Here is a 107,945-nt window from a genome sequence, read left to right as displayed (position 1 = left end):
TAAATTGAATAAACAACTTAGTTTGTCGATTGTGTCTACACAGATTATAATCAAATAGATCCTTTTGAGTTAACTGTTGAAAGGTCAATGGGTATACTAAGCCCTACATCGCTGAAATACCAGAATACATCGTGCGTACTCAGTCAATTAAAGGGTCAACTGAAATTAAAAAGAGAGTCTGAATTAGAAATGTTTTAATGGGAAAAGAAGCTGGATATGTCCACACTTTGAATATGTAAAAATACGTAAACGTTGCATCGATTCTTTGCAAAAGGTAAAATGACATTCTAATTTCATATTTGTCATCTATCAATATCATACCGAAATTGAAATTAGTTAGGAGATGGTGCGACGCCGCCATTGAATATTCCGTCCACCATTTCCGTTCTCATCAGGAAGAAAAATAGGAAAACGGCAGCTAAAAAAATATTAAAAGTTACTTGTATGTGGAATCAGAAAAGAATTAAATTAGAGTTACACACGAGAATTACATCATCTGATTTGTTCTACATGAATCCAATCTCCGATGGTATTTACAAGATAATTTTTTTTTTTAAATTCGTATAATTAAAGACTGTATGAAATGAATGAATCGCCTTTCACATCAGTAGCAGCTTTACAAAATCACACTGTAAGTGATTCGTCAACACACAAAATGTACTTTTATTTATAATTCAGTCTTAGTTTGTGAACACAATTATATAGATTGTGTATGAAATTGACACTTTGCATGAGTTTTCATTCTTGATTTTGATGATTAATGTAGAGGATGAATGTCTGGTTTTCACAAAACTAACGGAATATCGTTACGTAAACATATAGAATATACAGACGAAAAACACAATGTTTTTTGGTAGGTTGTTATGACCATTCAAGATTCACTCCTACCATAGGCAGTGTCCTAAAATGGACTGGTACTTGAGATATGACACAGAAATCAAGGGTTTAAAAAAGGGTTTCTTATTATATTTAACACTACGAAACCTTATTGAAACCGTATAAATATTTAATTATAACGCACACAAAGAAACAAAAGTAAATGAGCAACTCTAACTCCACAAAAAACTGGGAACATGAACCAGGCACACTGGTAGGGTAAGCGTCCTCATGGAAACATATGTTGCCATTTCCTTCCATACATAATCAATATTTGAATTGAAGATTATATGATAATATATATTTTGACTAGAATCAAAAGTTTACTTTTTTGTTAAAAAGATGAAGTCGTGATTTGAAAATAATCAGTTTAAAGTTTTGTATAAGAAAATAAGTGATGTGGTATGATTGCAAATGAGACAGTCATCCACCAAATACCATGTAACATACAATAAAACTTGTGGACAAAAATGAACATTTTCTAATATTACATAAAATATTGATTTTTGTCCACTTTGGCTTGCCACTCATAAAGGTAATTATGATTTGTCCCTAATATGCCCCGTCGAACGGGTCTATTTTTGTATGCCGAATGATGCAAGGTGGATCTATATATAATAATTGAAGTAGCCAAAAAAAAAAAAAAAAAAAAAAAAAAACAGACAAAAAATTACATGTACACAAATACAGCACAGCCATATTCGACCCCTTGTTCTTGTATATGAAGATGACGATTGCAGGATATAGTAAGAATCTGCATGGTAGGCTAAATATACCCATCATATTTATTGCATATTTCGATATGCTGTACACTTGTTTCAAATAGTAACCTCTCATCAGCAGTATGAGAATCGAATGTAAAGGAATATCTGAATAAAAAAAAATAATTGTATACAAAAAGTACTCAAACCCAAAACTATCGAAATAGGACTACTTCATCGAGAAATTGTACAAAATCAACCTGCTGTACTTACATTGTGAAAGATGGGGAATATGGAATTGGTATAAGTTGTGAGTTTTTAGATTAAATATTAAATCATACCAGCTATGGCTGTTATCTCCTGTTCTGGCCAAATGTCTTTTGTTGCAGGCCCATATTGGATCTGAGCGCACACGCAGGAGAAAGCTAGTACAACATACACCAGTGAAATCATCAGTCCTCTTTGTGGCATTATAGACCTGTCAAACTGTTACAAAGAGGAAAACAATTTTATTAAAGTTTATTCTATTATGAAATTAATATTTGAGAAAAAAAAAAGATTAACTAAGCACAAATACAACTTGTAGTTATTAAGTAGTACCCCACCTAAGAATCATGCAAAATGTGATTCATGGTTGGAAAGCCTACATATTTTTATTTTTGATATATTGTTTAAATTGTTATGGTAAACAGAAATTGACATGTGGTTTTTCATATAACCCATGCTCTTAGAAGATAAAAATTATATAGAATGTACTGTGGAATTTATAACTAAGGAAGATAACTCTGTAAATGACAGTAAAATACAATAGAAACTGTTGTATTTTCAATGTGGATTATCCCCCAAGAGCAGATATATTGGAATGAATAATCCAATATATCATCATATAGATCTATAAAGCAACTTAATAACAAAAATAAAAATATGTAACCTTTTCTGGGGTGCATCACATTTTGCAGAATTTGCATGATTCTTACAAAGAATGCTAATTAATGTTAAATGCGTTATCGTTTGAACGTATATAAATGCTATTTTTAATGTGACTATGCGTTAGAATTAGTATCTGTAAATGGAAACATTTCGTGTTACTCATTTTTCTTATTCAAGATATTCATCTAACTATAAAACAAAATTGACATATGAAATAGCAGCTGACGCTTAAATAAAAAGACAATATCATTAGAAAAAAGTCGCATGTCTTTGTCTAAGAACAGATAAATCGCCGATTTTAGTATATTTGGATAGGTATCAGTGCCATGCTCTGTTATTCTGCACTAAAATCAATATGTTAACTATTAACAAAATGTACAAATTTTACTCTTTTTTCACACATTAAAAAGAACAGAATATATTAATTTTAATGCAGAATAACAGAGTATGGCACTGGCACATCAAAGTTGTGGTATAACGTTGATTTAAATATTTAAAACAAATTTTAAGAGAATAACTTACCCGGACCGTTCTAAGAAGTATATCCTATAAACTTCAAATGACAAGTAAGCGAAACAGTTTTCTGGGACGCATGTAATATTACGTTAATGTTTCAAACATCGTAACTCATTTTGACACCTTGTTAGACACCCCGGTCACTTCCGAGTTGACCAAATGATAACCAGTCATAAATCATACTAAATGTGCAAGACACAACTCAAAAATTGTGTATTTGAGATAATTTTGTGAAACAAATTTACGTTACTTGCAAAATGACACAAAATGACAAAATGATACATTTAACACATTTATTCGTTAGTTTGATCCTAATTTATTTCTCGTTCCTACGAAATGTCTCATATAGGGTTAACTGCTATTAAGAAATAATATGTTTTTTGTTTTTTGTTTTTTTTGTTTTTTGTTATTGTTTTTTTTTTTCAAGTTCTTTTTAAATCTAATGATTATGTTTGTCCTTATTTTTCAAGTGCGCATCAGAACTAAAAGATAAAACAATGTAATCATTTTTCATATTTTGTCCTATTGTGATAATCAATGATCATACTGAATTCCATCAAAAAATGACAGCACATGCAATGTAGAAAAATCCTATATCTGGTATTCTCTGATATTTTTAAACACTGTCCGAATGAAGAAAAGAACGGGTAATAATTTTTCGTAGCCTTTAGAACCCCTATTACTTCAACATAAATTCGAGGTTTGAGTGGGCTCAGGTGATGCCACGGATTGTGCCGGGAACATGATATATCCAGTTTATTTTCATACGAAGTTATATTGATAAAAGTTTTAACACCAACTGGTGATTGTATAATTTACTGTAAATTATTTTTAACTCTTTATATAAAGAAAATATGTTATTACATTAGACGTGATTAACATCAGTTGATAAAAGTTATTAAACATTCATTTTTAACATGCACAACAGCGTTTTAAAACATTTAATTTATCTGATTAGTATGAGCCTTGAGAAAAATAACAGCAATCAATATGTCAGGAAGGAAACTTCTGCATACTGCAAATTATTAAAGTGATATTAGATGTGAATTTGTTTTATAAGTCATATGTCATATTACATTTTTACATTATTAGATGATATTTAATATTAGATTAACATAAAATGTTCTAGCCAACGGCAGTTCAATAAATACGGCAAGTAACCTTTAACCCTTCGTGACATAATATTTTTCAAAAATGCAATTTGATACACATTTTACCATGTTGTTTCAGAACTTAAATCCGATGCATTTTTTCAAGGCGTGTTTTACCGCCCATTTACAGAGACATTAACAAATATGTGATATATCGACACTGTTGCTTAAAAAAATGGAAATGAGTGTAGTTTTTATAATATTGGTTCGATTCAATTCGATATCCGTGCTTTGTTAATTGTTACAAGTATTGTTGATATCCTTACATTAAATGAATCCCGCTTAGAAAGACAACCGAGAACCAAGTCATGCTTGTTTTCTTATTTTCATTATATATTGAATGATGCACCCAATAGTGCAGTATAAAGATGTTCAGCCTAGGTATTACCGTGTTGATTAAGCTGTTTTAACACAAACGATACGTTGAGTATAGCAAAGCATGATAAAGTAAGTACTACACACAAAAAAAAAAAAAACAAAACAAAAACAAAAAAAAAACAAAAAACAAAAAACAAAATAAATGAGAAAATTCAATCGAAGTACTTTAATGTATGAAGTGATAGAGTTTTAATTTGTTTTCTGAGTGCATTCACAGCATATTAATCTAAAGCCTTAAGGAATGTGGTTCATAGGGAATATCGGGACAGTCATTTTTATTTCAAATATAAAGTTTCAAATTTGGCAGATTAAGTTTGATTTAAATCATGATTTGACTTTACACGCTTTGTTGTGTTAGTAAGAGAGTGTATCTTTACGTAACATGTGATTCTTGATCCAAGAATTCAGGGTGTGTTATGTATAGACACATTTTTCATTATCACAGTTTGTCTATAATCTTGTTTGTTTTGATTTGTTGGAATTAGGACTTTGCAAGAGCAACTGTAATTAGCTGATTATGTTTTATATGTCTATATTATATACTAAATAGCCTAGCTGGCGGAGATGTCTAGGGCGCTAGACTTAGTGCAGGCGGTGTTGCCACAGATGTCACAGTGGTACGAGTCATGCGGAGGGAACGACCAAAAATTTGCTTCGCATAAGGGAGATAAAATAGCTGTTAAATTTTATACAAATATACCGATGGAATAAACAGACGTAAAGAAATGATAACGTATGCTTTATTCCAGATTATAAACTAAGCAACATCAATTTATACAATATGAACAATCAGAGGTGTCAAAATATGAAACTTTCTTAATAAGTTCCTTTTTTTGGCATCATTGGCATCATATCCATTTTTGGCATCATTGGCATCATTTCCATTTTTGACATCATAGGCATCATTTCCATTTTAGGCATCATTGGCATGTCCATTTTTGGCATCATGTCCTTCATATCCTTCGGCATCATTGGCATCATGTCCTTCATATCCTTAGGCATCATGGGCATCATATCCTTCATATCTTTTGGCATCATTGGCATCATTTCCATTTTAGGCATCATTGGCATATCCATTTTTGGCATCATATCCTTTGGCATCATTGGCATCATATCCTTCATGTCTTTTGGCATCATTGGCATCATATCCATTCCTTTCTTGTCTCCCATCATCATTTCTTTTTTACCATCCATCATTTTCATCATGTCCATCATTCCTTTTTTGTCTCCTCCCATCATCATGTCCATCATTCCTTTCTTGTCTCCTCCCATCATCATGTCCATCATTCCTTTCTTGTCCCCTCCCATCATCATGTCCATCATACCTTTCTTGTCGCCCATCATCATATCTTTTTTACCGTCCATCATTTTCATCATGTCCATCATGTCTTTCATACCCATCATGTCCATCATTCCTTTCTTGTCTCCCATCATCATATCTTTTTTACCGTCCATCATTTTCATCATGTCCATCATGTCTTTCATACCCATCATGTCCATCATTCCTTTCTTGTCTCCCATCATCATATCTTTTTTACCGTCCATCATTTTCATCATGTCCATCATGTCTTTCATACCCATCATGTCCATCATTCCATTCTTGTCTCCGCCCATCATGTCCATTTTCCCCTTGTTGTCACCCATCATCATGTCTTTCATGTCCTTTTTGCCCTCCATCATTTTCATCATATCCATCATTTCTTTCATTTTCATCATGTCTTTCATATCCATCATTTCCTTCATTTTCATCATATCCATCATTGGTTTCATTTCCTTCATTTTCATCATATCCATCATTGGTTTCATTTCCATCATTGGTTTCATGTCCATCATGGGTTTCATTTTCATCATTTCCATCATTGGTTTCATCTCCATCATGTCCATCATCGGTTTCATGTCCATCATTTTCATCATGTCTTTCTTTTCATCCATCATGGGCTTAATATCTCCCATCATTGGTTTCATGTCCATCATATCTTTCTTGTCGCCCATCATCATATCCATCATTGGTTTCATGTCCATCATTGGTTTCATGTCCATCATTCCTTTCTTTTCGTCCATCATTGGTTTCATGTCCATCATACCCATTTTGTCATCCATCATTGGTTTCATGTCCATCATACCTTCCATCATTGGTTTTTTATCGTCCATCATCGGTTTCATGTCCATCATTCCCATTTTATCCCCCATCATTGGCATCATTTTCATATCCATCATCATAGGCTTCATGTCCATCATCATTGGTTTCATGTCCATCATGGGTTTCATGTCCATCATACCTTCCATCATTGGTTTTTTACTGTCCATCATTCCCATTTTATCCTGCATCATTGGCATCATTTTCATATCCATCATCATAGGTTTCATGTCCATCATCATGGGTTTCATGCCCATCATGGGTTTCATGTCCATCATCATCGGTTTCATGTCCATCATACCCATTTTATCGCCCATCATTTTCATAGGCATCATCTTCATTGGCATCATTTTCATTGGTGGCATCATCATTTCCATGGGCTTTTTAGGCTTCATTCCACCCTTCTTTCCTGCTCCATAAGCGTTTGCACATGCAAACAGCACAACGAAAATTATAAATCTGGACATTTTGTGAATTTAAAACCTAAAATAAGATAAAAAGATATAAATTTGTTGCAGAAGTCTACAGGGCTTGTTTTGCACTTGCAAAGCTAATTGTAACATTTGACAATAATCGATAATTCATCAATTCATATTCCTATTTCTTACTATACTCGAATTCACCTCAGCCTGTTTGCAGGTTTTTTTTTTGATTATTTTTTTTATTACTCAAAAGTTCCTTTTAAAAACTTGCCATTTTATTTATGTCGTTCTGTACTACAATTCTCATACAATTATTTCTCGTTCTTACCTCCGAAAAAATTCAAAATTTATTTTTCCTACGAGAATTTTGCACTGAACGTATTGTTTATCCGCCATCTTGTTTCTATGGATATTTTGAAATGTTCCCTATTATCTCACAATTGAAGAGCTAAAATACCATGATTTCCCGCCATATTTCTGCTCTTTACCTTTAGTAAAAGAAAGAAACTAGAAGTTCCGAATGAAAATGCTACAACTGGTACTTAATATGAGACTTACCACATAAAGTATTGAATTAACAGGGAACCAGAAATATGGCTCTTCAATTGTGAGGTAATAGCGAACACCTCAGAATATCCATAGAAACAAGGAAAAATAAATTTTGATTTTTTTTCAATCTCGGAGGTAAGAACGAGAAATAATTGTATGAGAATTGTAGTACAGAACGACATGAATTAAATGGCATTTTTAAAGGAACTTATGAGTAATAAAAGAATTAATCTAAAAAAACTGAGAACAGGCTGAGATGAATTCGAGTATAGTAAGAAATAGGAATATAAATCGAATACACTTTTAAAAATTATCTGTTTGCTATGAAGATATATATATATATATATATATATATAATATTTCACTTAATAAGACAATGAACTATAATATTCTAAAACTGTATACGAATTCAATCAAAATATAAAATGTTTGATAAAGAAGGATTAAGAATGGATAACCTTGTAAAGTACCGCGTATCTCCTTTGAAATCAAAGTGTGACAATTTTAGCAGAAAAATCTTAACTTTTCATTTACATTTGATAGGAAGAGTTGCAAATATGTAACTAAATATTTTGAAACTATCATGAATGGTATTTATCGGTGTTTTTTTAATATGTAAGCTTTAATTTATAATAGATAATATATCGAATTCAAATCTAATTTGAAAAATATACTTCAATGGTTTTTCGATTAAAAAAGGAAGGTTCAGAATTAAACCCTGTCGATTCCGATGTATCGGTAGAATTTAGAAACGAATTTCGATTTTTTAAAGTTTAATTGTCGCTGCATTGTGCCGAGCATCGCATAGATGTTCAATCAAACCAGAATATATATCAGACAAGCCCACAGAAATGGGTCAGGGAAGTGAAATAAAAGTGAAAGTAGCATTTGATTTGTTTTAAAATTTAAATATACAGTTCCAAACAAAGAAAAAAAATTCAAATAATTATTTACAGTATCTTGATCCGGCAAGCTTAATAATTTAAAAAAATACAACCGTTCCTTATTCTATCTCGCACCTTTCAGCTGGTGTCCCTTTTTTCAATAATTTTACAAACGTAAGAAAAATGTACAAGTTCGATCCTCGTTCGTAGGCTGTGCCTTATTCATATTATAAAACTATAAGCTAAAAGGAACGTACCTGAGTGGAACTTAAGTGGCAGTGATGATTCTGATGGGAAGACCAAAAGCCAATCTGCGATTTGATCCTGGAAAACTTCACCATTTATACCATTGGGCATTTTGTTAAATAAGCTTATTACGTAATTTAACATGCATTTTCATTAAAAATGTGCATGAGATTATAATTTGATTAAAATCATGTAGTAACGGTTGCACGAAAGAGTTGTTAGACACCATATTACATAAATTTTAACACATAATAAAAGTAAGATGAATTTTTACTATCTGTATTTATTGATGCTTACAAATGTAAATGTTTGGTTAATCTGCCCTTACCAGAAAAAGATGATTTTTTGTCGGTGTATCTTACTTTTTTTCTAAACTGACTTCATCAGACATAAGAAAATTACGTGATTTTTTGGGTAAAATTAAGTTCATTTAAGCAATGAATTAATGCTCTATCTTTTAGATATGCGGATGGTGCTGAATCAAGCTTTAACTTTAACTGTGCTTTCCCTGGCTGGCTTGGATATTAAGAAAGATACCAAAAGTTACAGCACGCTTTCGAAATATCGTAAGTATACATCAGAGTCAATGGAATATTTAAAAAACACAACAGAGCGATTGATAGAAAAATGAAATACAATTTTTAGGCTTTGCAGTAGCAACGTCTATGTACCAATTTAAAGTACGTATTTGTCTTTGTTTAAGTGGCAATTGAAGAACATAAGGCATTATGATACACTCCAAAAAAAGGCTACATATTTTTATTTTTGTAATTAAGTTGTTTTATGGGTCTCTACTATGAAAAGTATAAGTATTCATTCAAAATGTGTCTGATCTTAGGAGATAATCAACATTGAAAATCCAATAAATTCTATTGTATTTGAGTGTCATTTACAGAGTTATCGCCCTTAATTTTGAAATCTATGGTGCATTCCATATAATTTTTATCTCCTAAGAACCCGAGTTATATGAAAAACTGAATGTTAATTTCTGTTTACTATGGTAATTGAAATAAAATTTCAAAAATAAAAATATGTAGGCTTTTAACCCATGAATCACATTTTGCATGACTCTTAGCTAGAGTACTACTTAATTACTAATTACCTGTTTGGCTAATTTGACGTATTTTCTTATAGAACGACAAACTGTAGTTTAACGCAACTTTTTGCACTGGACATACTCCTACCCGCGAAACTCGTATTTCATAGAATAAACCACTACCAAATGTTCGATACCAAAACAATTAAAACTCGCAAACACAAAGTGTTGTCAGAATCCTCGTAATATTTTACGTTTACAGTTTGAAGGAACCCTGGTGTTCCATATCGTGGTGTTAAAGACAAGGTATAAACTCATTGAACTTCGTTTATATGAATAATTAATGGGCACTTAAAACAACCTCGGGGTTTTGTTAATATTTGCCCCTATGTTAATTCATTTTTATATCAGGTATCTATCTGTGGAAAATTCAATCGAGATATTTTGGTTTACTTAACCGACTTTTTCCTGCAGATACACAAAACTGTTTTAATATTAAGTGCAACAGTTAATTTGAAACACTCACCTTTAACTAAAAAAATCTTCTGTCATCGAAATGTCATAACAAACATGCCTAACCTTAAGAACAATTAATGTGGAGATTCCCCCACCCTGTTGACACTGTCTTTACTGAAAAGCAATCATTTTATGTTTTAATTCAATTATTTATCTATTTATTTTCGCAGAAAATTAAGTAACATCAACTAGAAACCAATCTTAACAGACAGTGATTCAAAATTTGTCCTTGATTTTATGGGAGTCTCCCCTATACAGATTACTCTGTAATAACACAAGAACACAATAGAAACTATTGGGTTTTCAATGTGAATTATCTTGTCTAAGAGCAAACAGATTGGAATGAATAATTATACATTTCATCAAATAGACCTATAAAGTAGTTTAATAACAAAAATAAAAATGTGTAGACATTTTTCGGGTGTATCACATTTTAGAGAATTTGCATGATTCTTACAAAGACAGTTAATAAATCATTGTATTTTTAGATTTTTGGGAAGATACTGTTCTACACTTAAGTTGGTAATTGCGCCTAACATTTAAAGTTGAGATGTGAAATGATTTTTAAAAAACTTAGCTTCAAAATATATGGTGTTTGAGGCTTTATGTTAATTGTGATTATGGTATGGGAAACAAGGATCTTGAGTGATGATTTCTGTTGAAAAGTATAGATTTTAAATTTTAAATAATAATTGATTGAATAATGACGAGTTAAGAGATAATTGTTTTTTAAACGAATAAAAGAAAGATTATTGTGCAGAATGGGTGAACAAGTAAAGTGTCCAATAGGTCTATTCTATAAAAGGAAATTTTATCATTAAATATGTAGACTTTATAAGACTTAGCAGTGAATATTGTATTTATTTTATTTGATTTTTTTGCCATATTTATGTATATAGATGTAAAATTACTAAACTTTTGAAACTGGCAATGAGTTCAGTTGTTGTGTATAGTAATGATAGTATCAAAACTTTTGTTACATAGTACACACTCATATTTTATAGAGTACTAAAAATAAATAATGCAGTAGACTCCTTAGTTTGACATAAACATACAACTTTAAAATATATAGAATTATAGCATTTCATTATGGTGGTGCCTCTTTCTGATATTTACACATATCCCTTTGTCAAAAAACTTATTTTTTGGATTTGTTTGGTTTGTTAACCACACAAAATTTTGTAATGTAAACATGCTCTTCTGCTCTTATCCTTTCCTCCTTATCAAATGAGTGTAAGACATATTTATAAGTCTATAAATCGTTGTCATCTATCTAATACTAGTATGGAGTTCTGTTTAAGTCCAATAACTTACACATCTCAAATGTGTAAGATGTTTTGAATACTAGGCTAATTGAATGTTTCTAACTTAAACTCCACGGCGAACACCATTTGATTCCATTTATATTATAGCATTGTGAAATAACAATTAACTACAAAACAGTGATGATGAAACATTCCTTATTAGTTATGTGTATTCATTCTATCAATGAAAACGATAAATGTAAAGCACGTACTGAAGATACCATCAATTGACTACTAAACATTGTTGGTTTTTGACACTTACTTTTGTTGCTTAGTACGCATTATTTTTTGGTTGTTTTATGCTTTTTTTTGCTTTTTTTTTTTGGTGTGTGTGTCTGTTTTCCATGTCTGGTCTTTGTACCTGGATAACTTTCTTTTGATTTCCGCTAGAATCTGGGTTCCCTTGATTACTCTTATTGCGTGTGTATTTATGTTATGTATGGAAGAGATAATTGTAAAGCTCGTGCTGAAAATACAACTCTTTAACTCTTTGTATCGCGCTAGAACTCTAACAAATAGGCTTCTGGAGCAGGGTTATGTTGCTACAAGATTGCAGTCATCACTACAGAAGTATTATGGTCGTTATCATGAACTCGTGGATCGTTATGGTGTATCCATCAGCACCATGAGAACTGATTTATTCAACGGGTCATAGTTTTCCTTCCCTCGTTTGTCTACCCCGGACTTGACTTTTTATGAACAACTCGGCGGGTGTTTCTAGAAAAGCAGAGGACGCTTACCCTACCGGTGCACCTGGTCCATGCTCCCAGTTTTTAGTGGAGTCCGAGTTGCTCATTTACTTTTGTTACTTTGTGTGTATGATTTTAGTTACTTTATGTTCTTTGTTGTGTATGTCTGGTCTTTGTCCCTGGATTACGTTCTTTTGATTACCGCTATAACATTGGTTCCCTTGATTACTCTATTAGATAAATCCTATAATTACAATGCACGAAGCTATGTTTTGTTTGCTGTATCGAATATTTTCCATATTGTAAAACACAGTTTATGCATTGTTATAACAGTTCTTAAAATAATTTGTCGTTGAAAAAGTAATACTAACATTATGTGTCATGAAATTAATCAAAATATCACATTAAAAGTCATGATTTTAAATTTTGATCAATTATTTCAATTTGTGTACGTCTTAACATACACATCCTCAATGCTTGTAGTTTGTGTCACAGTTTATGTAATTGGAAATCAAAATGTCTTTTTTTTGTCGACTTCCGATTGTTCTACATATGAAATGGATAATGACGTGTCATTACAAGATTTTTTTACCTGTTCTACATATGTCAAACATGAGTTTGGATAATAATTACCTTATTAGTATCATAGCATGTTGTTAGGGTTTAAAAAAATAAAATGAATAAGTTTTTTTTATTTTTATTAGTATTATTATTGTTGTTATTATTATTATTATTATTATTATTATTATGTATGGATTTTGTTTGCTCCCTTTATCTAATAATTCACAGTAAAAGCATGTTTTTGTTTGCACTGAAAATGATAATTTTTTATATCAAGGCTTTCTTTTTTATCATTGGTATGCTTTTTGTAATCCATAATAAGTTTTATGGCATTTTATTACATTTCTTGTTTTGTATTTGTATTTGTTTTGTTTTAGTTTTCTTTTTCACTTTGCTTTTGTTATTTTATTTCTCTTTGTTTTTGTTTTGTTATTTTGTGTTTGATGTTTTCCTGTTTTTTGGTATATTTATTTTCATCTTAAATTTCGATGGAAATCAAATTTTTGATGCATGACAAAAAGCTTTATTTCCAGATTCAACAATCAGTATGCGATTTAATTTGCACAATATGTAAATTGTCATTGATGACTACTGCATTTAGTATGCTTAGTATCCTCCTTTATTCTTCATTGGCATTTCCATTTTAGGCATCATTTCCATTTTAGGCAGCATTGGCATTTCCATCATTTTTGGCATCATTTCCATTTTAGGCATCATTTCCATCATTTTTGGCATCATTTCCATTTTTGGCATCATTTCCATTTTAGGCATCATTTCCATTTTTGGCATCATTTCCATCATTTTCATCATTTCCATTTTTGGCATCATTTCCATCATTTTGGGCATCATTTCCATTCCTTTTTTACCTTCCATCATTTGCATCATTTCCATCATCTTAGGCATCATTTCCATTCCTTTTTTTCCTTCCATCATTTTCATCATTTCCATCATTTTTGGCATCATTTCCATACCTTTGCCTTCCATCATCATCATCATCATTTCTTTCATACCCATTTTACCTTCCATCATTTTCATCATTTCTTTCATTTCCATCATTTCTTTCATTTTCATCATTTCCATCATTTCCTTCATCTTCATCATCTCCATCATAGGTTTCATCTCCATCATTGGTTTCATCTCCATCATGGGTTTCATTTCCATCATCTCCATCATAGGTTTCATCTCCATCATTTTCATCATAGGTTTCATCTCCATCATTTCCATCATTGGTTTCATCTCCATCATTTTCATCATGGGTTTCATCTCCATCATCTTCATCATTGGTTTCATTTTCATCATGCCCATCTTACCTTCCATCATCTTCATTGGCATCATTTTCATTGGCATCATTTTCATCGGCATCATCTCCATTGGTTTCATACCTCCCATCATTTCCATAGGGGGCATCATTTTCATCATGCCTGCATTTGCGTAGGCAAAGAGGACGGAAAGAACTATGTACTTTGCCATTTTCTGTTAAAATTTGAACCTGAAAATAGAAAAAAAGAAATAACAAGTGTTCACTTCACTGATTTTAAACTCATTAACTTGCTAAAAGTAAAATATTTTTTACTTTGTCAAGCCGAGTCAACAGAACGAGCAATTCTTAATTAGATATAAACTATGATATCTAAGTTGAATGTATCTTTCATTCTTATCTATTTGTGAAAAAAATGTCCTACATTGTCACTCTCTGTAAGAGTCAGACAGTGTGAGAAACATAGTATGACCATGACATTTCAAGGGCAGGTAACTCTGTCGAAAGCATTGTTTTATTCTTGAGTGATATTAAGTTGTCAGATCGATCGGTTTATGCGTATTTCGGATTTTTCCCACTTTGGCTAATTCTTACAAAGACTTAGACTTAAACATAAGACCATACATAAAGTATCCATGGCTTAAAAGAAGATAAATGCTCTCTGAGAATGTGCTCAATTAATTCAGATTAAACTTTCAAACAATAGTAACTCAAGCAATTTGCTGAAAAGCATCCTTATCGATTGAAATTTATCACATAATTGCAGATGATTTTGTTCTTTAGATCAATTAATGTAGTATCTAAAGTAAATGGAGCAAAATTTATTCACATATGCAATTGAACGGTGAACTGTTAACGATCGACCTTGATTCGTGCTAATTAATCATTGAAATAAAATTGTTTCAAAACATAATAATAATATTTACGAGCTTTTACGCTGTACAATATGTAAGGAACTGGAAACACTTTTGTAAATTAATTGAATTATACTATAGTGTAGAGTACTATTAATGCATCTGAATTTTCACATCGATTGTTTAAACAAAGGATGATAACGGATAACCTTGTACAACATCACTATAAGTAAAAAACATTTTTTGTTATCATTTTTCCATATTTTATAAGGAACAAACTTCATTTTTACACAGGTTCAGTAAGGGGAACCCTATTTCGCATTTTTTTTCATCTACGATATTATTTCTGAACACTATGAATGTAGTCTTTTTTTTAAATCATTTTTAGGTTGATTAATTTTATCAAGGATTGTACTATTCTACTATTGCAAGTTAAGTATGCTATAAGACATATTATAAATATACACAAATAAAGATAGAGACTAATATCTAGAATTGAATGTCACCACTACTTACAAAAAATATTTAAAAAATCGTCTTAAAATGTTTGAAAAAAAATATATATCCAATGATGAAGGTGCCTTATTCTACTTTCAGACATGGGATCGAGTTTACCAGTACTAACCTGAGCTGAACTGTGATGGCAGTAGAAGGATCCTAATGGAAGCCAATAGAAGATCTGCGACTTAACCCTCCTAACACCTCCTTTTATACGAAATTAATTTTGCCGGCTAATTAAGTTGATTGCGCATCAATACACGTGTTTTTGAAAAAAAATGCATCGAAATATATTTTGATTAAACCCATTAAGTAATAAATGCACGAAAGAGATGTTTGACACCTTTTCCCGTCTCTTTACATAAATTTTTCCACATCATAAAATTTACACGAATTTCTACAATATGTTTTGATTGAAGTTCATAAATGTAGGTAATTCGATGTAATTTCCGGTTTGATAACACGACATAGTGAATACTATCGATATGTTAATTAATGTCAGTTCAACATTGTGGCCACTGTCTATATAATTTGAGTGTCATTAAATTAAGTTTTGGACCATTTTTGTTCATCTTGTGATGATTCTAGAAAAACTCCAAAGCTTATTTTGGATAATGCATAGAAAATTATCATTTCCTTAGCTAGTGCCAATGCATTTTGTTTGTTATAGCATATTTTCAGTTTGTCGTTTGCATAACTAAATATAGGCTTTGGAATTCAAAAAGGCATTTTGTCCTATTTCATTTTCTCTTGCGTCATGGCTCTGTGTATACTTTACAATTTTTCGGAAAGGAAACAAAGACATGTGTTAATTTGAAAGTATCAGATCCAGGAACCACGTATTGGAGAATCCCATGTATTTTTACATTTTACTAATACCTTATAAACTAAATCTTAAAGTTTCATTTGCCTTATTACAAGCCATCTGACCTCATTAAATACAATATATTTGTATGCAATTCCCTGAAATTAGACTCGGAACTGGTTTGTCAGATCGTTTTTGTTTCCGCATCTGTAGACGTTGTGTGATTTTTAGGATTTACGACAAATTTGTCCTGTCAGAAAATGTTTTCAGTTATTTCGGTTAATTTATAGATGTTTTTGTTTGTTAATTTCTTTTTTTGTCTTGATTCGTTTCGTTTCGTTTTGTTTTTTGTTTTGTTTTGTTTTTGTTTTGTTTTGTTTTTTGAATTTGTATTTGTTTTGTTGTTTTGTTTTGTTCAGTTTTGTTATCCCTTTGAGTAGCTTTGAAAGCTGATGATCCGGAATTCATGCCATAAGTCTACATACGAGTTCACAGTGCAGTGCATTCTATTAAGTTCCATGCGATTTACACATAGTATGACTACATTGTCACGTGATCTGGGCTTACAAATATATATATATATAAAAAAACATGCAAATTAATGTGATCAGAACTATATGTTAGTGGTGGCACAATGCTCTGTGTCTCCAGTATGGTGAGATTTTAACATTAATACAATAATTTGATTTTATTGTTCGTGTATAGCGCTTTGTTGCAAAACAAGGTTTTTAATTCATGTAAGGTTTAAAACTCATTATTTTGTAAAATAAAATATTTTTAATAAATAATTAGGCAATAAGTAAAACCAATGCTACTAGTTTTAGTGAAGTCTCGGTTGCTCATTTACTTTCGTTTTATTTACGTGTTATTTTTGATATTACACGTTCTATGTTGTTTTAGCCTATTTTCTCCGTCTAGTCGTTATCCTTGAACTATCATAATTCTTAGGTATCTTTGGTTTTTGTTTTATTTTCATTGTCGTTATATATAAAACATGAAAATTAAGAAATGACGCACACAATTTATATGTTCTCCTCCTTGTGTATTCCATCAGAGTTCCTTTAACCTAGGGCGCATGAATTGTGAATTTTTCTGGACGGATCCAAACATTTATAAAAGAGGGGTCAGATTCCGATTTTTTTTACGCTATATTTGCCAAGATTAGCCAAAAATTGACAAGACTTTTCAACAAAAAGGGGGTGTGACATCTTGGATGCAATGTCATTTTAAAATAATTATTTCTATTACGAAATCCAATCAATATTGGCCAATGCTAGGTAAAGAAGCTTGTGAAATTCAGATTTGAAAATTTTAATTTGAAAACCAACTAATGAAAAAATAGTCAGAGTTCTTGCTTTGGCTTTTTACTTTGTATATTTAGTAAAATTCTAAATTCTTCAGTGCTGATTCCGCCATCTTTGTTCTTGTCGGCATGGAGAAAAAGCTGGTTTAACATGGCTTCTTTGAAACCTGGTTGGTCCGGGACTGGAAGCTTCCCTTCTTTTATGGCTAAGTCCATGACATCTTCCATCTACGAAATAGACATGAACAAGTGAAAGGTTATATAATATAAAAAGATATTGCCACGACGATTTTGAACTGATTTTCAAGAAATGAGTGCAAGAATGGACATTTGAATACGACTGAAATAGGTACATTATTTATCCTACATTTGCCCTTTGCTTTTGAGAGAGCACAAGTACTTGTACAAGTACCTTATGTGATATTTAACAGTGTACGGACGTCATAAAATTTCGTTTGCTATTTTCTGCATGGGATCTTAATTCAACTTTAAGAATGAGAAGAAGGAAAACAACATAGATTTATCGATTGTGAATAATTAAGTAGCAGCCTTTATAAAAATCAGACAAGAGGTGATTCGTGTAAATATATTTTATAAAAAATGAATTCACTTATATTTCTAATTCTGAAACAGTTACAGACCACAAAACTGGTCGCTTGTTGCACTTTTGAGATAAAAAAATATAGACCGTGCATGAAATTGGCACGAGTTGTCAATCTTGTGGATTGATATGGTTTATTTCAGTGGGAGATGAATGTATGTTTTTTTTTTTTGAAAAATACAGATCTGAATAAAGAAATGACTGTCGGTATATAAAAATATAGCATATGTAGACCAAAAAGGCATCATTAGTTCGTTTGGTTTTTCTACACCATGATTCACTTTTACAATTGGCAATGTCTGAATTTAATATGGATTGGTAGTTAATACCTCTGTTATATCAAGAACTCCGTCTTCGTTTAAATCAGCCAATGAAAAGCGCTTGATGACGTCATCGGCTTCTTTAAAGTTAAGCACCTCCACTTCATATACAAGAGTAGATCCACCAGGAATATCACCTGCAATATAAAATTAATAAATGTTTATCACTCCCTTTAACAAGGGTATCAAAAGTTCAGAAAAATGTTATCGGTAGATTGGACGGAAAATATCTGTATGTAGAAAATAAACTTTGTCTTGAAGAATCATTGCTTGGTGTTGGTAAGAGGTCATGTTATGGTGTTAGTCGAGATTTCTCAAGCAGTAGTTTTTTTAATAAATAAACAAAAATGAAATAAAAATATGCACAAAATGGTTCACTTTAAAGGTGGTTCTGTATTTGAATTTGCAACTTAATTGATTCCGCGTTAAAAAAAAAAGATAATACTACGGTTTGATTCTAACTACAACCTCAACCAAAATCAAAGTAATTGTGTAATTTCTATCTTGAAACAAATTGCCATCGTCCGAACATGATTTTATTTTATTTTATTTTTGGAGGGGGTAGTTCTGGAATTAATCATTCGAGAGATCATATAATATTGGTAAATGGAGTGGGTTGTTTAATTACATACCATGCTTCTTAGAGCCGTATCCGAGATGAGGCGGGATTGTAAGCTTGCGGATTTCTCCTACGCACATTCCAGGAAGACCCTTCAGAAACCCCTTAATCGCCATTCCCTTTGATAAATAGAACACGACACCTTTCTCGTTAGAATTTTCATACCTAAAATAAAAACACAAAAGTATATATTGAGGTAATCATGAATTATGAAAATGTTTTGTGTGCGGGCGCGGTCACAAAATTTTGAACCTATATGTGGTGTGGCTGTATTTGTATAATGTTGCAGATCCTTTACTGGCTTACTCGATACCATCAGAGGTTGTCCTGTTCAGTTACATCATGTGCTAATGTTCGCGCTCTAGATTTACTTACGAGGAAGTAACACTAGGTTAACGAAAGCTATATTTTATAACCAAGTTGGTCGAATGGTCTAGAGCTTTTGACTTAGTGTAGACGGTGTTGCCATAAATGTCAGAGAAGAGAAGGGTTTCGAATCCCACTGAGGGAGCGACCAAATTTGCATCACAAATTTGCAACCTTGCATCGATTCTAGAGTTGGGATGTAGCTGCAATAACTGACGAAAAAAACAGGAAAATCTTAAGTGAACTTTCAAGGAAGAGCAAAATCATGGTCCCATAAGACAGGTGATCTTTAAATACAGGTTAATTCTACATAGATTGAACCACAAAGCAGTATTTTATTCATATTTTTAAAGACAGGGTTTGCTAAATACTAGTGGTTACTAGGACGGGTTTGACTTATATTGTGCGATAACGTAATTTTGTCTACCATTATGAGCTCCTGATTAAGTGCTAACATATATGTTTAAGTGTTCTGAACTTTTATTAATATCATGATTTTTGAAAAGAAAAAAAAACACTTTTAAATTACAAAACGGGAAAAAAAATATAATTAAAAACGAAAGTAAAAAAAAAAAAAAAAAAAAAAAACGCATACTAAACGAATCATTTAAAAAAAACAACAACAATTCACCAGGTTCAAATTAAATAAGAATATGTAGTTATAATAAATTCTTTCAAAAAGTCCTGGATTATTAAAATGCTCTTCCGCGACAAATCGATACAATCTGGATCCCCTTTTCTGGTTCCACTACTAGTTATTAAATACTCACGATGATTCGGTGATATCGGGGTGGCCTACGACTGTCATTTTGTAATGAAAATTCAACACGTGGCCAAGCTGGACTTTATGGTCCTCAGCACAGTCGACAGACTTTAGGACGTCAATTTCCAGCTCTGCTCGTGGCTTTTTAGCTTTGCCATTATTCTCAGCACTCACTAATGAAACGATCAACGTTCCTATTATGCATAGTATCAAAGTCTTCCACATCTTGAAAAAAAAATAAGTAAATGGGTGCTCCGGGTGAATTAAAATGTTTATACCGTTACCGGTCGTACATCTTAAGGAATAACATTACTTCCGTGTGAGGATCGAATGACCGCTGGCCATTTAGTACCAAAACCATATACATGAAATAGTCTTGTTTACATGTAATATATTATAATGGACATGATTATTTTGTAATAATGTCAAATAGGCATGGTATCAAATCTTCAGTCAGAATTTTTAAATGGGGGTCCTCAAAGTTAGAAAGGAGGTTTTAGGCTATAATTTCCTTTTTTAGCCCGTATTTATATAAAAGGGATTATTAATTTCAGAAAACCCATGCCATGCATTACTGCTGTCTAGAGTTTCTAAAAAGAACCCTTAACACTTAAAGGAAATTAAGCGTCTCGTTAATTCATGTTGATCAACAGGCTCCTTGATACTTTTTATGATAAATTTTAGACTTGGTGCCTTTTCTGCATTTTCTGATTTAGGTGTATTCAGGGATTTTTGTAGTAGATTATACAAATTCTTGGTACATTATATTTTTCAACTGAAACCCTTAAGATTTAGATATCAAATGCATTAACAAAATGTGAACCAACGAACCCGTGTTTCAGTCCGTTTCTGCGTATGTATTTTTGGTGGTCCCTTTGTAATATGCAATAAACTCAAATCTGCTCTTTATCTGCAAAAAGTACAGGCATCTGTTTTTCTGTCAGAGAGGAGGTTAACGCCATATTGGCAGGAAAAACTGCCTGCCCAGGGGATATCCAGAAAATTATAAAGGAGTTCCTACCCATACAATTTAAAATGAGATTCCCAGTGATAATTTGCATATATTCCCCATTTTTTTAACAAATGAGAAAGGGGGGGTTCAGCACCACAAACTTTCCACTGCATTAGCATCTGCTGTGACTAAAAGCATTACAAAATGGTGTAAGAACAGGTCTAAAACTTAATAATTTGTGGTATTCACTCCATAATATTTTTTTCTTTACATGAACACTATAGTGATACAGCTAATATATATATATATACCAGACATAAACAACATATGTAAGGTTAAATCTGGTCTGTTTCCACTTCTAATTGCTTTTATTTTATTACCAGAACTGGTCAGTCGTTGTTATGAAGTATCTACTCTTGTTATGGTACATGATATTGTCTACTCTGAGTGTATATAACTCTCTAGAAAAGCAGAGGATGCTTACCCTACCGGTACATCTGGTCCACTGTCTCAGTTTTTAGTGGAGTCTTTGTATGATTTTAGTTACTTTATGTTATTGTTGTGTATGTCTGTTTTCCATGTCTGGTATTTGTCCCTGGATTACATTCTTTTAATTACCACTATAACCTTAGTTCCCTTGATTACTCTTTGAAAATCCCTCAGTGGAACCAGAAAAAAAACTCACTATAGACAAGAACTTGCTTTATATAAAAACACATTTTAAGTTTGACTGGCAAGAAATCACTAACATGGGAGGATCCACACACACTGAAAAGGAAGGGTGCCAGCTGGGGTTCCTCAGAAAAAAGGGGGTGCTAGGACATTATCAACAATTTTTTTGTGGAAATGACAAATTTTCCAATAAAAACTGTTTCTTGTTATCAATGGTTTATTGGGTAAGATACATTCAAAATTGTACAACAACTTCAAATGCATGATAAATATGAAAACAATACAGGTCATGATGTAAAATAAAGTTTTTTTTTAAATTAGCACATTGACATCTTAAGTATGTACATGTACATTTTTTAAGTATCTAGGATTATATACATATGTAAAACATAAGCAATAATGTCCAAACATGGACAACAGTTTCCATTCTAATTTACGACCTTTTCAAAGATTCTGTAGTAATAGATAACAAAGTTATTGAAGACCATGTAACACATTCTAACACTTTCTAAAAAGATAATATTTACAAATATCATTAATCACTGTATTGATTTTGTTTAAGAATATCCAGTTGATAAAAACTGTTCTTTGAACTTTAGTTCTAGCTAAACAAATAGAACAAAGTAAAAAAAAACATATTCATAAAGCATCAAGATATGCCCTAACAATATATAATAACAATATCTCCTCTATAAAAATTGTTTATAAAAATAAAATATGACTCTATAGAAAATAATCAGATTAATTTTAACTCTTAACTTATCAATCTCAACAAAACTTGATGTAACAAAAAATATAATGCTTAAATTGTCAATTTTCTATCAATACTTGTATGGTAAAATTGTCAATTTTCTATCAATATTTGTATGGTAAAATTGTCAATTTTCTATCAATACTTGTATGGTAAAATTGAGCAAAAGGAAACAAATCCAACTAAAGAGCTACTAACAGGTCCTTTGGCAAGATGAAACTTAGGATAGAAAATCTATGTTATGTACATTCCATTAATTTCATAGGAATTATAAAACTAAACCTTAGTACTTGTATGAATTTTACAAGGATACTTAGTTTCAATGCCACTTTTTTGCGCATTGATTTTGGCGATAAATTAAGAAAACACGTAACACACAGGAAGTTAGAAATTTACAAATTGTAACATGTTTAAAACTCTTTATACCTTTAAAAATATCATTTTCAACAACGTTAATGAAAATGAGAGAATTACAAATATTCATAGTTATAATAATAATAAATAACACACAGTAGTACTAATGTTATGAAAAATTGCACTTTACTTACACAATTTTGCCTTCCAAAACTTATACAAGTAACTAGTACAGATAGATTAACAATCTGGTCCAAATGTCAAAAACCTTTAAAAACAAAGAAAAAATAGAGACTTTATGATACTCTGAGAGGTCATCATTTTTCTAAGACTTTGTGGGACTGTACAGGCCGGACAAAAAAGGTATACGATGTATACAGTGTATAGCACTCAGTCATACCAGAAAAAAGCATTAGGGGATTACAAATATGATAAAGGGTTTTATTTATATTGATGTATTCTACAGCCAATAATATTGTTGCTTTACATGAAAGTCATTTTCAACTTTAAAAATCATACAGATTTGTCTAACAGAAATTATTTGATGGTGTTTCAATGTGCAATATATTCCAGAGGAATCTTAAACACAATGAGCTAAGGAAGAAACAGCTCAGCTCAATCACATATTGGGTTCCCTTTAACCTTGAGTGAAGGTCATCAACAAAGGTTTTTGAACTACATGTAAGACAAATCTTATCAAACTTTTGATGGAGGGAGTCACATATAAAAATCTGTTTAAATTCTATCTTCTAATTTTCTTTTTTAAGTTGTCAATGAGCTGCAATTGGAACTGGGGCCTGGTTTGTTGCCATGGCTACTGGAGAATCCTTTGGTGACCTTTTAGCATCAATTCGTGATCCTATATTTTTGAACCTGAAAAATGAATATTCATGAATTAACTATTTATCATCAATTCATATAAATTAAGAAAAAAAAAAAGAAAACGCTATAGATAAACTCACATGGTGATAAAACCCTACCAATATACCTGATCTGTACTCTCAGTTTTAAAAGGAGATCAGGTTGCTCTTTAATTCTTTTGTTTCTTTACGCATTTTATTCAACTTGTTTAATTTATGATGTATTGTCTTTTTTTGTCCAAAGACTATGAATATCCAGCTCTACATTCTAATCTTGGTCTTGCTTTTTTTTCGCAGACAGGAAGTTAATAAGTTTTTCCTGTGCAGTACAGTTCTCAAAAAAAGAAGGGTATCTTAATTATACCCTAAACCAAAATAACACAGCACACATTGCAAATTAGGTGTGAAATGCAGAATATTAGGCAACTGGTTTTTGACACTGGCTTTATCACAGGTATTTGATACTAGCTTTAGCATTGGTATCTTTTTACCTCTTTACTGAATCGGGGAAGAAACTCAAACTAGGCCATATGCAACTGATTTGTTGTTAAAATCAAAAAGGGTAAAGTATCATTACTTTTAATTGGTCAAAAACCATAAGAAACAAATGCAACAATGATTCTTCTTTGGGCATTGTAATGAGTAAAGATGAATGGTCATGCACTTATCTTCACTGAATTGTCACAACCCATAAACTTTAATTTAGATTGATTGATTGGAGTATTATGTACTATGGAAGACATTTCAAGCATTTCAGAACTAGAGTATTTGATCAATCGACAACCACTGCCTTGCAGTTAGTCCAATACACTGCTTAATCCAAATAACTCGACTGAGGATTAAACCCATGACTCCTTCAGTTGAGGTGAGCATGTTACAGTACCTGAACCGATCCATGCAATAATTTGACAGATTGATGACCACTGATTGACTGATCGCCTATGGATTGATAACAGATGACCGGTGACCGATCTGATTGCATTTATGTTATGTTAAATGATGGATGATCTATTAAAAATAAGAGAAATGTAAAATAAAAGTATTGATTGATGTATATATCTTCTGCATTATTATAATATGTGTTAAATTGACAAATAAAACATCGGAATCCAAAAACTGTATTGACGGCTCTTTGGTCATGTGATGCTATCACTGGTTTCATGGATCGGTTGATGGATCGATGACTGACCAGTGATCAATGACCGATCATAATTTTTGTTGCATGGACCAGTTCAGGAACTGTATACTGAACCACCAAGGCTATCAACTGTTATTTAGGGAAAACAACTCACTTTGATAACTTGAAAAGTTCTTTTTCTTCTTTTTCAGGTTTTCTTGCACTTAAAGATTTGTTTGATGTGGTTTCCCATACTTTTCTACCCTTCCTATAAAGGAAATAAAAGATACATTATTTTTTCACAACATTGCATCACTATTTGAAAGGTAAGTTATGTAACACAATAAAACCTCAACTATATATTTCTGAAGCAAGAAATAATCCAATTATTAAAATTCTACACTTGAGTATTCCAGATTCTAGCTTTACATCCCCTGTACTCAAACTACTGTATTAACATCTCATCCAACATCTTATTCTGATAAGATTTAAACTGTTTTAATTTTTCTACAAGTTCATTCCTTTTCCTTAGTCAACCAAAAACAACAAATTATCTTTTTGTCATGGTCCCTAATAATCATATTAAGTGACTTCTCTAAATTCACACTATTAACTTGAGTATTCCCCCTCACAGGCCCCAAAAAACAGTTACAATTTTGTGTATCATCTTTAACTTACTCTTGAACATATGGTCTCTGTTGACTTTGTTTGCCAATAGTAGTCTTGTACTCTGATACCCGTGGATCTTTGTCATTTTCAGTTAACATGGCTTTGTGTTTTTCCCTCAGTCTATCCTGTTTGAATTGCCACTTGTTGACATCATCGTGCCATTTTCTCTCATACTCAAATCCCAATAATTTGGACATGGAGGCCTTTTCTTTTGTGTTATCTGAATCTGGCCTGAAGAAAAATTATTATGTTTACATAGCTTTACTTATAAATTTAACTTACAGGATTTACAAACATTTACAACAATCAGTTTCAACAGCAATCATCTGAAAAGTTGTAATTGGCAGTCTTTGTAAGAATCATGCAAATTCTGTTAGTTGTGATACACCCCAAAAAAAGCTACACATTTTTATTTGTGCTATTATAAGATGCTTTATTGGTCTTTATGATGAAACATATAATCATTCACACCTATCTGTCTGCTCATAGGAGATAATGCACACTGAAAATCCAACAGTTTCTATTGTATTTCATATCATTTACAGAGTTATCTCCCTTAATTTTGAATTTTACAGTGCATTCTATATCATTTTTATCTCCAAAGAACAGGGGTTAAATGAAAAGCCACATATTAATTTCTGTTTACTATAAAATTTTAAATAAAATATTAAAAAAAAATATGAAGGCTTTCTAACCATGATTCACATTTTGCATAATTCTTATCTGGAGTGCAACTTAATTCATTATGGTTGTGATCAGTTTACATACTCTGCTGTAATCTACCTGATAAAAAAAATAAACATTGATTGAAGAAAAAGTGATGGTCAACTCCCTTTAAAAGTTGAAATTAGGAACAAAAGCTATGAAGTATTCTGCTTTATTCCAATCTTAAATTTAAAGATCAAGAATTGAAATAAAAAAAAATAAATTCAAAGTTACATGTACATGTACACAAATAAGTTTAGGCCAACCAAACTTACAATGGTAAATACTTGAGATGTGGTCTTTCCTGCTCTAGTTGTGACTGTTTAGCAACCGTAGATGGTTTTGTTCTTTCTGCAGGTTTAGGTTTAGTCTTCAAAGGCTTAGCATTCCTGACACCAAAACCATGCTTCTTCACCTCTGGTAATTTGACTGTTTTGTCATTGACCTGCTGCCCTTCTCGTTCATATGCAGACGTTCTGTCATAAGCATAAGGTAATCGGGCTGGGCGCTGGTAACCATCAGTTTCAGGTCTCCATTCTTCATGGACCATGTATTCTGGTACCATAAACTGGTATGGTCTACAATGCAATAAATTACAAGTACTTAGTAGTAAATTAAAGACTTTTGTATTAACTTCTAGAATTGATACACCATAAATTTAATAATTTTTGCAAAAGTAACTCAGTATGCAGCAAATAATCTTTCAATCTGATTTTCTGATTTGTATCAATCCTTCTGATCAGTGTTTTTTTTTTTTTTTTTTTTTTTTGAGGGGGACCCTCTGTAATTTTGTGTATTTATGCTTGGAACTGTGATGTCATAAAAAGCAATTTGTCCACAGTCCAAAATTCAAATAATCCAAACTAAAGAACAATTTGATTAAGAATCAATTCTTCATTTTGACTGGAATCCGCAAAGAGGTTAAATTGTAAGGTATAAATTGTTTTATTAAATTATGCAAAATAACCAACTTTGGGGCAGTTTACGCATACTGAAGTGTGATGTAATCCTTAATGAGAAAAGGAGTTCTTAGGTGGTCACTATGGAGACAGAAAGTACTACAGTCATAACGAAATTAGTCGGACCATCAGACATGACTGGCACTTTTAGCCGCTGGTTCACATTTATAACTCACTGTTCAAACTCTGGATTTTCAGCTCTTTTTTTTTCTGCATCTTCTATTGCATTGTCCTCAAGATAGAACCATTCCGGCCTTGGGTAACCTCTTGGGGCTCGCTCTCTCATATTGGGATTCTCTTTGAAGTAGAGTAAATCTGAAAATAGAATGGATACAAATGAAATTGCAGCCAATACCTGAGTGATTATCTATACAGATTTGATTTGAACTCTTTGTTCGCAAATGCAATGCTGATGAGCATTAACAAGGAAAAATCAGTGCCAGTATATGTTATCAGCGAATTAGGAAACACACTTTGTGCTCTATTAGCATTCAGCAATCACTCTTAATCATCAAAGTTCAGTGATCATATACACACTTCAGGGTTTTACCCATAGCACTTCCATGCAACCATCAAACATTTATGTCCCATTTTGCACATATATATATATATATATATATATATATATATATATATATATATATATATATATAATCCTTGTAGGATTAATCTAGGGCTGTAACTTAATACACGATGTATGGTAGTACGGGACAGTTCATCTAGGTGTTATTATGTAGGATAGAGGATCAAATTAATGATGCATGTCACAACAAATCAATGATGTCACAGCGGTACGAGTTTGAGTCCCGTGGAGGAAACAACCAAAAAATTTGCTTCGCAAATTTGACAGTTCTAACATCATTGGGAATTTTTCAGACCCTTCTATAAGTTTACGTTATCTTCCCTGTATCAATTTGATCCGATGGAGCAGTGTAGCGAATAGACACATTTTACACTAATGTTATTTTACTTACTTTGTCTGCCCCCCTGCTTTGCAAGTCTAATGTACTTGGAGTCTGTATCACGAAACAGTGGTTTTGGTGGATCATCCTGATACTGACCATCAATTTCACAATTCAACCCAGGAACTTGTGATGTTGGCGGCAGTAACACAGGTTCTTGTGGAGCTTTTGGTTTAGCTGGTGCATGATAAAACCAACCTGAAATCATTGCAATTACCAAATACAGTGATCAAATATACAATCTACAAAAGTTTTTTTTTTTTTTAACTTAGAGGTTTTATATACTTTGTAAGAAACATGCCGACCCATTATCTATACGATTCCCTATGATCTCAAAAGCTTGTCGAACAAGTACACATTTTAGTTACATTAAGCAAACTCATAATGCATGTCAACCAACAGGAAATGGACAGATCTATATAGACACTTTTTTTAAGATAAGAGTAATATTCCATGCAATCGGCCATGGGCATGTTAGATTAGCTGTGAAATCGTAGCTCTTGATCTTTTTTTTTTGATTTTGAGATCTAACGTTAAGAAAATACAACAAAAAAAATAGTTAGAGCTACGTTTCACAGCTAATGTTAGATCTGACCATCAAGATTTTCTCACCAATGGCAATGGCGATGCCTAGGCTATGGATGAGATAAATCAGGTCTTACATACAAAAGAATAGTGGCAAGCAGAGCATTCAGGAAGGGCGCAAGTTAAACCAAGAATTAATATTAAAGGTAAAACATATCAACTGTGCCAAAAAAATGCACGAACCTCAGACACCCTCGCCAGTCTGGGCCTGATAAAATTTCAATGGATTTTCTGGCCGTGGATATCAGTAGTTTTGTATCGTTAAGCTGGTAGAAACATGCAATTTATAAGAAAGTTGAACTTACCGCACTCATTTATCTTTTTGTTTGTAGCCATACTTTCTATTAGTTGATCAACATTGAAATACGAGACCACAGACACAATAACAAACAAAACCGGAAGTGTACATACGCGCTTAGCAACAACAGGTAAAGCTGGATTTGTATAATCGTAAATAAAATAAGGATCTATACTTAAAATAAATCATTCATAATTGACATCGGTATTTTAGTTATATAATAAACTAAAACAGTTTCTATGTCTAGAATATTGCGTTTACAATCCGAAAACACCAGTTTTTTTTTTGTCACGTGATAGATACACAAATGTGGTTTCAGTTTCATTTTGACTCTCTGAACACATTTTTACTAATTTCATTAGTTGTTTGGCCAAGTGAATGTGAAGCTGACAAAGAAACATGCGATATGACTTGTGAAAAACAAAATACGGCCGTAGTTTTATACGACGAAAATTTACTTTCACCTTTCATGAAACAATCAAGATCTTTCACTTTTGTCAGCAGAGAAATTGTTGTCAAACAAGACTGGGGACAACTAGGTGTGGCTGCTGTTGTATGGGATGCTGTAAGTAGGATGCATTACATTTGGTACTGCTGAGTTACCGAATCGGTCTAAACAAAAATTCAATTGAACCACAGGCCCTGACTGAAGCTTTTTTTTTTTAGTAGATACATGTAAAATGTTTTTTGGCTATGGATATCAGGGATGAAGCGATTTGTACTCAAATATCAACTGTATTGATAATGCACTGCTTAGCTGTTATATCTGTAATGTCTCACCAACAGGAATGTGGAGACATCGTATACATCATAAACATGCAAAACCCGTGCTCTTTGCCAGCATTAAAGTTCGAACAAGCACTTCTGAGTAACAACTAGGCATGTCATATCTGACAGAATGATTTGAGCCTTTCACGTGTCAGACCCCATACATATTTTATAACAATGCTGATGTCCTACCCCTATCATTATCCTGAAAGATGAGTTTTTATTGGCCAACCAACATTTTTTACCAGCCTTGAGCTTTAGACTGTTGGTTAATTGTGATTAAGACTGCTTAATGTAAATAGCTAACACTTAATTTGTTTGTAACAACCAGTAATACATGTAGTTGGCAATGCAATTGTTCATTGTAAAATCAGTGGTTCTAATAATACATGGCTGCAAGAGCAAATCTTTGGTAATTCAGCATCTGGAGGTAAATCAGAGCTATTCTTGTAAAACTGTACCTGGTTTCTCTTTGCCTAACCAATTAAGCCTTCAGTTAACTATACTATGAATAATTTGATATCAGGTAGGCGAGTGAAGTCCAAAGCAAAAGTTACAGGTTCCCTTTTCAACAAATTACACTTCATGCCATTTATCATTTTGCCAAGATTATTAGGAATTTTTCATCAGTAGTAAGTGGGAGACAGCAAGGGCATTCCAAATATTTGTGAAGTTATGAGAAGAACTGTTCTGGGTTTGTCATGGACTTCCTTCTGGAAATATTTTTTTTTAGACGTCTTTTAAATGTTTTGTCTAGCCTGCATTTTACTATTTCTGAAGCTTTAATGTATCCTGATGTAGGGTTATGCTTGCAAGTTTCTCATGTGTCAGTATGATGAATTTTTCAACAAAATTCTATTAATTTAAGAGCAAGCTAAGCCAGTTTGCTCGCTTATATATAGACTATGTAGTCAGAATTTTAAAAATCTTTTAAAGATTAGTTCAGATCTCTTTCTTACTCCTCCGGACTGATAAGTGAAGTCATGATATAGTCTATTATAGAAAAGTACACAACATTGGCTATGCTTCACCTGTAATGTGTAATTTAATCCCTTAAAGGCTATATATATCCTTCTTTTAACTTTATAATATTAATGATACAATTATGGTAACCAAAGCATTCTTACTGTCTCAGTGGTCTTGAATAAGTGCAGCTGAGAGTTTGTAAATTCAATCTAAGGTCAAGTCATACCAAAGACTTGACATGATTTTAATCTGTAGTCACTGCTTCTTTGGTGAGTATGCTGCAAATCAAAGATAGAGTGATGGTTGTTTAGTTGGTTCTATAATGTGTAAAAGTACCTGTTGGCTGTTGAAATATCTGCCATATGATGTTATACCACAATCAATCAATCAATCAAACAATCTATCAATAAACTAAGCATTCACTGGATAGTTCATTCTTTCTTGCATTCTGTCAGATTGCATAATTATCCCTAATATTTGATTTTTTGTTCATTTTAGGCAATTGTCTTGTGTGAATTTATTGAAAAGAATAAAGAAGAATTCAACAAGAAAAATGTGATAGAACTTGGGGCTGGTTCAGGATTAGTGGGTATTGTAGCTGCTCTGATAGGTATGTTTTTCCAAGCAGCACTAAGCAATTCTGGAATGAAAGCATTAGGCTACTACAGACTGTATTTTGTGTGGCAAAATTCAATTACATCAAAATCAAGAGTTAGTTAAATTTTGAAGACTGATTTCAATACATCAAGAAAATACACATCGAAATAAGCATGATAAATAGTAGTCTTTAAACCATTTCATTCCTTATTTTAACTAAACTTGAAGTCAAGCAATAGTTATAACAGATTTTTCAAGAATACATTAAATTATTGTTGTGGCTATTGTGAAGAAAAACTCAAAATTTTAATTTCTTGTGGTTAGTATGTATAATTTTGGTAATATTTACAACACTGATAAGAATGTCAATTTCTGTTTGAAAGAAGGTATTATTTGAATAAAGAATTATTTTGGAATTTAGTCGTGACGGTATGACTAATCCCCTTAGTCGTGACGGTATGACTAACCCCCTTAGTCGGGATAAATTTAATAAATAATGTGTTTACTTATTTCTTAAATGTTTTCACAGGCTCTTATGTATACTGGTTAACTCCTTTTCGCTTAAGATTTATGTTCATGGACAAGAAAAAAAAAGTGAAAATAATTTTCAAAACCAAGTCCATTTGTTATGGATTATATTTTAAATAGAATGTTGCAAATCTTAATAGTAGTCAGGGTTTAACACCAACTTTTCTTGCTAGGTAGGACTTCTTGATAGATGATTTAGGTAGTCCTCAAAATTATTTTGCAGTCCTTTCCTTAGGACTAAAAAATATTGAAGTATGAATTTGATAGCCGTAAGGACTACCAATTAAAATTTGAAGGTAGTCCTCTCTCAAATTAGGTAGGCACAGGACTACCAGACTACTGTTAGTGTCGAACCCTGGTAGTGAAATGTAGATATTAATCAAATCACAGTTACAAATGTATTCTAAACATGTTGGTCCAATAATGTATCTCCTTTGATATACTCTACTTATTACTGATGGATCTGGCTTCCTATTTCAATAATTTGTGGGTTACTTCTTGTATCATTGTATATAGTACATTTTATTTGAATGTTGAACACGTTGAACTTCCTATGTATTGGATTCTAATGCTGCTGATGAGAGGGTACTCCTTGAAACATATGTACAGCATATTGAAACTTGATATATTTAAAGGATTGGTTTACATTCATTTAGGTGCAGATACTGTGATAACAGACAGACAGACAGTATATCCTTACCTCAAACGTGTTGTGAAAGAGAATCTGAGAGATGTCGACAATATTAATTACAGTGTAAAGGTTTTAGATTGGACAAAAGATCTTCATAGATTTGACCAAAAATATGATTTTATTTTAGGAGCTGATATAATCTACGTAGAGGAAATATTTGACGATTTGCTAAAGACACTACTCCATTTAAGTCACAACGAAACCAAACTTTATATATCATGTAAAATAAGGTACGATAGGGACACTAATTTTTTAGACATGCTTAAAAAGCATTTTGATTTAAAGGAAATTTCGTATGACCGTGAGCGAGATATAAAAGTTATAATTGGTACTAAAATAAAATGACAAAATTAAATTTGACTTTTAGCCAGTAATTGGTGCCTGAATAAATCAACAGTGTAAAAATGTGCCGTACAATTTCCCATGTACACTTAATTGGCTGTTGGCATTAATTCTTAAAGCAGAATTTTGTTAGGTATTTTTCAGTCAAGAGTTTGATAAAGGAGATGTTGCAATGGAACAAATCCTTGGAGAAATCTATGTAAGGAACAGGCAAAGGACATTACAAAGAATAAATTGTACAACTAAAAAAAAAACTTTACAAAATACACACACTGAATATTACAGCACAGTCCCCTTAAAAAAAAAAAGGAAGAATATTGGCAGAATTATACTGCATCGTCAGCTGTGGTAAGTATTTCAAAATCCAAAGACATGGCCTAAATTTGAACACAGGAAACAAATACAATATTCACTTGTAATGTAGTGAATCAAATGAAACAGTTTACACATAAAAACTGAAGATAAGGATGACAAGAAGTCATAAAAATATAATAATATTAAAATACTGATAACAGTAATAAAGAGCTTCCTGGAGTGCAGCATGATATGACCACAGCAGTCAAAGTCTGTTCACTTGAGGTAAGTGTGGACACAATATTTATTTTTGTCACACTTAAGCATAGGGACTTACAGTTCATTACGAACACGACGACTGGTTTGGTCACAATATAGTACACAAATTTGTAATTCAATTAAAAATTTTCAAAGTTGGACCAGAAATAAAAAAAGGACTTTTTTGGCATGTGGCCCCTTTGACCCCTTATAACTTAAAAACTATAAAAGATATTTGAAATCTGATTAAAAGAGACAGACACATTAGTAATTAAAAAAATAAATTTAGAAATCAGACCAAAAATAAATGTTAATCCCTATCCTGGTTAAATATTTGCCTTTCAAAGGCAATAATTCTAACAAGGAGTTGTCCAACATTTTGACTCAATAAGACCATTCAAACAGGAATTTTCATACATAAGGATTCTAATTTAAAAAAAAAATTGAAATTGGACCAAAAAAATGGGTATGGCCCCTTTGACCTTTTATAATTTGAAAACAGCCATAAACACACCAAATCTGCTTAATGCATTGGTTTACCAGAATTTAATATCAGGAATACAAAAAAGGAATAATCAAAATTGGATGAAAAAACAAATATTCTACATAGGTTTTAATATAACGCCTATTTTTACCCTTTTTGCTATTTTCTTAAATAGTAGGGACAATGAACTCCAAATTAAATAGAAACATTCCTTTAGTAATTAGTAAAATCACATCAAAATTTAATAACATTTCGTTAACCACAACTTAAGTTATTGCACGAAAACTAAGTATCTACAGACGACAACGACGATAGCAACACTACAATCACAATTTTTTTGAAGTCGTATAAAAAGACCATATCAGTTTTATTTAAGTTAAAGGAAATGAACTTAAGTAAATGGGTGCTTATGATGCCAAAACAACAGGGTGATACCATTTTACGGCTGAAAATTTTAGCATTGATATGATAACAACAGGAGTGAAATTGCTACACCAGAGGTACCCAACTCCAAAAGGCAAGTAAATTCTACTTTTTGCAGGACATCCACAAAAGACTGGGTGGAAGTAAATTATCCCTTTTTTATACAGGCATCATCTAAGAACAACTATCTCAAAAATGTACGTATGATATATGTGTTAAAAATACCAGCATATTTATATGATCATATATTTACTATTAAATATCTTACCTTAAATATGTTAAATGACCTTAGCTGGCTTAAGCAACACTGACACTGATGAATACCAGCTGTGATGTTGAACTCTCTATCTAGTTGAATGAAAATGCACTCAGAAGTGGATAGCAATAAGTCACAAAGTTCTTATAATTTTTTGTCTATTTTCACTTCATTAAAGTCCTTATTTATTTCTTTTCACAATATTGATGGTCGACATCCATTTTATCATTGAGTGTCTTGACAATGTAACATGTGATAAAGCTATGGTGAAATACCATTCATTTTCTTTTTCAGTCAGAGGTTTCCTGGACATAAAGCAATTCATCACAATAGGTATGACCAAGTACTGCCATATACAAGACTGTCCTAATGACCAAGAGAGTTTAGATTTCTTTTCCTAATATGCACCATAAAAATACATACATGTATAATTTTTGGTTGAAAAAATTGAAATGTCACGTACATATAACAGATGAGACTTCTTCAATCAACTGAAAAACCTGATTTAAATGGTGGCCAGTACTATGAATATATAGCAGTCATGCTTTGTGAGAAAGAATGTTCGTGAGAAAGAATGTTCATGATGTTTAAGTAAAAGCAAAAAACAAAAAAAAAACGGATTAGATTACTAACAATTAATTAGACAAATCATATTTAACTCCACCACTTTTCCAAAACACATTTGATTGTTCTTTCTAAGTAAACTGCTTTATTCAAACCCATTCAAAATACCAAAATCAACACATTCCAGACTGTTACATTCAGCATACTGTCATGACTGTAACTCACTAATTCAGTATAAAGATTTTTTGTTAGAACACCATGGCACCTGACATATATGAATTAAATAAAGTGATCAAAGCTATAACTCCTCTATCACCCTCTTAATCTCACAGAGCAAACTTTGAATGTCTTCAATATAGTTGCCTCCCATTTCTTCATCAACTGCTTTAAATTCTTTATTTGTTATCATATCCTCAAGAACAAACATAACCCGTTTCAAATCAAATAGGACCAGACTTTTATCAGAGAAGTGGAGAGATGTTTCTGCAGTTAGTTTATCCTCTTTATGATCCTTGATTCTTGTTTTAGCGATTGTTTTCATGAAGATGAAGAATTCTGGAAAGTTTATGCCTTTGTCTGCTTTCAACATTTTCTGAAAAAAATAATGTGGAATTCAGTTTAATTCCAAAAAAGATGGAGTTAAATGTAAAGTGTAAACCCTTAAATTTGATTGTTTCCCTTTGCAGGCCTTCCACAAGAATTATAATTTTTATTACACATCCACATGTTATGCCCAACCTTCCAATACAATTTTGAGCAGTTAAAGAGGAGATGAGGTTTTTCACATGTAAAATCTTTAAGTTGAATTAGATGTATCTCCATTTTGAGTGCTCTGAAAATAATAATGTTTCTAAATTCTTCATGCATATCTATATATGGTGCCCAAGCTTCCTATAAAATTTCATCAAAATGCTTTGAGTGATTTGGCAGGAGTTGCACTTATTAAAAAAGTTTTATCAATTAATTACATTCTCACCCTTTGGAGTCCTTCAGCAACCATGATATTACTTCATGTGCATCTACATATGATGCTCAACATTTCTTTAAAATTTTATAACTTTCTGTTGAGGGATTAAGAAGTACAAGAAAGGTGGACAGACAGACAAACAAGGTGATTCCTATATACTAGTATCTTCTAAAAATTGCATTGTTTCCATGTACAGTCACCAGTCAAAATCCCTGTGCTTTACAATCAGAGAGGAAATGGGTTTTTAAAAATACATTTATTTTCCTATATGTACCTACATGTACACAGATAATAGTGAATATTGCTGTAAATTTTGCAAACCTATTCTATACATGTGTGGTTTATGCTTCAGAACACTAATAAACTTCATTTTTATACCCCCTTCTATCAAGAGGAGCAGCATAGAGAGGTCAGTATGTCTGTCTGTCTGTCCTATGTCTATTACAAGTTCTCAACTCCTATACCACTGAAATGATTTTTATCAAAAACAGAAATAATGATAGGAACACATTTTTTTTTCTCAGCTGAACAACATTACACAATGGGAAAAATGAAAGGCATGATAGCCAATACGACAGCTTCTTGAAATTTGATATACCTGACAATGTTTGTACCATTCATTATCCTCCATCAGTGAATCTTTGAATTCCATAATCTCCATTTCCACAGCAACCAATCCTTGTTTTATATACTGCCAACTTATATCAATATTACATCCATTAGACCAATTATGATTAATAGATATAGTATCCTCCTGTAATAAATAATATGACATAGATATGGTGTCCTGTAATAAAGAATATGGCATAGAAATGGTGTTCTCCTGTAATAAAGAATATGACTACGATATAGTGTCCTCCCATAATAAATAACATGAAATAGATAGTGTCCAATTGTAATAAAGAATATGACATAGATATGGTGTCCTGTAATAAAGAATATGGCATAGATATAGTGTCCTCCCATAATAAAGCATATGACATAGATATGGTGTCCTGTAATAAAGAATATGGCATAGATATAGACTGTCCTCCCGTAATAAAGAATATGACATAGATTGGGTGCCCTTCTGAAATAAAGAATATGACATAGATATGGTGTCCTGTATTAAAGAACATGACAAAGATATAGTGTTCTCCAGTAATAAAGAACATGACAAAGATATAGTGTCCTCTTATAATAAAGAATACAACATAGATATGGTGTTCTCCTGTAATAAAGAATATGACATATAATGTCCTCCTGTAAAAAAAGAAAATTACAAAGATACGGTATTCACTTGTCACAAAGAATATGAGATAGATATGATGTCTTCCTGTAATAAAGAATATGAGATAGATATGATGTCTTCCTGTAATAAAGAATATTTATATGGTGTCCTCCTGTGATAAAGAATATGACATAGATATGGTGTTCTCCTGTAATAAAGAATATGACATAGATATGATGTCCTGTAATAAAGAATATGACGTAGATATGGTGTCCTCCTGTAAACAAAGAATATGACATAGATTTGGTGTCCTGTTATGCCAGCACTCCACAATTTAGTTTAGTTTCCCACTTTTGGCTAGGGATAAAAAATGACAAATGGAAACTTGTGGTTGCTTAGTGATTAAAAATGAAAATTCTACTGTAGATTTGTACAATTTCTGAAAAGGGGGACTTTTAAAAGTATTTTGCAATGTTTCATACTTTCTATGTTGAAGGGGCTTTTTTTCAATGACAATTTGACTTCATTGTGAAAGTGAAAGTAAGTCAATTTTTCACCATGCTAAATTTAATAAGTGGATTACAAAGTAAAATAGCTCAAAATCTAACCAGCGATGCCCATATGAGGAAGGGGTTTTCGACGGAAAAAGTTTGAACAGTTTCAGGGGATGAAATAAAAATTCCAGATATTTTGCGGGAAATTTGATATTTCTAAACCTGATTATATGAACTTTTTTGCAAATTTTCGCATATTTTTGCATGGTTTCTATGGTAACCCTATATGCTGTGGGTAATTTTTTTCCAGAAATTTTTTACTGCATCCTGAAGGCCTTGGCTTGAGCTATATCTAGATATATAGATTTACAGATGCTTGACAATTTTTTAAAGTGATAAATGTTACAAAGCATCAGATTACAAGTCCAAAATTAGGCAGTTCTACAATACTGTGGAGTGCTGGCTAAGTGGATTACAAAATGAAATGTCTAAAAATCTAACCGGCGATGCTCATGTGAAGAAAGGTTTTTCTAAGGAAGAAGTTTTGACAATTTCTGGGCATGAAATAAAAGTTTATGATATTTTTAGGAAATTTGACATCTTTAAACCAGATTTCATTAACTTTTTTGCAAATTTTAGCATATTTTGTATGGTTTCTATGGTAACCCTATTTGTTGTGAGTACATTTGTTCCAGAAAATTTTTATTGCATTCTGAAGGCCTTGGCTTAAGCTTTTTCTAGATATGTAGATGTATAGATGCTTGACAAATTTTTAAAGTGATAAATTTTACAAAGCATCAGATTACAAGACCAAAATTAGGCAGGTTTACAATGCTGTGGAGTGCTGGCTATAATAAAGAATATGACATAGACTCAATATAAACCTAAAATAAAATGTTTATCATTCAAAATTACAGGCTCAAAGGTCATCAACTCAATTACATTGGGATTGATACCTTAAGCATATTATATTCAAGTAATTAGGTATTGTTCATTTCACAGACATGTATAATAAATTGACAAATTAAACAGTAAATGAGTTATATATTGCTAAAGAATGTAAACGAATTTTATTTTACCAAATTAAAAACTTGGTGATGCCATCCACTGGGAACATAGATTATCTCCCCTGCTTCTTGCACAACCTCTATCTGATGTTGTAAGTGCTTATAATTTGGGTATTTAGATGTATTTTTCAACTCCTCTGAGTAAACATCAAAAGTCAGCTGTCCATTGATGTCTGTCAAACATTTCTCCTCCCCTGCAAAAATACCAGATGAAATCACTTCTTTCCTTACTTCAGGTATTTTTTTGGTACCTATATGTGCCCAAACTGCTATCAGTTCAGAAAAAACCTTTTTATATCAATGGTTTGAAACCATATCGACAAAATGATACTAATGATTATGTTCATAATAATATGATACTAAACTCCATTGTTACCTAACTGATACATGTTAATGCACACAGGTGCATTTAAATTACAGCACAAATCATGAGTACGGCCAACTTACCCGAGAATTTCACAATTTCAAGATTTCTCCCATGGAGCAAATGGAGCCTGTAAGTCTGTAACCCAGTGATTTTATGAGAAGTGTTCCTAACTTCAAAATCAGAGGAAGTTGTTTATGATAGAGTGTAATATAAAGACTACAATCCTCTTGTGTGTAATATGACAAAAATATGATGCTTAACTAAAGTATCTATACACTAAAAATTTGGTAATAACACAAAGGAGAAAATTCATAAAACTATGGATCATATAGATGTAGTGGAAACAAACTAAATACAAACGGTCTTCAGTTTTGAATGCTTTCAACAGCAGAAATTCTGGATCAAACAATTAACTGAGAACAAGATATACCAGCCATATACAATGCTGTGCTTTGCAGTGCTTGATTCTTGTTCAAATTCTTAGTCAGTGTGGTGTACGGTTTTAGAAAAGATCTTTGCTATTTTATGAGAACTTTAACACTTCACGTTCATGATAAAAACACAGTTCTGATGACTTAATAATCATATATGTAAAACTAAATAGGAGTGCTACTTAATGAAATAATATACAGAACTGTCTTGATACATGTACATGTAAATGAAAAAGACAAAAAAATAAATAAGACAAAAAAATGGGATAGAGGAAGAATGTACAGTAATTCCTAGTATGAAATTTGCAAATAACTTTCAATACAGTGAAGTGAATAATTGAGGAATTTATTATTTTTTTTTAAAATGATGGTAGTTGCAAACATACCTGGAGGAAAAAACACCCATTTCTTTCTGCCACAAATATTGGCTGACCAACTGAAGGAGCGGAAAACATCAGCATGGAATGGTGTCCTAAAAACATAACGATCATTCCAGTCTATAGTCATCTCTTTTTCAATGAAAATTTCAATAGACATAAATATTTTAAATGGGAACAAAATATAAAAGATAAAAAGGGACTGAGAACCTAAAAATTATGTTTAGTTGACCTTACATTATACGTTCTAGCAAGAAAAAACCTTTATAAACACTGCATTCAGCTACTGTTTTTTTAAAGAACTCTTCTGTAAGTGGCTTTTTAAGAATGTTTGATAGACAGAATTGACTGCTTTATTTAGGTAGCTTAAATACATGCTCCCTCCGCTGCTCAAAGTAAGTTGATTACATAAATAAGCTATGCAATCTTAAAGGATAAAAAAAAATACTTTAGATTGTCAATCTTTTGAAGTGCAAATAGTACTTAATAGCCAAAATAAATGTGTAATTGCTGATGAAAAATGTAAACAGACTTAGTCAAGTCTCACCCATTTTAAAGCTGATTCAGCAGCATTCTACTCTGACATATTGCTTTTTTGCCTTTGATCTTTCAAACTCTTGCCAAATCTTACACATATATGTCTTGAAAGCTAGGCAGCCTGAGTTTCCAAATTCTTGCTTAAATGTCCCCTATTATCTATATCATACATTTACCATGAACCCTTTGGTCCCATGTAAACAAATCCGTAATCATCCTTTATATCTTCAGATAGTATAATATGTCTCTGATCCCAAAACTCATTCATCCAATCTGAGGAAAAATAATCAGGGGTCTGGTATGCTTTGTACATTGGAAAGGCTCTGAAAAAAAAATAAGTTAGACAGTAAACAATGGTTGCAATTGATTGATTAATTGATTATGGTTTAACCTCCTATGGTAGATGTTTCATTCTTTTTAGAGCAAGAACAATTAATCAAACAGACGCTGCTTTGTACAAATCCAGCAGGATCTGTATTGTCCTTGCTTACAGAAGCAACAGCAAGAAAATAGGCACGTAATCCCACTCCAGTCATATTTCTGACTCCAAAACTAATCACTTGTCACTCTACTTCCTTAAATGCCGCCTGCTTTGTGGAGACGCAGTGACTACCAATTTTAAAATCTTACGTTTGACTTGGCCCGGCATCAAACCCAAGACCCTCCTCCCCTCTCCCCACCAAACTTGAGGCCAGGTTGCTATTCTGAAACCACTGAGGATTTTAAGAACGGTTGTGAGGAATTATTTCAAAACCAGTTTCTATCTACCCATCTCTTCAAAACTAAATAAAACAGCACAATATATCATTCATATTTTGATTGGATAACCAGGCACAGTTTTATTTAACCTGATAAACAATATATTGTTAGTACAGAGATATACAGATGAGACAAAATATCTTTCTCTTAAAAGGAGGGGGATGAGAAAATTGTAAGGCAAAAGAAGTCAGGGGTGTGTGTGTCTGTCTGTGTGTCTGTGTGACTGTATAATTGTGCTATTTCTTCTATTGATTACTTAGCTTTAATATTTATTAAATAAATAAAGAAAATAAAAATCCATTTTTAAGAAAACGTAAAGGGAGAGCATGAATTGACCCATAAAAATTATACTCCACCACCGAGGATCAAACCCTTGACTACTCAGTGACGAGCAAGCGACAAACCAATTCAGCTAAAAAATTAATCCATTAACCAGGTCAGTTGATTGGCTATTTAAATCTCACTACCTACTACAACACAGGTAGGCCTTCCTGCCATATATACACTGCAATTCTTGACAAGTCTATCTTCTGATATCCTATCTGTTAATAAAAAATAAATCACCTATTAAAATGAAAATCTTTCAAATATAGACAATCCATATCTTCAGGATATCCAGCAGATCTATAATCCTTCCAGTAAGATAAATAATCTTTCAAATTCATCTCCTGTTTAGGATGACTTCCATACTCTCTCTTATTACAGTTAGCAACTGGTACTGCAGCTTCACCTATAAAAATAAAAGTGAAACAAATGAAATACAACTGTCATGACTGTAATAGAATTAGTAAAAAGTAAAGATAAGGAAATCTAACATTATTTTTTTGCAAATAAGTTCTTACTGAAAATAATAATATAATACCATGATGTACACATTTGCAGCTAGCAATGTGGGTGGAGTATAAAAAGATACATTTTGTATTGGGTACATATATGTATATTAGGTGTCGGATGATTTGGCCTTCTCCTCTAGGAATTCAATGTATAGCATGATTAATAGAGAGAATTCCATTCCTTCTTACAATCATTATCACAAACTAATATAGTAGTCCCCCTGTTTAAAAACCCCTCCCATGTGCAGCAACTCCCCTTATCCAGACAGTTTTCCATAGCAACAACCATTCTAAATGCAGAATTACCCCCACCCCCCTGGCCAACCACCTCCCTGTTGTAGCCAGTGGCCAGCAATTTGACTAACATACTAAGTACATCTGTTGGAAAGGTTAGCATGATGAATGATACCTGAGAAATCGTGATGGTAGTTGATAATATGATTCACAATGACTCACCTGTCTACAACTAGAACACATGGCAGTTCTTTCAAAGAAACCTAGTAAACCATATTTACCTTAGGTCAAATTCAAGGATCGAACCTCTGCATTGGAAATATTCAGTGATGCAGATCTATAGAAATATAGTTAGATGTTAAGTCAGTATGACTACAACTGAGGGTCTATACTACCGTAGTACAATGTATCTATTATTCAGTTGTCTACTCCTATAACATTTAAGATTGTAATTTTATACAGTATCAAGTAATGAGAGCCAACTTCTGGCACTGCAGTAGCTTTTTTTTTTTTTTTTTATCTTTTATTTGTTTTTCAATAGCCTGGATTTTACAATCCTCCTAACAACCAACACCAGACTAAGGTGTTGGGAGGTTATATTGTTATATTACTACATATAGCTATTACAGACTATTTTTTGTTACAAACTTGCAGAAATAAGACTAATAATAACACTAATAAAAAGTACTGGCACTCCCTATTATTCCCTATACACACACCCTTACACACACACATACTCACTCACTGGTTTTCACTTGTACATGTATATACTCAAAAATAATAACATTTTATTAAATAAAAAAGCATTTGACTGTCCATACAATTTAAATGATTCATTCAAAATAGAAAAGGAATGTCATTCTTGAAATATGCTTTGTAATGGAGCCCAGAATTGTTAATATTTTCTAGTAGTGTTGTTCTTATTTGCAATCAATAGTTCGAAAGACTGATACTGCTTAATCTTTGACTTGAAACCAATAAATGTTGGAGTAGTCTCCTTCAACTTACAGTTGTATAAGAAATATTTTGCTATAATAAAAATAAGATTGAAAAACAAATTTTTCTCCATAAATCCTAGTAAAATCTGTTCTTTACTAAAAGTAAAGTTATCATCAACATTTCTAATGTTTTGTTGAAAAGTTAACCAAGAGTTATAAGTGATATTACAGTCATGAAATAGATGCTCTAATGTTTCCTCTGTCATGCCACAGAAAGAACATAATTTTGTGGCTTTAAGTTTAATTTTATATAAAAAAGAATTTTTGGCAGTATCCTATGTAACAGTTTAAACTGAAAAATCTTCAGATACGTATCATGACAACATTTTTTTAGAATAATAAAATAGTTTGACAACTCTAACAGATCTTTCTCCAGGACATTCTCCCATCTTATAAATGTTTCATGTGGTTTGACAAATATCTGAATCACAAGGTCTCTATATATAAATTTCAGCTTTTGGTTTTCTGAAATTTTGTCAATAAGTGGATCTATGAGTGTAAAATTAGCTAAATTAATATCCCAGCAATGCTCCTTCACATAGTCTTTTATAAATCTGGGAATGTTTGATAGAAGTCTGAAGTATGTCAAAAAATTGTTCAAATTTATCTTTTGTCTAAGTTGTGGAAATGAAAAGAATGTCCTGTTGTCAAAATCTACAATATCTTTAAGATCCTCAATACCACTTTCTTTCCAAACTAAATAGTCATTAAAATTTGTCACTGGTACATAGTTCAAAATATCCAAAGACATGATTTCTTTACTGCATAATTTTACAATAGGTTTTGCCTTAGATAGACTGCAAAGTATGTCCTTCCAAAATAGATTTTTTTTACAAAATTTGACACCTCTTTCCATTTATATTTGTCAAAATGGAAGACTCTGTCACCCCAATATTTTTTCAGCTCTAATAATAAAAGTGCCAATTCCTATTAGGATTAGTCAGATAATGCTTAATCCATGATAATTTTAGATAATGAGTAAAAGAATCCAAATGAATCATGCTTAGCCCGCCTTGTAAAATGCCACCAATAAGAATGTTGCGTTTTAATCTGTCTGTCTTCCCATTCCATATGAAATTATAAAACATGGAGTTTAGGTTATTTAACTGAGATTGGACTAAGTTATGTAGTGAAGTCAACAAATGTATCAGTTTTGGCAATGCCAGAGTCTTTATTACAGTAATCTTGCCTAGTAAAGTTAATTTCCTGTGTTGCCAGCTTTTGAGTATGGCTGAGACCTCTTTTATTTTTTTAGAAAAATTAACATCAACTATACTACACATATCCAAAGACAGATCAATACCCAGAGTCTGAAGTTTGCATGTGACCAGAGAAGATTATAGTCTGGACAAAGTATATGGTCAGAATATTTTTTGTTCCCAATCCAAACTGCTTTAGTTTTTGAGGAATTCATCTTTAACCCAGATATGGATGAAAACTTATTAAAACAGTGAAGGATTTCCTCTAATGATTGCTCCCTACCATCTAATGTACGAAAAGTGTCATCAGCATACTGACTCAAAAGCATTAATTTCATTAACAGAGATCCCATGAATGTTAGGGTTTGACTTCAGTTTTAACGATAACAATTCAACTCCAATGATAAATAAATAAAGGGAAAGGGGATCACCTTGTCTACAACCCCTCTCAAGACTGAAGAAATCAGATAAGTGTCCATTATTAACCACACAACTCTTGGCGTTAACATAGAAAGTCGCGAACCATCTGCAAATCGATGGACCAAAATTAAAACTATAAAGAGCCTTTTTCAAAAAATCCCAATTAGTTGAATCAAAAGCTTTTTCAAAGTCTACCAGAAGTAGTAGACCAGACTTATTATTTGACTGAAGATAGTGCATCAAGTCATATAATAGCCTAGTATTCTCCCCAATAATCTACCCTTCATAAATCCCTTTTGTGTGTCACTGATAATAAAAGGCAACACAGATTTCAGTCTGTATGCTGTTACTGCTGAAGCTATCTTGATGTCTGTGTTTAAGAGACTAATGGGTCCACAATTGCCAATAAATCTTCTATCTTTGCCCTCTTTTGGTATACAGGTAATAATATTCTGGTATTGAAATTCTGACAATCTCCCACTCTCATACCCATAAAATAAAGACCGATAAACAAATGGTCCGAGATCATTCCAGAAAACTTGTAAAAATCAACAGTGAACCCATCAGATCCCGGACTTTCACCATTCTCCATAGATTTTAATGCTTTGCTACATTCGTCATATGTTAAATTCCCCTCACAGAGGTCATGTTGCTCCTGTGTGAGCTTAATGTCATGTCTATAAAATGACTCATCAGAGCAGTCTATATCTCTATGAGAATACAGATTCTTATAAAAATCTTGTTGTTCCCGTAGAATCACAGACTGATCAGATATGTGATTACTTTGGTTTTCTATCATTTCAGCCATTGTTTTCTTTTTCCCTTTTCCAGCTTACAGAAATACTGGGTACACTTCTCCCCATTTTCATGCCAATTTACCTGGGATCTCAGTAGACCCTCAATCTTCTGTTCCCTTCTAGTCTCTAACTCAAATTTTTTCAAGGACAGAGATGTTTGAATAGGTTCACTAGGAGAAAAATTCATAATATTTTCCAAATTCTGAATATCAGTCTCAAGTTCGTGAGTAAAAGCCTTTTCTTCCCTAGATTTAGCTATGCTATGTGTAATAGACACTGATCTGATCTTTATCTTCATTAGTTCTAGAAAAAATTGATCATTACATGTAAATTTTATATGAAAAGGGTCATCTTTATTACCTGACTGATAAAACTCACAGACAGTGTCATTAATACATGTTTTAACTTTTTGTATATACTCAGTGTCTCTCAACAACTGTGAGTTAAACTTCCAAAAGCCCTTCCCCTTCTTTTCAAGACTAGCTGAAAAAGTGAAAACAATGGCAGAATGATCAGTTTTATACCCTGGTAATATTTTTGTGTATTTCATAATTGAGAAAACGTCTTCACTCACTCAGAAATAATCAAGTCTATTCTGTTTGAAAGGTGTGGTCTGACGCCAAGTATATCTTCTATCATCAGGATGACAAGTTTGCCATGGATCAAGAAGTTCTAAGGATTCAACAATTTCTTCAATCTTTTTTCGAGAATTTGCATTTCTATTATTTAAAATATTAAATGTATCCAAGTGAAAGTCCTGAACTACATTCCAATCACCACATAACAAAATACTGGTGTTTGAAGAACTAGAAATTTTGTGTAATAAGTTGCAAAAAACTGATGGTTCATCTGTGTTACTGCCATAAATACAAACAAAGGTAAGTCGCTGCTCAAAGATAAATCAAGTACAATGAACCTACCATTAGAGTAAATTTTTGAATCACGAACTGTAAAATCTAAACCCTGCTTGAACATAGTACAAACACCAGCGCTTTTATTACTGCAGTGACTAAAGATGCATTTGTTTCCCCATTCATCTTCCCAACGTTTTTGCGCATCTTCATTACTATGAGTTTCTTGAAGACAAAATATGGAAGCGTCCTTAGCCTTTGCCCAACTAAAAATGTCTAATCTCTTTTTTGTATTTAATAGTCCCCGAACATTCATGGATAAAACTTAAATTATTATCAACACTCATTATCTAATATCAAAAACAAATGAAATATGAAATAGGACAGTCAAACAACAGTAATTGAGTACATAACTTAGTAAATCATTCACGATAACATACATCTCGCACATAGATGACGCTTGTTACAATACATAATACACATCAGATATGTACAGTTTGGCTTCTTATAAAATATGTTTAATCATGAAGAAAGAAAATGAAAACAGTACAGATAAAAAAGAAAAAAAAAAAAAAAAAAAAAAAAAACAATTGGTTTAAATCTGGAATGATAAAGTTTTTTTTTCAACATAGCTCAATTAAGAATAAATAACTAAACAGCCCTAAAAGAAAAGAAATTGTTCTACTTCAAAGCTATCATGAGTTGTCCCCCTTTAGATGTTTTACTTGGTTTCACTTGACTACATATACACTGGATTGATAGGGTTGAGTTATCACTACAACAGAGGTCTCGGACATGTGCAGTGATAAATCAACTCTAGCAGCAATCCAGCGTGATTATGAAAAAAATAAAACATCTGAAAAGATGACTACCAATAATTACTTGTGAACAATAATTTTGATCATTTCTGAAAAAAGACTGAATTATCCCCCTTTACTCATTCAGAAATCAAGCATAAAATTATTCAATGGATTTTCCCTGTCTGATTTCTATTTGTTCTCAAATAAAGAATACAAAAGAATGATCACAACTCTATAGTTAGAAAAGCAAAATAGTCACAGCAAACTTTGTAGTAAATGTCTGACCCAGATGTCTGACCAAAACATTACCTCAGGATATAAGGATTAATTAAATCCTTCTAATATACAAAACAAGGCAATAATTAAATAATACAAACATTTCAATCAATACGTTAACTATGTACATAAAGATAATTTTGAGATTTATTTTGCCAGTTTCTTTTGAATTTTTTCATCAATGTCATCAATTAAATCAAATTTGATTCTCTCTTATTTTTGCGTCCCGTGCAGGTCTGGGTGTTAAAAGAATAGGCCTGCAGCAGCGCTATGCTTGTCGTAAAAGGCGACTAAATAGTGCTCAGAACCCTAGTCGGGGGCTAGGGTGCTCTGCCCACAGAGCAACTGGGATGTGTGCCCCAGGTGGTGGAATGGGGTACCCCTGGCATGTTACATGCTGGGCTTGTCACGCTATAATACGGAAAACCTGACCGCAAACCATAGTGGTGCACCGTGTTGGGAAAGATGCCACGTTCCTCGCACGTTAAAGAACCCTACTGTGGTATTCTCCCAGAGTAGGAACCATAGGCCACAGGAGGCTAAATTGCCTGACCCTACCCACCTCTCCCTATTTCCAGTGGCAATCAAAATTTGTCGACCCAATTGTCCTTGTGTCTCATCCCTTTTTCATTTCATCATCGTTTCATGTTCATTTTATCATCAATTTCATGTTTATTTTCTGAATATAGCTGAAATATTGCTGCTCGGACGTTAAACCCCAACAAACAAACAAAAACTCTTTGCTGTCCTTTAACTTGCCATACACACTACAGTTATAAAACCAATCACTGTCTAGTTGGTCCTTTTGGCTTAGTCTGATCAGTAGTCCAAGGTTTCTCTGAGTGATGTCGTCATGAAATTTGACATTGTTTGTGAGTCCCATTTTGCTTCTCATCACTTTTATCTTTGTCTCAGTGTTACGCATCTTTACAATAATGGGTCGAACATCACTCTCTTTCCCCGGGATACGGTGGATAGCGACAACATCAGAGGGGTCAACATCAACTTTTAGGTCATGTTTGACTATTTTAACAAAGTCAGATCTTGAATCTTCATTATTTTTTTCAGGATAATTGACCATGTGTATGTTGTGTTTTCTAGAATACTGTTCATTGTAGTTTCCCAGTTTTAGTGCATCACTGGACCTTAAATTGCACTCTTTAACAGCTTCCTGTAGTTCCTCCATTTTTTTGTCCTTATCACGTAGCTTTTCCTTTAGATTGTTATTTTCAAAAATTAAAGCATCTACTTGATTTTGCAATTTACCACATCTGTGTCTCATTTGTGTATTGAATTCTTGTGTGATTGTGTCCTTGAAGGATACCAATAAATTGCTGACAATAGTGGTAACAAGCTCTTTCAGTTCTTTTTTGTTCACCAATTGATCAAGGTCAGATTTCATGACAGTGTTCTGAAGGGATTGTTTTATTTCACTTAAATCTGAGTGACTGCTCAACATATCAACATTTTCAACACTGTTATCAGCCACATCTGAAAGAGTTTGTTTAGTTTCGTGCAGAAGCTAGCTATTCCAGATAATGATAACATTTGATGAGGAATTTTGTTCATCTGATATTTCAGAGAGGTGACAATGTGAAATAAAATTAACCCCCCAAGAAACTATAATCACATCTGTTTGGACTAGTTATACTGAATATATTTTTGTGTTTTGACTACCAGGTTAATATGTTCTATAGCATACCAAAATATTTTTGAATAAACTCAAAATCTGGACTGCCATCATCTTTACACCATTCTTTTCTACTTCTCCAGGAATTAGTAAACTCAGAAGATAAAATGCATGGACGGTTTGTCAGTAAATATTGTTTGAAAAAATCTTCATAAGACAATGTGTTTGTTATTTTTTCAATACACGGACAATTCTGCCCTTGTCTCCTCAACTCTAAAATACAATCATTGTCAACTGGAATCATTTTTAAGCAAAACACGACACCAATGACTCCTTAATCATATAAATTGAAAAGTTGACTACAGAAAATGAAGTGAAACTTGTCCTAGGGCGCAGACATCTTGATTTGATGTGCGACACAAAAATAAATAAACAAACAAAATTCAAAATGTATGCATAAAATGCATCGAATAAAATCTAAAATAAAATTGGCTGTCGGGATTTCAAATGTTTTGAATTTTTTATAGGGACCAGCAAATTCTGTAGAAAATAGCAAAGGTTAAATATCCTTCTTTCAATTTGCTACTTACATCACGTGAGTGTAAGAAGAAATCGAAAGTAGAGACAAGCAACTGCATGCAATATTTTGTTTAGTTTTATGTTACACAGGTGTGAATTACAATTTGTTTCACGGTAGTAAGTGTGTTTATATTTTTTATGATCTAACAGGGGGAAGAAAATGAAGGAATTGTGATCATTAATGTGGCAATACTACTGAATTACATTGTTAACAAGGAAACAATTATAAGAATATATAACCTAAAGTTCACAAGTATACCAATTTCTTTCTAGGTGTCAATGGTAGCTTCAACTAGTATGGTGCCATTCTAATTTTAATACCCCTTCTGTTATTGGAATATATAGTTTCAACAGACAACCGGGACTTACTAAAGTACCTAAAAACCTTTCAAACTTGCTTATCATAGTCACACAATTTTCCTCGCTAACATGAATTTGGTTTTCTTGAAAAAGTTGTTGGTTTAATACAATGTAAGTCTACAGCTCTTTATTTCACAATTAATAGAACTTAATTTGCATTTTATAAATGAAAGTATCAACCAATATCTTTACAGTAGGCATTAGAAAAGTCAATCAGCCCTGATTAAACATTGGGATTTTCCACTTTCTTCTTGAAAGAATGCAACTCATTGGATGTGTAGGCTAGAAACCACTAATTCCACTTCCCATAGGCTTCTATGCTAATTTCACAATATTCAATGGCTTCTCTGTACTTTACCTTAACTTTAACCTGTAGAGGACTATATATCGGCAGGATTCTATGTATGTCAGCTCACAATCCTCGGAATGGCATGTGGGGTTAGCAGACTGGTAACCAGAAGTGAAGGGTCTATAAATAGCATGGGAAATCCTAGTGTTTTCACAAGATAGGGGTATATTTAGAAATCATTATGGAGTTTAGACTTCACATCACAAGAAGCAAAATGCACTATAAAATGTACAGAAATATTTTTCCTTTCAGAAACTGTTTAAATTTTTAAAATAAAATGAGAACTTTTTTCACAGCACTATGAGGAAGAGGGGGTAATTTATGCGTAGGACTATTTTTGCGTACGTTCCAAGTGCTCATTGGTTGAATTGGTGGTCTGTAACCTGTAATGGGAGAGCATGGTTTGACTAACATAATTATATAGTTGCCACCAAGGATCAAACCCCAGATTGCTTTGTAACATGCCAGTAACAAACGTTTTGGAATTCATTATTTGGCCAAGTCAAATAATTGGCTATTTAAATTTACTACCTACTGCAATGTAGGTAGGCCATCCTACAAATGTAACAAGATCACGAGTGCCAATTCAGCAACCATCAGCCATCAATCAATAACTGATCATCAATTGTGTGAATTGGTTCAGTGACTGTACATGGAAACGTACTTCAAATATCTTTATTCTCTTTTTTATCCTTTTATATTCCAGCTTTAGTCAGACATCAAGATGATAGTCCTTGCACATCAAATTTACCTTCTTGTTGAGTCTTTCATTAACTGGCTTCATCCTGCTGAAAATGCTGAAGGGGAAGAAGATGTGGTAAAAAATGGTAAGTCAATGTGCAATGGCTATACCTCATGTTGAATAGGCAGTTTCTAGTTTATACCTCCTGTACTCATATGTAAACAAATTAACAAGTATGTTTTTGAAACACTTGTCATTTCTACCTGTTTTTACATGGTAAACATACACCTGACCCCCAGTAAGTGATCTTGGTAAAAAATATCAAAGCATGTTATACAGGTTGTTCTTATAAAGTTTACTGTTTAATTAGGCTAATTTGGACTTTTCTGTCACATGTAAATTCACTGTATTTGCTATTTTTGTCTGTTTCAAAAAACCAAATGGACATCTTCAAGGGTTCAAATTTACTTTCAATAGTGGATGGTCATGGACTTTACCAATTTGAGGAGAACCAGTTGACCTCAGACCACCACTAATTTGATTCCCTGCATCTTGGACTTAAATGTAATATTAGGACAAATACATTATTTATTGTTTACTTTTTTTTTTAGAAAATGAAATTGATGGCCGTATTCCGGAAGATGAAATTGATGGCCGTTTTCCAGTTGTAGAGGAAGTAATCCAAAGTGATGTAAGCAAATCTTCATTGTATGCTGCACCTAAACTACCAGACTATACTGATGAGACTTTGAATTTTCCTTTTCTTTTGGATCAGAAAACTATAAACTATGTCCAACAAGCCAAGGTTATGTTCATTATGAGAGGACTACCTGGATCTGGCAAGTCATCTATCGTGGAAAGAATAAGCAATGTTTATAGAAACTCTGCTGTTTGTTCTGCCGATCTGTTTTTTATGTGTGATGGTGTTTATAAATGGGACCACTCAAAGTTATCAGAAGCTCATAATACATGTCAAGAAAAAGCAAAAGCTCATTGTGAGAATGGTACACCTGTTGTAATTATTGACAACACAAATATAAAAAAGTGGGAGATGAATCGATACTTACAATTTGCTTCGGAAAACAGTTATCCTGTTGTAATTGTTGAACCTAAAACTCCCTGGAAAAATGATCCAGTTAAGTTGGCTCAATTCAACTCACATGGAGTAACAGAGGACCTCATTAATTCAAAACTAAAATCATTTGACCAAGTTTTTCCTCTGTACTTTGGATGGTTTTTAAATGAGAATCAGTCAGATTATTTAATAAATATTGCAATGGAATGTCTCCACCATATATCTGCCAGTTTTCAAGGTAAATGTTAATTGAAATGGATCTTGCTTTGCCCTCAGTTTTTTGTTTGTTTGTGAGATCATACAGTACATAGCACAGTTCCTGACTTAAGTACCTAGTAGTGGACAGCTTTTTCATACGAGAATTCTGTATATTTGTATAAAAATTAACATTTTCAAAGATCAAACGGTATTGATAAAAGTGGGAAAAAAATTAATTTTACTTCCACAACCTAAGAGGTAGGAATGCACCAACTGATAATGATCATCGTGGAAATCCTTACAAGAATTAATTTATATGTATTTAATTAGAAAATATGCATTTGAAAGATTCTGAATTGTACCCCATTATGTATGTTACACCTGATGCCATGTCACATGGATAGTTGTTAAATCTTCTATATTTAAAGGGGAAAGTGTAAGTGTTATATGAACTGTAAGACATTAGGAAATTTAGCTTTTTTTGTAAATATTTTAACTTTTTTCTCTTTTAGATGTTATTAAAGAGGAAAGTTTTGAAATCAATTCTAAGAGAATGCTACATTGTACTGCTATGTTTATGGGTAGTAGAAATTTTCCAACACCTAAGAGGAAAACATATCCTTATTCAGAAGAAGTTCAAAGGTCATATGGATCTGTGTTTGATCTTAAAATTTCAAGGTTAGCAATCACTTCTAGAAGTATTGGCTTTCAAGTCCAACTGTCACAGGAAGGTTTAAAACTATATGAGCGACCAGAGACTGACAAAAGGGAAGAATTATTAAAGGCAACGCTTCAGAGAGATGATGTATATTTAGTTAAGGGATGTGCAGCTCATATTACTGTGGTGACCGTAGATGGTGTAAAACCTAAAACAACAGGCGATGATATTCTAGAAATTGTTTGTAAAGAATTTGAGGCACTTTCCAACAAAACTGAGTTGCCAAAATTTAAAATTCCTATCGGTTCTGTTACCAGGGTTACTGAAAACATGTTTGTTATTGATTTAAATGCAGATAAGCAGAGAATTATGAGAGGATTGTTTACTGGTTACTATGGCAATGGCGGTGGAGGTACACCAAGGCGATGTTAAAATATGATCACTTTTTTTATAAACATGATATATACAGATATACAGATATGTACATATTTTTAATCAATTTTCAGTCATCTTTAATATCAGTACTTAGAAGTCAGATTAAATAATTCTAAGTTTTTTTTATGTCTCAGGTTGTAGTTTATTTTTGCAGCAGCAAAGATGATTTTTATCAGAAGACATTAGTTAGATTTCAGATGTAACACACTTTCTGATTGGGTAAAAAAATTTGTCCATCATCTCATAGAACACATTTTGTAATATGACTATGACATCATCAACATTTTTTAATGATTTGTCAAATTTTCATACAAAAATTAAATTATAAGGAATTACTTTATTGTTTCGGTATTTTTGAAATAGCATCAATGCCCTTGGCACACACTTGGAAATAACCTGCTACACATGTTATTTTGTGTACACCACATAATGGTGATTATTTCTTCATAAGACTGAAAAAATATATTACTCATTGACTCATTACTCATTTTCGTAATGCGTGCAATGATAAGTTACATTTGTTTGTCAGATGGATTTTCAATGTTGTAATTGTTTTTTTATTTTATAAATGTATGTTTTGATATTTCCAAATTAAGGAGGTAGACCTAGGGTAAGGGAAACAACTATTGAAATCAGTCCAAGTTACTTTTATGCTTACATGAGATTAATGTAAAATGCTGAATACAAACGTTCCAACGATTTTTAAGAGTTGTGTCCCTTACCCAAGGTCTACCTCCTTAAGTACCTTAAAATTAAAATATTTTATTCTATTACAATAATAATGTATGCAATGGAAGTTAATTCAACACCAGCAGTGCATCTTATTTTTAAATGCCTTCAAACTAATGATCTTATTTGCATATGTGTTCATGCATTTCATGTACATGTATCATGTGTATTGCTTTTCACTTTTTCTGCCACACATATTTAAGGCAGTTAGTGATCTCAAGGCCCAAAAAATATTTTCTGTTTTCTGCTACTCTACTAACCCCTATTTTTTCATGCCGACCCTAAACATTTTATGGCCATTTTGGCTCAAGCACTGTTTAAGTCTAGATTATTTCCCCATTAACTAAATGTAATGTTTTTGAAAAATAAAAGAATTTCCTTATCTGTCTACCCTATTTTTTCTTGCACTTAACAGGAAACAAGAATATTACTTTTTCGGGGCTTAACTTCAAAACCAGTGAATTTTAAAATTAGTAGTGAAAAAATTCCAAATTGTTTAAGGAAATTGGCAATAGTTAATGGAGTGCCATTGCATGTAAAACAGGGTACTCTGAATGCAATCTGATACTTTATAGTTCTTGATTTAAGGGTGGACTAACAATGAAAATGTCAAGTTCATTAAAAGTGATGGCTACTGCAAAGATGTAGGGAAATTTACACATTGGTACACGCACAAAGATTTTAATGTATTTTTAAATGATTTTTTTGTGTGTGAATGTTTTTGCATACACTATGCACTAAAACAATCTCAGGCTGTAACAAATGTTTACAAATAATTTTATCCAATATATACTTTTTTATACATGTCACATGTGCCTTTTTTTAGGTACACAAATTTGATACTTTTTTAAAGTAAATGTTCATATTGTTTTGAAAATTTAAAAAATATCTGGAGTTTGATATTTGTAAACTCCATTTATTTTGAATGCATATTGTGAAAGTACTTTAATTTGTTGATACCAGTTTTAGTGGATTTGGGAAGAAACACAAGTTTGTTGATTTTTGAATTTGTGGTTATGAGGTTATCAGTTTTAACATCTATGGAAATCTCCTTTTTGTTGGGAACAAAATTTTGTGGTTTGGCCTATCCATGAAAACCATGAAAATTGGTACCCCGCGAACAATAGCACTTTCACAGTATATACATTTGATGCTTAAATAGTACAGATAATATGTATATGATACTTACATTGGTCTAATCCAAGCCCATAAAGAAATTACTTTATCCACTATGCAATCTGAAATATATTTTGGGTGGATGCAACGTGGGCCACAAATGACTAACACTGTATTTTTGGCAAAGCCAATGTGCATGTACTTCTAGATCATTATTGTACAATCACAAAATAAATGGTAGTTGTATAATGGTATTGGGCTGTCAACATCTGTAGTACTCAATTTGAAACGTTTTATTTTTTATTTACTCAGAAAAATTAGTCAGGGCTATTCCACAAAAAAATTGTGTCCATGGAGAATGCCCATGATATAGGGGTACCACCAAAAAATTGAATTTTAGATGAATACATTTGTCTTGTAAGAAAAATTCAAATTTTACCCTCCACCAACACATAACTAAATCATCTGTTATAGTCCTCATTAAATTTGCATGCAGTAACATTTCATACGTATGAGTAACCCTTGTGCCCTATTCATGTAAGCATTTCATTTGTTTTTATTGTATATCAAATATATAAATTGGCCTTTTTCAGGTCTATATTTTATTTATTGTTATTTTGTTGTTGTTTATATGTTTGTTTGTTGAAATTCCACAATTTATCAATCAAATTTACAATAATAAAGAAAAGACCTTGACCAAATGTCCGAGCATTTTGTTAAGAGAAAAGTAAATTTAAAGTCCTGAACATCATGTTGATCCAAACTACTTTCTCTCTACATAGGTGACTATTTACTTGAAATAAAGGTAAAACTTAGCTGTCTTAATTTGATGGAAATAAGGGAAATATGAGAAAAAGGAGTTAACTGTGTGCCTATATTGTCCTGTGTATGTATATTTTCTTTTTATTTTTGAAGTGTTAATGATATTTCAACCATTTTATGTTGAGCGTACATTTACATGTATGTGTACCTTTTATTTGTTTAATAGACACTTTCATGCTAATTTTCAGAGCGATTCATTTTGTAATACCATGAGGTAAATTTTACACTTGCCAAAATCAAACAGTAACAAGATTTTTATGGAAAAGTGTAGCACCTACCTCACAGATGTACCAACTGAGCTTTCTCTTAAAATTCGCAGAAAATAATCTATTTTCATTTATTTTCTTATTTGTCTTGTGCAATTAATAAGTGTATCTTGAATTGCGATGTTTCATTTGTTTTTACTCTGAAGAGAATCACTTTTGATCTTTTAACTCCTTGCTTCAAATAAAGCTTTTGTTTGTTAACGACTTACTGCTTATTTGTACTCTTCAGCACTAGCACATTTGACATGTGATATGGTCATTTCAACTTGGGTATTACCCCTTTATCATATCGAAATAGTGTGCTGGCCTTCTGGCCTGCTGAGTTAATGGCGTTTGATCCCCAGCCAAGTCACACCAAAGGTGAAATTCGCTGACAAGTATGCAATATTAAAGGAAGTAGACCTAGGGTAAGGGACACAACTCTTACAAATCATTGGAATGTTTGTATTCAGCATTTTACATTAATCTCATGTAAGCATCAGAGTAACTTGGACTGATTTCATTCTGTTTCAAATGAAAGCTTGATAGGCTTTGGTGAAATTGAATATGATACAAACATATCACTTATTTCAAGAGTTATGTCCCTTACCCTAGGTAAGGGATAGAGTGACGACAGGTTAGATGGAAGTCAGAATAATATTTCTCAGAGGGGTGGCATGCCTACTGTAGGCTGTTGCTTCTGTGAGCTAGCGCAATAGAAGTCAAGCTCAGCATATCAGACTAGTACAAAGCAGATTATGCTCAATTGATAGATCCTGAAATGCATGAAATAATAGAACATTTAGACATAATCAACCTATCAACTTGTGTTAAAGATCAAGTTCATCAGGAAACACACTACCTCACCGTGCTAAAACAACAAGATACACATGTTTCAGCTATAATGTTGATATTTTTCAAATATTTTTGTCTGTACACAACTAAAAGCACCAAATTTTGACACAGTAAGATTTAATTTATAATCTTGTTGTAATAGATATATCATTAACTTTCTGATAAAACAGGAATTTCCATTTCAAAGACTTTATTCATAACAAATCTGTATTGTTAAAATATAATCTATAACAACTGTTGTTCATAAATTAAATAATACTAAACTAGATAATTTAGGTACTCTTGAGTCCTATCATTGAGCATCATATTTGAGCACATTATGAACATTCAACAATATTAAAACAATTCTACATAACTTTGAACATTTTTCACAAATAACATAAAAAGACACTAATACACTAGGACAAAACATGTACATTTTAAAATGTACATCAAGGGAATAAAAGGCACTGTAAAAGTCACAATTCGTGATTATGACATTATCAAAAATCTATTGATAACTGGTATACCCTTTCTTTTATAAAATTTACAGTGCATACAATGATGTTGTTCATCGGACAGAGCTGGTCTTCCCTGACATTCACCAGAAAAACTGCCTTATCTTAAAAAAATGTACAATTGCAATAAAAAAAGTTGTGGCTTTCATTTCAAATTCTATTCTAAATGTATTAAACAAAGTTATTCGAAGTCAATGAAAAACAAATTTTGTGATAAAAAAAATCAAACTGTTTTCATAAGCAAAAAAAAATGCCAATGAAATATTGTATACATGTATTTTTGTGTCAGTAATTCATATACAGTGGTGAATCCAGGGGGGCCTGAAAATTATTGGAAAATTGATCAAGATACCTTCAGAGGGCAGGATTGAGGCTTAATATTTCAATTTTTTCTTGGGAAGCATGCCTCAAAACCCCACTAGCAAATTCAGATCACTTCGTGGTCCTACCAGTGATCCTGTCGAGAAATATTTTTTGGGACCCCCTTACCTAAAACTCTGGATCCACCACTGATATAAATGTATATTATTGCTGTAAATCACAACATGCTAGCTAAAACATAAATTATCACACAATTTAAAATGTCATGTAGGCCTTGTCAACCCTTCCCCAAAGTATATTATAATGCAAACCTTTTCAACTTACGGCAAGGTGATTTACTGGAAAAGCACATTCTAATAAAATGGTACGGATTTTTGTAAGAATCAGGCAACATGGGAAAACTCAGAAACATAAAAGTCAAAAGCCCAACTATATGACGATATAATTTCATTCAGGGATGCTTTCTTTATTTGAACAGACCACTATTTGATCTCTGCATCTCTGCATTTGATAAAAAAAAATGTTCAATAGAATCAGAAAAATAAGGTTTCTGAGTTATCTGCCCTGGAAATGTTCATTATCAGTGCATTTCAATGAAATTATAACCCGACTAACCTAAAATGATACAGAAAATCTCGTCTTTTTCCTTGATTCTGAAGGTGCAAATAGTCAAATCAAACTTTCAATAAGGTGGTTTTCTTTCCTACCATGTTTCACCCACTGCATGATTCTTACAGACTGACACTTAAAATACAGCGAGATACTATAAAACAAAAAAAAAAAAACACCAACACCTAAAGAATTCATTACAATAAGGTAGGTATTTAGTTTACAAAGGTTTAAAATTAAGCTTTCTGTGGCAGGGCCCTTTTAAATTGAAATCAATAAACATTTAAATTTCAAAATCAAATGGCTGAGTGGGAAAAAAATTGGAAGTGAGATATTTATTGCACTAGCTTGATTACTGAGGTAACTTGTTGATAGATATTTAAATTGGTTCAATTCTAAATAAACTTGTTACAGAATGCATTGTATTAATAGAAGCACAAAACAACATCTTAAAAAAGAGTTATTGTGTTTATATTAGTGAGTATTATCCTTTGTAGTTTTACCAATATAAGTGCAATACCAATATAAAAATGCCCTAATCATATTTTCTGTTAAATTAAACATACAAATTATAAAATATTGATATGCCATTATGGAGAGGTATAAAATGAAAAAGCCCCATCTTAGATTAGAATTTATTTACTTTGATACTTTCCTAAAATCGAAATATGCAGAGTTGATCTATATGGGGTACGTAGCCAACAAGAATTTCAGTGATTATATATATTTAATAATCTTTCAGGCATAATGTTTTTTCAAACACCATCAAGCAAATCAAATTGACTTTTTGACCATACCATATTTAGTCTTCCTGGCATATTACTATGTAAAATCATAATGGTAGGTTTATTTTTAACTTTTTTGTTTACATGATAAATGATAACTGCTACATGTTGCTTACATGACTTAAAGAGGTAGACCTACTGTAAGGGTCATAACTCTTGAAATCAGTGATATGTTTGTATTATACTAAATTTCACCAAAGCCTACCAATTCGAGTTAATTAGATGATTACCTAAGATCCACATAAGATCGATGTAAAATGCTGCATACAAACGTTCCAATGATTTTTAAAAGTTGTGTCCCTTACCCTAGGTCTACTTCATTAAGCATGATCTTAAAAATGATATAAATAATACCCTCTACGCATACTTGTACATTATAGAGAACTGCTGTTGACTGATGTCATTTACCTACCTAACATTACTGATATAAGCATTAATTGTTTGTTCAAAGAAAATTGAGGAATACACCAGGTGTCAGTTTCACAAAAAGTCGTAAGTGTAAAATTGATCGTAAGTAATGACGTCATAAACTAAAATAGCATTGTGACGTCATGATTTACGATCAATTTTACACTTACGACTTTTTGTGAAACCGACACCAGGACTGTTTCTTTTTTACCACAAATATCAACTATATACCAGAAGATTAAGGTTATACCAGTAAATAGTAATTCTCTAGTAGAACTTGTGAGACCTCCAAAGCACATTCAAGTTTTCTGAATCTCTCATCTTCCACAGTACTGAGAGACAAAATATTAATGCTATGAGTCACATGTTAAATACACTTAATAACAACAACTACATTAATTAACAAACACAGATTTTGTAAGGTTAAATTCAAACACAAACTGTCTTCAAGAAGAGAAATAGCATTGAATCTGCAATGTATATGAAGTCACAACCTTCTTCGTCAGTTGCAAATAAAAATAAGCCGACAGATACAAAAAGAAAAGAATTTTTAAATAATTTGAAACATAACATGACGCTAAATTGTCTCCTTTTTGTATCTGTTGGCATTTTTTTGGTTTGCAATCAACAAAGAAGGTTTTTCCTTCAATATATATTGTATATAAGGCTAATTTTACATAGAACTAAGATCATTTAAGTTCAAAAGTTTTTTTACAGTAAGGAAGCAACCATTTGATTTGTATGTTAAGGGAGTCTTACTTTAAGTCTTTCCACTAACAATGACTTATTGGCAAAATACTTCTAATATTTGGTATGTTGGTATATCCTCTCAGGGTAGAGTGTTGCGTACCAGAGTAGGTGACCTTTTGACCTTGACCTTTCACCTCAAGGTCAAATCACATACAAATTTTGGCATAATACATACATAATTTTGTCTGTGCCAATACTTTTAGGTCTTTTTACTTTGATATCTGATCTTTTGCATTTAAATATATCCCACATTCTTATCTCACAAACTGGAGATCTTAGCAGAAGAAAGGTTGAATTAGCAAGAGTCTAACCTAAATTTGATGTTTCATGGGGAATTTTTACACATCCAAATCGAAGCAAGTCATGGAATCAAATACTGTGAAAGTACTTTTACAAAAGAGTATATGTTTATATGGTTTGTTAAAATTTCATTGGTTTATAGTTTTAGAATTCTCTGAATTTGACAAGATCATAAATGTTTTTCAATTAAAATTTTACAATTTGATAAAAATTATGAATACACAAAAACCCCAAAAATTGATACCCCACAAAAATAAAATGTCTTTAACAGTACATACATCGAAATAAATGCCCCCCCCCCCCAAAAAAAAAAATAAAAAAAAAAAAAAATCTTTGTTTATTTAACAAAATATACACAGGACAATTTACAACATGCATTCGTTATAGATTTTTGCACATTTCTTGAATATGAAAATCATATTTATTACATGTATATGATTTTCAAACACATGTTTTTCAAAGTGCCATATATAGCAGGTCATTTTAGTGGGTGTAAAATTGAGCGATATTGAAGCAAAATGGTACATGAAAAAACTGGCATTCCTAATTTTGAATTCATTCTTAAACAGATCGCTGAAATACGGCAAAAGTACCTGCTATTGGGTATATTATATGTTTCACATATTGTGCAAAATAAGTTACTATATTTTTTTCAAAATCAAATGGTTACTCCCTTGGGAAAATCTTTTTTTTTACTTTTTATTTCAAGCTACTTCCAATACCTGCAAAATGATAACACATATATCTGGCGGTGTTCTCCCTGTGAAGCTGAAAAAGACATAATGCTCATTGACACTCTAATAGCACAACTCCAAAATAAGAACATAATGCTAATAGGGCATTCTAACTAAAAGCAATTGCCATAAACATACAAATTTAAAAAAAAATATAATATGCATTTTTTAGTGTAAAAAAAAAAAATTTTGCAGGTACTGTTTTTTGCACATATTTGACCCTATTTTGACCCTAGGATAAAGAGCAAATATTAGAACACTGTACAAATCAATACATTACCACAGAGATGAGATATGCCAAATTGCAACAATCAGAAATAAATAAATAACAAAAATTAAAAAAAATATGGATTTACAAAAACAAAAAAATGTGAATTTGCAGAAAAATCCCACTCTTGATTTACTCTGTTCATGTAGGACAATCCTTGATCAATAGGGGAGAACACTATTTGATCTGGGTTCTTCATTTGATACTCAAACAAGACAATCCCTGATCAATAAGGGAGAACACTATCGGATCTGGGTTCTTCATTTGAAACTCAAACAAGAAATAATCAAGAACTGGCACTTCAAAAAAAATTAAAGGTGTTAGTGAGGATTTTACATACTTTTTGCCCACACCCAGGGGTTTCAGTATCTTTTTGCAAAGCAGATACCTTTGGTTTTGTAGGAGGTACTTTTCATCATTTTGTTTAAAAAAAAGGTATAAAATTTTAAAATTCTGGAGGTACCTTTCAGTAGTTTAGAAGAATAAAAGTATCTGGTACCGTCTCTTAATGAAAGGTCTGCATACATTGTCCATATTTTCAAATTCTAAAACATAATGATTAAACCAAGAACTTTAAACTGTCTTGAACTTACTGTAAACCAAGTTAGTTTCCCTTATTTTGTGAGCAAGAAAAAAATCACAAAAAATAAATTGCCAAAAATAAGCCCCCTTTTAAATATAAAATTGATGGTAGACAGAATGTAATTTGTGAAAATAAATAGAGCAAAGTTTCATTTCCTGAAATGGAAAAATAATTTGTTTATATTAAGTAACATGCTTTTTACCTTTTGTGGGGTGAAAAAAATCTATCACAGGAATTTATCATAAAATTAAAAGTACTTTTTAAAACAAAGATGTGTAGCATGACTAAAATATTTTTGCTATAAAGGGGATACATATGATAAAACAAATCATTCATTGAAATTTTCATTAACTAACACAATTTCAGACCAATCAGCTTAGTTGTAAATAAATAGATTTAAGGAAAACTTGACAACACTGTATTTATTACATTATAAAAAATGTATAGACTTAAGGAAAACAACTGTACATGTATTTCTATATTGCACATCATATGTTATCACAAATACAAGGTTCTGGATAAGTTGTCTTACTGACATATTCACAAAAAGTAACAAGTCAGATTGTCTTGGATTAAAAATATAATTACACAGTGTACTTGTATGTACATTTACAAGAATGCTTGGAGTAATATAGATTACAGCACCATTGTTTATCAGTGTTATCTCCCTTTGCACTAGTTGTCTTCTGTTTTCTACATTGAAAAATAACAGCTATAAAAAAAAGTAAAATGGCGGGAAACTTTTCATGTAATTTAATTATACAGAGTAGTTAAAAAAGTCAAATGTACTTTTAATCATTGGTTTAGAACGGGAGAAACAAATCTATATAGAATGCTGTCTAATTGATTTTTTTTCTAGAACATATGATCCTACTTGAAAAAGTTGAGGCAACTTGACAAAAAAGAAATAAACCCTGAAAACTGTTTGAAAAATCATCCTCCATCACACAGATTTCAGTTTCTTGTTTTTAAGTTTTTGAACAATCATTCCTGGAACCAATGCTACCAATGCAATAACACCAAGTTTAATCAAGGTTGCTGAGGTGAAAATATCATCCACTGAGCTGATCTGTGACAACATGCCTCCTGTCTGAACACATATAAAATTGTATGGCATTAAACCTGCAAGAGATGTAATACATAAAATTAGACTCCAGCTGCATGTATTTTCTGCAAATATAAACCGGTATTCATTAACAGTATCAATGCAGAACAGGTGTGTATGGTTTTCATGATTTACTACAATTTTATGCAGTCCTAAAATATTGAGTAAAGATTTGCATACTTCTCAGGTACACATATATATATAAGATACTTTAGCAAAAATTTAGGCTAGATTTGAGAGACAATAAGAATTAAACTAAAAAATGTAGTAAAGTTTCATCTGGCTTTACTAAAGAAAATTCCTCTTTTGTTACAACAGAAGTTATTCTTACAGTTTGCAAGTTGCCCATAAGCAGTAAGCTTTGTTTTATACAATAAAAGAACAGGCCTGGGAAAGAGTGAATAACTAAAATATGATCATGAGTGCCGAAGAACGCCTTGAGTTAATGAGTGCGCATTTGTTCAGCACACAAGTTAAATCTTCACAAGTTCTTGGCACGATCATATTTTGCTTATACTCACGATGACAAATTGATTACTATACTATTATTATATAGATTGCCTCCATTATTCATTGTTTTTTTCAAAACAAATTTAAAATTTTGTGAACGGCGGATTAATATTCGTGATGTGACGTTTTGGCAGGAGAAAGCACGAGAGTGAAATTACCGAATTTATTTCACAGTGTAAATTATTGAAAAAAATTTGGTAAATCACTGCTATCTATACAATAATCACTTATATATCTTTTTAAAAGACTTTTTGAAAATTGTGGTAAGGAGGCTTTTAAGCATTACAGAATCATAATTGCTAAGTAATGAACAGTATGTACAATCAATTTAGGACTTTTGACTTAATACTCAATATAGGGATTAGGTATACTGATATCAACCTCAACCTTAGACCTTGTCTAATATCACTCTATCAAGTCAATACACCAACATATCAACCATGTTATATAGCTGTGTAATACATACACTCTTACCTATAAATACTGACAGAAAGAATAAATGTAAAGGAACATTTACTATGGGTGAAGCCATATTCAAAAACCAGTTAGGTGTCATTGGGAAAAACCTTAAAAATAGCAGGAAAAACATCAAACTTTCTCTGTTATCTTCAACCTAAAAAAGAAATAATACAAATAGAGTACAAAGAAACCTGTTCAAACGACTAGCTTCTCAACTCAATGCATTCTCTTTTTTGCTTAAGAAATAAATCACGGAAACTGCATTTTATCATTGTTTTACCACGGGCTGGCCATTTATATCAAATTGTTTTACAGTGAGTGATAGCAAGGGTTTAATAAATGACATAACTGGCCAGCCTGTGGTATTACAATGATAAAATGGATATTTCGTGTTTTATTTCGATTCTAATAGAACTAAATTCTTCCTAATTGTGAATAGACGCAGCCTTTGTGTTGCTTTTGTGTTGCACGAAATGTTGGTCATGTGTTTAGCACTTATTTACCATAGCTGTAGTCCAAAGAACTTCATAGCACATCATATTAGAATAATCCAAATAATCCCCAATAAAAATAAGGTTTAGATTACAAATACATTTTGAAAATTAGGATTTGAGTCAACTAGAAATTGAATTATAAGAATATGAACTAGTTTACACTTTCTAGAAAGTGTTCTGTGGTTAATAAACATGAACTGTTCAAACATTGTAGCATAAATATAACAGGAATGGAAATATGTGAATATGTCAAAGAGACAACAACCCCACAAATTATCAGACCAAGGCTGCCCAAGTGTCTTCCATGAATGATGAGGAATCCCTCATACAACTGAGCAGGCTGCAGCTGGCCCCAAAACAACATTATAAACAGGTACACTGAAATAGTTGCCCCAGTATACCTCAGCAAAATAAAAGTAAACTGAAAGTGAAAGTGAAACAATACATTCAGAGGCCAGAAAGCCTGTTTGAATATTGAAAACTTTCCTAATATAATTGAAAATCACAATATAAGAAGTTATTGTATACATGTTGCACATACATGTATGAACATTTATAGGGTAAAATGCTGGTTAAAATTGAAAATTAAAAATGTATCGCTCACCTTTCCTTGTAAAAATTTTACTTTATCTGGAAAATATCTTTCTATATGATGTTTTCCAAAGTATTTTGAAAGCAGATAACAGCATGAGGCTCCAGAAGCAGACAGAACACAAACCAATGGAAAAGAACACCATACTCCAAATAAGGCACCTCCTAATAAATTCTACAAAATAATGAAAACAAATTTATTCTTGAGTTATTTCCCTTAGAACAGGAAACATATTCCAATTTAGTTACCAGACATGCAATTAAGATTGTGTTTTAACTCCAAACATTTTTGTTTTGTTGATTACTGGTATTACTGGTGTAATATTTCCTTTTTTTTTCTCTCTCTCTCTCATTTTTTTACTACTTTAAACAGGAAGTCATGTACAATTAAAACCTAATGAAAAGTTAAGGGCTAATCCAGTTTTTTGTTGTTGTATTTCAAACAAATAAACTTTTCATGTTGAAGTGCAAAAACAGGAAAGGCATCATAAAGAGAACCCATTATTAACTTGAAATTACCTACAAATATAACTTGTTTTGAACAAAAGTATTTAACATAACACTTCTGGATGAGGCCTGCCAGCTAATAGCATTTTTTTCATATAACATAATCAAATGTCCAAGGTTTAATTGTATATTTTATCATCACTTCTACCTTTTTGAAAATACATGATAAGGAAAAAAACTACACACTTGGCAATTGCTTTATTGTTTAATTAAGTGAGAGCAAAAAAATAACAGCTAGGGGTTCAACTTCATTTTCAAAAATGGAAGGTCCTGGACTTTCTGCGTACTAGATGAAAGGTCCTCTTTCAGTAGTTAAAGTGAGAGGGCTTTAATAAGAGTAAACCTTATTACAGTAGATTTTGGGTGCTAGGTAAATGAAATTTCAAAGTCTCTGCATCAGAAATAGAGGATTCTGTACCTTGGAAACTTACTAATCAGAACCCCGAAATAGACATTTTTCGTCAAAGTGATTTGAACTTGTGTAACAACATTGCCATTTATGAATACTTGTTTTAAATTTGCTAAGGTTTCACTGAAATCTAGGTAAATGCATATTTATTTTTGAAGAATGTTTCTATTTCTACACATGACAAACAGTGCCTTATGTAGGAGTTATTTCCCTTTGCAAGAAATGCTTGAACCAGAGTAAAACCAGTAAATGGAAAATGAACATCCTTAGACATTAAATACATTGTTCTTACCATGAATACAGAGCCTGGGATAGCAAATGTTTGTTTGTAAATATAAGCACTGCAGAATATAATGAGAACATACAGGAGATGCTCATTTTTATACAACTTCAGCCGTGTGGCTAGAGCAGTCAACTCTTCTAAGTTTGTTGGGAATGTCAACCTGAAAATAGTTAGTTCATCATGTTCAAATCGAGAGCAATTCCATCTGAGATACCTAAGATACATTTTACAAGTTGAAATATGACTATTAATATGTTCTACTTTGTGAAACTTTTTATATGGCTGTTAAGAGCTTAATGCAAGTTGTACTATGCATTCAAAGGTAGATGACTCCCTCTTGTATTTTTTTTCATTTGTACATATACATGTATATATGACTACAAGTACCCAGGTCATTGTCTCATGAGAATTTCATTTGAATTGGTATGTACATTTTGCGAATGATATGCTTCCTAAATTACAAACAGGTCTTAGAGGTGAAATTCCACAAGTGAATCAATACATATTCCACATATGGGTAAACTACACATAAAAAAAAAACTCATTACGAAGCCAGACAAAAATTCGGAAAATACATGTACACACAATGTACATCATTATAAGATACATGTAAATGTACATGTAGTAAGCAGATTTTTCCCAACTTCTTTTTGATGCACCATAAACTTCACATAATTTAAATTAGGTATATACATATGTGTAATAAATTATGTATAAATGTGTATTATGTATATACAAAAACATGTTCATTTACCTAGTATTTGTGTTGTCAGTATTCTTTAGTTCTGGGACATTAACAGACAGAAAATAAAGGTAAGCTGTGAAAATCACCAGAACTGTTGGAATCCACACAACAGAACCCATGATCCTGAAAAGACAATGATAAAGCAAACCAATTAACCTCTACAAAAAATGTGTGCTAATCTTACTCATGGACTTGTCCTTACCTGGAATATTATTTTGCAATTTACATTGTAAATAAGTGTAGTCTGTGTAGATAAAATTCTCAATGTTTTTGCTGTCATCAAGATTGTATGTCTCATTTAAGTTTCTTTTTCCTTACTGGAATCCAAATGCATTTATTGTGTATGTATATGTTCATGTACATGTATATATGTAGTTTCCGATCTTGAAGCGTTGCATTGCAAATACATGTATATGTAAAGTCTTCCACATGTTGTATGTCATGCTTGCTCTTTTGTTATGTACAAATATATGTTTGTCAAAGTCAACTTGTTGTTTGCTTTTAATGTTGAACTCAACACTCAGTAAATGGCAAATCTCCTTGCATTTGAATGGTATTTTTAGATTAGTACCAATTCCTGTGAAACTATTAGTCACTTGACAGGGCTAACATACCATATTACAAGCTTAATTTCCTTATTTTTGATAACAATCATGCCTATAAATTACAAATGTACTTGCAATTGTAGTTATCTATAAAATTTGAAAAAAAAATGTTTCCAGTGGGTGTCTCTGATGATTTTAGAGTTGTAGTGCATGGTGGAAGAAAAGAAAACTGATGAAATTTTGCAATTGTAAGATTGTAAAATAAAATTTCCGTGTGTACCGTGTACCGATTGTATCAGTTGATTTTGAAAACAAAACACAATTCTGTATCAAAGTCCAAAAAGAATGTCTGGGGCAAATTTGTTCATAAAAACTAGTTTTTTCCCTTGCTTATTAAAAACATTTGTAAGATACAGATTTTGAATTTTACAACAAAGTTGATATTGCGTTTGAAACCATTGCTTTTTTGCATATTATTGTATGCACTTATCCTACGTTGATTAAATATAGAATGTATCTGTCGTTTCTGTTCCCGAGACTATTTTCCCCCTAAAAAAAGGTAAAAAAATTGTCCTGCTATATAGAAGTGATGTCATCACTTACTTATGATTTGGTTTTGTTTGGCAAAAAGTCCATTATGTGGCATGGGGCGTCTGCTTTAAATCATTACAAGTTTTCATTCTCATAATAAATGATTATGAATAATTTTTTTGCCGTTTTGCCATTTTTGGTTCCCAAAATTGTAATTAACTGAATAATTTAAACTCTTTTGCACTAATGTCAGCGAAGCTGTTGAATTCACTGTACATGTGTTGAAGGAATGCTAGATGTTTCGTAACCTGGTCGTTTCGTACCAGGTCTATTCATACCTCAATGGAAAGTATTAAAACAGAATTAAAGACACTTGCACATTGTATATTGAAATACATTAAAACTGCTGCTTGCCTGCACACTTCATTGGTGTCACTCCACTTGTTCTGTAGAAAGTGGGTTTAATCCCTTACCTAACTGCATGTACACGTATATCAAATATTGGTATTAACTGTGTTTCTTTACCTGTCGAGCACATGACATTAATTTGAGATTGAGCAACTTGTTGGATTTGAGTCAGAAAATAATGTGCTTTGAGTTTGGTAACATGCCTGCAAAGTATTTGAGGACTGTTGCTTAGATAGACAAAATGATTGTTAGCTATAAATGTAGCACTTTAAGACTATGATACAAAACATAGTATAAAGCAGGGTTTGTTAGATTGATCAAATGGTGTTGTCCTGAAATTCATGAAGTGCATGTATCTGCCATAGGATTAAAACCAGAATTGATCAGATAATGACAAAATACTTCAATGTGATCACCTTAGGATTAACCAGTTAAATCCAGAGAACCTTCACATATATAAATGTATACTACATACAATGTGCAGTAACTACAGTCAAACCTGTTGTACTGACCATCTGTAATTAACAATGATCTTTCTTCAGAGACTATGGTTATAATACATTATATTCCAATGTAGTGCATTCTATGTAAAATTATCCTGTGTTTAAAAGTCACAGGCCTGTCAAGTCTCATGCAATGTGTGTGAGACTCACCAATTTTGAAACTGATTTTGTGGCATTTTCCTTTTGTTTTTTGTCTTTAATCTTTCAAATGTTTGCCAAATCTCATGCATGTGTGTCTTGGAAGCTTGGGAGCCCTGAGATCACCTGTTTCATGTGGCCAGGATTTAGCTCTATCTTGAAAAGTCGCATACAGTGTTGGACCTGTAACACTGTACTTGTACATGTATGATGGAAGATATCTATATTTCTTTTCTCTTTTCAGAAAATGGAGCGATGTTTACTGCTTTATTTTAGTACATATTGTAAACAAAGATTTTATAGAGAGTTATTTGCAAGAATAAAGGAAAAGCACATTTTTGAAATAAAGAAGAAAGGAATGGTCTTGCAAAATATATATAATCATAATACAAAATTATGCACAAATAATATGAAAACTAGAACATTACTGAACTCGACCATGCCACATTGTCCCAGAAGAAGAACCCCATTAGTTGTTTCAATGTGCTGTTTCCATACAAGTGGAGAGTTTCAAAGACTTCATAGAACAGGAAAAAATGGAAGGAAAAAGTATGAAGTCCTGCAGTCAGAAAGTAGTCTGGAAAATAAAAACTGGAATGTGAAATCAGATCTTGGACTATCAGCTCTGTATGAAGAGATGGAAAAGGAAATGACAGGATTGGAAAATACAACAAAAGAATCCAGTAAAACTATTACAGGGGAAGATCTCAAAGGTATTCTTGACTACTTCATATCATTTTATGACTTGTCAAAATTTCGTCTCATTTTTTTAATAGTAAACAATTTGTGTAAATCATAGTTCATTTGTCAGACAATTACTCAATTTCCTTTTGGTGACATGTGAATAGGGGCTTGCTGTTATGTGGGATTCATTCTCTGTGTTGTAGTTCTAGGCTCTGTCCCTTTTTTTGTATGTGTATCATCATTGTTTTTAAAAAAGGGCTCTTGTCCCTTAGAAATTATATCTCCTCTACACTTTGGTGAGGAGACATATTGTTTTTGCCCTGTTCGTCTATCTGTCTGTCTGTCCATCACCTTCTTAAGCACAGCTCCTTGGAAAATACAGCACAAAATGTCATGTAGGTAGGACATGGTATGTAGTTTCAATGTATGCATATTACCAGGAATTTATTATCTGCACTGAATAATGTATACCTTCTTTGACCTTTGAATGGGAAGGAAAAACAAACTTGAATATTTGTATTGATACAATTATGTACTTACACCAGGAAATATTTCAAAATGAAACACCAGGAAAAATTTTGAATTATGTTTTCTGTAGTTTAAAGCTTAAAATGTACATGTACATGTATTTTATAGACCATAAAAATCTAAGTTACATGTAGATGTTAATACTAATGATGAATTGGCTCAATAAAATATACATTTCTTGATGGGAATTTTAATACAATGAAAATATTTAGGGCACAAGTGTGGTTTTGTCATATCAACTACATTACTTAATGTATTATAAAAGGCACAGTTTTTGAATATCAGAAAAAAATGTAGAGCTATTTTTGTAATATGAATTCCTGTATTATTAATGTTTACCCTCATTTTTTATCATAGAACTACACAATAAAAAAATATGTAAGTAAAATCCCTATTAGTACATAATGTTATTACATGTACTTAGTTAAAGTCAACTGCATTAGTCTATTTATCATGTCTCTCTGACAAACAAAGAGCTTGAAGAACTAGCAGATTTATACAGTGATCCTGTCACAGAACTGAATGAAATTGAAGACTTTACTGTTCAGGAAAATACAGAAGTTGTTGAACCTCAATGGCTGCCTCCAGTTGAACTTAAAAGTGAGTTTGTATCACAAAAAACGTTGTCACATGGTTATCACAATATTTATATTCTGACATGTACATTTGTATGTTTAAGTAGCACTCCAGCTAAGAATCATGCAAAATGTGAAATATGGTTGGAAAGCCTACATATTTTTGATATTTTGTTTAAAATGCTGAAGTAAACAGAAAATTACATGTGGCTCTTCATAGAACCCTTGTTCATAAGAAAAAAAATTATACAGAATGCACTGTAGAATTTTAAGATAAAGGGAGATAACTCTTTAAATGGCCATTTTCAAGATGTTTTTTTTTTTCTGTGCATCCTTTAGAGTTTCACAATAAATTTACTGTTAACTGTTTAAGAACTTGTCCATGAAAAAACCAGTGATATGTTTATATCGTATGCACCATGTATGTCAAACTGTATAAAGATTTTTTTTAGTCTACAATGGATGGCTTAGAAAATGCAACAAAATTTTCCACAAAAATAAAGAGTTATCTCCCTTTTTCAATGAATTTCAATGTTTTCTATATCTCTTAAATCATGCAGTTAATCAAAAACCAAATTCAACTTGGAAAAAAGATATGTTTGTGATATGAAATAGCTGAAATGGTTTTGGAAGTGCTACTCACTGTCAGGTTCTCATAATGTATTAGTGGTAATAAATTGCTTTGTGAAATCTAGATGAAAACACTGCTTATATAGTTGTTGGTAATATTATTATATGGTTTTCTTTTTGTAGGAGGCTCAAAGGGAGTTTTTGATCTTGAAGAAGTAGTTCAAGTCCTTCGATCAGAGAATGCTAGAGATATTTGTGTTATTAAGTTCCCTGAATCGTTCAACATGGCTGACTATTTAGTGATTGTGTCTGGAGTCTCTCCAAGACATTGCACAGCTATATCGAGTGCAGTTCAATGGATTGTAAGTCATTTATGTCAATTTCTTGGTCCCCAGGATCTCCCATAGTCTCTCCTGAGGTTGCCATATTCCACATTTTCATCCTCATATTGAAAGAATAAAAACAGAAAATCACCTCCATCATTAATTTTGTTCACATTCTACGATGTAAAAAGCTGCCTCATTATTTTTGGGGCAATAATAAGTTTTATAAAAAATTTTTTTTACTTAAATAATACCTTATTTTCAAAATTACTAATAAAAAAATTGACAAGATCATTTGATATGATTTTAGTCTTTGCCTATGACGGACATTATATTTAATTGTAATAATACACCATTATGTTATCATATTGAGAATTAGCTGCGAAATCGTAGCTCGTGATCTTTTTTTTTATTTTGATTTTGCGATCTAATGTTAAGAAAATACAAAAAAAATAGTTAGAGCTACGTTTCGCTAACTGAGAATCAATGTGCATCTTGTTATAAGTTCAAACGATCACATCGTAACTGCATACCTCACTTTTGTGAGAAAGATTTTTAGCCATTTATGTCTTGACAGAGTAAATATGTATGTATGGCATTGCTGATGCTTCATCCCTATTATGTATGTATGGCATTGCTGATGCTTCATCCCTATTATGTATGTATGGCATTACTGATGCGTCATCCCTATTATGTATGTATGGCATTGCTGATGCTTCATCCCTATTATGTATGTATGGCATTGCTGATGCTTCATCCCTATTATGTATGTATGGCATTGCTGATGCTTCATCCCTGTTATGTATGTATGGCATTACTGATGCGTCATCCCTATTATGTATGTATGGCATTGCTGATGCTTCATCCCTATTATGTATGTATGGCATTGCTGATGCTTCATCCCTATTATGTATGTATGGCATTGCTGATGCTTCATCCCTAATATGTATGTATGGCATTGCTGATGCTTCATCCCTAATATGTATGTATGGCATTGCTGATGCTTCATCCCTAATATGTATGTATGGCATTGCTGATGCTTCATCCCTATTATGTATGTATGGCATTGCTGATGCTTCATCCCTATTATGAATTTAGGATTTTAGGTAACCACTATGACTGTTGAAATTGTTCATGTACATGTACCTGTAGTTCTGAATATGTATATTGATGATTTAGTAGAGTAGGCATTGGAAGTTATAGTGTTGATGATGTACATTTACATATATTTTCAAAGTAAAAATGGAAATAGTACATAATTCACCCAAAAAGTTGAAACATTATTGCTGTCTTCATTTAAATACATGTATAATCTATTTCTTGTCATTCAGTATAAAAGGAAGAAAACAAATAAAGACACAACATTGAAACCAGATGGCAAGAACTCCAAGGAATGGATAGCCTTTGATCTTGGTGAGTTTTTTTCATTTTAGATTTCAATGCTATATCCCATTTCTTTGCTTGGAAAAATACTGATGTAAACCATAAAACAAAAATAAGTGTTCCACCATAATTTTAAATTGCAAATAATGCATTGTTTCTCCTAAAATTCAGCTGAAAAATTATCAAGTGTTAAAGTGTTAATTTTAAATTTGTAAACTTGAATCTATAATAGCTGAGAAAACATATGGACTCCTGAAATTTCTTGCATTAAAAGGACAAAAGAATTACTAATACCAGAAGTCAGATATTTTGTTAATTTTTTACTTTTTGGTCACTGTCTGACCTAGTGAATACATCATTACATATTTTATCTTATGTGAAAATATTAAATTGTTTTCTTGAGTGTGGGTATAGTTGTCTGGATGTTAATATGTCGGGGGAAAAAAACACCAAAATTTACAATTCTCAGCAGTTTTCTGTTAAATGACCTATAATTGTGGCATCATTCTGATGTTATAACAATCAACCAGTGCATCGTTCTTTTTCCTAATATTTACTTATTTTATTATGCCTTGAACACTATGCTTTTACCACACAGTTAATATTTCTGGGCTATATTCATAGCCTAGTGCCCCAAACCTAATGCCACAACACCTTTGACCACTAAGGGATGTAGATCACATGTAGAAAACATTTTTGTTTACAGGGGATAAATACAGAAATAAATGTAATAACTAGAATAATACAGAGCAATTTACAGGGAAACTTTTCCTCCATACATTGATGCAAACCGAACAAATTTTGTAAGCTTTTAACTTTTGATAATATTGCAAGGAAGAAAACTTAGCCAAAAAAAATCTCTTGTTTTTTTAGGTCACAAAAGTAAATAGCAGTGAAATTGTAATGATTCTGTAAACATATTAATTTTCACAGATTCTGTCAAGTGAACCTATTTTAGTGTATCAATTTTTTACAATTTTAAAGAATAATTAAGCGTTTCAGAGTTTAAAATATTCAATTTTGCAGGTTCTTTTTGTTGCCCAATTGTCCATCACAAAAATAGACAAAGTAAGTACACCAAGAAAATTAATATATTTACAGTATCCTAAAACATGAACATAAGTATGTTGGCAATTGATTTAGTTTACACTATCAGGTCAATGTTATATTCCAAACACCAAGTCATTAGCAGGTATGCTAATGGTAAATTGGAGTCAGTAAAACACTAACACTACTTATCATGTCATTATTTTTTAACAGGGAACATTTTCCTTCATGTGTTCCTACCAGAAGCACGAGCTAAGTATGATTTAGAGACATTATGGACATGTGGTGAGGAGTATGATGACAAAACAAGTGAAGTTGATGATTCATTGGCTTTGAAGCAGTCTGATTTAGATTGGTTGATGCAGTATGGTATTGCCTCATCTGCTAATGTCAACAAAAAGGAGGGATATTGATAAATGAAAGATGAGGATGTATTTACATATTATATTTTGTACTGACTCATAAATGTGATATTTTTTGGCCTGTTTTGAACACATGGGAAAAGGCATAATCACATGACAGATGGAACCAGAAATGGAGGACCTTGAAATAAACCTTGTTACATGTCAAACCAAACTAGGAGGGAAATTAGACATGCCAATGCAAAACTACAAATAATTCTGACACATGTCAAAATAAATTTGGAATAAAAATGAGAAATTTCAAAACATAATTCTCAATGAACTTTCACATTAAACCTTGATTATATAGCAATATAAACTTCTGACTTAAAGGGAAATAACATTTTGATCTATTCATGAATTAAGTAGTTAAAAAGGAACACTACAAATACATTCTGAGTCAAAATACAGATAAATCCATACTGTCTTACATCATAATGAGTTTGACAATGGAACAAACAGAATAAGTAGGATAAAATTTAATTGTGTTTTCCATATCAAAGGATCTGCTATATGGACAATCTCTACAGGTGTACCTGGTCCATGCTCCCAGTTTTTGTTACTTTGTATGTATGATTTTAGTTACTTTATAATCTTTGTTGTGTATGTCTGTTTTCCATGTCTGGTCTTTGTCCCTGGATTACATTCTTTTGATTACCACTATAACGTTGGTTCCCTTGATTACCACTATATCCTTGGTTCCTTTGATTACCGCTATAACGTTGGTTCCCTTGATTACTCTTTCCAATCCCTAACTATTTGAAATATATTGATAGGTTTTTTCTTGTTGACACTCATTCAGTGAAACTGACATACAAAATTGACATTCCAAATGACTGCATTCTAACGACTACGTGACATGGTTGTTAATATCATTAATCAAAGTATTTACAGCCTACGGATATGTATAAATTCTTTAAAAAATGTTGTTATGAAAATAGAATGCCAAAAAATGAACGGAATAAAGCAGATAATACTGTTTTAAGCCTCTAAACAGCTTTATCTTTTGTCGAAGCGATGGTAGCTGTTTACACTGTTATAAAAACTGTTGTCGCTAAGGACGTAAAATATGAACTACCATTCATAATGCACGAAAAAGGCATATGCTTATTAGATTTAAATAATTTTTAATTGAAGGTCAATAAATAACATTATTACAAGGTTCAAAATAAAAAAGGAAGGTATGGATTTATTTCGGGGGGTTAGGCCCAACATATTAGGAAATAGGGACCCAAAACAAGCAATACATAAACTGTAACTATGACCAAGGTAATGGCATATGAATGTCTATGACCTTGCTCCACAAAATCTTAAAGCATAAAGGACAGACTGGGTTTCATTTTTCATTTTCGTTTATCTGTCAAAAGAAGAAAATTCCCAGTTGCCATATGCTTGAAAATTAACGTAAGTAATTAAGATAATTTTTCGTTTCATATGAACAACATCGCATACTGTCAAATTGTGTCTTTGATAACAAATTTTAGTAATAACAGTAGGTCAACGTATGAGATTGAATAAACAAGCTTATACAAATCTGTTGTCTTACCGTCCACTCTTTATGGATGCGAAGTATGGAACAATTTGAAAACCATCGAGATATCTTTTTAAACCGCTTGAAACACTTTATAATCAAACACATTTTGAATTAAAGATCAATCTGCACCAAAAAAACTGATTTGTTGAGCGTGTCATAGTTTTCTTTTCCTCTTTCGTCTACCTTGGACTTGACTTTTTATGAGCAACTCTGCGGATGTTTGTAGAAAAGCAGAGACGCTTACCCTTTCGGTATACCTGGTCTATGCTCCCAGTTTTTAGTGGAGTCCGCGTTGCTCATTTACTTTTGTGTTTTTGTATGTATTCTTATTTAGCTACTTTATGTCCTTCGTTGTGTTTGTCTATTTTCCATGTCTGGTCTTTGTCCATGTTACATTTTTTTATTTCCGCTAGAATATTGGTTCCTTTAATTACTCTTGTATCTACAGGTCTTTTCCCTCAAATTAGCTTGAAAAAAAAATAGTGAAAAAAAAAAAAGTTCAAGTGTTCAAACTGGACGACTTAATTTGATTGTGATTCCCAATTCACAGGGTTTCCTAAAATACATAAAGTTGTGTTATTTGCCAAATACTAGAGAAATTGAAAAAAAACTTCTAGTGCAGTCAGGATCTCGTTAAACTTCTGATGAACATACCAGACAATAACATAAAACTGTGTAAAGTATGTGGTAATCAATTCACGGATATATATGTTCATGCACATGCACTTATCCATTATTTGGTTTGTTGTGGAATGCCATCACCTACAACTTTTAATTTTAATTGTTTCTATAACTTCATACGAATGAAGAGGGATCATTTTATCAGATTCTATTAGGAATGCTTCTTGATACTTTTATGGATTAGGGTGATTTATTTTATTTTAGACGTCTTAGCCACTCATGTGATTCTTTGTTGAACGATGTTCAGTAGGCACACTCGGGGACAACTTAATGCGATAGCATGCGCCCAATCTCTACCATATCGTAATGTTTACATACATAATGTATGTAGTGATTCCTTAATGTGACTAAATTTTGATATCGTGATTTTTGTTAAGCATTATCCTACCCGTATATATATATATATATATATATATACTACACTGCTCCATCGGATCAATTGATACAGGGAAGATATGTAAACGTATAGATTCCCAACGATATTGGAGCTGTCAAATTTTCAGAGGTTTTGTCACACCCCTTTTGGAAATAAGGAGCTAAAAGGGGGAAATATGTATTATCATAAGCATTTTTATTTTTGACCCGATTCTTATGATTCAGATGTCAATCTGTTCCTTTGAACTTTTTCACAAGACAGGCTTATCTTTAATTCTTTTGGAGTGAGAAGGGTACAAAATTTGCCCACGCCTAAATGAAGTAACTCTTTTTGGGTCTGATTTCGATTTTTTTATATGATTATTTATGAATTTTTCAATCATATTTCAGATATCTCCCAGAGTTTTTGAGCTATAAGGTGTCAAAGAGGCATCATGCTGGGCTACGTAAACTGTAGCTCTTAATTTTCGTTAAATAATTGTATCTCCCACATGAAATTCTAATCTCCCGTATGAATGTATGTTACTATGTATGTTAGCCACATCGGTATCTCGATTATAAATAGCCAACAAGGCTTTAAAATCTGAAAATCGTACTAGAGTTGATTGACATGAGATTCTCACCCCATATGTACATCACTGCACATAGACTCCTAAGTTTGTATTGCAAATATTAGATCTCAAGGTCCTCTACTGAAGGTAGAACGTTTGATAACAAGTCTAAACCTTTGGCTGAAGGTTGATTATGTTCTGTATTGTTTATCTGAACAACTATCAATTTCAAGTTTATCTAATACCTTTATAATCACTTATGAGACACGATTATTTTCCCGACTAGTCAAATAACTACCATGATACTATCATGTATACAATATCATGCACATGTTGATAATGTTATTTCGTGTGATATTAGGAAGATCTGTCATTTGACACTATATTATTTAAAGCATACGAAAGTAAACCTTGATCTACCTTTTCTTGTTTTAAATGCCACCACAATCTCCCATTGTCATTGTCACGTGTACTGCGTTTATATGTTTAATCCCTAATGACATATTTCCGATTTAAATTCACCATTTAGGAAATGATACCGGTCCTTACATTTACCAGCTTGAAATTGTGTTATGTAGCAGATATGCATTTATCTATACTTAAAAGCTTGTCTTGAAAGCAATTGAATGTTGTGAAATTAGCATTGAAGCTAATGGGAATAATAATTAGTGGTTTCTAGCTTTTTTTTAGGTGAAAATGCTATAAGTCGGAAGCAAAAACTAAAGATTTAAACTATGGTTCAACGGTGAGTGCCCTTTTCAACAACTGAATATTCAGATCTCGAAATCTGCATTGAACAGACGTAAAAAGTTCGCAACATTAATCGAAAACATTAATTTCTGTTAGATACATTTCTTATAAACAAAAATCCACTCGTTTGTATATCGTAAAGAAAAAAAAATAAGGTAAAGCAAGCGTTACATCTCTTGTTGAAAAAAGTCTAAATGGAAATTTGAAAGTTTACATTTAAAGTTTTCTACCGTTGGGGTTATTGGGTTGACTTTTTGTTGCTATCTAGGATAAAGACCAGTAAGTTATATTCAATATATTCCTTTTTTGTTTTTTGTTTCTTAATTAGAGGTAAAACTTTGTTTTAACGGAGAGTTTACCGTATTCTTATTCTGACATGTTGTATGTAACATTTTTATTAGTAAAAATCTTACTTACTATTGAATAATGACACTAACACTCGCTCCTATTTTCAACAACTATTATTCCGTTGTAGATGATTTTGCTGAACACAACAACGAAAATCAAAGTTACACCAACATTGAAAATTGCATATCAAATTTTGTCATCGCGATGAAAGTTTACTGTATTAAGTTATTAAATGGTGTATTTGTTACGATACCCATATTCGTTCTCTTCCACTATTATGATTTTAAATGTTAATGGTAATGCATAAGGTGTTGTACTCATCAAACCAAGATGTGGAAACTGTTTCGACAGTTTCATTTATCAAACGGTGGCGTCATACCCTTTTCCCTCATAAACTCAGCGATGTCCTCAAGGGTCACGAAATCGTCGTCGTCGTCGTTTTCATCTTTATCTTCCTCAGATTCGGATGAATCCAATTGCGGAGCACTCATTGTTCGATCAATGTCTGAATATATTAGTTTGTCTCCTTCCTGAATTTGGAATCTCTGGGCTGCCTCATTAAAGTCTAATTCAACATAGTTTAATTGTAATTTTGCTGAAATATTGAAAATGTGAAGAGAAAAAAAACTTCATTTTGAATAAGTTCGGTTGGTTATAAGTTTATCAAGTGACATATAAGAAAGTAGTTCATTGGCCAGATAACGACCCCCCCCCCTTCTTTCCCACAGAGAGATTTTTGCATCAGTTTTTGCAACTTTTTTCAAAAGTTTACCCCTTTAAAGACGACTAGTCGACACCAATCAGTTTGATTTACTTGACTCGTACATGCTAAAATATAACACAAAATGCGTGATTATGATACATTTTGGTCAAGTAAAAAGTTTCCGAAGGGCAGACAATTCCTTATTTCCGTTATAAAACATTTGTGCCCACAAAAATCTGAAAAATAGGCAATTTTCATACATTTTTATAAATTAAAAAAAAATCCTCAAAGTAAAATTTTGATGGATTTTGAATTACCTCTAAAGTCTTAAAACACATATTAGAATGAAAAACTTATGTCAAAATCCCATCATTAGTGAAAATGTAGTTTTGTATCCAACTGTTGCAACTAAAACATTCATTTACAAATATAAATGATAATGAAGCATCTCAAAATGAACTAGTTTCCGTCTTAGTAGTAACTTTTACAACATTCAGCTCAAACACTTTTCTATTGACACAAGTATTTCAATTTGTTTTAATGTGACGTATTCAAAAATACGGTAATATGGTAATATGGTATCCACTGAAACTTACTCGAGTTATTGTTTAAATGACCAAATTAAAACACAATGATATGCATAACCAAAGAAGACCTACATGACACACATATCATATATCTAATGGATTGACTAGTCATCATCATTATCAGTTTCATATTTTTACGAAATCAAAATTGGAAAACAAAACAATAAAAAAAATAACAGTTCCTGATTTTATTGTAAGTTATTATCAAATATCGGGAATTGATCAAAAAAGTTTCATTTTAAATTATTTTAGCCTCATAGATAATTGATTCTTTAAATACTTATTCCCAAACTCATAGACTTTTGAATCGCATAAAACTAATCTACACTTATTCTGCACGAGGCAAATCCCAAATTAGAATATATAGTCATCGCTTTTAGAGACAGACCCTCTGAACAAGTTTTGTAGGTTTCTGTGTAATCAATTGATAAAAACGATACAATTATTTATTATAACTGCATAATGTATTTTTGAATTTGAAAAAAAGCCCAATCAAACTATAAAGAAGAAGTACTAGTTAACACTATTCGTCTGGCTTCTGATATGTATGCTAAATTGTAGTTAAGCTTAAAATGATAATAATCAGATTGAACGTTTAATTTTTCCAATTATCTAAATGGTGTTCATCTAGGAAACAAATCGAAAAAAATAGATTTGCCCTTCAAAAAATTCATAAAACTGAAAAGGAGAAATATTGTGATATTTAAACACCCTTACATGTAACTAATAATATCACAGATTAAAGTTCAGACGATAAATAGTGAATGACTAGTAGTCGTAAAAATATACATTTGTATTATCTTGTCAAACGACATTTCCAGCGATTGTGAATGAACTGAGAGTATTTGAAACAAAATTAAACAAAACAAAACTAAGCGGTGTAGCAATACTAGGAAACCACAATTTTTGGTAATATCTATTTGTTTATAACTTGGTACAGCAGTTTGTCGGTGCATCATTCAATACAAACTTAAAATATGTAGGCATTAAATTGCATTAAACCATAACACAATGAAAACCAAACGACTAATCATATTTACTGAATTGTATAATATAAAAGAAATGTTGCTTTAAGAATACATGCGGGATTTATTTTAGTTTTATTTGCTAGACTTTTTTTCTTAAGTTCTTAAGTTCAATATCCTACAATTCAAATGAAGTAGCGAAGGGCAGAATTTGACTTGTCTCGTTTTCGTATATATTCATGATCAGAAATTGATTTAGGATGTCTCATTATTACCAACACTACGAATATTTCAGGAAACGAATTATCTTATTCATTTAATTCAGACACAAAGATTGAAAAGGTCTAGTCTAACATTTTTCATTTTCCCATCATTAGGTTCCAATTTTAAATGATATATTAGTTTTAGCTCACTTTGATATTGTCATGAATTATGAATTTCATAACAAGTTCATGTTTATTATTAATGTTTTTGTGATTACAGTATATTGATGGAAATTTAAAAAGCCTTAACTGTTATTTTGTGAAAAGTTGAAGGACTCAGGTCTTCAATCCTATAAATTTCTACCGCAACTCTTTCATCACAAAAAGGATTGACCAAAGAGGCTAAAATTTATAATTCATACGTAATGAACGTTTTATAGACTTTTCGTAATAATAAAAAAAAATCAAAAGAGTGTCAATTCCTTATATAAATACGATACGCTCATATTAACTGAAATAGGGAGGGCTTATTTATTCAACCTCCATTTGATGTTTATAACGCTGCAATTACTAAGAGCAAACAAGAGGGATTTGGTTCGTATTAAACCACGTTTTAAAAATATCCCTGTTTGCAAGTAATCTTTAAAGGGGTTGCCGATGATCTCGAGACTTAGAAATTTTCAGTGGAAAATTGAGGAGTGATCATTTTTTCTCTAATTTTGTAACGAAAACCATGAAATATATACTCATTTAAAAGTTGAAAACAAAACTTTTTTTATTATATGTTACGATTTGATGTATCTGTATTTTCTTTATTTGGCCACATTTTGCTCTTCCACGTCACGTCCTTCGTTATTTTCTTAATCCTGAGCTAGAACTTTCATTTTGGCAGAAATGTGTTTAGAATACATCAATAAATAACGCTATGTAGGTCTCCAAAAATCCCTTAATGAGGGAATGTGGTTATGTTGGTCCATGGTCTATAAAGTTTGAATTCAAAGTATTTCATAATTCAATATAAATGTAACAGGAAATTGGTACGAACCAAGTGCATAAAACACAGACAAAATAAAAAAAACTTGCCAAATTAGTCATAAATCAGAAAATTACCAATGCACCTACTTCTTGACAAAGCAAGCTTCGGTTTGCGTTTCTGTTTCCTGCAAAGAATACAGAATACAGACGTTGAGAATCGGGAATTAATAATACATATGTCAATGTTGTTTCATTCCAGTTCAAGAAAAGAGATAGCAAAAACCTCATATGTTTTAGGTATGGGACTAGAAACACATTCTTATAGTAAAGTAAATACATAACTCTACTAACCATTTTGTAACATTCTTGGTAGTGAATCAAATGACAGGTATGCTTGGTTTTCAACTGCTAGTTCATTTACTTGTTCTATCCAATAAAAAAGACTCTTGATACAATTAACGTAGACATTTACACTTTGCGTCTTAATATATTTAAAACATTGAATTAGTTGTTGATGAAAATACACTAGTGTCTAAAACATGATGTGACCGTGTGAATAATGAATTATAAGCCCATAAACACTTTTACCCTTTTTTATAAGAGGCTTAAACAGCATTGAGGAGTTCATGACCTTCATATTTCAACATCGTTTATTTCACGAATTCAAAATTTACAAGAAAATCCGTCACGAAACATTATTGGAAAGGCGTCGATATAACAGGCATAAGTCAGTTTTTCAATTTCTCGTGTTTTGATACTCATTTACTTGGTTGACCTTCATTGACATTATTGTCCAAGTCGTTGAATGTCCGGTGTAGAAAAAAAGTGTGAACAAGGAAATGAACAGAAGTAACTGCAAAACAAGAATATGATTGTATAACTCAAAATGTTGCACATGAATGTAATGCATTAGTGGATTAAACAAACACTTAATGCATGTTTGCTGACATATTGCTGCTCGGGCGTTAAACCCCAACAAACAATCTAAATTTTTGGGTTCAAAACTTTGCAGAATAAGTAACAGACCCCAAAAACTGTACACAAACTAGGTAAATACTTGCTTATTTATCTTAAGTGACTAAATTCAAGCTACTAAGATTTTCAACGAATCTTGTTTCCAAGCAAAATATCAACGAAAATATCATCCCAGAAATAGTCTTAAAGAATGCAAAAATTAAATAGAAATATTGATGGACTCAATAGAGGTCTTATTAAAACAATAAAACACAAATTTTGTTTAAACGTACCTTACACACCATTTGCAAACTTGGTTACCTTCAAAAATAAAATTTATTTTATTAAACCAACAGCTACTTAAAACTAGAAAAAAAACTGTGAGCAATGCACACAAACTAGATACCTTTTAGCCTTTATATTCTGTTTGATCAATATGTAAAATAAAAGGTACACAATGTGAACACGTAATAAAAATTCTATCAAAGTTTTATTCAATTTCATGAAGTGGTGTAGGAGGAGTAACGGAGATTGTTCCTCAATGTCCCCGTATTCACAAATGCAAAAGTTCATGTTATGATATGTTTAATATGTGAAACCCCAGATTGATTTGGTTCAAAATCAACCATATACGAGACATGCACAATATGGGAACATGTAGATTCCGTGAAAGTTTCATTCAATTCCATTTAGTGGCGAATAAGGAGTACCAGATAAAAGATTTTGTATTGAATGTAGGAGGGACGGACACCCATCGAAATATAAAGTGGGATAACATCACAAGAAAGATTAAATAGTTCGATGTTACATCAAAGACGGAATGAAAACATTATTATTGCAAAACAATGAGATAAAAAGATATAGTAAAAATATGTTACACAAAGCAAAAAATATAAAATGAAACAAGTTTCTTGTCTTTTATTTGTCAACTGATATGAAAAAATTAAAACAAATTACTGGTTGTTTACGTAATTGATCTACATAGATATTATAATATACCTATATGCACTACAGTAATATCAATCCAGGGATATGTTACCTCCCAAACCGTTGAATAACTGTACTAATTTCTAAATCAGAAATAGGCGCATTCTTTTATTAAGAAATTTAGACATTGTAGCCACAATCCTACCTTTTCGTTAAATCAAAGCGGCTACAACTAGGACGACAAAGGAACCAATAGGTAATGCAGTATACATATACCCTATTCGAATTTTATCTGAAGTGAAAGATACAAAGGTGTTGAAATAACAGGACCAAATGATAAATTTGCATATTTCATTGGGATATACACCACAGTTTGAATTATTGTTAAATAAGCAAGCTTTCTCATCAACGTACTGTATTCGTGTTGTGAAAAAGTATATACTTACAATAAGATACAAAAAAAATAATTTTCAGAAATAAGCTTTATTCCACTAGTTATGATAAAACATGATACACACCTTATCTTCTGTAAAATGCAGATTTACGTAGCATATCTTTCAATTTCTATTTGACTTGATACAAAACCCGATTCTAAAATAATATTATGCCTAAATGGGATTATATCAGGGGATGAATTTAGATTGTACTAAGCGTTGAACAAACCCTATATTATCCTAAAGATCAATATTGATTAACAGTCAGACACGGCAATTAGTACATCAACCTCTTTTCAGAAACTATGATATGTATTCTGACAGAAGTAGTCTTATTTCCCTCTCCTATCATGTTTTTTGCTGTACATGTATTTTGTCCACTCTCTTCACGTGAACCGTTTAATCTCAGACTGCATGATGAATTTTCACAGCATACAAGATAGTTGTTATTTCCATCCTTTATAATGCTTGTGACAGACGCTGGTGGATTAGCGTCTGACGAACATTGAATGGTGATGTTATTTCCTTCAATGGACGATAAGACGTCTTCAGTAATTTGAACACGTGGTCCGTCTGCGTGTACAAACAAAATCTTTACACTTAATGTTAAAAAAAATCGAAATAAACTTCGACAAGTACTTACATGTATCAAAACTTTTACTTATTTATCACGAACTTCAGCATTCCACTTAATTCTTAATTCTTCTGTCAAACAGACTTTAACTTCTTTGGCTGAGGATAAAATATTTCATTCATTTCATTCATTCGATCGTAAATAAGTCATAAAAAGTAGTTCACTAAAAGGAGGCGTGGCTTAAAGTTGACCAAGTTATACAAAAAAAAAACAATGTTCTTTCCGGCTTTTGATTCAATCAAAAAGCGTACTTTGTACCAAATTAAATTATGTAGAATGAGAACATTTAGACTTTCCATAAACATGGAGAAGACATGCCAACGTTGAACTCAGATATTAGAATTTTTTATATAACAAGATTATACGGTGGTTTATATTTAGCCGACATTTCCAAATAATAATAATAATAATAATAAGAAGAATAATAATAACAATAATAATAAAATGAAATAAAAAAAATACATGTTTGTTTCTTTTAAATTCATAGAGTTTGTAGAGTACACATTTGAAAAAAAACCGTATCTGAATAAATGAGCAGATGGAAATTCTTCACTTTTAGTTTTGTATTCTTTATCATTTGTTTTCTTTCTTCTGTACATATTTACTTAGTAGTCTTGTAAATACCTACTTTAAAGTCCATATAGAACCAGACAGATCCTTGATATGGATATTATAAACTAAATTTTATCATTGATATACCTGATACTGTAGTTACAGTTTCCTGTTCAACAAGTACTTGCTGATTATGACAAAGATTGAATTTTGAAATTAGAATACGCAATTCGTATTGCGGTCAATTCAATATTTCCGATGAGCCTTTTATTTTTTCTTCTACTTCAAAAACAAAGAAAAATCAGAAATATTTTGAAATTGCTACTACAATAGAATCTAAAATCAATAACGTTCGAGAGGTGTTCTCGTATCATTTGGAGAGTAATATTATGAATTCATGATACACGACTATATAGTTTCAGATGTTTTTGATACATTTTGAAAATCATTGTAAAATAGGATCTAAAATCTATGACATAACTAAATTGACATTCGTTTTGTTTTTGAAGTTATTGAATCTTCTAATATAACGTCCTTAATAGGCTTTCAGATCACAACTGTGGTCGATTTTCGATTGGCATATGAGCGGTTCTCGACTTATTTGGCGTGGCTTGCGTGTGTGTAAATTACTCCCCACCTTAATCGTGCAAACAAACAAAAAAAAAACAAAAAAAAACACACATACACAGATAACATTCCGATGTGTCAGCTGTTTTCATTCATTTCAGTAGAATGAATGAACATCAAATTTATATTTGATAAAGATATTAAACGTTATGTTTTAGAAAAGCTAAGATATTTTCCGTAAAAATCACTAACATACATTCTCGGTAGCATTCGCCACGTGCTTCATAGTTTTACCACAGACTGACCATTTATGTCGCATTATTTGACTAAAATAATGGGCGTAAATGGTCAGCCCGTGGTAAACAAGAATAAAATAGAGTTTCCGTGATTTATTTCTTATTGAAACTCTTGTAAATGTTATATCGACTTCATTAAAATGTGCTAAACACTAAGAAACAAAAACATATGTTCCGAGATACAGACGAGAAATCAAGGTTAGAGGTTAGGTAGCATTCGACCATTTTTCCTTTAAACGACAAATCTGTTTAAAAAAGGAACATTTACAACCTTATCTCCATGTCTCTTTAACAAAAATTATGTACTGAAAATAGTTTTTATATAAAAAGCAATGTAGGTATGAGTCCCACTGATCTCGTACATGAATCACTTTAAAAGACAGACTTGATCCTTTTAAATAAGATTTCAGGATCTGTCATTATAATAGTATGAAAAAGACATTTCATCTTTTAAAATGAAAAGTATTTTCATCACGTAATGATTTTTGGTTTACTGACGATCTCCAATTCGTTGTTGTCAAACTGTTGTTTATGGCCGTCTTAGAAATTCGTTGTTTTTCACAGAAACGTTTCAAATAGAATTACCAAATTATGGAAATCAAAGCAATGTAAGAGGTAATGGAATTTTAGTGAGAATGCCAATTGTACAATACATGAAATAACTGACTAAACAATTGTGTTGAACACTGGATTTAAGAAAACTTTGTTGAACAACAGGGCCATGATTTTGTTATGTAGTTGAGTCAGATTCTTGCTTATTTTGTTATTTTCCTTGCATTGTTGGTCTATATCTTACGTTGCATTCCTTTAAAATAAACTAATGATTTTAGTTTATTAACTGCATTACTCTTATTCATTTCAACCTTTACCTTCATTTATCTGCATTTGAATTCTTGTTTGGAAATAGTTTAAAAGATTCTGTCGTGAAAAATTACTGTGGACCACGTTTATTGATCCATACGTTAACACTGATTTATAACAATGCTTATTCAGAAATAGTAAAAGTCTATCTTTACTGTGTCTTTTTTTTCTTTCTTTTTTTATTGAAAAAGGTGTATATGTAACCAAAATAAATTGATGAGAATTAGAAATTACCAGCTAGTGTCATAATGTATTTAAACTCAAACAGATTCCCCAGGTCGCATTTTGCTTGTATATTTGAGACAAAAAAGCCTATTACACTTTTAAAAGCCGTTTTATTTATAAAATTATCAGTCCTTAAATTCGAACGCAATTTTGAAAACATCGACAAGTTACTATATTTGGACATTTCGCGTTTTGTTGTAAAAACATTTTGGTAGAACTGTTGTGCTATACACAATTCCATGTTTGCACTTACTTTTCTATAATTAGTTATAAAACCATTAACAAACTTGAAAGGCAAAAGTTCCAGATAAAATTCATTCAATAAGAATATCAAAGGAAAGAAAGTGTATATAACACACAGCAATATCAATGCAGAACAAACTGACAAACAAAACAAAGAACATAAAGTAACTAAAGCAATACGTACAAAGCAACAAAAGAAAATGAGCAACTCGGACTCCACTAAAATATGGGAGCCTTTACCAGGTGCACCGGTAGGGTAAGCGTCCTCTGCTTTTCTAGAAACACGCACCGAATTGTTCATAAAAAATAAGTCCGCGGTATACGAAAAAGCAAGGACAACTATAAACACAACAACTTTGTATGCATGATTTTAGTTACTTTATGTTCTTGGTTGTGTATGTCTGTTTTCCATGTCTGTTTTTTTATTACCGCTATAAACTTGGTTCCCTTCTTACTCTAACTGCCGGCAAGTATATGTAAGAAACCATAAATTGGAAAAACTCTACGATAATTTTGACATGTTACTGAAAATGAAATGCAGAGAAAATGAGTTCTTTATAAAGAACTTGTATCTATGTCTGCGGGATCCTTGATAAGAAATATGGTTAGAACACGTTTTCTTTCTCATACACGTAAGTTGTAGTAGTCTGTGCTATTTTGTAATTCCCTTGTAAGTTCGTCATAGCTTCCTGTGTCATTGTCCATACGATTTTGTCCGACAGGAGATTGATATGAACTTCGTAAGTTTGATTGTACATTTATGTAGCTATTATACGGTTTATAGCTTGAAGTCTCGCTGTTTGAACTGGAACACTCCTGACCCCATGCATACTCCTCCGATGTTATATATTCTCTTTCGTCGGAGGTTTTGTCACGTTCGTCTGTGTCATCAACATGGGATGGAGATACTATACGTGATTGCTCTGCTGCTCTTGAATCCATGAAAAGAGTACGGTCTTCTTGTCTTTGTCGGAAGGTATCAGAAATTCTACGAACCTCTATTTCGTTTATTTCGTCATACTTAGTTTCATTGTTTGTACTTATGGTCTGAGTGATGTCAAACAAATTTGACCTGTTCTTTAGTAAATTATAGCAAAAAAACACAAATGCTGTTAGAAATGCTCCAAAAATACTCGATCCTACAGATATGGCAATTAAAAACCCTTGGTTAAAAACACCTTTCTTGATGTTTGCTGATGTTTTTGTGCCGTCTGAAATATAAAATAATATCCATCAGTTTACAGATACATGTAAACTCTCCACCAACTGACAACACAAAAAAACGCAACATTTAGTACAGAAAAAAACATAAAAAAGAACATAAAAAAAAACATAACCAAATATGTCATGAATGTGTATGTTTGAAGCTTCCTTTCTTTCTTTGTATTTTGTTCTGTATAAAAATTTATTGCAAGTTTCCTCGAATTGTAAGCATACCAATACAATAAAAATCATGTTCAACACGAATGCAATATATATATATATACAGTATAACCCCAGTGGTTGAGTGAGTTCAATTTTACAATAATGCGCAAATCGATTGCAAGACTACGAACATTCTTTTTCGGAAAAAAAACAAAAACAAAACAAAAAATAGCATAACAGTTTAAACTTTTATGACTGGCGACTGATATTTTAAGTATATTTTGTTTGCTTTATTTAAACACAAATAAACTAACATTTAACACTAGCACTAAAACTGATTAAACCACAAGACATGTTTTTTTTTTCTCGTAGATTTTGAAAGATTTTAAAAAGTTGTTTAAGTCATTTTGACTGCTCACAAAATTGTTAACCGCTCAAATTGTTAACCGCTCACATTTTTTAAACATAATGCATTAAAAAAAAGCTTTTCCTTTAAACTTGTTTTGGTTATTGCAATGTGTTATGTTAATGCATAACATTGTAGTTATCTACATAGACTGTAAAAGAAGAAAATATATAAATAAAATATTTTAGAAATATATCTACATTTATTGTGTAATTAATGCTTAACAGTTAAAAGAACAATGTATCAATGAAGTAGTTTATATCTTTTTAAACGTAAACGATCGCCTTACACAAAGTCAAAAAGAAAACTTGGTAAAGCCGAGTATTATGGTAACTAACAAAGTAATTTGTAGGTGTTTTAGAGCAATTATCCGGAAGGACAAAATTTGAAAATACAAATATTGCAAACTTTTACATCACGAAGTCATCTTTGCATTAAAGCTTTGGAAATATTAACAACGTTTATAACTGTAACTTCTTTGCCATGGTAATTACCCTCTGCTGCTTGACAGGTTATTCAATGACGTATTCAATTGTTTTGATCTCATGGAAATCAGTAATGAACTTATTAAATAAGGTCCCTAATTAATTGAGAACTACATTTTATACAATTATATGTCATAGTTGTTATAATCTTATAATTTATTGGTCAAAAAATGTCTAAAACATCTTTAAAATTATGATTTTGTCATTATAAGAATGCTATTTAATTAAATATAATTTTGCAATTACTAACATGGGAAACAATTACACATGTTTTGTTCTGCTTTGGAACAACGACATTGAATATGGTTACATGTGTCATGGCAAACAAAAAGCCAAATATAACAATGCGATTTAACATCCTGTTTCATCACTATGGATTCTTTTTACTTTTTCAAACGGCTTACTTAGAATAATTAGGAGTGGTAATGAAATGCAATCTTGGCAAACAGCAAACATTTTTGCATAAAGATACCGCTATTACTTTTCATACTTCCAAATTCATTAACTAAATCAATTTTAAAAGATTTAAATTTATTTCTTATTCTTTTCCAATAACATTTCTATCAAGTTTTGGAAAGTCTACACATGGCTTCTATAGAATAAAATTTGAATTGTCAACACTTGGTAATGATTCATTTGACATTGAAGAAAAACATTCTGCCATTTAATCAACCTTTCATTAAAAAGCAAAATAATTCATTGCCCAGTTCAAAAACTTTATGTAAACGATTATCCAATCATGACTATTAACAATAGACAAAACTTTTGCATGTAAAGTAACCGTAAAGTTAACAGACCCTTTGACAACAATAATACGAATACAAATAGAAAGACACAGCTCTTTCTCTCATTAAAAGCAAATTTTCAACAGTATTTGTGATTGCTCATTTGCCTAAATACATTAACCTTTTTTTTTTGGTCTTACAGTGTTTCCAACATGTTCATTTCATTTTAAGATAAAGGAACAATTGGTTTGAATATATTGGTCTAACACCAAATTTGATCTGTTAAATAATGGGTGCTTTACCGTCCAGCTGTAATAGATATATCCGGATATGAAGTCATTGCCAACAATGTCTGAAATTCCGTTTTTTGCCTCACATACATACATTCCATTCACCATGTATTTTTTGCAGGATGAACAAAGGTTCAAATATTTCGACCCATTAAACGATTTGTCACTTTTTTGTTCAATGTTTTTTTTTTTTAGTAATTCATTCTGAACTACGCAGGAAAATGTCTGACCATGATCTAGTTTTGTAGGGATGAATGCGTAGTGAATCTTACCAGGTCCTCCTGTTTTTACCACAGACTGTCCTTTATACCATGTCATGCTCTCTTCCGGTACACCACTGACTATTGAACATACTAGTTCTAAATGTTCATCCTCTGTTCCACAGACCTTTTTGTTCAATGTTATGTTGTAAATAAATATGTTTGAAGGTGTAATTTAAATTAAGGATAAAAAAACATGTAACAAATTCTTTATTAAAGGACATACAGCAAAATACATAAGTATTAATCTTTATAAAAATCAGACAGGATGTAACTCATGCACGTCGAAGGGTAATCAAGGGAACTAAGATTCTAGTGGTAATCAAAAGAATGTAATCCAGGGACAAAGACTAGGCATGGAAAACAGACATGCACAACAAAGAACATAAAGTAACTAAAATCATACATACAAAGTAACAAAAGTAAATGAGCAACTCAGACACCAAATTCATTTTAAAATTTTGTTCAGGAACAGTTACTGATAAAGAATTACAATTCTTAGTTTTTCATTTGGTTGTTGCCCTTTAAACATTGAAATAAAAATTATATATATTGTACATGAAATTGGCACTTTGCATGACTTATCGTTCTTGGTTTTGTTTGATTTGGTTGGGTTTAGTGGAAGATACATGTGTGATTTTCTGAAAAGTGCAGATCTAAACACAGAAATAATCAATTATCGTTATGTAAAAATATAGCATATGTAGACTGAAAAAGTATCGTTTCTTTGGTTGATTTTTCTACACCATGAATCACTTTACTATTGGTAATATCTGAATCTTATGTTGACTAGTACTTAAGTGCTTACCTTTCATTAAAACTTCGTAGGTCTTCGTTTGTATTGACTTGTTTCTAAAACCTGTACATATGTAGGTACCGTTGTTTTTAAAAGAAAATTCCGAAATAATATGCAAATTGTATTGTACTCGTTGATTGCTGCTGTAGTTTTTAAAATGGATTAAACTTGAAATACTGGGATGATGAATTAAACCGTCGTAGTACGTTACTTGTCTTGCATGACATTTACCAGTGTCATTAAAACATGGTCCAAACCATGATGCTTCATCGTAGTAATCTATGGAACAAGGAAGCGTGACATTAATGTTGGGGCTTGCGTACACATTCGTACGATTGGATGCTTTTGATTCTGCAATAAAATACGTCCATTCTTTAAATGGCTGCAGTGTTTTGTTTAAGCTTGACATATATCCAAGAATATATAACATGGTTTGTTAATTCAGATATAGTTTTAAATGAGGTCGAATCAAGTCGTTTTTGTATGTTTTTCTAATGTTCTACGCTTAACTTTAAAGTGGGTGGATGGTAAACAGTGATCGCTATGTCCGTTCGTCTGATATTCGTTCCTTCACAACTTTAATCATTTAACCCGTTCGATTACTTTTGACTTTTATGACTGTCATTATAGCTAATCTGTAATTTTAAACATCACTGAAGCGATAATGGGAACGTGGATCAATATTAGTACATATACAGATTAATATTAAATGCTATGAAACGCCAATTAAAACCAAACATGCATTCAAAGCAAACAATAAAAACAGGATATCTATAACGGAAATTACTAATAGTTATGTAGTTCCCAGAAAATGTCCAAAGAAATTCATCATGTGGTTTACAATGAACAGTGGATACAAAATGCATTAGCCATCGCAACACCTGCTGAGCTAATTGCAATGGAAGCACAAAACTTTTCACAATTGATTAGTATTAGGTATGGCTTCCTCATACATCATAAAAAAAAACGATTCTAAATCGTTTTCAATAGATGTAGGACTAATCTAGGGCTGTAACTTAGTACATGATGTATGGAGGTACGTGACAGTTCATTACATCGTGTACTAAGTTACAGCCCTAGATTAATCCTACGAGGAGGAATGACCCGGCCAGCGAAAGCTATATTTTTATATAGCCTAGCTGGCCGAGTGGTCTAGGGCGCTGGACTTTGTGCAGGCGGTGTTGCCATAGATGTCACAGCGGTACGAGTTCGAGTTTAAATATCTTCGCTGTATCAATTTGATCCGATGGAGTAGTGTAGCGAATAGAGTCGTCACATTCTGAGACGTTATATATATATATATATATAACCACCCCGTTTCAAAGAACAACATTAGAAAAATCTTGCTGTACACTGAACATCACAATCTTTGCAGACAATTGAATACACTATCCACTATCGGGTCAACGCAACAATTTTTAGAAGAAAAAAAATGCACTGGAAAGAAAGCAAAAACTTAATGGTTAATAGAGGACCAAGTCCTCATACTGGCAACTAAGACAAATTTAATCTTTGATCTTAGAAGCTGAGCAGCTAAAACATGGAGCATGTAATCTAAACGGATTACATTAGTATGTGTAGTGAAATCCAGGTCGGCAACTATTAATACGAAGTAAAAACCTTCACTAGTTTCATATATTTGACCAAAACAATGTAAAACTGTAAGAGGCAAGTAGAAATGTCAATATATACAGCTTCGTCCTCGTACAGACGAAACTATCATATTAATAATACTTCTTAATTGCTATAAATTCGAAAACGCATATTTACGAATTAAAATTGATAACACGACATTAAAATAATTTTTATTTCAAAACCTAAAACAAATTAAAGTATCTATAAATTGACATACACAAATGTAATGTTTCAAAGATTTCTCTACTCTTCAGAAACTTTAGGCAATACTGGCGGATCGCAACAGAAGCGTGCAAAAAGTTTTGTGTAATACTATTTTATTTCAAATCTCGTTTTAACGGTAATACATCCATGGAAAAATAATGAATTCGTTTACAACTTAAACGATAAATATTAATTTACTTACCAATAAAGTAATAAAAAAACACAAGAAAACAAAGTAGATCTGATGCGGAACAAATTTTATCCACCTATTAAATTCATGCGTTCTTCGGAATTTGTGATTGTAACATATTTGTTCAAATAAAGTACGCATGCTTCAATAAGAACAATGAAGAACAAGTTATCACATCTATAAAGATAACTTACATATGATGTTATTCTGCAGTGAATCCCTTAGCATCATGTGTATGCCCGACTTAAGTCCGCCGCACCCTCAGCCTAGTTCCAACGTCTTCAGGTAATTACAAATTTTTCTCGGATGTTTTGCCCATAGATTATGACTTTCTCCAGTTGATGGGTTATACGTTATGCAACAATCACAACTCGTTGGTTCCATATATCATGTTCTGTCCCTCTTGTCTGCTTCATATCCAGTATAATACCTTTCCTGCTGCCTCTACGAATTGTTGTACAGCTGCTCTTGGCTTTCTCGATGATGATATCATTCCCATATTCTTAAACCGCTTCCACACTGAATGTACTTGGAAGCCCTTGCATTCGAACGCCACAAAAAAAGTATTGCCTCCCATCCCTTCTACCTGATTATGATGAGCTCCAAAATGCCAAAATCTCGTGCAATTCGTCCCAACTGTTATAGAGTACTTGGCGAGGGCATTGTATCGTACATCGACCGAAATAAAAACGAAATTCCGAATATGGTCATTTCCCATAAGTTTGATTATACAATACTGCGTTGTGGAAGTTTGTGGAAGTTCCAATCTCATCCAATTAAGCATTCATGCTGACCGAGTTCAGCTGCATTTGATTTCCGAGCATCTACAACATCCCTTCTGACCTCTCCTGGAACAATACCGCTTAGATCCGGAACTGTTGTGCCTGTGATTTGCACGCGAATTTTCTTTGTAAAGCGCGGTATTGGCAAATAATTTTCTAATTCAAGGTGTTTTCAGTCTTTTGTCATCATCACTGCAAGAGTTTGATCGTCGTCACTACAATTGACATGACGTTTCTATCGCAAGAATGAAACAAGATATGTTTTAATTAAAATTCACATTTACCGGATTTATAACACATGGACTTGTGACTTACTAGATTTTGCTTATGCACATATAATTTGACAGGTGCCGCTGAAGGGCATGACATGTCCTTGTTTTAAGTGGAAGTTCATATTGCAAATGTTTTTTGTTTCTTTTGTGCTGTCTTGTATCCTTCACTTCTCGATGTGTCTGAAATGTCTTTTATTTTGAAGCTTTCAGTATTTTTATGCTGATATTAGTATTTCATTATGAAAGGCAAATCGGTATAAACATTAAAAATTGTCAACAAATTAAAAGATGTATTTATTTAAGTTTGTTTTTTATTTGTCCTTGAAAAGATATGTATGTTTATTTATTTATTTATTGCTTAAGCTGACAAATGTGCATTGTTTATATTTATATTTGTAAGGCTTTCCGGAACGAAGAAATATTATGTTGAAGTAGATTTCTGACACATCGATGGCTTCATCATTTATTTCGACATGTTATTAACGGCTTAAGACAACGCCTTGTTAGTACTGGGAAAGTATTTTAAAATTTATTCTTGATAATGTTCACGATCAGTTTTTTATGGCTTCAGTGCATATATGGCGAGGCCATAAAGTAGTATCCGAGTATGGACAGTTAAATTCAGAATACGCATACAATGCAGCAATGACGCAATTAAACGATAGATACGGCGATGAAGAAGGTATCGCAAATGCATTTATAAAGGAAGCACTAGGATGGCCAAACATTCAGCCAGGGAATGCAAAAACACTTGACGAATTCTCAATTTTCTGACTGAGAGCATGAACGCTATTCAGAGCAAAGAATTAATCAGAATTGTAGAATATTCAGAAAACATTAAGTTGCTACTACAGAAGATCCCTTTGTATCTATCTTCATGACCGCTGGAGAATCATTGTGTTGAATATTAGAGACAAAGGTGAATCCGTCAAAATATCAGATTTTGTCCAATTTGTAACACTAGAAGCAGCAAGTAAACTTAACGATCCTATATATGGGAAACCAGCTATTACGACTAACTCACAAAGTTCCAAACCCAGAAGAACAAAGCCACAAAACTCGCAAAAGTTCATAGTTCACAACCTAGTAATAGCAGTTTTGCAACCGATATTGAGACATAATCGAAGCAATGAACTAATCAGAACTGTGCATGCTGTTCAAGTCCAAGTCACAAGATAGAAGAGTGTAGAGAAATACTTACCATATCAGTACCGAAACGTGTAAAATATTTGAAATCAAAGGCTCTCTGTTATGGATGTCTGAAAAGAGGTCACCGAAGTGTAAACTGTAAACATAGACTCGTGTGTTTAAAGTGTAGAAAAAGACACCAGACACTACTCCATGATGACTATAAAATGAGAAAAGAAAATGTGACAACTGAGTCGACAAACTCGACTTCTAAATATGAAGATGAACCTATTTCACAAATTGTTGATAGTGGGACCAAACTAGAGGCCGGAGAAAGTAAAAGCAAAGTTTAGTGATAGAAACGTATGCTTTTTTATCCTGGAAGTAGTGTGACTTTCTGTACCGACGACCTCTTACATAGACTTGGCGGCAATGGAAATGAATAGAAATTCATTTTATAATATCAAAAAAAGTTTTTAAAATATAACAATTTTCTGAATTAGTAATACTTTACATTACAAATTGAATTTCCAATATTAAAAAATAACTTTGCAATATTGTAAACCAGTATCAGTAAACCTTTGTTCCCTTCATGTTTGAATATATGTGTTGTTAGCAATCAAAGAAAAGAAAAGTTTGTTGCCTAAGCAGGATAATTTAAATACCTCTTTTTTGTCAAGTGACTGTGACAATGATATTGACCTTAATTAAGATTTCAACATATTGATATTATCAAGCTATTTAATACATGTAACTAGTCATGGTCCATCGATGGTTTTTAACTTTGATGATGATGGTGATGTTTAATGAAATTTGTCTCTCAACTCATTCAGACAGCAGGGACATGGGAACGTTGTTTTTTAATATGTTCTAAGAAATAAAAATGATATTAAAACAAGAAAGTGTAATCAAGGGAACCAAGATTATAGTAAAATAACTAAAATCATACATACAAAGTAACAAAAGCAAATGAGCTTCAACTCGGACTCCACTAAAAACTGGGAGCATGGACCAGGTGCACCGGTAGGGTAAGCAAAGAATTCGATCTCATTTAAAGATAATTTGTAATCAAACTGCAGAAAAGTGTACTTGGTTTCCTTTCGAGATAAATTATCACATCACGGGCGCAAACATTACCAGGTGCGACAATGCGAAAATGGAAAGATTTATTTTGAACAAACGGTTAACTTATTTACTATATGTTATAAAGTAATCATTTTAAGGAGGCTATTTAACTGAGACATAAGTAAACATTTTTAAACAAATCTGCACAAAGTAATGATTTAAAGACAATTTTGACGGAATACAGAAAACATGCACATTCCCTTGAGCAGTGGACGCAAATCTTTAGATCAGTGAGCCTTCTTAAGAATGTTAATTTGTTGTTAGTACACTATCATTCCATAAGAGCAAAAACTAATTTGGATTTTTTATTTTTCATCTACTCATTTGTAGCAAGAGTAATCAAGGAAACCAAGGTTATAGCGGTAATTAAAAGAATATTATCTAGGGACAAAGACCAGACATGGAAAACAGACATATGCAACAAAGAACATGAAGTAACTAAAATCATACATACAAAGTAACAAAAGCAAATGAGGAACTCGGACTCCACTAAAAACTGGGAGCATGGACCAGGTGCACCGGTAGGGTAAGCGTAAAATTGCATATATTTCTTAAAGTTAGGATAGCTTCTGTTAAATATTTGTAAAAAATCTTAAGCTGTTATTTGCTAATTACTAACGACTGTGCTCAAAACTGTATTACTGTTTTACTTAATTACAGTTTCTTGCGGTATTTTCCCTTGATGCACTAAGATCGAGCGTACTGGCCCTGATATAGAAAAAAATGTAGTCTGAGGAAAAAGCCTCTTCTCAAAATATCCAATTGATATGTCGTTACGTCAGAGTTAAGTACAGATCTATTTCAGCAGGTCATGCGTAAATGTTCTCGTTTCTAATTTTAAATAAGCAAATCATCGAGAAATTATTAATGCAAAAAAAACAAACAAAAAAAAAAAACAAAAAGCAAAAACAAAAAAACAAAAACAAAACAAAACAAACATAATATAAAAAATTTCTATTTTTATTTTTCATCTACTCATTTGTAGCTAGAGTAATCAAGGAAACCAAGGTTATAGCGGTAATCAAAAGAATCTAATCCAAGGACAAAGACCAGACATGGAAAACAGACATACACAACAAAGAACATAAAGTAACTAAAATCATACATACAAAAGTAACAAAAGTAAATGAGCAACTCGGACTCCACTAAACACTGGGAACATGGACCAGGTGCATGTAAAATGGCGTGTCTTTATTGCAAAAAAGACTTTTCAATCGGTTAAATGCATTTGTTTATGCACTAATATTACACACAAGTTATCATAAATGTCTCACACTTTCTCATCTGAAATATCAGAAAATGAAATTTTACGGTTTTATATCATCTGATGTATTAAAAGAAGAGATCAAGATTTAACAAATAGTGTGACCTTGATTTGCCCCCGAAACACCTCATACAATGGACGATGTGAACATACATCTTTTATGTATACAGTTTAAAAAAACATTGCAGTAATCCTTAAAATTTACACTCAGGAAGTCCTTGTGGTAGCAAAAATTCATGAGCATTTGTCATATCCGTCCAAAATAAAATTTGAACATTTCCAGTTGGTATTTACATAATGAAGACGGTTTGAATAATACGGATAAATACGTATTGAGTTTCATATTAAATAGAGCATATTGTAGATTCAAGGATTAGGTAAACTATATAGAAAACTTGCCATATTACGCTGCACACATCTCATGTTCATTTTTAACCCAAAAATTATGAGTTCACCTAAATCACCTTCCTAAAATTCTTGCAATTTTGGCTAAATGTGTCTTTCAAAAGTCACTATGTCTGATGAATGCATTGAGATGAGCGGATTCTACCCCTACTGTCACCGTTGGTGTAGTGTTACAAATATACATGTACATGTGTCAGGCTTGTCAAACTAAAAAGCTACGTACTCATGTTAAACTTATAAATTATGGTAGTTAGGAACATATAACATTGTCATCTCATCTTTACTCTGATTGTACCCATTATTGTCACTCTCCTCAGAATCTCATTTAACGAGACATTGGTATGAATTACGCAATTCGGTTTGTACATTTAAGTAAATATTTCTCTTTTGTTGAGAGCTAGACTCCTCACTACTTTTACTATATTCGTCATTTTTCTCATAGACATTAATTTGTCTTAGTTCCACTTCTGTTGATGAATTGATTGATGTATCGTCTCCTGAATCATCTTTAGTCGTGGGTTCCAGGTATTCTGTGGCCATTGCAGCAGAAAGTTCTATTCGTAAGTGTTCATCAGATGGAGTTTCATGTCGAATAGCTTCCGAATTACGAGACACTGAAATACCTACCTCTCCAACTTCATTTATTGCATTGATTTGGTGTAATGATTCTACGTTTTCACCAATTTCGTCATAATGGGTATCATTTTCTTGGGTGTGAATGGTTAATGAATGTGCCTTTTTCTTCATAATCCTGATACAAAGACACAACAAAGATGTGATAACGACTCCAACAAGGGCCGAACCAACTGATATTCCAATCAAATATCCAGACAGGAAGTTTTTCTCATCGACTTCTCCAGTTTTTTTATTATCATCACCTGAAATTCATTCATATGATATGCATCAACACTCTAACAATGCAAGTTGCAAGAAGCTGTTCAAGTTTTGCAGTATCTTACAACGCCATACAAAACCTTAACAAATTTTGGCTAGTAAGAAAATATATACATATTATAAAGGATTTGGTTCGGATAAAATACTTTTTCACTGGTAATATAGCGATTCTACTTTTTTTTAAATTAACTAATGTCCGACTATTTTCATTTATTTATAAAGTTAATTTTCAACGGTTCTGCAATATTTTACAGTTTAAATGTTCTTCTGTCTTACCATTAAAAGTCAGTTGAGTGGTAAATGCTTGAGACCCTTTTGCATTGAAGAGCAGAAATGTGTAATTGCCGAAGTCTCTCGCCACTGCTGTTGGAATTTGAAGACTTATTGTGTATCCTTTGATCAACACGTCTTTACCAAAGATGTTTTCCTTAATGAAATGATACGTCTTTGTTAGTAGTCTCGATTTTTCAATTAAACTTTCGTTCCTTATTATTTTAATATCAGATAACGGTGGAATACTGTAAACGTATATTTTGAGTGTTGTTAAATCATTGTAGTTACCAAACTGCACTTGGTTTGTTCTGGGTAAAATCTCTGGTTTGCCTGAAATAAAAACAAAATATTTAACATTGTTGAAGATCTCACTTCAGTTAACATTTTTACTGCATGTTATGGGTTTTGATACTGTCACATCACAGTATCACATCACACAATCACATTACACGTAATTTCTTATCTTTTTTACGATATTTACGTTTAGAATCAATCAATGTCAAGAAAGAGTTGACTACAAAGTCAACAACTAGGACCATATGTATTGAATGATAAATACGACTATTTTAGTTTACGTAATGAAGATACTTACAAACCGCAAAAAAACTTGAATGACATTTGGTTGAAAGGAAGAGTTTGACACACTGAGCGTAATTTTGTTGTGTTGACGTTGCCATGACGAACAATTTCAACAGGCTTTGTCTTGGATGAATTTTGATTGATTTTTATGGTGAACATAACATGCCAAGTCAGAAGTTTGAATCAACAAAATACAATATCGTTTCCAAAATGCACTTTTTACATATGTAATATGTGAATAACATACTTTTTCAATACGTTATAGATGGACCAATTTGAATATATGAAACCCATCATAATTTATGGAACCTGGAAATTAGTACTCGGTCTATATAATCTTCATGGGTCCATCTATAACATATTGACTTCGTTAAATAACCACAATTAAAAAAAATATATAATTAGGAGTTTTAAGGGGTCGGTATCATTTATTCATAGCCTAACGTTGTGAATTGTTGGTTTTTGAAATGTGACTTTTCGATTACCCGACACTATTAATGATAACAGAAGCCAACATTAAACACAAAACACAACAATGTGAATGAAAGTACCAGAGAATTGGACAGAATAATTACCACGACTGACAATATTCCCAGCACTATCAGGTATGCCATTTGTTGCCTCACATAGGTATAAACCATTTAGCAAGTATCTATTGAGGGATAAAGACAACTGGAAGTATTCTGAGCCTTCAAATGTCCTAAGATGTGTTCCCTGATGCGAAAAATGCTTCCAAAATAGAAAGGTGGAGTTATCTGGTATTCCTCTAGCAGTGCATTGTAGTCTTTTGGCCTGCAAATAAACTTTTACGTCTGGTGGATCTACAATAATCAAAAAGCGTAAGTATAGTAAATAATAGTAAATTATGAAACCTTTTTTATACAGGGTTTCTAAATCATTGAATTATAATAGTAGAAACGTTTTTGCATAAAAGCAAAGATCGAAATGAAATTTTCATGGTCACACGTTGTTATCTACTGCAACAACGACTTTTACACAACTTTTTTCCAACGACCACAACCCCTTTACTTGCCCAAGTGATGTCTACATACCAACAAAAGATTGATGTTGGTTGATAATTTAATATCAAACGAAAATCAATTCATTTTAACCTTACTGGTTTTAATCGGTTCTAATAACATTATCAAAACTGTTCGCTTATAAACAAACTTAGAATATATATAAAGCTTTTTATATACATGTAAACATGTCGTCATGAAACTTCCCACATGAAAAGACATCATATCATATACTTTTTTGTACAGTTTGTTTGTTTGTTTGTTTGTTGGGGTTTAACGTCCGATTTTTTGTACAGTTTTTCTGTACATTTGCATTGTAGAGTATATAGATCTTTAACTTTATATTGTTCTTACATAAAACTAGTATTCCTTCTCCGACGTCATTCATCGCTGTACAAGTGTAATTGCCACTGTCATGGCGTAAACCTCCTATGTGCAGGCTACACGTTGATTTTCCACAGCTTTTCTTCAATTCTGGATACTCATGTTTTACAATTGATGTATTTAATGCAGTTGGATTACCATCAGCCAAACATTTTATCCCATATTCACTACCTTCTATTATTGTTGGATTACTTTCGTAAAAATAGACTCCTGGTCGGTCTGTAGAAGCACCACAAACAAGATATTACATGTACTAGATTGAAAGTACTTACAACATCAAACTTAATTTGGGAGATGCAAAAGAGACATCTTTATATTTTTGATTTTGCAATATTTTGAGCTCACATTTGACAGATTTTAAAGTTTTCATTACTTTCCAATACAAAATGGAGATATTCTCCTTATGAGTCAATACATCGATTAACTGTTTGAGTTGAGTTACCTTCAATCACCCTTCGTCTAGCTACGAGTTCAATAAATTATAACAAATCATATAATATTTTGATGCCGCGAAATATTGACCCCGTTGTTAAACATCATATGATATCTAAACTTCCGGGGGCAATAAATCGTATGAAATATTGACCCCAAGGTTTTTCTTAATAGTACAATGAGGGGAGGGGTCGAAATATCGCAGCATAGGGGGATATATCACATTATTGAAATTAACATATAGCAACGGAGTGGGGGTTGAAATATCATAGTACTAGGTTAAAATATCACAACAGGGTGTAATAATATGGCAGCAGAGTATTACAAATCACAACAGGGCGTCAAATATCACAGCAAGAAAAACATGTATCACTGCAGTGGGGTTAACATATCTACTGGGTGTTAAAATATCACAACAAGAGGGTTAAAAAATCACCAGTGGTCAAAATATGACAGCAGGCGGATTAAAATATCGAAGCAAGGGGCTTTAAATACTGGAACATGGGGCATTACAAATATCACAACAGGAAAATAATTCATCATAACATATGGATTAAAATATCACAGAGGGGTCATAATATGATGGTACGGAGATGATTTAATACAGCAGGGGGTTGACATATCACGACAGGAGGATTGAAACATTGAAGCAAGGGGCTAAAATATTACAGCAGAGGATTAAAATATCAAAAACTGGGGGGATTTCGCAGCAAGAGACGATCAAATATCTCAGCAGGGAGATAATTTATCATTAGAAGTTAGTAAAAATATCACAGATAGAGTTATATAAAAGTAGGGAGATAATTTATCACAGTAGGTGGGATAAAATATCACAACACAGGGTTTGGCATACCACAGGATGGGGTTAAAATATAAAAAGCAAATCACAACAAAGGGTTAAAATACTGCAAGAGGGAATTAAAATATCTCAACAAATATATCACAGACTGGAGATTATTTATCACAGCATAAAAAAAAACAAGTGATAAAATATCACAATACAGGAGAGACAATATCGTAGCAGTGGAATAAATTATCACAAGAGGGATATAATTTATCAAAGCAGGGGGTTAAAATATAGCAACAGGTGGTTTGAAATATAAAAATAGAGAAGTAATATATCGCAGCAGAGGGTTCGAATATCACAACATGGGTGTTAAAATGTCACAATAGGTGGTCAAAATATCGCAACAGGTGTTTAAGTTCATAAGGCGACGTTAAAATATCATATAATACATATAAAATGTTTATGAAATGCAACACAAATATAGCTTTTTACTTTATTTTTATATTATTAACCATTATATTCTTATTGTCCTTTTCAACTTTACTCTAAATTAATTACTTTCAATCCAATTACACACATTGACGTATAAATAAATTGAGTAATAATATATCAATGTGCTACAGGTATTATATTTTGATATCAATATATGGCTTCCCCCATAAATGAAATGTGTTAACACTTTTAATTATATCTTCCGTAGACAAAGGGGACTTCTTTACAACAATGTCAAATCTTTGCAATATATATTTTTGACTAGTATCTTTTTTAACAAAAAGTGTTCAGACTTTTCATTATATCTTTCTGTAAACAATATTACAAAAAACCTCAGCAAAACTCCCTCTGTGAGAAAAACACATCGGCAATGATCCTATGCTCAGCTACTCCAAAACCACTCAAGGCATTGTGTTAAAATTTTATGGGGAAGTTGTATATGAACTTAAATCAACTGTTAATACAGCAGGCCCTTTAATAGAGGAAATACAGCTTAAAGATTATATGTAAAAAAAGTTAAATGCAACTTTTGCCGAACTGCCGAAAGAATTAATTTGGATAATTTTTACTATTATACGAAGGTGTGTATGAAGGAGTTTAATAATTCGTGATGTCCAGTTGCCTAAAGGGAGATCAAACATAATTTGTATTTAAGGTAAATCATAGCTTATATTTTAGAATAATAACTTGCCTAATTATACTTTAATGTGAGGGTGGTTAATTGGAATAGGAATAAACCCGTACGTCCATCTGTTTGGCAAAATTGTTTTTCACCAAAATCTTGACTCCTACAGATTATATTTGACATGTGGCTTAACATAGATTGGGCATATGTTGTCAGTGATTTTGGTTGCGCTCTGATAACTACTTCCGGTTTTCTTTCACTTTCACATTTTTTTGTATGTAATCATACAGCAAATTTTCGTCATAAAAATCCCACTGGCTGGATTGATTTTAAAATTTGTACGAGCATTTAAACAGATGCAGCATATTTTGTAAAAGATTTTGTTTACTGACTGACATGAGTAGGGGTATACCTAGCATGATAATATTTACAGCTTTCTCACAGATGACCTCGAATAGGACAACCGTGAAATTTCAATAGAAAATATTGGCCACTGCATTGTGTTTAATAAAAGGCTAAGAAAACTTAAATGGTAGATTTTTATCCAACCTTAACAAAAAAAAAAAAAGATTTTGATCTGTATTTCTTATTTCTCAAGGGATATTTACTAGCATAATTCTAGTTATTTGAGATATGTTTTAAATCCATAACCACATCAGTAAAGAAATAACATTCATTCATCAAGAAATGAAAGGTTTGTGTGTTACCTTAATACTAGAAACTGACGCGATAAAAATCCTTATTTTTAAATCCCCGCCCCAACTATATTTTGTCAAATTATATGCAATATTAGACAAAGTATTACCATAAATCCCCAGCTTCATATGGTCACAATTTTTTAATTAAAACGCCGAAAGAATGACTTCCCTAGAAACATATTGTTCTATTGTTATTGCCGTCACTTGGCATCCGTCGTCGTCGTCCGTTGTCGCTTACATGTTTTTAAAACTCTTCTCCGACGAACGTAATGAACCAATTAGAACCAACTTTGGTTTAAATATTTCTTAGGGTATTCTACTCAGAAACTGTATGCACATTTTGATCTGTTATCTAGTGTGGCCTGGAAAACATCTTCCCCAGAACGTTGCAGAATGGTTGATAAAACTTCTGATGATTAAAACTAAATAATGCTTGGTTAGTCTAACTTTTGAAATCTGTACCGTTTTAGTCATATATTACTAATGTTACAAGATTAATTGCGTTCTTTAATGGGGATATAATCCTGCCATTTCTATACATTACATGTACATGTATTGTTTCATGTGAAAATGTCAATTTACATGAATCAATCTCATACATTTTTAAAAAATCACTGTAATTGCAATGTAAAGGAAATGAGGGAAAATGCAATTTATTTGAAAGCATTCAAATACTCAATAAAGTAACTGAACCCAACCCTGACCCCTATAGTGATGATATCACTCCTTGATGCCATACATTTTATTCCCTTATTGGCACATTTTAACCTCCTTGTTGTGATATTTTCAAGGACTTATGGTGTTATTGAGCAAATTATAAAATCAAAACTAATCTGTAAAATGTTCATGAAAATTAAATTAAAACTAAATAATTTCCTTTTTTAACTAATAAATCGCTATTGATAATTAGGAAATTTGAATTTCCCTCGCCTATGGACGCCACCATGATCGGTTGAGCTGAGACGTCATGAAGTCGGTTCGTAATGTGAAAGAAAATAGGTAATTGATTACGATGTCCGAAGAAAGCGCAAATCTTGCCCTATAATTGCAACCCAAAGATACAGAAGAAAGAAGAAGAACTAGAGGCACAACGTGTAAGCAAATATCAGACAACATTGACGAATAACAGGTTTGGCGGCCAGAAGACTAGAATGTCTGAGGAATATCTAATGGCCTCCTCCAAAGAACGTTAATGTTGCCGGTCAAAAATCTGTTGGAATATTTCTTTTTTATCATTTGTGCAATCGTAAACTTTACAAGACAGCATGTTTCGGTGATTAAATGAACAGGATCGTAGACATATTTACGGAGTATTCTTTGTTATATGCAGTACTTGCATCAATACCAAACCGACTTAGTAAAGTCGCGAGTTAATCAGAAGCT

At 32.0% G+C, this 107,945-nt stretch overlaps 12 protein-coding genes and 1 long non-coding RNA gene across 22 annotated transcripts in view; 3 read left to right on the top strand and 10 right to left on the bottom strand.

The window, feature by feature from the left end:
- Positions 1–5,274: 5,274 nt before the first annotated feature.
- On the bottom strand, positions 5,275–8,860 carry LOC148599555 (uncharacterized). The gene is made up of 2 exons (XM_088559068.1): positions 8,802–8,860; positions 5,275–7,172 (listed from the first exon to the last, which is right to left on the bottom strand). Exon 2 carries the CDS (start codon positions 7,154–7,156, stop codon positions 5,369–5,371), a length of 1,788 nt encoding a protein of 595 aa, XP_088415194.1. The 5' UTR covers positions 7,157–7,172; positions 8,802–8,860; the 3' UTR covers positions 5,275–5,368.
- Positions 8,861–13,381: 4,521 nt separating this feature from the next.
- Positions 13,382–15,709, bottom strand: LOC148599554 (uncharacterized). The gene is made up of 2 exons (XM_088557771.1): positions 15,634–15,709; positions 13,382–14,385 (listed from the first exon to the last, which is right to left on the bottom strand). The coding sequence occupies exon 2, from the start codon at positions 14,364–14,366 to the stop codon at positions 13,503–13,505; it is 864 nt and encodes a 287-aa protein (XP_088413897.1). The 5' UTR covers positions 14,367–14,385; positions 15,634–15,709; the 3' UTR covers positions 13,382–13,502.
- A 1,944-nt stretch (positions 15,710–17,653) lies between these two features.
- LOC148599553 (uncharacterized) lies at positions 17,654–20,974 on the bottom strand. Its single transcript, XM_088557340.1, has 4 exons — positions 20,291–20,974; positions 19,168–19,319; positions 18,545–18,672; positions 17,654–17,842 (listed from the first exon to the last, which is right to left on the bottom strand). The coding sequence occupies exons 1-4, from the start codon at positions 20,506–20,508 to the stop codon at positions 17,654–17,656; spliced, it is 687 nt and encodes a 228-aa protein (XP_088413466.1). The 5' UTR covers positions 20,509–20,974.
- Positions 20,975–22,106: 1,132 nt separating this feature from the next.
- LOC148599552 (uncharacterized protein C7orf57 homolog) lies at positions 22,107–29,302 on the bottom strand. The gene is made up of 7 exons (XM_088558917.1): positions 29,175–29,302; positions 28,297–28,482; positions 27,499–27,637; positions 26,639–26,941; positions 25,668–25,889; positions 25,165–25,257; positions 22,107–23,885 (listed from the first exon to the last, which is right to left on the bottom strand). The coding sequence occupies exons 1-7, from the start codon at positions 29,203–29,205 to the stop codon at positions 23,783–23,785; spliced, it is 1,077 nt and encodes a 358-aa protein (XP_088415043.1). The 5' UTR covers positions 29,206–29,302; the 3' UTR covers positions 22,107–23,782.
- LOC148599549 (2-oxoglutarate and iron-dependent oxygenase JMJD4-like) lies at positions 28,467–50,035 on the bottom strand. 2 transcript variants are annotated; one of them, XR_015918070.1, is made up of 9 exons: positions 49,658–50,035; positions 42,112–42,277; positions 40,965–41,111; positions 40,261–40,346; positions 39,089–39,270; positions 36,904–37,059; positions 35,408–35,930; positions 34,787–34,866; positions 28,467–28,482 (listed from the first exon to the last, which is right to left on the bottom strand). XR_015918070.1 is itself a non-coding variant. In XM_088558916.1 (7 exons), the coding sequence occupies exons 1-7, from the start codon at positions 49,887–49,889 to the stop codon at positions 35,637–35,639; spliced, it is 1,263 nt and encodes a 420-aa protein (XP_088415042.1). In that variant the 5' UTR covers positions 49,890–50,035; the 3' UTR covers positions 35,395–35,636. The 2 variants fall into 2 exon arrangements, 1 of the variants encoding a protein (XP_088415042.1); XM_088558916.1 differs by lacking the exons at positions 28,467–28,482; positions 34,787–34,866 and having other exon boundaries at positions 35,395–35,930.
- LOC148599551 (protein N-lysine methyltransferase METTL21A-like) lies at positions 29,455–37,060 on the top strand. Of its 3 annotated transcripts, XM_088558922.1 has the most exons (6): positions 29,455–29,732; positions 31,400–31,511; positions 32,683–33,638; positions 34,637–34,715; positions 35,069–35,107; positions 36,830–37,060. In XM_088558922.1, the coding sequence occupies exons 1-3, from the start codon at positions 29,475–29,477 to the stop codon at positions 33,060–33,062; spliced, it is 750 nt and encodes a 249-aa protein (XP_088415048.1). In that variant the 5' UTR covers positions 29,455–29,474; the 3' UTR covers positions 33,063–33,638; positions 34,637–34,715; positions 35,069–35,107; positions 36,830–37,060. The 3 variants fall into 3 exon arrangements, with proteins under 3 accessions (XP_088415048.1, XP_088415047.1, XP_088415046.1); XM_088558921.1 differs by having other exon boundaries at positions 32,683–34,715; XM_088558920.1 differs by having other exon boundaries at positions 32,683–35,107.
- LOC148599550 (uncharacterized) lies at positions 48,545–49,610 on the bottom strand. Its single transcript, XM_088558919.1, has one exon. The coding sequence runs from the start codon at positions 49,412–49,414 to the stop codon at positions 48,605–48,607; it is 810 nt and encodes a 269-aa protein (XP_088415045.1). The 5' UTR covers positions 49,415–49,610; the 3' UTR covers positions 48,545–48,604.
- Positions 50,036–50,151: 116 nt separating the features above from the next.
- Positions 50,152–57,055, top strand: LOC148599548 (2',3'-cyclic-nucleotide 3'-phosphodiesterase-like). Of its 3 annotated transcripts, none has more exons than XM_088558913.1 (4): positions 50,152–50,281; positions 51,580–51,700; positions 52,167–52,868; positions 53,341–57,055. In XM_088558913.1, the coding sequence occupies exons 2-4, from the start codon at positions 51,598–51,600 to the stop codon at positions 53,916–53,918; spliced, it is 1,383 nt and encodes a 460-aa protein (XP_088415039.1). In that variant the 5' UTR covers positions 50,152–50,281; positions 51,580–51,597; the 3' UTR covers positions 53,919–57,055. The 3 variants fall into 3 exon arrangements, with proteins under 3 accessions (XP_088415039.1, XP_088415040.1, XP_088415041.1); XM_088558914.1 differs by having other exon boundaries at positions 50,163–50,254; XM_088558915.1 differs by lacking the exon at positions 50,152–50,281 and adding an exon at positions 51,038–51,101.
- An 806-nt stretch (positions 57,056–57,861) lies between these two features.
- Positions 57,862–79,297, bottom strand: LOC148599546 (transmembrane protein 41A-A-like). Of its 3 annotated transcripts, none has more exons than XM_088558925.1 (6): positions 79,244–79,297; positions 68,056–68,169; positions 67,311–67,461; positions 66,116–66,277; positions 65,033–65,171; positions 57,862–64,065 (listed from the first exon to the last, which is right to left on the bottom strand). In XM_088558925.1, the coding sequence occupies exons 2-6, from the start codon at positions 68,163–68,165 to the stop codon at positions 63,887–63,889; spliced, it is 741 nt and encodes a 246-aa protein (XP_088415051.1). In that variant the 5' UTR covers positions 68,166–68,169; positions 79,244–79,297; the 3' UTR covers positions 57,862–63,886. The 3 variants fall into 3 exon arrangements, with proteins under 3 accessions (XP_088415051.1, XP_088415049.1, XP_088415052.1); XM_088558923.1 differs by lacking the exon at positions 79,244–79,297 and adding an exon at positions 68,879–68,971; XM_088558926.1 differs by lacking the exon at positions 79,244–79,297 and adding an exon at positions 68,872–68,948.
- Positions 69,091–76,001, top strand: LOC148599547 (uncharacterized). The gene is made up of 6 exons (XM_088558918.1): positions 69,091–69,150; positions 70,416–70,884; positions 71,858–71,983; positions 72,712–72,890; positions 74,183–74,264; positions 75,495–76,001. The coding sequence occupies exons 2-6, from the start codon at positions 70,419–70,421 to the stop codon at positions 75,692–75,694; spliced, it is 1,053 nt and encodes a 350-aa protein (XP_088415044.1). The 5' UTR covers positions 69,091–69,150; positions 70,416–70,418; the 3' UTR covers positions 75,695–76,001.
- A 659-nt stretch (positions 79,298–79,956) lies between the features above and the next one.
- Positions 79,957–86,813, bottom strand: LOC148599545 (uncharacterized). The gene is made up of 4 exons (XR_015918069.1): positions 86,313–86,813; positions 84,602–84,629; positions 83,706–83,780; positions 79,957–80,516 (listed from the first exon to the last, which is right to left on the bottom strand). It is a non-coding gene; the product is annotated as an uncharacterized LOC148599545 (long non-coding RNA).
- A 2,129-nt stretch (positions 86,814–88,942) lies between these two features.
- On the bottom strand, positions 88,943–93,624 carry LOC148599544 (uncharacterized). 2 transcript variants are annotated; one of them, XM_088558092.1, is made up of 2 exons: positions 93,387–93,624; positions 88,943–90,258 (listed from the first exon to the last, which is right to left on the bottom strand). In XM_088558092.1, the coding sequence occupies exons 1-2, from the start codon at positions 93,391–93,393 to the stop codon at positions 89,672–89,674; spliced, it is 594 nt and encodes a 197-aa protein (XP_088414218.1). In that variant the 5' UTR covers positions 93,394–93,624; the 3' UTR covers positions 88,943–89,671. The 2 variants fall into 2 exon arrangements, with proteins under 2 accessions (XP_088414218.1, XP_088414217.1); XM_088558091.1 differs by lacking the exon at positions 93,387–93,624 and adding an exon at positions 92,591–92,985.
- Positions 93,625–99,654: 6,030 nt separating this feature from the next.
- The window catches only part of LOC148599543 (irregular chiasm C-roughest protein-like), a 22,413-nt gene continuing 14,122 nt past the window's right edge, over positions 99,655–107,945 (bottom strand). For both annotated transcript variants that reach the window (XM_088557079.1, XM_088557081.1), the window contains exons 4-7: positions 103,499–103,747; positions 102,677–102,946; positions 101,550–101,876; positions 99,655–101,257 (exon numbers count right to left, since the gene is read on the bottom strand). In XM_088557079.1, coding sequence (XP_088413205.1) covers positions 100,701–101,257; positions 101,550–101,876; positions 102,677–102,946; positions 103,499–103,747 — 1,403 coding nt within the window. In that variant the 3' untranslated portion in view covers positions 99,655–100,700. The remainder of the gene's footprint in view (positions 101,258–101,549; positions 101,877–102,676; positions 102,947–103,498; positions 103,748–107,945) is intronic.

Source organism: Perna viridis, chromosome 13 (genome assembly GCF_037379345.1).
Source record: "Perna viridis isolate PV_CMFRI_1.1 ecotype Kerala chromosome 13, ASM3737934v1, whole genome shotgun sequence".
In the NCBI taxonomy this organism is placed as follows: domain Eukaryota; kingdom Metazoa; phylum Mollusca; class Bivalvia; order Mytilida; family Mytilidae; genus Perna; species Perna viridis.
This window is presented reverse-complemented; position numbering and strand designations above follow the sequence as displayed.

Bases quoted from the DNA above. Each gene is read 5' to 3' on its own strand.
- LOC148599555 (XM_088559068.1), bottom strand. From the start codon at position 7,156: ATGTCCAGATTTATAATTTTCGTTGTGCTGTTTGCATGTGCAAACGCT.
- LOC148599554 (XM_088557771.1), bottom strand. From the start codon at position 14,366: ATGGCAAAGTACATAGTTCTTTCCGTCCTCTTTGCCTACGCAAATGCA.
- LOC148599553 (XM_088557340.1), bottom strand. From the start codon at position 20,508: ATGTGGAAGACTTTGATACTATGCATAATAGGAACGTTGATCGTTTCA. The intron at 18,673-19,167 runs GTATGTAATTAA...TTTATATTGCAG, and splicing joins ATACGGCTCTAAGAAGCATG to GTGATATTCCTGGTGGATCT. The intron at 17,843-18,544 runs GTATTAACTACC...TCTATTTCGTAG, and splicing joins GAGTTCTTGATATAACAGAG to ATGGAAGATGTCATGGACTT.
- LOC148599552 (XM_088558917.1), bottom strand. From the start codon at position 29,205: ATGGCTACAAACAAAAAGATAAATGAGTGCG. The intron at 28,483-29,174 runs GTAAGTTCAACT...CAATGATTTCAG, and splicing joins CAAAAAGATAAATGAGTGCG to GTTGGTTTTATCATGCACCA. The intron at 25,258-25,667 runs GTAAGTTAAAGA...TTTCCTTTATAG, and splicing joins CAGAGACCATATGTTCAAGA to GAAGGGTAGAAAAGTATGGG.
- LOC148599551 (XM_088558922.1), top strand. From the start codon at position 29,475: ATGTGGTTTCAGTTTCATTTTGACTCTCTGAACACATTTTTACTAATT. The intron at 29,733-31,399 runs GTAAGTAGGATG...TGTTCATTTTAG, and splicing joins CTGCTGTTGTATGGGATGCT to GCAATTGTCTTGTGTGAATT. The intron at 31,512-32,682 runs GTATGTTTTTCC...ACATTCATTTAG, and splicing joins TATTGTAGCTGCTCTGATAG to GTGCAGATACTGTGATAACA.
- LOC148599550 (XM_088558919.1), bottom strand. From the start codon at position 49,414: ATGTTGAGCAGTCACTCAGATTTAAGTGAAATAAAACAATCCCTTCAG.
- LOC148599549 (XM_088558916.1), bottom strand. From the start codon at position 49,889: ATGATTCCAGTTGACAATGATTGTATTTTAGAGTTGAGGAGACAAGGG. The intron at 42,278-49,657 runs GTATGCTATAGA...TTATTTTTATAG, and splicing joins GTTTATTCAAAAATATTTTG to GTGAAGCTGCAGTACCAGTT. The intron at 37,060-39,088 runs GTAAAATAAAAT...TATTTATTACAG, and splicing joins ATCACCAAGTTTTTAATTTG to GAGGATACTATATCTATTAA.
- LOC148599548 (XM_088558913.1), top strand. From the start codon at position 51,598: ATGATAGTCCTTGCACATCAAATTTACCTTCTTGTTGAGTCTTTCATT. The intron at 51,701-52,166 runs GTAAGTCAATGT...TTTTTTTTTTAG, and splicing joins AGAAGATGTGGTAAAAAATG to AAAATGAAATTGATGGCCGT. The intron at 52,869-53,340 runs GTAAATGTTAAT...TTTCTCTTTTAG, and splicing joins TATATCTGCCAGTTTTCAAG to ATGTTATTAAAGAGGAAAGT.
- LOC148599546 (XM_088558925.1), bottom strand. From the start codon at position 68,165: ATGGGTTCTGTTGTGTGGATTCCAACAGTTCTGGTGATTTTCACAGCT. The intron at 67,462-68,055 runs GTAAATGAACAT...AACTATTTTCAG, and splicing joins ACTGACAACACAAATACTAG to GTTGACATTCCCAACAAACT. The intron at 66,278-67,310 runs GTAAGAACAATG...ATTATTTTGTAG, and splicing joins TCCCAGGCTCTGTATTCATG to AATTTATTAGGAGGTGCCTT.
- LOC148599547 (XM_088558918.1), top strand. From the start codon at position 70,419: ATGGAGCGATGTTTACTGCTTTATTTTAGTACATATTGTAAACAAAGA. The intron at 71,984-72,711 runs GTGAGTTTGTAT...TTCTTTTTGTAG, and splicing joins GCCTCCAGTTGAACTTAAAA to GAGGCTCAAAGGGAGTTTTT. The intron at 72,891-74,182 runs GTAAGTCATTTA...CTTGTCATTCAG, and splicing joins CGAGTGCAGTTCAATGGATT to TATAAAAGGAAGAAAACAAA.
- LOC148599544 (XM_088558091.1), bottom strand. From the start codon at position 92,636: ATGACATGGTATAAAGGACAGTCTGTGGTAAAAACAGGAGGACCTG. The intron at 90,259-92,590 runs GTAAGATTCACT...TTTATATTTCAG, and splicing joins GGTAAAAACAGGAGGACCTG to ACGGCACAAAAACATCAGCA.